At 39.9% G+C, this 121,896-nt stretch overlaps 5 protein-coding genes and 1 long non-coding RNA gene across 9 annotated transcripts in view; 2 read left to right on the top strand and 4 right to left on the bottom strand.

Moving 5' to 3' along the window:
* Positions 1-286: 286 nt before the first annotated feature.
* LOC117828751 (copine-3-like) lies at positions 287-17,862 on the bottom strand. Of its 2 annotated transcripts, XM_034706062.1 has the most exons (17): positions 17,784-17,862; positions 15,689-15,887; positions 15,425-15,604; positions 15,227-15,301; positions 14,378-14,449; positions 12,945-13,025; positions 12,764-12,853; positions 9,252-9,350; positions 8,957-9,043; positions 8,443-8,502; positions 8,197-8,330; positions 7,135-7,189; positions 6,936-6,987; positions 6,606-6,739; positions 5,709-5,945; positions 5,489-5,603; positions 287-2,732 (listed from the first exon to the last, which is right to left on the bottom strand). In XM_034706062.1, the coding sequence occupies exons 2-16, from the start codon at positions 15,845-15,847 to the stop codon at positions 5,493-5,495; spliced, it is 1,626 nt and encodes a 541-aa protein (XP_034561953.1). In that variant the 5' UTR covers positions 15,848-15,887; positions 17,784-17,862; the 3' UTR covers positions 287-2,732; positions 5,489-5,492. The 2 variants fall into 2 exon arrangements, with proteins under 2 accessions (XP_034561953.1, XP_034561952.1); XM_034706061.1 differs by lacking the exon at positions 5,489-5,603.
* Positions 17,863-19,796: 1,934 nt separating this feature from the next.
* LOC117828629 (copine-3-like) lies at positions 19,797-35,527 on the bottom strand. Of its 2 annotated transcripts, XM_034705808.1 has the most exons (17): positions 35,242-35,527; positions 32,815-33,434; positions 32,483-32,662; positions 32,340-32,414; positions 30,769-30,840; positions 30,602-30,679; positions 30,426-30,515; positions 30,171-30,215; positions 27,576-27,674; positions 27,408-27,491; positions 27,198-27,257; positions 26,853-26,986; positions 24,139-24,193; positions 23,847-23,898; positions 23,523-23,656; positions 22,809-23,042; positions 19,797-22,453 (listed from the first exon to the last, which is right to left on the bottom strand). In XM_034705808.1, the coding sequence occupies exons 2-17, from the start codon at positions 33,418-33,420 to the stop codon at positions 22,334-22,336; spliced, it is 2,118 nt and encodes a 705-aa protein (XP_034561699.1). In that variant the 5' UTR covers positions 33,421-33,434; positions 35,242-35,527; the 3' UTR covers positions 19,797-22,333. The 2 variants fall into 2 exon arrangements, with proteins under 2 accessions (XP_034561699.1, XP_034561700.1); XM_034705809.1 differs by lacking the exon at positions 30,171-30,215 and having other exon boundaries at positions 22,334-22,453.
* Positions 35,528-36,609: 1,082 nt separating this feature from the next.
* rmdn1 (regulator of microtubule dynamics 1) lies at positions 36,610-43,622 on the top strand. The gene is made up of 10 exons (XM_034706400.1): positions 36,610-36,836; positions 37,599-37,704; positions 37,783-37,867; positions 38,620-38,779; positions 40,112-40,201; positions 40,284-40,339; positions 42,633-42,720; positions 43,037-43,067; positions 43,156-43,289; positions 43,455-43,622. The coding sequence occupies exons 1-10, from the start codon at positions 36,705-36,707 to the stop codon at positions 43,494-43,496; spliced, it is 924 nt and encodes a 307-aa protein (XP_034562291.1). The 5' UTR covers positions 36,610-36,704; the 3' UTR covers positions 43,497-43,622.
* A 3,317-nt stretch (positions 43,623-46,939) lies between these two features.
* Positions 46,940-96,781, bottom strand: LOC117828870 (NEDD4-like E3 ubiquitin-protein ligase WWP1). 2 transcript variants are annotated; one of them, XM_034706234.1, is made up of 25 exons: positions 96,440-96,781; positions 81,669-81,725; positions 81,282-81,373; positions 78,891-79,029; positions 75,420-75,544; positions 75,123-75,275; positions 74,875-74,947; positions 66,001-66,182; positions 63,496-63,961; positions 63,226-63,321; positions 62,773-62,947; positions 60,400-60,454; positions 60,095-60,179; positions 58,166-58,294; positions 57,853-57,925; positions 57,690-57,761; positions 56,379-56,467; positions 56,129-56,288; positions 54,726-54,859; positions 52,674-52,814; positions 52,476-52,596; positions 52,290-52,394; positions 52,069-52,165; positions 51,708-51,780; positions 46,940-50,509 (listed from the first exon to the last, which is right to left on the bottom strand). In XM_034706234.1, exons 3-25 carry the CDS (start codon positions 81,349-81,351, stop codon positions 50,410-50,412), a joined length of 2,913 nt encoding a protein of 970 aa, XP_034562125.1. In that variant the 5' UTR covers positions 81,352-81,373; positions 81,669-81,725; positions 96,440-96,781; the 3' UTR covers positions 46,940-50,409. The 2 variants fall into 2 exon arrangements, with proteins under 2 accessions (XP_034562125.1, XP_034562124.1); XM_034706233.1 differs by having other exon boundaries at positions 75,114-75,275; positions 96,440-96,612.
* Positions 96,782-105,565: 8,784 nt separating this feature from the next.
* LOC117828871 lies at positions 105,566-106,269 on the top strand. Its single transcript, XR_004634513.1, has 3 exons — positions 105,566-105,654; positions 105,798-106,052; positions 106,227-106,269. It is a non-coding gene; the product is annotated as an uncharacterized LOC117828871 (long non-coding RNA).
* Positions 106,270-112,085: 5,816 nt separating this feature from the next.
* The window catches only part of LOC117829129 (agouti-signaling protein-like), a 13,218-nt gene continuing 3,407 nt past the window's right edge, over positions 112,086-121,896 (bottom strand). Inside the window, exons 2-3 of the mRNA XM_034706685.1 lie at positions 115,070-115,140; positions 112,086-113,083 (exon numbers count right to left, since the gene is read on the bottom strand). Of these exons, the coding sequence (XP_034562576.1) occupies positions 112,871-113,083; positions 115,070-115,140 (284 nt within the window). The 3' untranslated portion in view covers positions 112,086-112,870. The remainder of the gene's footprint in view (positions 113,084-115,069; positions 115,141-121,896) is intronic.

Below are 121,896 nucleotides of genomic sequence, written 5' to 3'. Positions count from 1 at the left end.
TGTTAAAAATAGCAAAAGCTTTAAGTTAATGCAAGTAACAACATCTCCTAATTTCAGATTTTATTCCAAGTCTTTGCAGAATTTTTAATATATACTACTAAGCCATCAAGAACAGAACATTTTTTGTGTACTAAACAAACAAATCTTAATGAGAACATCAGGAAAACTCTGAATAGTAAAATTTAAGCTGAGAATTATCAATAAAAACCAGCAAAATCTGTTAAAGTGAGACATCTATGATCTTCACACATTTCAAGCATTTAACAAAAAGTTAAGAAAATAAATCCCCACTTTGTGAAAATACAAATGTTTATTTTCAATAGACAGACAGCAGCAGTACAAACATCAAAACTAGTCTTCCAAATGATATAACACGAACATGATGTAGTACGCACTGGCTTATTTTTTGCTTAATCATATTTACATGAAATACTGATCAAATCAAAGTTCATGACAAAGACAGGTATGCAATGCCACAGTGACCGGTGCAAAACACAATCAAAATACTTCTTTACACTTAGTGAAATGTATTAGGATATTTCATAACAGTCAGCTAAGTAAGAGTGTTAACTCCAATTAAGACAAAGTGAATTTCTAATGTACATAAGTGTAAACCTGCAGTTACTGATAATAAATGCTTCCAGATTGTTTTAATCAAATATGTCACTGAATTTAAAAAAAGAAACTGAAGTAGAAAAGACAACACAGTGCAAAATATCAAAGATTCGGTTTTGTAAATATAGAAAAGCTTTTCATTTAAACAGTTTGATCCATAATGAAGGCATCCAGGATGTAAACACGTCTGAATATTATTATTTGTACATCTTAAGATTTGTCTGCAATTTCATTAGAGATAAAATTCATTTTGCATGGAAACACAAGCATGAAAGACAGATGTGAATGTTGTTTCAGAACGAGGAAGAGAGTGAGGAAATGTTAAAAAGAACACGAACAACACATAAAACATTTTGGCAGATAATCTGACGGACAAACTAATAAGAGGCCTGATATTAGCTGCCTTAGTTTTTCTGTGAAGATTTTGGGAGTGTACTACGAAGTGAGATTAGAGGGTAAACGGGGTCGGCTAAATCTAAAGTCAAAGTTTCAATGTCACAAAACATATACCTTGATTATATCTCCATGGTAACTCGCAGTGTACCAGGTTATATTCAGAGTTTCAGCTTTTAAGTGCCGTCATTTCATGGACTGTTACTTGATGATGCTCTCTACGGGGGAGTGTGGATGCTCAGCTCAAGTATTATGGAAGCTTTTAGGGATGCAATGAAGCCACAAAATGAAGCTGCAGTTATAGCAGTACATGCTGGTTGCATCACATTACAGAGCCCACATGCACTCTAGAGTTCATAGTGAATATAATCTAACCGCTCCTCTCATTTGTACCCGTTTGCTTCAGGTATAATTAAAACTCACTATTAAATTGGCATTAGATCATCCAACATTTAAGAGAGTAATGAGACCACAGCATGTAAAGACTCCGAATTATGTTTTTATCTGTGCTCCTAAAACCCTGACAATGTTTTATCTCCTGTTTTTGCAGTGAAGAACAAAACAGCTGACACCGAGGATGCTGAAAATACTAAGCTGCATAGGTTTTGTTTGGAGCATTGGCGCTGCAGAGGCCAAAGACTCCAAAAGTGGCCCTGAGAGAGAGAGAGTTATTCTGTGCAGTTGTCACATGAGAAAAAAATGGGAGCCACTGACAGTTCAGATGGTAAAACTAAATGTTAATTTACAAATAAACAGCCATCTTCTGCAGTATCAGTCTCCTTCCTTATTTGCAGCAGCAGTATTGCTTTCACTGCAAAAACGTATCCGGTACCCCTTCTCATAATATAATTTATTATATAAATGGAGTAAACAGCCGGGGTTTGATCCTTTTTGTGCAGAGGAAGCGTCATATTACGTGAAAAAAACATTGCCTTATTGTGTTAGCACACTCAGAGTCTGAAGCAGAAAGTCTGAAGGTGCACTCAAACTGAGCTTAGTTGCTCTGTATTGAGCTGAAGCAAGATTTTCTCCCCTCCCCAGTTGGCTTGAAATGGCATTTCCTGAGGCCTCATCATGGATGCCTAATCTACATACAACATCACGTTGTACTATTACAGATATGGCTTTACATTATCATGTAGCTTCCTTTGTTTACAAGACCCACAATGGACAGGATCACAGAGAGGTTCTTTCTTAATGTAAGCTTCTGGAGCCAGCTTACACAAGGAAATGCAGGGTATGTGACTCCCTGTGAAGTAAAGCCCTCTTGTGTAAAGTTGGACTGTTTTTAAATGATTCCTCTACTGATCAGTAAAATATAAAAATTACTCAAACTCTTTACAATCCTGGCACTTGAGTCACATAAGGTTATGTGTTAAATGTATATTCCATATCTATGTGAAGTACATGTTAGATGTTAGATAATGTGCGACAATGTCAGTCCTCTATGGCTTGATACTGTTCATACTAACAAATAAAAACATGACTGCATGCTGCATGCTTACACAACATTTAAATACATCTATGAAAATAATGATTGCTGTGCATACAGAGTTACACGGAGGAGAGAGGTCGGTCCGAGTCAGGGTGCTTCACTCGGGGGTGGGTGCAGATGCTGGAGGAGTGTCATTCTTCGGCGGCCTTAGTCTCATGGTATTGAAGAAACTTGTCACCTGGCCAGGGACTTCTGCCAGGACGCTCTGAGCGAGCATTTCCTGAGGACCCTGAGGAGGAGAGACAGAGTGACGAGGATAAAGTGAAAAATGTTTAAGATTTAGAAAGCAAGAAGCAGGGGGACTGATTCAAGCAGCCAAATAAAAGAAGCAGAGTGAGCCACGTGTGTCTGAGCGTGGTATGGATCTGGTTGTTTTAGATATGATTAGTATGAAAGTCTGCACCGTAACAATAAGCACACTACTGACACCGACAGTGACAATGCTCTACTGTCCACACTGATAATATATATATATATATATATATATATATATATATATATATATATATATATATATATATATATATATATATATATATATAATTTTGTTTAGTTGCTTCTACTGTTAGATAAGGAATTAGTAAAAACAAAGCTTAGGATGCACACTGAAGAACTTTCTATATATCTATATCTTTCTATAAAAAAAACTGTCAGAAGCTCTGAAAAGAAGTTGATTAAAATAAAGTGAATGTATGATTTTACGTATGTTTGACACTTTGAACAGCTAGTGACAACATTTACTTGCTATAAAAGTGTGATATCAACCTACTTGTCCTTCTGCAACAAATGTAAAGTACTGGTATTGACTTAAAGTAAAGCCTTGTGCACTAGTTAGACCTAAACCCTGTTTATCTTACACCTTGGTGTGACTTTCCCATCTAGGAAGGAGCAGGCGTTTAGTGTGTTGGGTCAGACTTTGTCGGCCTAGTCAAGGTAATATGAATGGAAAAAGGAACAGTCAGTAAAGTACGTTAAGAAGGCAATGGCATCGCGTCCTGTTTACAGCACGATTGATGAAAATGTGTCAAGATGAGAGTGAGTAATCCGTAACTGGACACTACTCAGACAGTGAGCTGTTTAAAGGTTTTGTTTTGTCTGGTATATCCTGTTTGAATTAATAGAAGAGCTCCTCTCCTCTCCTCTAAACCAGCCTGCAGCATGTGTTGGACTTAAACAGGGCGCTGTCCCCGCACTGCAGATGCTGATTTCTTTCAGCTAAATGAGGCTGTCAGCAGACTCAGCACTGAGCTGTCGATGCCATTCAGTCCTGTAAAAGTGGGAATCATCGACTAAACTGCTTTATGATGATTGTTTTGGTACAGACCTCACAGAAATCCCTGTTAAAAGCTTCTGTTTGTGTTGGTGTTCTTAGAGCCACAGTGAGAGCCTTAACACAATTCTATGAGGTCCAGTATTGTGCTATCTGTATTTATTTTCTTTGGGGTTTTGTTATCCAAACCTTCTGCAGTTATTTTGTTTGTAGAGTGGATAAAAGTGTGTTACTTGGCAACACTCACCACTCCAAGAATATTCCCACGAACACACATGATAAGACCGGGTGCAGCTACAGTATGACCTGTCTCTGTCAGGCTTGGTCTACTCTGTGTAAGTTCAGGACAAAAGTGTGAGCCATGACCATCTTAGTTTACACTCAGCCAAGGATGAACCCCAGCACACACAGGCACACTTTCCTGTGTGTGGAGGAGACAGTCTGGGCTGCTACCCAGACAGTTGATGTAAGTGTTTGTTACCTGCTCTTACTGGCTCTAGGGAGGACACTTTGTTATTAATGGCAGAAGTAAGAGTTTCCCCTTGCCATCCAGCTCTTCACATATGAATATGCGGACAGATTTGAGCTCTATTAGGACGGGAGCACTTGCCACAGCTCTGGAGATGCTGACAGCTCATCTCCACAATCGGACACAAAACAAGAACAAACTACATGGAGCAGAGACAGGTTTGTATTTGAATATCATTGGGGGAATTTGTTTTATGAATTAGAGCTTGAGGTAGCAGATGCAAATAATGCACAATTCTTGGTGCCGCAAAAAAAGTGAATTCACTTCTAAATATTAAGCTAGAGTAAGCAGGGAGTTAACCCAACTAAAAACCTCATCATCACCAAAGCATTTTCCAGTGCAGGTCAGAGAACATTTTTAACTCTTTGCAAAGTGAACTCAGTATTTACACAACTTCACAAACACCTGCAGCTTGAAGCTACACTGAGAACCCATTGTCCTTCACATTCTTGCAGGGTTTTTAGGGTCTTTTAGGAAATGTTCAGCTTTTTGTGAAATTCTGCGCTCATTGCTGTCGCTTTTTGCCCAGCCATCCAAACTGTGCGGAGGAGGAGGGGAAGGAGTGGGGAGGGAGAAAGGTGTGTCCTTTAATCCTCCATGCTTCAGCCTGCCTTCAACCTGAGCTAGTACTCGACCTTAAGCGAATACTTCCACCTCTGTGGAAATTCACAGCAACCAACCTGAGCGTCTCAGCTCTCTGTTTCATGTTTCTGCTGTTGGAGATTACAGAGCCAATCACAAACACGAAAGAGGAGAAACTGCTGGTCCAGCCTAGTCTATTTTCTATAAGCAGATGCAGCATTTGAAAGCAGCGTTGTCAATAGCTGATGGGTTATAAGATTGAGCTGTAAACAAACCTCACTTCTTCAACTTACTTCTTGTGTTTGTCTTAAAGTGTGTTTTTTTAATCTGTAGTTAAGCAAAGCCTCAAAAAATTATTATGTGCAGAACTTTATTCTGGATAGCAACCAATCCAGTAAGTTACAGATGAGAAACAAATGTGTGGTTATGCCTTATCTATGATGATAAGTGTGTCAGTTATTCTCTGCAGATTGTGTCTAAACCCTGACACTCACACTGCCCTAAAAGTCATTTCTATGCATGCAGCTTTGGATCAAACATGGAGAGGAAGGAGGGGAATGGGGTCAGTGAGTCAGCCAGTCAGCGGGGTAGCGGGGTAGCCTACATTTCTAGGTGGGGTTTGGCTCGCTGGGGGGCTTCAGTTGAAATAAATTGAAGAAGGAGGCCACTTGATCAGGCAGCTCTGCCAGAACACTCTGAGCAAGGGCTGCAGTGCCTGCCTGAAATAAGACGTGCAGACGTTTAAATGTAAGCATGATTTCAGGGTTATAAACAAAGTTAGGTGCTGCATGCCTGCAGAAACTTGGCTGTGTGATGTGGCTTACATTTTGGAACTGCCTGAAAGGCACAAACTGAACGATGTCTCTCATGGCGGCTTCTCCTGTAGCCGAGCGTAAGTTCCCATCGTCTCCATCCAGGAACTCCATGGCGGTGAAGTCAGCTCCCCCGACCCCTACGATGATGATGGACATGGGTAGACGGGAGGCGTTGACAATGGCGTTGCGAGTCTCATCCATGTCTGTGATCACTCCGTCAGTGATGATCAGCAGGACAAAGTATTGCTGTGAAAAATTCAACAGAGGAGAAACAAAACAACACTCACTATAGATTGGATGGAGGAAGTTGCTTTCACTTTCACACAGATTCTGTAATTATCCTACAAACCCAAACTATAACTAAGGTTGTCCAAGATTTGACACTTTGATACAACTGACATCATATCTTTTCTTTTTGCGATATAGACTGCTAATTTAGAAAGTACAATAGTCAATACCAAACAACTTTAGTATTTTTTCATGTACATAACAATTAAAATTCAAGTCCCACAGTCTGTGATCAAATCAAATCCCTCTTTCCACTTTTATCACACGGGGATCTATGTTCAGCCCAAGGACACCTGGAGTGTTTCCATGAAGCATTAAACAAGTGGCAGTAGGTCATAGTTCAGGTCATAAGTTTGACATCCTTGGTGTTACAATGTGAATATTACACATGCAAGTATCACCATTGCTGTGGTTCAACATTATCTGTTGCAGTTGTATTTGATAGCTTCAACACCACGTGTTTTAAAATGGTACACTCTCTATTTTTTTCAAGTTTTGGGGGTTTTCTGAAAGCCAGGGTCTGTGACAACAACCATAACTATGATAACAAACATGTACACACAACAGGCACCATCATCCTGCTTTGTTTGATTTATGACTTAATAAAAGGTCACTCACAGAGGCAGTGTCCTGCTCGATGGCCTGTTTGCCAAAACAAGCAACATGGTTGATGATCGGGGAGAAGTTTGTGGGGCCATATAGCTTCACCTGTGGTAGACACTGCTGATAGGCCTGGATCACACCCTCTATACCTAAAAAATACCAACACAGACAGGATTATGTCAACTTTTCTCATGTCATATTGCAATGAATCAAACCTGTGAATTACACAAGACCCTCAGCTGTTTTCTACAAACTTTGTCTGGTCAGACAAACTCAAATTTGCTACACAAATATCATGTTAGCCAGCAGCGGTTAGAGTACACATTTGCTTGAGTCTCTTATTACCTGCACAAAACGGGTTTGATGGGTTGAAGTTGATGGGGAACTCATGGCTGACCTGCAACACAAACAGTTATCAATCTGGTCACATCTCAACTGAGTTACATCGGTCCATTCATTGTTCTTTATGTTTCAGAGACTGTAATGATCACGCAGTGAATGACATTTACATATTATATGTGATTCAACTATCACAACTGATTACCTGCATTGTAGGAGGGATCTGGGCACCAAATCCAAATGCAGGAAACATCTTGTCACTGCAGACATGAGATAATTAAACAAAGGAGGAAGAAAAGTGAGTTCAGATTTGAATAAAATGAGACTAGCAAATTTAAATGCGTCACTTAAGTGTTGGAGTGGTTTACTACCAGAAGAAAAACACTATAAAATAACTAGGGATGTACGTTTTAAGTATTTTCCGTGACCGGTTTTTGGAAATTTTAACGATCAATTATCGATTAATCAATAATAAAAAAATATATCTATATATATATATATTTACATATATATATATATATTTATATATATTATATTCTTGAAAACGAGGCGAAATACGTTTTTTTCAACCTAAATTATATTTTCTACAGCAATAAAATGCATATAAGTGACGGTATTGAATACGGGCACATGTTTAACACTGATTATCAACGATCAGGCTCATAAAAATGTTCTCTGTGGACATAGTCTTATAATGTGAAGACTCATAATACTAACAGAAAAGTAGACTCACAGTGTCCAGTTTTCTGTCTACTCGTTCTCATTGAGAAAAATAAACATGTGTATTCCGTCAGGTGTCAGCCGAGAGCGCAACCGGCTCATAATCAGTCCAGCTGCAGAAAATCCCAGACAGCTCTGATTTTGCTGGTCTGCAAACATAACTTACTAGCAATTCCCAACAGTCTGTTGGATTTGTATCTAAAGGTGGGGAAATGTACTGTTTAAAGATGTCAACCTTTGTGTCCGTGTCATTGGTGGCAGCAGTTGCGTATTGATCCTCTTTAAAAAGCGGAGACCTGACGCACAGCCGCAGCCGCCAGCTGAGCGTCTCCGCTGTGCATAACACCTTTAACAGCTGATTCACATCGAAACATGCTTTAAACTGAAAACACCTCCCTAATAGCTGAGTGTAATATGAGACCACATGATGTCCGTTCCATGTGACGGGAAATTGAAAACAAAAATGTGTGTTTCAATAAATGTCTTAACAATCAATTTATCAATAATCGATTAATTGTGTGCATCCCTAAAAAAAACCTTTATGTACCTGTCATAGTCCTGGATGACGTTACCCACTGCCCAGATAGCTGCCAGGTATTCATTGTAGCCCTGAGGGTTGATGTAATGCAGAGACTGAGGCGTTCTAGGATCCCCGTTGGAGCCGGTGAAATCAATAGCAATCTGGTCAAAGGAAGGGGATGGAGAAATACAGAGAGTATGAGGTAAAGCTTAATATTGAATAGCTGAATATTCACTGTGAGACGTAAGACTGACTAAGGGTTTATGTACTTACAGTGAAGTTAATCTGGCAGCCGCCCATTATGTAATCCAGAAACGTGTACTCCCTCACTATCTGAAAATGAGCAATGACAGAAAATCCTGTGACTATGACAATACATCATACATGCTGATGTGACTAAAATAGAATTGTTTCTCTACCTAAGAAACATTAAAACAAAAAAAACCTTTGTACACATCTGTTAAATATCTATCCTTACAGCAGAGGGAATTTGTTTTAGTTAAATCAAAAATGGGTTAAAAAAGGCAAATAGACTAATTTACCAAACTCCTTGAAATACAGAAACAGAAGAGTGACAACAGGATGCAGAGTCATTCAAAACAAACATTTAAACCTGCATCAGTCCTCAGAAGTCAACATGACAATATCTAATCTTCTGGCTCATCATATTATTTTAGTAGTTTGATGGGAATGTCAGAAAGTGGGGTTGTACTAGATTCAAAATCCAACCAGTTATCCTTCAGAAAATGAAAAGTACAAAAGAGAAAAGTCTAAAGATCCACAGTACCTGGCACTTCTTTATGACCACAACACCAGAGTTTTTGTATCCTTTCTTCTTCTGTTTCTTCTTGCTGTTTATGCAATCAAACTCAGCCTGAGAAGAGCAAGAAACACAGCACACATGTGTCAGACATTAACAGAGTATGTTTTCAGTTTACTAACACCTGATAAGCTTTGTTAAGGACGTATTACAAAAATAAAATGTATGAGAGAAACTTTTTTGTGTGTTCCTGTTGTTTTCTTGGTTTCGGTTGAAGCAAAATGCTAAACTGACACAAAGACAGAAAGAGAGGAGAGCTCACAGCGTATGTTTGAGACCCCTGCTGTATCTGGGCGAGTGTGGTCTCGAAGGTTCCAATAAAGTCGTGAGATCCGCTGTTGTTGTAGTCGTAACAATCCACCTGGCAAACAGAAACAGGAGAAACACAACACATGCAGTTAATGTTCATCAAATTGAGCCACAAATATATTGTCAATTAGCTAATACTATTACACTCATAGTGTGAGAATCAAAGCAAACAAACCAAGACATGCTTTGGAGGTGAAGGTTCAAATGTAAGACACACTAATATTGAAACAACTTGATACACACACACACAAGCTTTCTAAGTCCAGTACAAACCCGCTAACACGTTCAGAGAAGATACCTGATCAGAATCTGCTCTCTGCAGCTTCTGAGCGCCTTCAACGTCGAGAAAACAGGTGAAAAGACAAACAGGTGTGGAGACATCAAAGAGCAAACAGTCCAAGCTGTGTGGTGCTACAGTCAGTCTACGAGATGAAGAAGTAGGAAAGCTCATGGACAGCTAAAGAAGGGATCTATCTTAATGGGAAAACAGCTACTTTCTGGGAAGTTGTCAAATTGGTTAACTTAGCAGTTGAAACATACTGTGATTTAATCTGGTTACCAGGTAAGGAATATTCAAAAGTAAAGGCCACTAACAGCAACAGAGAAAGATATTTTTCATTGACTTTAAAGGCCCCACTCTGGTTTACCTTGGTATTCTATATTACCTCTAATTGCAATGAATAATGTAATCTCTGAACCCACAGGCACAGAGATTATTAGCCTCCTGCTACGACTTCCTTTTCTGTGTGCTGCCTTGTTTACAGTCCAACGGACCACTTGAGGAGCAGCTATGTGTTTGGATCAAAAGTAAAGCGAAATTCATCCCTTCAGATATATTAGCAAAAGAACCACTGTAATTTCTTGGCTCTTTAAATCCCTCAGAGGAGCGCCTGTTCATCTGTTTGAGGGGAGTCACAGTTGTAAATAGTAAGATACACAGTAAGCTTCACTCCGTCTTCCTTCAGCGGTATGAGTCCTAGAAGAAACTGATTTATTTGTGATTTTCTTGTACTTAACCGGTCTTAGGTTTGCTGAAATAACATCCTGGGACAGATTAGACAAAAGTCAGAAGTCAAGCATTGTCAGGTCTGTCGTCAAGAGGAGAAGAAAACAACTTCAAAGACTGTTTGTTTGTTGAATGGAGGTTGGTTCCATCATTTCTGATGCATTCAGGGCAATAAGGAAATCTAATCTGTGATTTTCTTAATTCACACAGCATCAAGCAGATTCACGTCTCAGTGACAATGTTTGATCTAGAACAGATTGTTAGCTGCTCTTGTATGGCAATAAATAAATCCTTGTCAGATAGGAGCAGGGATGTCTTTACGATGGATTGTGTGAAGTCCAGCTTTTTTCAGCTAAGGCAGCTGGCAAAGGTGAAGCCTTTTCTTGCACAGCAGCACTTTGAGACAGTAGTCCATGCTTTTATTACTTCTCGGCTGGATTACTGTAATTCACTCTATATTGGAGTCAGTCAGTCCTCACTCGCATGTCTCCAGTTGGTGCAAAATGCAGCTGCTCGCCTCTTAACTGGAGTTCATATGAGGGAGCACATTACTCCGATCCTGGCCTCCCTCAACTGTCTACGTGTGCACTTTAGAGTCCATCTTAAGATTCTGTTATTTGTTTTTAAATCTTTAAATGGTCTGGCCCCGCCATACCTCTCTGAGCTCCTTCACCCCTACGCTCCTGCTCGGTGCCTCAGGTCAGCTGATCTGCTGCTCCTGGAGGTACCGAGGTCAAAACGGAAGCTCAGAGTGGAAGAGCTTTTTCTGCAGCTGCTCCAAAATTATGGAATGAGCTTCCCCTCCACATTAGACAAGCCTCCTCACTGTCCATTTTTAAAACTCGTCTTAAAAAACATTTTTATCCCTTGGCTTTCAACCCTGCATGAGACTCTGCTCCTGTTTTAGTGTTTTATGGTTTGTTTTTATGTATTGTTTATTGTTTGTATTGTTTTATTATCCTGTGTTTTAATTGTTTTTATGCCTGGGTTGTTTGTCTATTTATGTACAGCACTCTGTTCTGGCTGTGGTCGTTTTAAAGTGCTTTATAAATAAAGTTGAGTTGAGAGTTGAGTTGAGTGTTACTCCTACTTTTGCTTTCCAAACAGACTCCATACAGACTGTTTTTCCTGCTGATACCCGATTGGTCAATACTACTGAGACTACAAATGTACTAAAATGGAAATCAGCACAATGCCTTTCAAAAATCCAGACCCTAAAATAAAGATTCTACATGTTTATGTGGAATCTGTAAATAGAGATCAGCTGAAGTAGGACTCTCACAAAATATTAATGGACAAGATATATTGTGACTTTCTAACATGGGTTTCCTGGCAGTCAAAATCTAAACTGTAGGGCGACCGTGCTTTTAGTGTTAAGGTCCTCTCCTCAATCAGGGCTGCCCCCTCTTTTGACCCTTTTAAGACTTGCCACAAAACTTACTTTTATATTTTAGCATTTCAGTCCCCTAGCCTTAAATAATTTTCAATTCCCAATGATGTGTGATTTGTCTCTTTTTCTTAGTAATTGTTTGTTTTGGTTTTCACATTGTGTTTTCTATGCACTGTAGAGCACTTTGGTCTGCTTCTGCTGTGTTTTTAAATGTGCTTTATAAATAAATTTGACTCTTGACTATCAGTCTTTGTTCTTCATAATTAGACTTAAAACAGAGACTCTGTAAACAGAGAAAATAGTTGAATCTTTTTCTGTTTATGCTAGTGGCCAACTGACAGTCATTGATTAAAAAGAAACACAGGGTAAGAACACAGATAAGATAACCACTGTGCCAAAATCCCTTAAACCTGCTACGCATTCCTTTAAGATAGATAGATGCATCTAGGACTCTGCCTGTCCTCTGACAGACACTGCATCTTCCAGGAAGAGAGCACTGACAGTGAGGACAGAAAACTTACTTCCCCGGTGGACTTGGAAGTATCTCTTCCTGACAAGTGTGCATTTACAGGGTTAGAAACAAAAATCATTACACGTGAACTAAAGCTAACACACATTTTGTTATCAAAATGATCAGACCCTGAGGTATACATATGGAAATAGTTTGACATCCAAAGATCTATATTAGTTGAAATATGAATAAAAAGAGCTGGAAAGTATATCCAGTTTACTTTTGAAGTTATCCTTTTAGCCACACTCCCTCACATCGCTTCATAGAAAGCAACTCTAGAAAATTCTCATTCATTCAGCAAAGCTAATCCGAGTGCAAGGTTGACATTATAATTTGTAAGTTTATAATCTGGTATGCTTTGCTATTACATAACTATACAACGAAGACCAGGATTTGACAGGAGTGATTTCACAAAGTTGCAGCAATCACTGACAGGGAAACAATCGTTGCAGATTTCATAAATTTCTCTCAAAGGGAACCTTGCAGGAAGAGAGACAGTGGACATGCTGCAATGTGATCAGTCACAGCGTCTCACAGTCAACTGAGTCTGTGTGTTACCTTTATGGGTTTCTCCACATCACCTCCACAGAGTGGCTGTATCGGAATACGGAATGGCCTCCATACTGGGTTGAGGTTGCTTTTCACCACCTACAGTTGAAATGAAACACATGTATACATCTTAAAAGTAAGATAGCTTTCACAAACCAGGCAGAATCCTACAGAACAAGTATGTTTGTACCTCTGTCCTGTGAGCCAGCTGCCATCCAGTTGCTGTCTGCCTGTGAAATTCCAGGAAAGGGTCAGACTTCCCAAAGAAATCCTGGAAATAAATGAGAAAATAATGTTACACTGAATCATGTTTTTTGCTCAGATGTGATTCGTCTTCTAAGGTCTATTTTCATGCCTTTAATCAAAGGGATAAGATGGTGGATAGCATCGGAAACATGGATGAGTGGGGAATGACCAGGGCTGCAGCTCGCTCGGCTGGAAGTGAAGCTTCCACAAAAGCGTCTGCCCCCTGGTGGCTGGCTGCACAATGGCTGCGCATTGAAACGTTTTTGGCTTCAAAACCGTACAACGGGAAAAAGCGGAGCAACGCTGTCCATTTTATATACAGTCTATGGGAATGACATGTAGAAAAGGGCTGCGGGTTGGAAATGAACCCAAGCTGCCTGCTTTAAGACCTATAGCTTCTATACATGGGGCGCTCGACCTTACTGCTAAGCCAATCTGACACCCTGAAATGACATTGGCATGACAAGTTTATTCTGTCTTTTCAAAGGATTCAATCACCATGGCTGTTTGTTTTGGAGAGGATGAGAACTTTTGCACCTCCTGGTATGTAAGTCCAACTTCAGGAAATTGGAATTAGTGTGGTTTCAGTCACACTAACATGTATTTTCAAAGTTTTAGTCAGTTTAGTCAGTTTTTATCCCCATGTAAAATACTGACTGTAAATTACGACCACTGATCAACTCCTAACCTAAAAACAAGATGAGTCCCTACAGAGAAGCTGAGCAAACAGAGACTACTTATTCCGTGTTCTCCATAAAAGGCTAATCTTTGTGAAGATGAACACTTCAGGGTAATCATGGGGTTCAGTCTATGAAGTTTACAGCTTGCCGTCCTGTTAGCTCTGCTTTGCTTTGCATACAGTGGTGCATTTAAAAACACGAAGTGCACACATTTGATTGACAATATCACCAAGTGGCTTGAGGTCTTAAGATCTTGACTGATGGCTCAATTCATCAAGCAGGTTAAACTTGTTTCTACACAGCTACATAAGTATCAGGCTTTAATTATCACATCATGCCACTGGTACAAACAAAATCATGCCAAACAACAAGAGCTAGCAGGCTATCACTAGCTAATTAACAGACATGTTGCATTATGTTGCTGTTGTCCTTTTGAATGTATAAATTCAGCCTAGTTATCACAGGCAGTGACTGCTTCAGGAAAGACTGATTGTAAAAGTGTATTCTATGCCTGCAGTTTCCAAATGTCTCTGTATGTTGTTGAGGTTCATGTTTTAAATAGAACATTAAATTCATAAAAACTATCTAGCAGCAAAAATAAAAGTGCTGCTTCTTTATTTTTGTAACCATATCTGAATGGTTTCATTATATTTCAGTTTCTAAACATTTAATTTAACTGTAAAGTAATAACCAGTACCTTTTTGTCCAGTTTTCTAGCTGCAGCTTCAAATTCCACCACCCTGTTGTCAGTTCTTTCTTCAGCAGAAATCTACAAAAAAACAAACAGAACTGTGTTAATCAGTCAACTAAACAAATATTCTATCAAATTCAGATACATCACCAATCCCATCAGAGTTGGGAAACTGTAAAATCTTCCTAAAAACAGATTTGGATGGTTCGCAAATCATTTGAAGCCTGTATCTAATTCAAAATATAGCACAAACCACATATCAAATGTTGACACTAAAACATGTTTTTGTGAAAAATATATGCTCATTTTTAATTTGATGTGAGCATCATGTTTTTTAAAAAGTTGGAACATGGACAACAAAACAGTGAAAAAGTTGTGTAATGCTAAAAACACCCTGGGAGGGACATTTCCAAACTGATGAGGAACTTGCAACAGGTTAGTAACTCGACTGGGTATAAAAAAGTTCAACATTTAAGAATAATGTTCATCAAAGAATGTATGGATGTCATCATGCAGTTCATACTATCATTCAAAAATTCAGAGATTCTTTGCACAAAAAGGAAAAGGCTGGTAATTGATACTGGCTGTTATCTTCAGTACCTCAGTCAACAATGCATCAAAAACAGACATGACTCTGCAGTGGAAATTACTGCATGGGCTCAAAATCACATCGATAAATCAATGCCTGTGAACACAGTTTCTCACTGCATTCACAAATGCAAGCTTAAACTGCAATTTGAAAACAATCTAACACTGTTTTACCAACATTTTACGCAGCAACCCGACTCTAATGGAAATGAAGTTGTGCTTTGAACCCTCCAAACGTCACTGTTAGCCTGAATGAGAGCAACTTACAGAGATGGTTCCTTTCCCAGCAGGTCTCTTGTCTTTCATGACGAGAGGTCGTGCAAGTTTCTTTGAGGACACAACCTGAACAGAAATTTGAAAAAGTGTTTTTAAATTAAATACAGTAAAACTAGCCATTACTGGAAATGTCACAGCACTCAAAAGCATCCGGATTAAGCATTTTTTGTGAGATCAAGGAGGGCTAACCTGTCCCAAGGTACACTCCAGTTCTCCAAGGAAGTCAGCATCTTGCAGACTGCAGTTCTCACTGTCGATGTCGTACACTTCAAATTTCAGCTTCTGCACCATCTCAAAGTAGTAGTCGATGACAAACGTCTTGGAAAACTTGGGGTTAAGGGAGTTCATGATTCTCTCTGTCCGGCCAATCTAATACAGACAAAGAGATGTTGTTTAACCACTATATGTACTTTGGATATGTCTCCAGATTAAACAACCTTTTAACCTCCTCACCTCAGTCCAGTGGGGCCCTGATGTGCTCATGAAAAGCACACACAGTGGGTCAGACTTTGAGAAAGTGTCCATGTCCAGCAAATTCTCACAGGAGATGCTTATCGCCACCTTGGTCACACAGTCGGTGACCTTTGGCCCCGAGGTTACCACTGCCGCCATTACAGCCTTCAACACTCCCACTCACCCTCATATACACTAACTGTAACACAGAAAAAGAGAAAAACAGAAGGACATTAAAATATTCTGTATATCATCACAGGTGGTGAGACATTATTTTTGTGACTTGATACATGTAATGAGACCTTACCCTAACCCTGAACCCTATTGGCATGTGGTAATTAGGGTTGCAAAATTCTGGGAATTTTCAAAGTTGGAAACTTTCTATGGGAATAAACCAGGAATTTACTAAATTGAAGGATGGCTCTCAATAGGGAACTTAAATATAGTTAGGGAAAATATGTTTTAGCACAATCCTGACTAAAACATCCAATTTTTATGCAAGTACAGTTCCAGATCCCACCATCATCAGCTGCCTCAGAGTGCAACTGGTCCTTGTTCGTTAACACGAACACAAAGGTGCGCAACAGGCTCACAAATGTGAGAGTGGAAAAATTGGTTGGTATTCGACAAACCTGAGGCTCTTTGAGCCTAACACAGAGCCATCCTCAACAAGGCTGGACAGTGACACTGAAGAGGAAGAGTCAGGGTTAAGGGTTTAGCAAAAATGCAGAGGCTAGGCTTAAGAAGCTTGAGGGAAGATGCTTTTTTATTGGCATGTTGAATGGGACTTTGTTGGAGGGAGAGGGGCTCTATCATTTATCATGTTGAATGGGACTTTGTTGGAGGGAGAGGGGCTCTATCATTTATCATGTTGAATGGGACTTTGTTGGAGGGAGAGGGGCTCTATCATTTATCATGTTGAATGGGACTTTGTTGGGATTACATTTTAGTTTGTTTTTGAATGGGTTGGGTCGGGGGGATGAGTAATATTTAACTCAACATTCATGTTTTTGTTTGATAAAGTTCTACTTACAAATAAATATTTCCATTAAATCACCCTCAATTCCCAGTTAATTCCCATACATTACCATAACTCCCATGGAAAGTTTCCAATTTAGAATATTCCTCAGCTTAACTTCCCATGGAAATTTACTGGACATTTTCCACCCCTTTGCAACCCTAGTGGTAATACTCAGACAAGTCTAGAGTATTAGACCTGTAGGTTACCCTGCAAAGCCAATGTTTCCCACAGAACATAAGAACCCTTTATGGCATACATTTGTTTGAATATTTCTACACTCTTTCAAGAGGTGGTTGAGAGATATGCCTCACATCAGCTGGTTTCCATAGTCTACTCTTTATCTTTATATACAATATGTATATATGTTTGGAAGAGATAAACAGACTTTTGAGTATGCCAGGGGAATATCAAACCCAACCTACAGTAGGGAAAGTTATAACTACGGTATGACTCTTAGTGAGAACACTATCCAAATAGTCCCTTGTTAATTTGCTGTCATTTGCTCCATTACTTAACAACATATATGTGACCAGGCTTCCATGTAACAAGTTGCCACACCCAGACATGTTCTGCCAATAAAATGGGCAAGACACATGAGTTTATTACTTGTCGAATTCTTCCATTAAGCTTCAACTTCTAAAAACTAAAAGGTGTTTAGAAGCACGAGCAGGAACATCCAAAATCTGAACGGATTCCAAAATAAAAGAAAACTAATCGGCGTTTACTCAATGTAGTTGACATTACACCGTTATAGTAAATGAAACTAAGGGATAAGGTGTTCAGTATTTATTCTATTTATACTCTTATAAATGTATTTACACTGTATTAGGCTACATTATGGTTATATACACTGTAGTTGGCTACATTATAGTTAAGTTAACATTAAGTTAAAGTAGTTTACGCCCATTTACGCACAGGCCAGCTAACAGTCACATGTCGCGTAAAAAGTGAAACATCAGGCACAGTTTCAGTCACATAAGTTTCCAGAAGCGATTTTTAAAGTTCACTTTCATATCCGCATTTACAATGAATACGTCAAAATAGAAAAGGAGGACGTCAGTGTGTTACCCTTACCTTGTTAGCTGGTTGAGTTAGCATCCAGCTCGCAGTCAGCTACTGTGTTTTGGTGCTGCAGTGAGCCAGCTGAGAGGGGGGCGGGGCCAAGGGCGTTCCTTTCACTTAAAGCAGGGGCGTCACACTCACTTCAGTTCAGGGGCCACATAGCCTGCTATGGGGCGCCGTTTGTAAAGTTCTGCACGTCTGCACCATAGACTGTAAATAAAAAGGGGTCTGCACAGTGTCCAAAAAGAGCAAAGGAAGAAAGGGTGAGTAAAATAAGAATTGAGAAAGGACTTTCATATGCAGAGGCAATGAGAAGATTGGAAAGAGATGGAGAAGATGCGACAGTGAAAAAGAGAACTGAACAAGAAAAGACTAGTACTGAACAAAATATATGCATGGATGGAAGATGGTTTCTGGCGTTCATTTCTATGGTGATTAACTGTGCAGCAGAGATACAAGGGAAGTCTGAAAAGATAAAAATGGTGCTGGAAGCTGCGAGAAGATTCTTGGACATTGTAGACATCACTGGGGAGGAGTTGGACGTTACTCTTAAGGACAGACTGGGGCAACCCAGATAATAATGTCTGGGAGTAGAACTGTATTTTTTAGAGGGGTCACTTTGAGTGGACTTCACATAGACTGTATAAAATATGGACGTAGTATCCGTGACGTCACCCATCTGTTCCTGAGAGCTGTTTTGAAGCAAATCGACGGCAGCAGCCATATTGGTAAGGCGGAACTCAACCAGGCAGAGTGTGACGTAGTGTGAGCCCCTTAGCCAATGGCTGTGTGTTCCCGACCGGGAGTCACGTCAGTCATGTCCTTATTTGGGCAAAACTCGTAATCTTAATATCTTCTGAACCGTCACGTTAGAAAAAAATTCACCCCCCGTACAGTGTGTGCCGATAGAGAGATTAGCTTCATAGGGCCAAGCCGTTTTTTGAACCAGGCTGTAAACATGTTTATTAATGCTGCAAAGATCGTCTTTTTCCCATTCATATCTACGTAGTTTCCGGTGTCTCTGCAGCCAGTCTCAAGCGGATTCTCGATGTACTGCAGTTTATAGCACTTCCGCATTGGCTTCATCGTTTGAGACCGGAGTTTGCCGCTTGGGACTTCATCAGTTTTTGATGTAGGACTATAACAAGCCAGTAGTTGGCGGTAATGCAACTTCTACAGATGCCAACTGCCATAAAACTTCAATAGAAGAAGAAAAAAAGTTGTGCACCCTGAAAATAACAGCAACAATTCTCTACAGAGTAGTGCAGTCACTTTAAAAAAAAAAAAAATCACATTTAGAGGAATATTTGTGATCTTCACATTTAATTTTGTTGTGAAAAATTATTATAATTCATGATTTGGATTTTAAGTTTAATGTTTAGTAGTCTGTTTTCAGAGGCTGGGCGTGGTCTCTAGGCGCTGGGCTCTTCACTCACATGTGATCCAGCTACTCCTGTTATGTTGCTTCATATAAGCCCAGGTCCTCTCCCCACATACTGCCAGACTGTTGCCACTCCTCAAGTGGTATTGTTGGTGCCTTAAACATTGATTTTGTTGTCAAAGATTGTGTTGCTTGTGGCTTAGTCCTGTGCCTGACTTTTTGCTCTTTTGTCTTAAGTGCTTCTCTCCACCGAGCCTCAGCGCCTCAGTGCTTGTTGCTCAGCCTCAGCCACATCCAACGCCTCATAGCTGCCCTTCACAGCCGCCTCTCAGCCGCCTCTCAGCCGCCTCTTAGCCGCCTCTCAGCCACCTCACAGCCAGTTTTGCCACTTGTCCCACCTCTGGGCCTGGTTCTGCTCCGTTCATCAGCCTGTTCATAATAAATCCCCCTGTCACAACCTCTAACCCCTGTCTGTGGTTTGCATTTTGGCTCTGGTTGAAATACTTCTGTACTAACAGAAATCTTCAGTACTTGCAGCCCTCTAAATGAGTGTTGAGAGGTGAACTGTGGTTCAGAGAGATAGAACATTTGACATTCACACAGATGAGCAGATTGTCCTTCAAAAGACCAGACTCACATTCATGCAGTAGAACAAGTTTGTTATCTTTATTAACCGTTCCATACAGTAATAATAGTGTAGTACATACTAAGTTAGAAAGTTGAAAACACTTGCCTGTGATGTGACGTGTGTCCACCAGTCTTTACAGAATGTTCCCTTTATAAGTATCATTACACAGTCACAGTTAATGTCATCGATAAGGCTGTTTGTGGTAAACTAAGATCAGCTCTGATGGGCTAATACTTTTGACCTCTTTAAAGAGTTTTAGCAGCAGATGATTGTATGTAATGTATCTCAAAAGAAGAATGGAAGTTTTATTAATGCCTACAACTATTCCCTTAAATTCAGTAATTTTCCCCAAAACCAAAAGTATCAGTGCATGCAAAGGACCAAACTTATAACACTTTAAAATGACATGACCTCACACTGCACTGTTTCTCAGAGCATTTAAGATCAAGAAAAAATATATATTAATAAATTATGTCAGTTAAAAATGTGTAAAGTAACAGTAGACAGCAGAATGTACTCCAACCCCAATTCCATAAAAGTTGTGATGCTCTGTGCTTGCAAATCATTTAAAGCTTATACTTCATTGAAAATTGTTAAGACAACATATCAAATGTTAAAAGTGAAATTTTTTATTGTTTTATGAAAATATATGCTTATTTTAAATTCGATGCCAGCACCATGTTTCCAGAAAGCTGGGACCGTTGTGTTGCATCACCTTTTCTTCTAACAACACTCTGTAAAGGTTTGGTAACCCAGGAGACCAGTTTCTGGAGCCTGGAAAGTTAAACGTCGTCCCTTTCTTGCCTGAATCAGGATTTCATCTGCTTAACAGTTCAGGGTCTCCTTTGTTTCACAAAGTGAGCCCAATTTATTCAATGGCTGACACGTCTGCACTGCAGGCAGGCCAGTTTAGCACCTGGACTCTTGCACTACAGAGTTGTACTACATGCAGAATGTGGTTTGGCATTGTCTTGCTGAAATATGCATGGTAGACCCTGAAAAGAGCATTGGCATTTCCCAGATGCGTAAGCTACCCACACCATGGGCACTTGTGAACCCCCATACCATCAGGAATGCTGGCTTTTGAACTGTGCAGTGATAAGACGGGTGGTCCTTCACTTCTTTTAAGAGTAGGATGTGGCGAGGTGTTGTTGGCGTAGTGCTCTGGACAAGCACCCCATTTGTGGAGGCTCTAGTCCTCATCGCAGCAGTCGCGTGTACGACTCCCGGCCTCTACCATGCTGCATGTCTTCCCCCACTCTGCTCCACAAATGTCCTGTCTCTCTTCAGCTGTCATATCAATTCAAGGGGAAAATGCCCCAAAAATGCAATAAAATAAAGAGTAGGACGTGGCATCCAAGGTTTCCAAAACAGATGTCAATATATTGATGTGTCAGATCACAGGATAGTTCTCAATTTAGCTTGAGTCAATCTTTTTTTTCCCACTATACTTTGGGCATTTGTGTATTTTATTGACAGGACAGCTGAAGACAGACAGGAATTATAGGGGAGGACAGCAAAGGGTTGTGGCCGGGATTTTAACCAGCAACAGCTTCAACAAGGACTGTAGCCCCAGAACATAGAGCTCACATAAACTGCTTGGCCATCTGGCAACCCCCTTGTCCATCTGAAATGAGCTCAGACCCAGAGAAGCTGCTGGCTTTTCTGTCTATGGTTTCCTCTTTCCCCTTTATTTGAAACATGTTGCTTGCATTGAATATAAAATGAGTATCTATTCAAAAAAATTAGATACTCAAACATATGATAAAATGTTCAGTCTAAACATCTGATATGTTGTCTGTGCATTAATTCAATGAAATATAAGCTTTACTTGATTTGCAAACATTATACACATATACTGTACATAGCGTTCTAACTTTTTCAGGTTTGGGTTTGTACAAAGAAATTACTGACAAAACATTTAAAAAAGAATCATATGATATTACAATTACAGCCATTCATACATGTCAGTTTTATAACTAAAGTAAAAAGAGATTTTTACTGTGATTGCTCTGAGACATCATGCACTTTACAAGCTTAACACACTAACTTTTCTTCAATGTACTTCAAATAAATTATCTAGGGTACATTTGTTTATCCTACGGTCACGTTCAGGCTCTTCAAATCAAGCCAAGAATCTTTAATTACAATTAAAATCATACATGTTAGTGCTGATATAAATATATTATATTTATAACATTTAATTTGTAGCTTTTGCATTTTTCTGTCCCATAAACATGCACTTCTATGCACTATAAATCAGATCAAATCAAAGGTACTTGTGAATTAGTTTTTTAAGGTTAATGATTATATTGAAAGAAATAAGATGTATTTTAATTAATTATTTAGTTAATTGTATTGTATCTCATGACCTCTTAAGCACTATAAATCAATTAAAATCCAAATTAAATAATAATAACATTCAAATCAAAGATTTGGGTACCTTTTCATGTCATTTAGTAATCACCACAGGTGTAATTCCTGGCATGCTGTACATACAATTCATTCTGAAACAAGTGAACATGAGGTAAATAGGTAGATTTAAGCATTATTTTAGGATGGGTCAGGCAGATTGTGAACATTTGGGGGCTTCAGATTAAAAGAATTGAAGAAGGAAGACACCTGGTCAGGAAGCTCGGCCAGGACGCTCTGTGCGAGGGCGACGCTGTTCCCCTGCAATGGAATAAATAAGAGATGGCTGTGTTTGTAAACATGTCGGCTCACATTAGACAGTGTCTCTGTGTTTGCATGGATCAAAACTTGTACCAACAAGATGATAGTTTGATTCCTTCAAAAATCTGAATAAATGTAATAATTAATTGTAACAGAAAAGTTCCCACATGATAACTTGTTTAAATAAGATGCATACTTTAATATCACCCTATGGAATAGGCTTTATAAGACACGTGTCATTGCATTAACCTCTCGTTCAGTGAACACCTGTTATAATCAGATGTTGTGGGTAAAATCTTTTAATTCTCATATTCTGACTGTGTGAAGACAGTGAAAATGTTGGGCTGCCTCTCACCTGGAAGCTTCTGAAAGGCACAAACTGGACAATGTCTCTTGAGGCGATGTCACCGTTCGGTGCACGGAGCAGCTTGTCATCGCTGTCGAGGAACTCCATCGCATCAAAATCCGCCCCGCCCACCCCAACGATGATGATGGACATGGGCAAACGAGACGCATTCACGATGGCGGTGCGTGTCTGGTCCATGTCTGTGATGACTCCGTCTGTGATGATCAGCAGCACATAGTATTGCTGCAGAGAATCAGAGGAGACACAGAGGCCAATGTCAGATATCTACAGTGGGTGATGACACTATCACTTCAGAGTTTGTTCTGACATGAGCTGAGAGTATTACTGTTAAAACGAACAGAGTGATTTTTACCTATGATGAGAAAACAGATGTCCCCTCTGACTAACAGCTTACCTAATCTTATCAGAGGACTTTTAGACAACAGGTACATTCAGGGATATTAATGTATGACAACTTCAGAGGGCTGTCATCCACATAACGGATATACATTTGTACCATAATGGTCATGGAACATTCATGTGCATTTAAAGATGGATTTACTAACATATTTCAATATATTACCAATGAAATGTCAGTACTACATTTTTATTGTTTATTTTCTTGCTCTGAAGAACTGGATCTAATCAATACCCTATGATCTTAAGCCGACCGCTGAGTACCTAAAGAAGATTTCTCTTAAAAAAAAGTATCAGTCTGCTCACTGAGGCCATGTTCTGCCGAAGAGCTTGTTTGGCGAAGCAGGCCACATGATTGATGATCGGAGCGAAGTTTGTGGGACCCCAGAGCTTCAGCTGAGGTAAACACTTCTGGTAGGCATCAACAACACCTTCTATACCTGCATAACACACACACACACACACACACACACACACACACACACACACACACACACACACACACACACACACACACACACACACACACACACACACACACACACACATATACACACACCTATATTAACCAATGAACAGTGACAACTTTAACAGCCAAACCAAACCTCCACCACCAAAGGTGTGACTCACCTGGGCAGAATGGATTTGATGGATTGAAGTTGATGGGAAACTCATGAGAAACCTGTATTCATGATTCAAAGATAAATAAATAAATATTTAAAGCTTCACATTAAAGGCAGCTCCACCAAGTGACACATTTTTAAGTGGACACAGCCAAAATAACACTTTCTTCTTATTGTCCTCTCAGCTTGCTGTTAAATAATGCAGGTGTTTTAAAGGTACAATACAACACCAGTGATGCAAGTGAATAAAAGCACAGCATTTTAAAGTGAAGTCTATAAAACAAATAGTGTTTTCATACCTTCCAGGAGTTTGGGATCTGGGCTCCAAAACCAAAGACAGGAAACATTTTGTTACTGCGCAAGAAGACAGAGCACATAAAAGCAGAATGTTCATTAATCTTGATAAATTAAATTATATTAAAGCAGAGAAACTACTACAGTGTGATCATCACAAGGAGACACACTTCATCATTTAATGTTTTTCAAATCCAGTTACATCACATCATTTTTTCTGTTTTTATGATTGATGGGCAAATTTCTCTTGTTTGAAGACAATCTTTAATCTTTCAGTTGCTCTGCTCCCAAACTCTGGAACTCACTCCCACCAGACTTCAGAAATATTGTCTCAAAACCCATCTGTTCCAATCCGCATTCTCTGTTTAATTTCCACTGCTTCATTTTAACTTGGTGTTACTTTGCTTGTTGTTTTTATTTATTTTATCGTGTTATTTTTATTGTGCTTTAATCCCTCTGTAAAGTAGCCTTGAGTGTTGAGAAAGGCGTATTTAAATAAAATGTATTATTATTATTATTATTTAGATTTCATAAGGTCTCTGTTTTTAATCTAATACTCTTTCTTGGATTGGTATCAACATCGTTATTTGTGCAATGTTCTCTCTGAGGTAGGTGGGGTTTTTCAATTTTGCCAATTGAGGCAATACATTTCATCAGTGCATCTACAGTGACAGGGAAAAATGATAAATGCTACTCATAAAGCCACACCAGCAGTGCCTGAATGTACCAGGATGCATAGCTTTCAAGCACTCACAGACTTTGCCCTGCTGCATTTATCAGTAAAGCTCTGGCTAGAGAAGTGACAGCTGAATATTGCAGCCAGCCTGGACACTGTAAAATGTAATACTAGTCCAAGCTGTGTTAAATACTTGATTCTGATTGGTCAAAATCCCATAACCCCAAAACAACAACAGCAACGTTAGGGATAACAATATTGCACACGCCATATCAAATCAATCAGTAAAAAGGAGTGGCACATTTCCCCCCTGCCTGTTGACATTGTGGTAAAAACGTCAATGTTCGTCTCAGGCTGATCTTGAGTGTGGGTACACAAGGAGGCTTTTAAGAATACAGTCATGGCCAAAAGTTTTGAGAATGACACAACTATTCATTTTCACAAAGTCTGCTGTTTCAGTTTTTATAATGGCAATTTGCATATACTCCAGAATGTTATGAGGAGTGATCAGCTTAACTACAATTAATTGCAAAGTCCCTCTTTGCCTTGAAAATGAACTTTATCACCAAAAACACATTTCCACTGCATTTCAGCCCTGCCACAAAAGGACCAGCTAACATAATTTCAATGACACACAGGTGTCACACACATTAACACAGGTGTGGGTGTTGATGAGGACAAGGCTGGCGATCAATCTGTCATGATTGAGTGACTGGACGCTTTAAAAGGAAGATGGTGCATGACACCATTGTTCCTGATCTGTTAGCCATGGTTACCTGCAAGGAAACACGTGCAGCCATCATTGCATTGCACAAAAAGGGCCTAACAGGGAAGTTTATAGCAGCGAGTAAGATTGCACCTCAGTCAACCGTCTATCGAATTATCAAGAACTTCAAGGAGAGAGGTTCAATTGTTGCCAAACAGGCTCCAGGGCGCCCAAGAAAGTCCAGCAAGCGCCAGGACCGCACTACCATCAGTCCTGTCTCTTGCCAACAGTGAAGCATCCTGAGACCATTCATGTGTGGGGTTGCTTTTCAGTCAAGGGAGTGGGCTCTCTCACAATCTTGCCTAAAAACACAGCTATGAATAAAGAAAGGTACCAAAACGTCCTCCGAGAGCAACTTCTCCCAACCATCCAAGGGCAGTTTGGTGATGAAGAATGCCTTTTCCAGCATGATGGAGCACCTTGCCATAAAGCTAAAGTCATAACAAAATGGCTCGGGGAACAAAACATTAAGATTTTGGGCCCTTGGCCAGGAAACTCCCCGGATCTTAATCCCATTGAGAACTTGTGGTCAATCCTCAAGAGGCGGGTGGACAATCAAAAACCCACAAATTCTGACAAACTCCAAGCATTGATTATGCAAGAATGGACTGCCATCAGTCAGGATTTGGTCCAGAAGTTGATTGACAGCATGCCAGGGAGAATTGCAGAGGTCTTGAAAAAGAAGGGTCAACACTGCAAATATTGACTTATTGCATGAATTCTGTGTAATTCTCAATAAAAGCTTTTGATACTTATTAAATGCTTCTAATTGTATTTCATTATACCATAGAAACATCTGACAAAAACATCTAAAAACCCTGAAGCAGCAGACTTTGTGAAAATGTAATATTTGTGTCATTCTCAAAACTTTTGGCCATGACTGTATGTTGCTGTGGAAGCATTAACAACTTTTTTATCTATAAAATCATCTTTAAATCAATACTTTGTGTCTATTTGTTGTATTTGTTGTTTGTATTTTGTTGGTAACCACGTAATGAGCGGGATATTAATATTATGGATAAGGGTCAGGTTGAGGTCTTGCTCACCCTGTTGGGCTTCTATCTGCATAGTTACCTGCTCACTACACATTATCCAAACAAAACATCCTCTGCACTCAGATTTTGGGCTGACAGGTTTCTTTATTGTAACATGATTTTCAAGCTATATTTGAAATTAACAAGAAAAGGGGGCAACTAGAAATTAAGTGAATTTAAGGTGCTGCTACTGTTGGAAGAACAAACTACAATATGGATGTGTCTCAGATAATTGAAATTCACCTGTCATAGTCCTGAATGACGTTACCCACTGCCCAGATGGCCGTCAGGTATTCGTTATAACCTTCAGGGTTGATGTAGTGGAGGGACTCAGGAGATCTGGGATCCCCGTTAGAGCCGGTGAAGTCAATGGCGATCTTGGACAGGTCAGAGGAAGGACAAGAATCAGGCTCAGTGCAATGCAAATATGTTCAACACAAGAGATACCAAGCTACTGAAAGTTTCAGAGAGGTGTTATACTAGGTGGACTGCAGATTGTCTGTATGTTCAGTAGACCTGTGTGACAGAATTAAAAAAACACAAAGTGCTTAAATGATAACACGTTTTGTTTGATATTTGCAGACTCACCGTGAAGTTGATTTGACATCCCCCCATGATGTAATCGAGGAAGGTGAACTCCTTTATCACCTGAAAAAGTAAATATTATGTACTCAATACAACAAGGCTTAATTTGGTTGTCTTAATAATGCATATATAAAAATTAATCTTAAAATGCATCACTGCAGCAGCTCACTGAGAAAAAATAAACTTAAATGATGGTAGAGAAGAAATCCTTACCTCGCAGCGTTTGAAGCAGACAACCCCAGAGTTTTTGTAGTTTTTCTTCTTTAACTTTTTTGGATTAATGCACTCAATTTCAGTCTGCAGGTGAGAATGTATGACTTATTTATGCAAGGTAAATTAAGATAACAAGCCAGAAATAAACACACACAAATAGAGTCTCACAGGGCAAATGTGTGTTCCTGTTTGCATCTGTGCAAGCGTAGTCTGAAAAGTCCCAATGAGGTCATGGGAGCCGTTTATATGGTGATCGTAACAATCAACCTGAAGACAAGCACAGAGATTTATTGTTACTAAAACATTGTCAGTTCAGGCATGGTTGGATAAGTGTCATGACAGGATAAACAGAGAAGGGTTAGGGTAAGAGTTTTTCAGAGGCTAACATTTTTGCCATTTCACGGTAACTGAAAAGCAGTTTATTAATTTATCGTTCTTTATGATGAAAGCCAATTTATGAAAGTAATGCCTTTTTAACTTCTAAAAAGCAAAGCCAGCAAAGATATTTTAAACAATCAAATCAGTATGTGTTCTCCACAAGGCAGTTTTGTTGGCCATTATCAGTTTCACTTGATAACAACAAAGTAGAGCCTGACCCATATTTAAGGGACTATCACAGAGTTGTATTGGCAGTAGCGTGTATACACCAACGTGAATTTTTTGAATCAGGATTATACAGAGCAGAAAACTGATGATGTTGCTGATATAGAATGATAGAATGAATGGTGCCATCATTCAGTTTATCCAGCAGGCGGTGCTGCAAATCCATAGTTTAAATTAGAGACAGTTAGAGGTCTTCACAGGTCGAGTCCACAGAAGGTGTGTTTATTTTCATGTTTATGTTTTTTTTTTAGTGCAGATCAGAGGGGTATACTACGAAGTGAATTCAACATATCCCAGATATCTTTTCCTGATGCACTGAACCTGACAAAGGAGATCGCTAAACTGTCACACAAAGCTGGTTATCAACATGATGAGTCAATCTAGAGTTAACCTGAGCGCGTTATCATGATCGAGGTGGAGAAGGCAACATGTGACCAATCACAGACACGGACAGTCTGCCGTCAGCACATCAACATCATTTTAAACTCATAACACTACTGTTAGAAAAATATGAAGTGAAACACATAATCTAGACTAACGTCTACACAGCTGTGTTTGAAACATGAAGGAAGAACTGACTGATAAGACAAAAACACAGAAAGTGAATGATCTTATGACGTCTTATTTCTCATCATTAGTGCAGATAGATCAGATTATAATAACTCTGTTTATTCCCTGACAGTGATCTCTCACTCTGATTTAAACTGTGTCATGTGTGACAGTTTCAGACGTAATATTTCAGCTGCAGTCCTGTTGGTATCAAACTGAGCACTTCATAACAATGAGAACATGATTCAAAGTGATAAGCACGCGCAGTTTTATATTTAATACAGTACAACAACTTCACCTGACAAACCCGTTTTAGACTCTGTGTAAGTAGGCTTTGATATCAGGAAGCATAATCAATAACTGTTTTACAGTATAGTGGATACTAAAGAGTTATCTACTTTCATTGCTGCCTACTTACCTCTCTGTAAAGTGTCCTTGAGTGCTTAGAAAGGTGCTTTTAAATAAAATGTATTATTATTATTATTATTATTATTACTTGAAGCGAATGAACTGGGACCAAAATGTTGTTTTCATTTCAGACAAACACAGAACCGCTTGTTACAAAGGAATTACTGAAATGTTTTCATACGTTCACAGAGGCCTGGACTGCATCATGTTAGACTGAGATTGTGAATGGGTTCCCGAATATGCTCTAACTCAATGAACGCTTTCTTTTTATCTTGTGTTGCACACTTTTAAAATGAAAGATTAAGGCTTCTAAGACCCCCATAAAAGAAAAATGAATACAAATTTAGCACTCCAGAAAACTGCAAGTAACACAAGGGTGGCATATTTGACCATATATCTGAAATAGATAAGACATTGCATATATTGCATCATAATCATTGTTCACTCCTGCCAACAATTCCCTATATTCTCATCTTGAGGCCAAATTGCCTTAAATCTGCATTTCCCCATCTCTTTCCCTCTTCCATTTGAAGCTGGAGATAGATATGTTATATGTTGCCATAAATGCTGAGTATGTGTGTGGATGGTTCTTTGTCTCTGCACGTTAACCCTGTGACAGACTGGTTGCCCGGCAAGGGTGTACCCCACCTCTCGCCGAATGACAGCTAGGATTAGAGGAATGGGACCCAGAATTGGGAAAAGCAGTACAGATAATGGATGGATGTTTCAGGTCAAAGAGCAATCTAAAATTTAAGATGAAGAACTAAAAAGAAGACCTTAACGTTTCTTAAATGTCCAAATGTGAGACTTTAAATAAACTTTTTAAGGATCTGCAAGGATCCAGACATTAAAGAGAACAAACCTGGAAGTGTCTCTTGTGTCTGGAACTCAGGTCTATAATATCTGAAGTAACAATTGGTTTGGTTAAGGCTTGTCATTTCAAACCTGTGAAGACCTCAAGTCAGCAATACAATATTTGTGTTTGATATTAAATATTCCAAAATATAATATATTGATTTTATTGGCCTATTTACATTGTCTAGCATTTTGGTAAGTGGTGAATTTTTTTACTTCTAAAATTTGTATAGATCTCATCTGTCCCATTTCAGTCAGCTCCATTGAATAGGTCGCACTTCACATGCCTGTAATCAACTACATTTTTCACTCAGTAATCAATAAAAATGCAAAACCATGCATACACACACACCGCTCATCCAGCCGGGTCACAAGCACGAGAAGCAGCCCTCGCTTCACGTTCAAGAGGTGAGAAGCAGTAAAAAAAAAAAAAAGGTGAATCATTAGTATGTTAAGAGTAAAAATAATCAATCAGCTGGTCTAAAACATAAAAGAAGCAAAAAACATGTCATAGTTTCACAGCATTTCTCAGGGCAGGATTTATTAAGGGACATGTGTTAATAGGCAGCATTGAACAGGGTTTAAAAAGTGAAAAGTAAATACCTTAACCGGTTTCTCCACATCTCCTCCACAGAGAGCTCGTAATGAGATACGGAAGGGTCTCCATATCGGGCTGAGGTTGTTTTTTACCACCTGAATTAAAAAGTAATGATGAACTGAAAAGATGTTTATATTTCTCTGTAAGCAGAGGAACAGGTTTTTTAGGTAAATTTGTGTACCTCTGTCCTGTGAGCAAGCCGCCATCCAGTTTCTGTCTGCTTGTAGAACTCCAGGAACGGGTCGGACCACCACAGATACTGAACAACAACATCAAATGTATAAGTTACTATATTTAAAGCAAGTATGGCTGCAAAAATCACCTTTTCATAAAGGTAAAGTTTGGTACCTTTTTGTCAAGCTTGCGGGCTGAAATCTCAAAGTTTGCAACTCTGGTGTCTGTGATTTCTTCAGCACAGATCTTTGAAACAAGGAAGATATGCACAGTCTTATTGTTTGGACAGTTTGACTTGGAAATTAGGACTTGGCACAAGGCATGTTAAGAAAGTACAAAAAGTAGTCTGCATAATAGTTATTTCTTGTATGAGTGATTGCAACGCCTTCTTTTGAGGTTGCCCTAATAAATGTCGTAATTTGGATCTTTAGTTATGTGGGATGTCTGTTTCTCTGCTGTGTGTCTTGGATTTGGTTTCCTTTCCCCTGTGCTCCCTTTCAGAGGCTGGGCGTGGCTACCAGGCGCGGGGCTCTGCACTCACCTGACTTCCATCTCCCCCTGATTGCTGCCATATACAAGCTCTGGTCTTCCCTCCACTTGCTGCCAGAGTGTTACCATACCTTGATTGGTATTGTTGGCTCCTTTGACATTGAGTTATCTGATTTTGTATACCCTGCTGCTTTACCCTGCTGTTATCCTAACATTTTTCCTTTTTTGTCTCCAGTTCCTCCCTCCACTGAGCCTCAGTGCCTCACCACCTTCATACCCAGCCTCAGCAATCTCCTACGCCTTGCATCCGCCTCAAACAGCTTCATCCAATCAATTCCTTTCTTTACCTCATCTGTGGTCTGCATTTTGGGTCCAGTGGAAATTCTTCATATGAACTGTAACAATAAGTCTCTCAATGGGCACCAGCCGGCCCAAAATACTCCTTTACTTGAACTGAGCGCTAGGAAAGGAGATCATATTTCTCCAATATAAGGTTCTCTGCACTACCTCCCTGTAAAATCTAGGAAGAATGTATTACCCTTTTCCTCACCCACAAAGCTCTTATTGGTCAAGACCTGTCATATCTGAAAGATCGCTCACAGACTGCAGGTCTGATCATGGTACCTACAGTCTCTCAAAGTAGTATGGGAGGTAGAGTATTCCGTTATTACATCCCTCTCCTTTGAAATAAACTGTCAGTCAGGGCCCAGGAGGCAGACAACCTCTCAACTTTTAGTTTTTAGGCTTATAACTAACCATTTGATCAAGCTTATAGCTAGGGCTTGCTCAGGCAGGCTTAGACCAGCCCTACTAGGTGCTGCTACAGGTATCAATATTGATTTCATTCTGATTCATAGTCAGCTAAAAACTCCCCACAGGAGCTTTAATATGGGCCCTAATCAGGATTTTGGGGTTATTGGAGCCCATCTCAAGTGGACATGAGGAATGAGGATGCTGCTTGATCTTCCCCACTGTTTCCTTGCATTTATCTTGCATCCTAAATGTATCGCTATGTAAAAAGTTAAATGGAACAGTTTTGTCTGCCAGGTAAAGTGTAAATATTAAGCAACACACACAGAGGCTTTACAGGGAGCACATGACTTGTGAGAGGGAGAAACTTAATCTGTTATTCACTGCTGTGTCGCAATTGCCTGAGCACCCAGCAACCTTCATCTGCAGTGTTTCTATGTCAAAGCAAACTAAGTCAGAGGTAGTGCTTATAACTTTTTCTAGAAATGAGTAAAGAGTCTACTCACTGTGATGGTCCCGTGACCTGCAGGCCTCTTGCTCTCAAGCAATAATGGTCGAGTCATCTGTTTGTTAGAAACAATCTGAAAAGAATGCTGGTGTCAGTGAAAATCAAAAGTTTATTTTCAATACTGAGCATAGTAAAGCTCACCTGACCCAAGGTGCATTCCAGCTCCCCCAGAAAGTCATCATCACTCAGGTCATAGGTGTTATTGTCAATGTCATACACACAAAACTTCAGCCTCTGGACCACCTCGAAATAATAATCCATGACGAACTTCTTCGCAAACTTTGGATTCAGGCAGTTCAGGATCATCTCTGTGCGCCCAAACTGATGTACAAAAACAAACACATCATGCAAACTGTTCCAACACAGCACGCAGGAACAACTGAGACAGATGAAAAGGGTAAACTTCATCGCTTTTTCAAAATGAAGTGATAAACATCATACAAGGTTATAAACTTTTCTGTTCCCTTACACACCTCAAACCAGCGGGAGCCTGAGGTGTTGATGTAGACGGCACACAGAGGGTCCGACTTAGAGAAGATGTCCATGTCCATCAGGTTCTCACAGGAGATTGTCAGCTCCACTTTGGTGGCAAAATGGGTGGCTCCTGGCATTGGGGCCCCACCTGTAGCTGCTGGCATTGAGGACCAACATGAGGCCCCTGACATTGGGGGCCCACATACAGGCCCTGACATCGGTGACCAACATGAGGCCCCTGCCATTGGGGATCCTCCAATTGCATCTGTAAATGGGGACCCTATTACAGGAGACCCTCTTGCAGCCCCCACCAATGGGGACCCTGTTATTGGGGACCCTCTTGTGGCCCCTATCGATGGGGACCATGTCAATGGGGTCCCTGCTATTGGAGACCCTCTTGTGGCCCCTATCGATGGGGACCATGTCAATGGGGTCCCTGCTATTGGAGACCCTCTTGTGGCCCCTATCGATGGGGACCATGTCAATGGGGCCCCTGCTATTGGAGACCCTCTTGCGGCCCCTGTCGATGGGGAACCTGTCAATGGGGACCCGGTTAGTGGGGACCCTCTAGCTGCCCCATGCATTGAGGACCAGTTTGAGTCCATGGCAGCTCGTTGTCCTAAAAAGATAAAACAGATAAACAACAAATAGTGCTGAGAGTAACCACATATATTTATTGCACTTAATAAATACTTGATCCTGATTGGTCAACAGTCCATGACAACGGTCTGTTATTTCTTTGATAGCACACTGTTAACAACATGCTTAATATACATCATCCCTAACTTGCAAGACGTTTTCTGCTTCACTAAAATATCTTGTTGTGATTTGCTGACAGGGACCACTCAGCTTAATGGCTTCAGTTTCTGTGTTTAGACATTATGGTGTTTTTACTTTTACAAAATAATGAATATAACTTTGTCTTCCCTCTATACTGAACTATAAGCTATTCTCTAGTTTAAAGCTCCTCTAGGGAACTGGTGTCAACATGCAGAGTGAAATGTGCTGCAACTTGATTGATGTGTGATCTGATGTGTGTGATCTGGTCGTCCCTTGCCTCTCTTTTGTTTAGATTAAATCACCATTGTTCTTGTGGGTTTTTTAACAATCATATTCTAATACTTCAATTATAACACAGCCATGTGGTTAGTACAGGGCCAGCCCGTGGCATAGGCAGTATAGGCAAATGCTAGGGGCCCCGACCATCTATGGGGGGTGCCGCTAAATGAGTGAGGAAGATGATAGGAAAACCAATATTATTTGATCTCATTTAATTTTGGATTTAATTGTGGAATGATGCCAGTAAACATTTAAAAGCTTGTGATTCACTTTGGGTTTTTAAAAATAATGGTATGCAAATCCGTTTTTGAAGTCTATAAGTGTTTACTAGGTTTTGTTTTGTTTTGTTGTCGTTTGTTTCTTTACACTTTGGAAGCTGTTAGCTTAATAAGAGAATGTAGGCTAGGCTTAAATAAGCATTTTGCTTCTGCCTTTTCAGTCATCACTTAATACATGACTGTTGCTTTGTTTAAAGTGTGAAAAGTATTGTGTTAAATAATGACTGAACAAATTCTACTACTATTACATTATGCATTTTGAAATTGTATAATTATTTTCCTTCTAAATATCAGTGCTATTACCATTGTATTAATGTTCTTTTAGAGGTCATTTTTATCTTAAAACAAAGGAAACCTGTAAAACATAAAGCTGTATGTCAGTTGTCTTTCAGTGTATATGTGATGTGATTGTTGGAGTTGGTTATCATACAAGGGGCACCAGTTAAAATCTTGCCTAGGGCACCAAGTCGGTTACAACACCGGCTCTGGGTTAGTAAGAAAGCCAGGTAATAGATATAACATGTGTGATGATGTCGCTTTTGCTGCTGAGAATGAATCAATGTTGTTTTTATCATTCACAATGAAGTATTTAAGACAGCCATGTAATAAATGAAAATAATAAATATTGCTTTGCTTTTATAAATAATCATATTTCGTTGAATTTCTTGATACTTTCACTCCAAATGCAATTTGCAATGTGTAAACATTGTAGTGTAACTTATTTACATTTAAACAAGAAATAGATTCTATTATTTTGTCCCCATGATATTTTGAAAGACATCTGGTGTATGTTAAACCACTTAGTTTAATTAAATCTTACAGACTATTGCAGCATGGTGTATGGCAAACCTGTTACAATACTAAAGATCAGACATGTAATATTAAGATGGCAGTAGCATAATAATTCTCAAAGAGATCTTACTAACTGTGCTTTGTTATATCAATAATAACTGGAATCAACACACGCATGCAGTGCCCGTTAGGTGGGTGTGGTTTTGACTGGAACACCCCAACAGACAACCGATACACCCTCATCATGAACATTACATTTCTTCCTTTAACTATAAAGTGAAATCATGCTTATTATACCTGTTCAGTTGTTGTAAAAAGTATATTTCCCTTCCTCTTGTGGTCCACCAAGTGTCCGTAGCGTTTAGTTATCTGACAAGAACAGCTGAGCAGGAGCCCGGGGGTGGAGGAGGGCGGAGCTCACATGAACTGAGCTAAATCAGATACTCCAGAGAGATAAACTCGCTCCGTTCAATTTAGCCTTTTTTATTTTTATAAATTTCACCTCGTTGTAAAGATATTTTAGAAAGACTTGTTTATTCGTGCCGGTCAGATTTGCTTTGATACTTTAATTGGACACTTTCTGACGACTGTATGCGGTGCTGGTACAGTCCGGTACAGTCAAGTTAAAGCGGAACACTTGTGAGGTTTCGTTGTTTCCGACCGGTTGTATATTTTAGGGAAACACTCCTGGAGCTTCGAGATGCATTCAGGAAATTACTAAAATGTCGGAACATTTAGTTGACACCAATATTTCAAAATGTATTACTCATGTACAGCAAATTTAACTGAGTTTTATTTTGAACAGTTTTGTTTATTCATTTATTTATTTATTTATTTATTTATCTTGCTCAAATTGTAGTCACTTTTATTCTACTTTATTTATGTACTTCTTTATTTATTTTAAGTATAGCATCTTATTTTCTTTTAATGGTTTAATATTTTAGTGTTTTATTATCTTAGAATTTTTTTTTTTTTTGGTGATTTTAATTTCCTGTGTTGAGTTTTAACATCTTATCGTTTTCTTAATTTATTCTATTTTAGGTTCTTTTCATGTACAGCACTTTGTGTTACAACGACATTGTATGAAAAGCGCCTTATAAATAAAATCTGATTGATTGGTTGATTGGGTGATTGATAGATAGATAGATAGATAGATAGATAGATAGATAGATAGATAGATAGATAGATAGATTGATTGATTGATTGATTGATTGATTGATTTACATCAGAATATTTGCAATGTTATTACTTATTTAATTTGAATTATCTAATTTTGATATGAAGATAGTTCTAACAATGTGATATAACTTTTAGCTGCTAAATAAGCCACTCAACGGTGAACAAATCACATTGTTAACTGATAAAACGTCCAATTATAGTCTTATTCATCAAGTAACTGTTTGTTTCCTGTGAGTTAAGTTGTAAATCGACATATAGTGTGGTTAAAAGGGGCCACCGTAGAATATTAATTTATAAGTACTATTAAAAAATTAACAGAGAAAAAAAAATGCATTTTGACGACGTAGTAAGCAAACTAGTAATCATATTTGTCTATTATATCTCCCAGTAGTTCTGCTAAATAGAATATGGATTTTTTTTTTTTTTTTAAAAAGGACGAAAACAAAAAAAGTTTCTATAAATGAAAGTATGTGTTACATCCGGGTACTTCCACTCGTATTGCAGCCGGTAGGTGTCATTGAATGCAGCCACACGGACTGTGTAGAAGTCTCGTTTGTTTCGGCTTGTCTTAAACAGGTTCGATGTCTGGACAGGTGTTAACTCGGTGTGTGAGCAGGACTCTGCTGTCAGCATCTGGAGCTAAATGCGTCAGATCCAGAGGGACAAATCGAAACTACTGGACACATCTGAGGAGAAACACTGCATCTCTGACTGTAAATAACAATGCATTCTGTCTGCACTCATGTGAAATGTTGTTAATCCTGAAAGAAACTGTCAGATCGAGTCGATTTAAGCTGCTAACTTTGTGAAAATGAGCTTTGGAAGAAGAGAGATGGTTCGTTTGTAAAACATGCTGATGTAGGTATGTAGGTAAAAGGTTAACAGGGCTTTAGTGCTCTCATACTGCAGGGATGCATCAGACAGTGTGTCACAGCTGATGTGCTCTACATGTGTCAACGTGTAATAATATAACCATGACCATGATCACTGTGTGTAGTTTAAATGAGATGTTTGTAAGTACAATAGATATAATCTCTAAATCCATTAAAAAAAGTCAGCTTGGGACAGTGACCAAGAGCCGCCATACTTGTCCGGTAGCATCAGTTTACCTTGGGTAAACACCTGAGGCTGATCGACCACTGTAAACAAACAATAAACAGCAGACAGGGATCCCTTTAAACCATAGCTTTAAACTCTGAAACCATCTAACATTGGTGTACTGCTGCATTCAGGTACACCTCGGATTTTTCCTTTCCTTAGTTTGAAAGTTGAACTATTCACCCTGCAAACACGTGACGTCTGAAAAAAATTGAAATATGAGGAAATATATTTTGAAAAAGCAGGGCGCCCCCTCAAGTAACTTTGAGGATAAATACTTTTTCAATTATTTTCAATTTATGTCAAGACCACATGCAGGCATTGTTTCTAAAATGTTTGATAAATAATGAAAAATGAATTGTCTTGTCTGGTTTCAGCGTGGAGGTGCTGCAGTCCTTCTTGGGGTTCCCACACTCTCCTGTCTTCTGTATGAAGCTCATCACAGAGTGCAGCTCTCAGCAGTTGTCCACGCCTTAGAAAAAGGTAGTCAGGAAACTGTGCTTTACATATTGTTCAACCAAAACTAATTGTGGTGTTATAGTGTTTTATGTGTTTGTGCAGATGAGGTTTTGGAGCAGGCTGATTACCTGTACGGCTGTGCAGAGACAGAGAAGCTGTACCAGCTGCTGCTACAGTACAAGAACAGGTAACACAGACACCATCATGTACTCTCTCTTTTCAGAGCGTCTGTTTTCCTCATTCTGTTCTCTTCCCAAGTTTAAGTGTGTTATGTCCTGAGACTGTATACTAGAGGTGGATGTGTCCTCAGGGTCTGCAGAAGAGGCTTGAAGCATGCATTGTTTCTAATGTCCAGCAGGAAGCGACTACACTGGTTTCAGGAGACTGTCTGCTTGTGTAGAACAGGGGTTCCCAAACTTTTCAGCCCACAACCCCAAAAATATAGGTGTCACTGACTCACAACCCCCACTGTCCCTCAAAGTGATTCAAACATTTAGCTGGTCTGTAAGAAAACAGCCTAGCTGCATGCACATGTGGCAGTGTTTCCTGTGCTGTTGTGGATTAACCTGCTGCCAATGATGCTTTTGTTAAATATGCCATTTAGGTACTTAAAAAAAACAAATATATATATACATATATTCCGGAAGACATCTTGCAACCCCACATTAGTGTATTGCAACCCCCCCAGAGGGTCCCAATACTTTGGGAACCCCCCATGTAGAAATCTGTGAGAAAGTGGTCCTACTTCTCAGCTGATTTATCCCCTCATTGAACATTTTCCTGATCAGTGTATGGTCTCAATCTCTAGTTTCATGTCTTCTTCAAAACAGCACAATCTTCATTTAGGAAATGATGGTCCCATTTAGAGTCACAGAGACCAGAAAGATGGGGATGATTTAGGATGGGACAAAACTCAAACATGTGTCTCTGTCCACACAGTGATGATGCAGAGTTTCTGTGGAGACTCGCCCGGGCGTCTCGTGACCTCTCTCTGCTGCCTGACATGGAGGCTGATCGGAAGAAGCAGCTCGTGTACGAGGCCTTTGAGTATGCAAAGAAAGCGCTGGAGAAAGATGATGACAGTTTCGCAGCACACAAAGTAAGAAGAAGTTGTATCACTGTAGGCCTGAAAAGCCGGTCGTATGTTGGGTCAAAAATGTAGTGGAGAGGCCACCCGCCCCTAGCCAGGGCTGTACTGTAGCTCCACTTAATACCAGTGGTGGACAGTAACAAAGTAAATTCACTTGAGTTCTGTACTTAAGTACATTTTTTGAGTATGTGTACTTTACTTAAGTGTTCTTTTTGGGGTACTTATTACTTTTACTCCACTACATTTAGAAGACAATTATTGTACTTTTTACCTCTCTACATTTCTATCAGTGCTCTAGTTACTCACTACTTTTGCTTTGAAGTCAGCTCATGAGTTTCCTTCTCTTTTCTGAAATCTGATCCCTAAGACATTAAAATGTGTTTGTGTAGTTCTGTTTGTCTCAGTGGTTTAGTCATACCTGTATATCGTGTGTCTCCATGGTTGAACGTGGAGCAAACACAGAGCAGATTTCATTCAGATCAGGCAGTTCATTTAGAGGTGGTAATGATGGCTATAATTCTCCACCTGAGCACCCATGGTCATATCTTCAGCCCGTGTTAGAGGTTTTTAAAATGAAGAATGATATGTATGGTTTGAAATGTTCTCCCTGTTTCCCACTCTGCCCAATCATACAAACATTCACTGTCCAACCTGAGAAAGCATTGAGCAACATAACGTTTGTTTCATTCCAGATGAACGTTTCAAACTAAGTTGTCTGTGCTTGGAGTAACTTAGTTGCTGTTTTTATTCCATGGTATAGTTTATAGAGATTTCAAGTAATGGTTTCTAAATAAACATAATGTAACAGAATGTACTCCTATGTATTCTTGACTGCACTCATGCTATTTGAAAATACAGCGTTTTGAGATTTTTTAAGAAGTACTTTGAATACTTAAGTATTTTTAAAATCAAGTACTTCAGGACTTTAACTCAAGTAATAATCTGACAGAGCAACTTTCACTTGTATTGGAGTAATATTTGACCAGGAGGATTTATACTTTGACTTAAGTAATGAAGATATGTACTTTGTCCACCACTGCTTATACCCACTGCCATAATGCTATAATCAGAATCAGAATCAGAAATACTTTATTTATCCTGGGGGGAAATTCAGTCATTAAAGTGATTAATGCTCTACTACCTGGATGTAAACAAGCACAGATGACTGATGTCATCTTGTAGTGTGGCATGTGTCGGTACTTTGATCTAGAAAGTAGAGGTAAAGTTGAAGGCTGCGTCTGGTTAAACTGGCATATACCCAGTTCATGGATGTTAGCCTGCTAGGAGGACTGAAGGCTTCTGTTTTTTCAAAAAGCTTGACCAAAGTCTCCTTTTTTTTAGTGGTATGCAATATGTATTAGTGACGTCGGAGATTACGAGGGAGTCAAGGTGAAAATCGGAAATTCTTACATCATCAGACAACACCTGGAGGTGAGATGAAGTTTATGTTGGTATATTTCTTTACTTTTAGACTCACACATCCTTTTTAATGAGGTCTAACATGTCTTTCCAGAGAGCCATTGAGCTCAACCCCAAAGATGCCACCTCCTTACACATTCTGGGTTACTGGTGAGTTCTTTATTTTTACTGTTGCAAGCTTCAACTTCATTAAGTGCTCCACAAACCTTGACAAGCCAAGTGCCTTTCATGCTTTTCCACAAAGATTCCCTGCAGGCTGATGGAGCAAAGTTGGCTCTGGAGTAGGTTATTTTCTGGATGAGAGGTGAAATTTGTGAAGTGTAATGTCTTAACAACAGTCAGTGTTGGCACAAATCAGGATTTGGCCCAAAGGATCAGCAGAATGGATGCAAAACAGACGGAGAGAGGGTTGTAAAAAACAAGCTAGTATGAGACATTTTCTCTTGTGTTTTTTTACTGGAGTTAAATCTCTTTCAAGACATGTCAACACTACAAAATAAGCATCTGTCTTTGTGGGGATGACCTGAAATCACAGAAAACTAATTCATCGTACCCTGCATGCCTCTCTGATCCTCTCATTTGCCATGGTAATGTGCAGGCTGGTTGTCCCTGTGGTTAAATTGTAGAAGATAACTGACCTTTCAAAGTCCGCACTTCTAATCTGGTTGAGGATGTTTGTTGCATTTGCTATTTTTTAATAAAGTCAAAATTACCAGCAGAAAACAACACATGGCGTCTGTGCCAGCCTCTCTGTGAGACTGTGTTTAGGAGTAGCAGTGCTATGAGCTGAAGCCTAACTTCAAAAGCTGTCACACTGATGTTTTGCAGGGAAACTATCTTAGATCAGGGGTTCCCAAACATTTCACTACCCCCAAAAATATAGAAGCCAAAGACGCGTGACCCCCACTGTCTCTCGAAGTGACTAAATGTTGCTTCATACTTCAATTAGCTGGTCTATGAATTAACCTGCTGCTACTGATGCTTTTGTAAATTTACTGTAACTAACATTAACTCTGACCCTAAACTCTGGATTCATCTGGCAAGAAAGAAAGGCAGAAATTTAATAGCAAAAAAAAAGATTTATAAGGTTTTATTTAAATTGTAAATACTATTTTTCATACTATTTGTACAATAATTGGTAAAATATGCCATTTTAGATTACTTAAAAAAAGGAAAACATTCTGGAAGACATCTTGCGACCCCCCACTAGTGTCTTGAGATAGGGATTATCGGCCGGGCTGATATTCGGCACTTTGACACATATCCGCATCAGCCTTTTTTAAAAATCCAACGGCCGATAAGAGATCAATTTAAAACTTGGTTATTTTGGCTCAAAATTCACTAAACCATGTGGCAGTAATGACACTGTCTGCAGAAACCGTAGCCTAGCTTGCGTTCCATTTCTTTCTGCAGTTTCTCATTACAGACGAGCTGAGCAGCATCAGTTGTGGCCCCTACAATTACTAGTGATTCAAAACTCATACAACCACACTTCAAAAACACTGAAATATCTTTTTAAAACAAAGATAAGTGAAAGATTAACATTTCAGTTATATTGAAATTTTGGAAAACTTTATTTACTGTAGAAAACTTTAGAGAGCTATTTGTTAGTTTAAGTTTTCATTTAACTTTATAAGACATGCTGCTGAGCCTGGGAGCTCCCTGCACTTTGTGTTAGAATTTTAAAACAAAGATGTCTATTGTCTAAGATAATAAAAAAAAACTTTAACATGTTGCAAATCTGAAAAGATGTTTAATAAATATATGCTTAAAGGCATTTAAACGAAGTTAAGTGTTGGAGTTTGTATTATTCAAAATTTTGACGCTAATATTTCCCCTTTTAATGCAATTGAGTATCGGCCCCAAATATCGGTTATCGGCCTCCTTGACTACTAATAATCGGTATCGATATCGGCCCTGAAAAAACCATATCGGTCTATCACTATCTCGCGACCCCCACTTTGGGAACCCCTGTCTTAGATCATGCATTCATCCACTTTTAACTATTCATCTACACCAATCATTTTCACTGTGGGTAGGGTATGTTAGGCGACAGGTGAACATTGTGTCCTTGAAGTTGATATGTTAAAGCAGGAAAAATGGGTGAGTGTGAGGAAATGAGCAACTTTGACAAGGACCAAACTCTGACAGTTAGACACTTGTGTGGTGTTCCCAGTCTGCAGGGGTCAGTACGTATCACCTAAAGTGGTCCAAGGAAGGAAAACCAGTTTGAGCTGAATTGGACAGATGTGCATCAAACTTTGGACTAAATTGAGTTAATGATTTTGAAAAGCTATGAATAGGTTCTCTGAACACTTGTTTTAAAAATGAGTCAGTCTTTAGTTGTTGATATATATATATATATATATATATATATATATATATATATATACTAATAGACCGTTATGCTCCATTATTGAGATAGATCTGTGTCCTCTTTCAGGTGCTTTGCGTTTGCTGAGCTGCCGTGGTATCAGCGCAAAGTGGCTGCAGTTATTTTTGCATCACCACCAACGTCGTCATACGAGGAGGTGAGGACCCCTATGTCTTTCTGTTTGCATGAACATTTCTTTGCTAGTTACTGATGCCGGGTACCTGGCTGTCCAGGTTTCTAAAGTTAAATAACAAAAACAAAGATTTCATCCAAAACCATGAGACTTTCTGAGAAATGTTTACCTTTGCTTTAAAATTAGCATTTTTCTTGTCTTGTTTTGGGTTGTTGTTTCAACGCCATCAACACAAACACTTTTTAATTACCTGCTGAATCCTTTTGTTGAAGTAGCTGAAGATTCTGCTCGAGGAGCTCGTAACATCTTTCTACATTCAGTTGATTTTTGTCTCTTTCAGGCGTTGGAGTTTTTCCTGAAAGCTGAAGAAGGTAAAACTCACAGACTGTGGACTTAGCTTGTGTATTTCTTTTTATGTGTAAAAAAAGAAACGTAAAAGTCTGTTTTTATTTCCATCAGTTGATCCAAACTTCTACAGTAAAAACATGCTGATGCTCGGTAAGACCTACCTGGCCATGAAGGACAATGAGAAAGCTCTTCTGTGGCTATCCAAAGCGAAGGAGTATCCTCCTCACACACAGGAAGACAAAGAGGTACACACCCACACTACCAGTGTTTTCATTCAAATGTTGCAGATGATTTCCTCACGTTGAAGGTCATATGTTGGCTCCTCTCGCCTACTGAGTCGGTTCATCCTGCAGATTGTCAGAAATCAGTAGTTCTAAGTGCTGATGTGAGGTTTGTTTGTGTCTCTGCAGGTCCATAAGGAAGCCGTAGATCTCCTGAAGAAGCTGGGATGAAGCTGTGACGACCACTCAATGATATTTTTGCCTTTAAAGATTTCTGTGCTGTTAATAATCTCTAAAAAAAATACACTTTGTATGATCTTGTAATTACTGTAATAAAGTAGAACTAAATTATCTTTATATTATGTATCCATGCCTGAAATCCTCTCATACTGACTTTGCTGTGGTTTCAAGGGAAGCAAAGACGGAGGAGAAACTGAGGTGCTGAATCTACTTATAAAATGAACATATTTCTTAAACCAGATGTATCTTCAACTTAACAATACCACTCTTATTATCACCATAAAGGACTTAACTGAGACAGGAGTCAATTAATGTGATTGTTCTATTAAAATAGTTTACATCTCAAACGTGGTCACATGGTTTTTCTTCAATGATTTCACGACATCAGTTGTTCGGTGTCGGAGAGGAGCTGTTTTCAAATCTTAAAAATAAAAGTAAGGGGCGCTGGTGGCCTAGCGGTCTAAGCGCCCCACATACTGGTTCGATTCCCGGCTGGTCAACCATTTCCTGCATGTCGTCCCCCACTCTCTTCTCCCCACATTTCCTGTCTCTCTTCAGCTGTCCTCTCAAATAAAAGGCAAAAAGGCCAAAAATATAACTTAAAAAAAAAAAAAATAAATAAAAGTAAAATTTAAGGCCAAGGTTCCTGTGATCGTTAAAAAAATCCTGTCATGTTTCTTTGGACCTGCGTTAATCCTGACTGGTTGGTTTATTGAGTTTTTTAGGGGTTGTTTATTTCAAATAGGACCTCAAATGATGATTATTTTATCTATATATCAATCGATTGATCTAAAAATTGTTTTAAAAAGTGTCTTGAATTGTACCATTCCTGTAGTTTTGGGGCTTCAAAAAGTTATGAATGTATAACTAATTCTTTGGAGTGCATGGTGAAGTTTTAAAATTCACTACATGGAAGTGTGATGTTACTTTAAGGGCCTGCAGCTGATTGTTTTGGGGATATTTGACTTTCTGGAGAAGTTATGTAAAATGTAAAATGTTGATGCTACAGTGATACATCATGAAAGTAGGGATTTTTTATAAATATGTTTGGGGGGGGGGGGGCATTTTCGTCTTTAATGGATAAGACCGCTGAAGAGAGACAGGACATGTGGGGAGTAGAGAGTGGGGGAGGACATGCAGTAAATGGTCAAGGTTGGAATCGAGCCTGTGACTTCTGCGACCTCTGCAACAAGGGCGATAGTCTCTGTATATGGGGTGTATGCTGAGACCACTGGGACAACGATGCACCAAAGTAGGGCATTGAAGTAGAGCCATGCAATGGTAATGTCTTCATCTCGAACAATTTATTTTAACGGCTAACAACAGTGGTGGGTTTACCACGACAACAAAATTCCCAATAACTTGTCACGTCTTTGAACATCAATCCCAGCTTGACTTTTCTTCTGCCCTCAGGTCATTGAGGCTCTGGGGTGCTTGGTTATGATCCTCTACACGGCGACTCAGAACTGATGTTGATGGATAGTTAAGTATTGTCTTGGTCCCATGATGTCAAAATGTAAACAGCATGATGATGAGGAATGTTAAATATCAATTGTCAGAACATTTACTGGTTGATTCCCACATAGCAGATAGGCCTGGGGCAGATCTGGCGTCAAGCCGGCACTGCTGGCTGACTGCTGGCATGGCAAGTGGTATGTCAACCGGATGTGGGCCAGGTCTAGCATTAATGGCATGGTATATATGATGGCATGCCACAAATGGCCTGATTGTGGCTTGGCTTATGTGGCCCAGATCTGTCCATGCCGCAACTGGGTTGAGTCAATTAAGGTTTAGCTTGTGATTAAGCTGGCCCATGTGCCCTTGCAAACTATATCTGGACCACTTAAGGGCCGTCATTCTTTGCGGTATGTTGGTCGAGTCTAAGTGTATTGTGGGCCAGAACCGAGTCAGACTAATTTTGCTATGTGGGTTTATGGATCAGACACTTGATTTGTGCGGTTATCACCTAGTTAGAGAAAAGCATCCATCCATCCATCATCTTGACAGTTTATCCCATTTGGGGTTGCGGGGGCTTGGAGCCTATCCCAGCTGACTTCGGGCGGAAGGCAGGGTACCCCCTGGACCAACCTACATGCCAACCCAGTATCACAGGGAAAACATGGAAAGACAGACAATTCACTCGCACCTATGGGCAATTTTTAGAGTGACCATTCAACCTGGTGAGCATGTTCTTGGACTGTGGGAGGAATACCCAACTCCACACAGAAAGGCATCTGCTCGACCGGGGTTTCAAACCAGGAACCTTCATGCTGTGAGGCAACAGCGCTACCCATGCACCAACATGCAGCCCTTGAGAACAGCATGTTGTGCAAAAAAGTACTGAAACATTGAACAGTTGGACATGTGCATTTGGAAGTTTAGAGGAGGTCAAATTAAGTTCACCTGTAAAGGTTAAAGTTAGGGATGCATGATATTATCGGCACGTTATCGGTATTGGCTGATATTGGCTTTAAATTGAACTATCCAATATATCGGCCAACATGCCGATATCTGCTGATATAATTAACCAATAAAATAATGGGCTGCTGCTCACATGTTGTGCTCATGTTTTAAGTTAAATTTAAGCAGCAGTCTGTAAGGTACATGCAGCTGACTAATTTAGGCACATTTACTGTCAAAGAGTAAACCATTTTATTTAATTTTGGTTTAATTGCTGTACAGTTGCACTTTTCACATGTTCCCTGTGAACAGAGGTTAGGCTTACTTACTATGTCAAATGTGAAATTGGCCAAATTTACCCTGGTAAAATATTGGAATATCGGATATCGGCAAAAAACTCAATATCATGCATTCCTAGTTAAAGTGCATTCTGAAATTTCATCCAAAAGCAGAATATCCCTAACTTTTTGTGTAGTGTATATTCTGAATTTTAATACAGGCGTTAAGTTTAAAGTTAAATTCAGAATTCTAAGAAAAGACAGGATTTCTCAGATAAAAAAAAAATCTGACTTCAAAAAGAAAAAAAACATTTTCAGTGGTCCTAAGCAGCTTCCGTAAATATGGCACTTAAATGTTAACTTATTGTTTTTGTATGATTTTCATTGTTGGAGGGAGACATCCGGCTTTCATAAAAAAACACTAAAAAAAGAAAGTACATTTAACTTCATAAATCTTGGAATGAAAAAAATCTTGGAAAGTTGTCTCCCACAGTTCAGTTCATGTACTTGTAGGTTCTTAAAGGTCATGAAAACGTAACCGTTACCTTGAAAATTCTTGGAAGTTAAAATGAAGCTGAACCAGCTGAAGAGATGGTTAGATACATTTATTATTGAACATTCTGCTTTCCTCGAGAACGATGAAATCAAAACCGAGGATAACCTGAGAAAGCGTGTTTGAGTTCTCTGTAAGAGGGTGTCTTCATCCCTCCATGCTCACAACAAAAGCAACAGTGATAAAAGAAAGAGAGCGAGGTCATGGAGGGGTTTATTCTCTTATTTATTTGTTTCTCATAAATCCATCTCTCTTCATTAAAATGGCTGAAAGCAGATTAAAAATGAATCTTCTATACACATGGTCTCCAGTAAAGGGGCATTCTGTACAGTGTGGTGTGTGTATACAGTGTGTATCTACACGCGATATGTTACAGTTTGGACATGTTTCACACGGCCTGCAGCACAGACACAAGCTCCCTGCAGCGTCACTGAGAGGACAAACAGCTTCACAAAGAAACAGGTAACACACCTGAGCAGGTAACACACTCTCTGCAGTCACTGTCTGTGATGGAGGCGGCCTGAAACGTCCCGTCTGTTTCTGATAAGAACAAAGGCATCACAGATTTCCATCAATGGAGCGGCGGCTCTGTGTAATTCATTATAATATTTAAGTACTTTATTTACTTTCATTTTCTTTATACATGAATATTCACAGACACAGTTTGATTTCTTTGATTACAAGTTTCTGTTCAAAAGGAAGCACAAAGTTCTGCAGTTTGGACTCCTTTTGCTACAGTGGATGTTTGTCTTCACACGCTCGTCCCTCCACATGAGAACATGTTATTTACACGGCTGATAATCTGAGCGATCGTGAGCTCCTCCTGCAAGAGATGACTAAAGAGGTTGGGGCTTGCGCCTCTTCATCCTGCGTTCAGACCACAAACTGAAAGAAGAAGCACCACAGTTTGACTTTTATGAGACGTCTCCAGAAGCTGAGAGGCCAAGCGGGGTGCAAAAGTAAAAACAGAAAGCGATGCATCATCATCATCGTCATCGTCATCCTCCTCCTCCTCCTCCTCCTCCTCCTCCTCCTTCTTCAGACTTGCTGCTGTCAGTCTCCGGCTGTGGGAGGTTTGCACATGTTTTTGGTCTGTGTTGTGTTAGTGTCTCATTCAGTTTTCTTGTCTCTTCATGTGGATCATGTGGATCATGTGGATCATGTGGATCATGTGGATCATGTGGATCATGTGGATCATGTGGATCATGTGGATCTTGTGGATCATGTGGATCATGTGGATCAGGCTCTTGCACAGCTCACTGATATAAACAGACGTCTGTATAACATTAAGGCTTTCTCATTACAGCACAAAACCTGAGAGTGACTGAGCATGGGCTGATTCTATGCAATCATGTGATCCCTGTAGTCACACTGTTGGCCGTACAATATGCACTGTATGCAGCACTGTTGTTTTTGTTTTTTTGTCTTTATGATACGGTGCAGGTGTGCGACCAACTTAACACTAAAAACAATAAAAACTGTAGTGGAGCCCTTAAAATGTGTTTGTTTTCTTTCACTCAGCCTGTCTGCTCTCTGTGCTGCCTGAAGTGTCACTGTACAGGATGAAATGTGCTTCAAGTCATTCAAGATGTGATAGTTTAACATATTTTCATGTCAGGGCCTCTGATCTCCTCTTAGATCAATGAGTTAGATAGAAAACTAAGAGAGAGTCCGAGCTGAAATATCCTAATCTTTGATTTTAAAGGTTAAACTGTCATTTTCTACTCACATCATTTTACGGTCATCAAGACGCACTGAAGTTTAATTAACCATAGTGAAGTAACGACTGCAAGGAGTTCTGACATGTTCAGCCACGGCCACGTATGATATCATTAATATGATTTTTTTGTTAGTTTTGAACATATTTTGAGGTCTAAATGACTAAAAGGTACAAAATGTTCTGAAATTGCTCCGGTAGATTTCTTCATCCTGCAGCCGTGAAGCAGGCTGTAATGGCTGCATCATAATCCTTGATGTACATTCAACTTCAACAATGCACACCTATCAAAAAAATGTTTTTTCAGTTGGGCTATTCTCTGACTGTACTCACATGAGAACAAAACTCCCCTTGTAAGATGTCTGCAAGAAGTTGGGGAAAGCGGATGTGAGAAAGCAGCAGGTTTATTCTCCATGAGCGAGTAGGCGAGGGTTATTACTTCTGTAACGTGCAGCTAGGACACTCCTCCTCTGACAGGGAAGACTTCACGCTGTGAGGAACGTGTGTGAACAAGCGTCTTTGGAACATTTTCAGGACGGAGATCAGTGCATATATGAAAAAGGGTCAAGTGTTAACTGATAACATTGCAGAAAGGAGGAGCCGGAAACAGCTGTTACATCTTCTGTGTTAGCTCAGAGCGAGGGAGCTGCTACTCTTCTGCTTAGTTTTCCTCATTCTGTGACTTTAACTTTCTAAATATTTAGTTTGGCTCCAAGACAATATTTATGTAGCAAACAGCAAATGTAGCAGTTTCAGTGGATGTCAGTTTCACTACTGCTGGTTGAAGAAATCTACACGAGCAATTCCAAAATAGTCAAATTAGTCATTTAAACCCCAATACAACAAAAAATAGGGCACAGATATTGAAAGACAAGAATCCCCCTTTAAAATAATGAGATCCTCGTGTTATAAAGTGGCTTCATCAGGCTGGAGACTCAAAATTTAAGGAGGCAAAGAAAACAAAACAGAAACACAGAACCCACTGAGCCAGGTCGTCTGTTCTTCGTCTCATTTGTTGCGACACTTTTCCAAAAAAAAAGCTCAATCTTTAAATTAAAAGTCCTGGATCACGTCCAGAGTCTGTGGCTCAAACATCAGAGCTATGAGGCACAAACACACACACACACACTCACACACACACTCACAAATCGCTCTTTTACTTCTATATGGAACATTTTCCTCCAGTCCCTGCGCTCCTCTTGATAAATCAGGAACTTCATCACTGAGTCTTTCTTCTTCTCTTGTCCGAACACATACTGGAGGATCTGATCGTGTGTCTCTCTGTGGGATGGCAGCCAGAATCTAAGGTTGCTGCTTTTTGTTGATAATGTTAAAAGCAAAGCTCACAAAGATTCAGAGCTTGAGTGTTAAATGTCTTATTTTGTGTGTGTTTGTGTGTGTGTGTGTGTGTGTGTGTGTGTGTGTGTGTGTGTGTGTGTGTGTGTGTGTGTGTGTGGGGTGGAGGGCGCTCACACCAGTCTTCTCGTCTTCAGAGGCAGCCATGCAAGCACACAAAGAATCTCAACATTTTCTACGAGTCCACGGGGGGGAGAAAAAGAAAATTCAGGCACCGGACCCCGACACTACTCTCTCTTTTTTTTAGAAGCTCTATAGAACTAGAGCTTTAAACGAAGATCACGCTGTCACTATAAAATCCTCTCAAAAACACTTGAGTCTCTTTTTTAAAAAGCCAGTCAGCAGAGGGAGGAAATTAAAAAAATATCCATGGTTTCTGTTTTTAAACAGACGAGCTGAAATGCTTGCATATTTCATGATGGGGGAGGGTAAGATAGTATTTCAGGGCTGCTGCATAAATAATGCTGCAAATTAAGATTTGGTTTAAAATGACAAAATAGCTTATATACATTGGTGGTTATCTTGTGCAATTTTTCTGTTTTACTTGGCTGAATAATCAGCGATGGGTGAGGGAGAGGAAAAACTCGAGGACTCGTCCCTCTATTCTTGGCCGAATCCTTCGGTTTCCTCGATGGCGAACAGCAGCTTCTCTTTCAGCTGCTCGAAGCTCTTGTAGGGAGGCAGGTCCAGACGGTTAAAACTGAGGAGATATAGAGAGGAAGAGAGATCAGAGTGTATCATGGAAAACAATACACCAACGCTGCAAGCCCTTCCTGCTGACTTTTCATTGAACAGAGGCCTGATGGCAAATCTGTGGCACAAGCACTCACAAAGGGTTAAAAGCCGCAAAACTGTGCTCTTGTGCATATTTAAATGATCCTTTATGAACTCATTCGTGTCATAATCGGCCTCTCAATCTAATATGTTGGGTGTAGTGGCAGAAAGCAGAGCTTCCTAACTCAGTGCCATGGCTGTAAGCAAACACAATGGTTCTCTGTGTTCAAAATCAGAGCTAGGCTAAAAGGAGGAGGGGGGGGGGTCAAATTTCTGTGTGAATGAAGAGAACAACAGAAAGTCCATGAAAGGTTTTCAATGCGGTGTGCTTTAAATCTGTTTAAATCTCCAGGATTTTTATGTTTGACAGCATTGAAAAGCACCTGATAATAAAAAAGTAACAGATCTGTCGTCAGACTTTAACCTGAAGCTGCTCGGAGAAAAAGAGAGGAAGTGTTGGTGGTTGATCGACATAGAAATGAAGTAAAGAGAGAGAGCTGTGAAAAAGAGAAATATGACGTTATCTTCTGATTGTGTGTGTGATGCTGCTGACTGAGAGCAGAGGAGAGGGACAGCTATGTCACCAGGTCCCTATGTGTTTGACAAAAGGTGCAATTCCAGGGTCTTTTAGCCCCAAGAACTAATTTCCCCGGAACTAAAAGGCTCCTTTGCCCCCATTGTTGTCTGCGTTTTGTTGCATTGTTGTCTGTGGCTGAGGTCCCCGGTAGATTATGCAAATCAGGCCAGTGACGTATGGAGAAAAAAAATTATATCAAATAATATTTTTAAATCTTAATAAAAAAACTAAACTAGTATGCATTCCCAGGAGCTCCCTCTGCGTCTCTACAACTGTGTTAGCTCCACAAACACTGTTACGTTCAAAGTCCCAGGACCTTTGAAAAGTACTACCCTCCAAGCAGGGGCTTTCGGGGTGGGGGGTGGTGTTCCCCTGAACTAAATTTAGACCCTGATTCCTCCGGTCGAAATGCACGTAGTTCCAGGGTAAAGTTCCAAATGCATAAACAGGTATCAATGTTTGATTTTTGCTGGTATCATATCAAAAGTCAAAGTTTTGGAATGGTGACAACTCTGGTTCTATAAAAAAAAAAAGGTGTTGCACTCACCATGTGTGGCTTCGAGGAAGCCACGTGTCCTTCCCCACCTTCTCAATGCAGAACTTCTGAGGACCGTTACTTCCTGCAAGGCAGAAGACCATTAGGTTTAAAAAGTCTGTGAGAATTTAAGAAGCATTCATTTGTATCTGCAGCTCTTTGAATTCCCCCTCAGGGATCACATTACAGCTGTTACAACTTGCTCCTCGACTGCAGATAAAGCTACTCCAGCAATTCCAAAAGTTTAGTAGCTGTTAGTAACCTTAGGCACCAAAATTACACAAAATACAAAATAAAAGCCCAGGTTTAAAAGTTCTAGATAACGTAAATAATGGAGTAAACATCTAACTCTGCATGTTTCTGTCTAACTGACCCATGAGCTCAGCGAAGCCGCCCAGAGGGAGTCTGCAGGTTCCTGTGACGAACTGCATGAGGCGCAGTCGCACCTCGTTGTCCACTTCTTTCACCAGCTGCAGCACAGGAACACACACACACACAAAAACACACACACACACGGTTCATCAGATGATATGACTCACTGTAATTAAAGACCGAGTGGTATCAACATGAACTCCATCAGGTGTGTGTCCCTACCTGCCAGAACCAGATGATCTGTTTGCTGTTCCTGGTGTAGTGTCGATACACCGTGTTCCTCTGCCAGTCCTGCAGGTCCACCTCCTGCATGCCACACAGCATCACCTGGACAAACACATATTTAAATAAACACATGCACAGGTAGAGGGACCGCTAGAGTTTTTTTTCCACAGTTATTCGGCTCACCTCCAGCTCCTTCTCATCAAAGTACTGCAGCCACTGAAGAGGAACCACCTCGTTAAAGCCGTCCAGGAACGCTTTGGTCTGACCTTCGACCCCGCGGGAGAACCTCCACTCTGCCATCAGACTGCAGGAAAGACAGCAGACATTAAAACCTAATCCACGACACAGAGTGGTACTCAGGCATCTCGAGTTCTTCCGTACCCAATATACTCCTCCTTGTTCTCCTCTGTGACGAGAACGTTGGCTCCATCAGGTTTGAGGTCATGTGACGTGATCTTCCCCAGGATCTCCATGTCCACCGAGAAGAACATCTCCAGACCGCACTCCTCGATGTTATTGTCCCTGAGAAGAGAATACAATGTGTTACTACTGAATAACAAACACCTCCAATATTCTGTGTCTAAAGAATCTGCCATCACTAGTCCTGACCTGATTGCAGAGTTAGATGCTCCAATCACAACAAAGCATACTCTTAGTTTGTGGCCGTGTTTATTTTGCAATGGCTCTGCACGTCACTGCACTTTAAGCATCAACAGATGTTGCACAACCCTTTGACTGACCCTCGCAGGCCACCATCGGCTCGGTCATGCTTCCTTTATTTAGCTAGCACAGGCGTCCAGTGTGTTACAGAATCTGTTTAGTGCACATTTACTTTTCAGTGAACATTTTTGATGACATGAATTGAGTTAGAACCAGTTTCAACTAGTTCCAGCTAGTGACATCATTGCCTTTATGCTTAACAGTTCCTGTATTGATGCCTTCCACATAGTTCTGCATACCTTGCAAAACAATGACATAATGCATTGCCAGAGTACGTCAGTACAGAGTCATGGAATTAATTATGGCCGACAGGAGACAGTAGGGGTCCTTAAGGCGAGTACACACTACAGGATAATCGGGCTGATTTTTGTCCCGATCTCCCCTTCATGATCAAAGCCAGCAAAGGCCTGATTGTCTGATGTTTGCAAACGACATCATGTCTGATTTTCTTGAGGTGTGGGGTGTGTTAAGATTGATTTTGTCCGGTCAAAGCAACTCGGAAGGCCTCAGAAGGAGAGATCGTAAATAATGAACATGTTTAATATTTGCACTAGAAATCCTGTAGAGTGTGGGATGCTCAGAGAGGAGCCGAGCACGCACAGTGTGGAATGTCACGTGAACCGGAGCTAAAGCCAATCAAGATGCGAGCTGACTGACAGAAGAAGAAGTAAAGACAAACAAAAACATGGCGCCGGTGAAAACTCACCGCTGTAATGCATACAGCCCACATTCCCACTGTCTCCATGACTTTTTCCATAATCGTTTTTCTTTTTTGTGTGTTTTCAGAAAGTAAGAGACCGAAAACAATCATCATTGCTTCTTCCTGTTCATCCACCGTGTTTGTTTACACCAAAGTCACGTTTTACTACGTGAGATTTGGAATACTGAGCGTGAAGAGCCTGATACTCTGCTGAAGAATGGGTTAGTGTGTGGTGTGCTCCGTAGTGCACACAACACACTATAACATCAGAAGAGAGAGTTCCTGTGCGAGCTGTCTTTTGTTGTCATCAAGTGTGTGGTCTCTGAATGTGTGAAGGTTTGAAGAATCCTAGAAGAATCCACAGTAATGTGTGCCAGGCATTAGTGTGGCTTCGTTTTCCACATTTTCCATGTTTATTAAAGGCATACTGAATAGCTGATGAGAATACACATCTCTTTTAAGTTATATATTTTGGGCTTTTACACCTTTATTTCATAGAGGACGGGAGAGCGGATGGTGTAGGAAACTGGGAGAGAGTGGGGGGAAGAGGCCGAAGGTTGGATTTGAACCTGCGCCGCAGGCTCAGGCGTGGAATGTAACTATTTGGCTGCGCCCTGATGAGAATATTTGAACATAAAAACACTAAACCAGGATGCATTGGGAGGATTCTTTCCTGGCTTTAACAGCTGCTGTAAGCACGGCCAGCACTGATGCATTTAGCTCAAAGTTGCCACTTAACATAGTGACTACTTTAACCGCAACACCGGGCAAAGAGAGCTCCTAATCTCAGCACAGCAGTGAAAGCACGTACTGGTATGTTGTCTTTGCGTTTCAAATCACAAACAAGCTTTGAACTTTTTGCAAACCATCAAATTCTGTTTTTATGTACATCTTACACAGCATCCAGACTCTTATAGGGAACTGGGCGTGTAAAAGCCATTAAGTCAATGCCTGATTATCTGATTAGTCAATTAGGGGTTGTAAATGTATAGTGTTTGAGGTGTTTCTGATACCTGATCCATATGAGTGAGTTGTAAAACTCCGGGTCGATGGACTCCAGGTCTTTGAGGATCAGCTTCTTATTCAGCATTCGTTTATAGAAAGGCAGAGAGAAGCCGGTGTCGATGAACTTTCCGTGGAAAAGTGCCTGAAGGGAGAGAGAAACAGAAAACAGACTGTTAGATGTGCTGGTCAGTCTGGACATACATGATCTCAGGTGGTCTATGGTTTTATCCAACACATCTGATGATGAATATTAGCCTGAGGACATGGGGTGCATCTCAAAGCTCTAAACTGCAGTCTCCTCGCTCCTCGGCTGAACCGGAAGTACTTACCGACGCGCCATTTTAACTTGCGTCCCAAAGCTCTAAACGCTGCTGGAGGAGAGAGGAGCGAGGAGCGAGGAGACTGATCCGAGGAGGGATAATCGAGGAAACATGAGAGCAGACTTTGCGGAAGTCTTTTCTCTGACAGACACGCCCCCTTATCGGATATCACTCACCGATTGGACGCTGCAGCGGCTCGGACTTAACTGAAACTTAACATCAGCTGAGTTTAATAACAGAGAAAAGATGGACCTTAAAACAGTCACTGAGGGTGCCCTGAAACAGATCATAAACATCCGCCGGTTTCTAAACAGTCTGTGTGTGATGAGCTGAGATTGAAAAGTGTTTGACATGAGTTTTAAAAACAATATACTGATCGCAAAATCATAAATTCTACATTACAGAGGATGGATTATGTTATATCTGATTGTTTTTGTCAGATTCACTGTCTAATGAAATAGAGTAATAGAGTCTAATATCATTGATAGAATATATATCAATGATCAGTTATTCCTCCTGTTAGTTTCCCCGTTTGTTCTCGTTTTCTTCATGAAGGGAAGTCTGACAGTAAATTTTGTCTGTTAGTAAAAACACTTGTTATATTTCCAGTCAGGTTAATAAAGTTTCATATGAGGCTGATCATTAATGAGCACAGGGTTTGAAAAGAGTTGCATGGTTTCTATTTTCCCTTAAAGTAATAGATAATTTAATAATGAGGCATTTTACCGGTGAATCGATCCGTGATGCTTTAGGACAGAATAAACAGAGAGCTGATTCTCTTCATGTGCAAGTGTGTGTTAAACATGTAAACACAGAGACAGAGCTCTGTTACTGTTTATATTTATCAGAGTTATTACAGTGAACATGTGTGCAGACACAAACAGCTGTTAAAGCCGTCATCACAAACCGACGTCGCTTCACGTGACGCTCTGGAGGAGAGGACGTCTCATTTATCTAAATACAAATATCCTCTCTCCTCTCTCCTCTGGTTTCATTTCCTCGCATCTCTGGTGGGTGGGACTAAGACGCAAGGAAGAGACGCGAGGATGGACGTTTAGAGCTTTGAGATGCACCCACAGACATGAGCTCACCATGGCAATAAAGCGTCCGATGAAGCAGAAGTAGGAGAGGTGGTCGGGGTTGATGGCCGAGGCCGGGTTGATCTGCAGACAGTAGTTACTCTTGCCGGCATACTCGAACAGACAGTACATCGGGTTAAGCACTTCATGGGACAACAAGAAGAACCACTCTCTGCAGACGGAGGACAGGAAAGAAAAAGATTTAACAAAAGGCAGATGTGTTTGTTCTACACAGTTATAGTTTGTCCTATAAATTACATACCGAGCTAATCCACCGTAGTCGAGGCCCTCCTCTCCTCTGAAGATGACGTAGAGTCTCCTCCTCAAGTCGTAAGGTTTCAGGGCCATTATCTGATGAACAGAGAAAACAAAGACACATAAATGACTCTGGGGGAGACAGACAAACTGAGGGTAAATGTAGTTCTTCTTCTAATTCAACAGAAAGAAGAACAAGTCTCAATATTGACTACAACAGTTTTGTGTAGAAACCCTTTGAGTCACGTCTCTACAATTCAAAGCAAAGTGACTGGGAGCAAAGAGAAAGTGGTCTTGTAAGATGCCAAATTAAAAGTGGGGAAGGGTTTATTGTTTACAAATTTCCATCTTTGAAGCACACACTCACACGTACGCTCAAAGACAGCTTTGGTTTAGCGTTTGCTAAAGCTGTCAGTAAAACAGAACACTCAGAAGTTCTTCACTGGGGTTTATTTGGCGTATTTATAAAGCAACACATTGATAGAGGTGGGGATCATTGATTCTTATTCATATTGATCCCACTGTCAAGCCTCCTTCAGTCTTTATTGATTCCACTGTCTCAATACTGTTTTTGTAGCTGGTGGAATGACTGGACAATAATACATTTTCAGCACAACTGGTTTCACTTTTATTGATGACGTTTTAACTCCCTTTGCCTCAAAGTCCTTTTTACCGGGCTGACCTTCAACACGTCATAATGCAACCTTATATCACCTTGTATATACAGCTAACTAGCTTTTGATGATTAATGATTTCAACAGATTTGAATCTTGGTTACTGTTTTCAACTAAAAAGGCTTGCCGCAAAATTTGGGTGTGATTAGCATGGCTGCTGGGAGTGAAGGAAGAGGAGGAGGAGGAGGAGGAGGAGGAGGAGGAGGAGGAGGAGGAGGAGTGTTCTGCAGCAGGAGCAACAGATTGAGTTAACAGAGTTTTTTAAACCCAAAGAAAATCCAAGGAACTGCTTTTTGGACCAACAAGACTCAATGCCAGTGGATGGATTTCCTGCTCCTTTATAGGGTCAGGTTTCAGTTCCTGTCCCAACATATTAAACGTACAAATCACAGGAGAAACATCTGATGGTTTAAATCACTTTGTTCCACTCTTTATCTTTAAATTTTACAGCAACAGCTAGAATGACATGAGAAAAAGAAGTGTGTGCTGTTTCACAACATGTCATCTCCTACAGCTCTCTGCCAACTACAGACACACATGGTCTTAACAGGTGAGGTTGGTGTTGTCTGTCAAGCGTCTATTTGTCCAATATCTAGCATACGTGTAGACTGTAATGCATCAGTACGGTGACAGTGGTCACTTACCTGCTGGAAAGAGTCTTCAAACAGCGTCTGTCTGGAAACTGTGATCTTCACGTGGCTGGGGAGAGCGTTGGACTGAAGACAGACAGGAGAAGAAAAAACAAACATGAAAAACAATGCGTTAAATGAGTGACGGTAAAGAAATGATTTGACAGAGATCACCTACCTGGCACAAGTAACGGAAATGTGCAAGCTTCCACCTGAAGCTGCGTTCGTAAGCAATCTGAGGACCTTTGGTGCTGAGAAGAAGAAAAGAAGAAAAGATGAAAACAGAGCAGATAGATGCTAATACATGTAAACGGAAGTTAGCTGAATTTGTAGCAAAAATAAATCAATAAATCAAAGCAAAGACAAAAAAGAAGACATCATCTGCTCATGGTAAACGTGAACATCCCAGCCGATGATACGTCCTCGGCTAACAGGTAATGTGAAGTGATGTAACACAAAGACTAGCATGTTATTGTAAGTCGTGTTCTTACACAGAGGACTTTCCGGTGCGCGGGTCGCTGAAAGTGGTGGTTCTGGTGTTGTGATCCACAAAGTAGCGAACGCCTTCCCTTGTGTATCGGATCTCCCAACCTTCAGGCAGAGGATCCTCATTCTGTAGCCTGTACACACACATGAACACAATCACATTGAGACATATCATACCTCAATCTTTTTTCAGTAGCACGTGCTTAGAAACGATCTGTTTGACTTTAGATGAAAAGTCCTAAAGCTTGTGATAAAGACGGCTCTAAAGTCATGTCTTCAACTCAAAGCTGCTGCGATGGAGACGGTAAGTGTGAGTACACTGCAAATAATTCAGCACTTGCCAAGATTTTAATTCTTAGATTGAGACATGTTTGATGAATGACCTTGTTTTTAGAGTTATTCACTTGTTTTGAATCTTTGTATGTATGGTTGAATCTTAAATTGTGAACATGTCTTTCTTTGTCTCAGTTAGTCTGGGAATCTTAAATTGAGTGAATGACTGTTAAAATAAGATACATTTGTTGTCTCACTAAAGTCTGATCAAAGTAAAACTTTGAGCAACAACTTCAAGTTGCTTGATTTAAGAATAACACATAAAGCATCTATTCAAGACACAATTCGGCTTACATCTTATTGATTGCTCATTTTTCTGCTGTATGATATATTTGTTTTGGTTTGGCTCTAAAGACTGTTTGAAATGAAGTATGCATCAACCCTGAGCTACTATTAATAGTGTTCTTGATGTTATATGTTGTTCATCCTGACATTTATTAAGTGTTGCCAGTAATCCAGGTCTGTAGAAATATTTAAGAGGTATATTCTTTTTTTTTTTAAAGTTATATTTGTTGGGCTTTTTGCCTTTATTCCATAGAACAGCTGAAGAGAGACAGGAAATATGGGGAGTAGAGAGGGGGGGAAGACATGCAGGAAATGGTCCACCGGTCGGGAATCGAACCGGCGACCCCTGCAACGAGGACTGCAGCCTCTGTACGTGGGGGGCTTAGACCGCTAGGCCACCAGCGCCCCTAAGAGGTATATTCTAAGAATAAGAACTGGTTTAAAGATTTTAGTTTTAAGATGGATTAGGGTTTATTTTAAGATGAGCCAGCTTATATCAAGAAACAGCGTAATGATAGTTTTCTAATAGTGAGTCATTTTTTTACTTAAGTTGGTGTTGTTTTTCTTGTCCCCAGGCCTTAATTTGTTCAAATTAAGTATACAAAATAAATAAATGAGATTTCCTTTGCTTATATTCAGTATATTTCACTTATAACTGTGCCGCAGGAAGTTTGTTTCAAGTAGTTTGAGCAAAAAATCAGCATATTCTACTTATTTCAACCCTTTTTAATACTTTTCAGAGCCTGCTTATTTCTAGATTTAACAATCTCATTTTAAGATTTCTTTTCAAGTAACAATAACTCGCTGCATGAACAGATCATTCCACTAGTTTTAAGAAATCTTCACCTTGAATTAAGTTTTTTTACCCTATATTTAAGCTACCCTTTTTTGCAGTGTAAAGTTTCTCCTATGTAGCTGTGTCGTTTGTTGAACTCAAAATGTATAAGTAAAATATTAAAAAATACACAATCCATACATAATCTTACTGTTTCTCACTGCAGATAAGATGTAACAGTGGTGGAAATATCCTGCATGTGTGTGTGCGCATGTATACTACTTCTCATCCTTCCACAAAGCCATAACGTAATCTAGGATCACACACTGAGACACCAGCTTTAAGCTGTCAGATTCAACATTAAAGTAGAGAGGCGCACTGAAGGTGGAGTTTGAGTGTGTCCTCAAAGTCAGAGCAGGACAGGAAGTGCTTTAATCTTGTCTTCTGTGAGTGTCAATATCCAATACATCTTCAGTAACTCTGTGGCCATGTGTGGAAAAGTCGGCTCCTATGTGTTCTGTTGTGTTTGCTCTCAGCTCACCCTTGTGTTCGTGGGTCCTCCCACTGCGTCGTCTTGGTGTTGTGGTTGACAAAGTACACTCGGTCATTGGAGTCCACTCGCCTCTCTGAAGTTGATAAAAACACAGACAAGAAGAGTTAGAGTATCGTCTGAGCCGGCTCTCAAACACTTTGAAGACGAGTAGAATTTAATGATTGAGATATACCTTGATATAACTTAAGAATGGATCAGAAAGTGTTTTTCTGTTTTTGCACAACTTCACATGTAGGTCCTGTAAATTCTGACGCAAGTATGTGAAGTATTCAGGAGAAAGAAACTGAACTCACCCCATCCAGGAGGTAGCGGGCCGAGAGGATCATTCTCAGCAGACATCATGGATGCCTGGAAACGAGGGATGCACACATACACATCCATTAGTAAAATATTCCAAATATTCCTGTTGTTTAAAAACCTTCAAAAAAACCATGCAGAAAAAGTAGATTCCACAGCAGGAGGGCCACTGCTGCTGGGTCCCACTCTACAATCCCCGGCTGTCCTTTCTTTAGATTTGAACAGTGACCTAATCATGAGGAGTGGAGTTGACCTCAGTGTTCAGATCAAAGACCCTTACAGAGATAAAACAGGACATGTCAGCGGCTGAGGTGCACATGTTTCAGATGCAGGAGGAGGTTAAGTTCTCAACTTTAGACTGTATGAGGTGAGCCATGTGCTGAGGGAGAGATAGTGAAACAAACACATGTGGAAGAAGCTTGGCTCTGTTTTAGTTTTATAGTTATTAAATGTAAATGTAATGTAACTATACTTGACTATGCACTACCTACTTCTAGAGGGAACACCATGAAATCTCAGGCTGTGTACAGTGGACGGTGACACGGGAGTGGATTTTCACTCTCACTCCCATCCCGCTCCCATTCAGAATGACTCTCATTCCTGTACCACTCCTTTTTTTTCTTCTTTTATTCTTTAGGCAATACATAACCCAACAAACAAAAGTGCATGAAGACATTACCTTCACAATTCACATACTGTACCTGAATTTTGGAAATCTAAGACCCGAGCACTCATCTCGATTTAGGTGTATGCTACACTTGTGATTTTTGTCAGCACTTCACTTTCACTTCACATCAGAAAACCTGTTTGTTTTTGCAATATTTGCGGACGCAACACAGGCGTACTCCTCCGCCTGCAGCACACTGATCAGCTGTTCAGGTCTGCAGCTTTAAAGTAATATAAATACAACTAAACTTAACAATAAAGGATTCTGACAGCATTGATGTCATGCCGTTTACTGCGCACACATGTGGACACCTTTATGAGCCGGAGTTTAGTGAGGAAAAGGTGATTCAATGTACCGGAGGAAAAAACGAGAAACTTCAAAGCTAAACTGGAGAGATCCAGAGTTACCTGGTGGAGCAGGTGTGTAAACTGTGAGCTAATGTTTACAGTTTACACACAATGAACCGAGAAAACTTCATGTTGTCACAAGTAAGATTTAACAACAGTCCCTCTAGACCTTCCCGCTCCCATCTGCTCCCATTAACTTTTTATCCTGTACCGTCCCAATCACGTGATTAATAGCAAATTTGACTTCCAATCCCGCGGGAGTCCTGTGACCCGTGATTTCCGAAAAAATGACAGCCTCTAGTGTACAGCTACCAGAAGCGTGAGATGTAAACAACAGACATGGCGACACTCGAGGAGGAGTGTTGAGATTAAGGTGGAAGAAGTGACCGAGGCGGCAACACAGGTGGTATGTAAGGTCACAAAATCAGGCCTGGTGGGAGAATGGTGAGTATGAGTCAGCTTGGCCTCGTTTGTAAACCCTGCTGCTGTTTTATACATACTGTACCTCACGTCTGTACCGTGTTGATTCTTAAGGCCGGACACAGCCGATTCAGCAAACCATCGCTGGGGATTGGACGTAGTCGTCATTGCATTGGTTAACAGCAAGGAGAAAAAGAAGTCCAACACGACTTCTGTATAAAGACTTGCATGTTACCGGCATGCCCCCATGATAAGCAGAGTCTGGTTTACAAGTTTTACAGGCAGTCTTTTTCTTTGTACGGCTGAGGGTGACATTTTTATATGTTTTGTTTAACTGTCACTTCTTAGTCGCAACTAATCACAGCTCTCAGCAGAGATGGTAAGGACGCAAAATGCCTCACAGCATGAAAACAGACCCCATCATGTAACCGACTAATTATCGACAATCAGATTTGTCTGCAGCCGATTTTGTCATCAATTTTGGTTGACAAGGTTTCAGAGATTTTTCCGACCTTGATTTGTTTTTTCACTGTCACTGCAGTAACTGCTTTGCTTTCATTTCACTATGACTTTTTAATAAATCTTCAGTAATTTGAAGCATGTTGCAGTTTAGTCTCCCTTTAAATTTTCTGCTGTCAGTTGTGGAATCTGCTTTCATTTGATTTGAGGAATCACAGTTTTCATTACAGTCTTAAAGAAAAGCCTGCACTGCATTTCCCCATGGATATATAAAGAGAAAAATCACATTAATATGGTTTAAAAAGTGCAGCAACATCACCAGGAGTTATAACAAATATGTTTGAGGGCTGGACATAAAAAGTCGTCCAAGTTTAAATCCTCCTTACTTTCTAAAAGTCTACAAAATGTATCACTGCAGCTCGATGAGACACGGGGAGTTTGAGGGGAAAAGAGGGTGGATGTGGGAGGTGACTTACAGAGTAGAGGTATCTCTGGTTGAACTGGTGCATAGCTCCCTGCAGCTGGCTGCGCTGGCTCTGCCACTGCTCAAAGTTTCGGACAGACTCCATGGTGGGTCGCTGCCACGTGGTGGTCCGGGTGTTGTGGTCCACATAATAGATCCGACCCCGGTCGTCCACGCGGCGCTCCCAGCTGACAAAGTGAAAGAAAAGGACGGTAAAACATCAACCACACACACTCAAAACACTTTTCAGGCACAGAGATTTTCATCGTCTACTTGCTGATACCAGGTTTTCAGAATCAAGACTTTGAGAATTCTACAGACTAAAGGTTTCAGTTTTGTTTTCTATGGCCAGACAAGAGGCTTGATGATTGAAGTAGCAAATAAAAATAACAAACAATTAACTGGTAGAGTTTCATCTTCATCTTCTAGAAAGGGAGCGAGAAAGGAAGGCGACAGTGACCCTCACCCTGGTGGTAATGGCTGTGGTCTTTCCCAGGTAGTAGTTCTGGTGTTGTGGTCAACATAGTACGTTCTCCCATGAGGGTCCTTTCTTTGCTCCCACCTTAGAAACACAGCAATGATAAGTGAAGTGAGACAGCAGCTTGAAAACGTTTTATTGACTGGAAAACTTTGGAATGAAGTACATATAAAATTCTTTAATACAGGAGACAACAGTTTCGTAAAACAGTGAACTTTGAGGGAGTATGAAACATAAGCAGCTGCAGGTTGTTTTTACCCCGGTGGAAGAGGATCTGGGGCCCCCGTGCTGGGGTTCTGCTGCCTGGGCTTGGCCCCGTCTGTTGTTGTAGTCGCACTGCTGTTGCTGCTTCCACCTCCACCTCCTGAAGCATTAGCTTCTCCCAGCGCTGGGGAGGAAGAGGACGTTGAAGAAGAGGTTGTGACGGCCGTGGCTCCCTGTGGCGGGGAGGTAATTGTGGAGGAGGAGGAGGAGGAGGAAGCTGGAGCAGGAGCAGCAGCAGCAGCAGTACTAGCAGCAGAGCCATCAGAAGGCTTAGCAGCAGAGGTGGAGGCTGGAGCTGGTGTGGAGGAGAGCAGGGGTGGAGATGTGCTGTTTGTTGCTGTGTCAGAGTCTGGTAGGGCGGATTCTTGATTGCAGTTCTCCTGGCTGTCTATAGGGGGCGGCACATCACCTGATGTAAGAGACGGTGGGCCCAGAGGAGCATCACAGGACTCCCCGTTCACTGCAGGCAAGAGAGAAACACAGGGATTGTGTTAAGATGTGCTGAATGAACTATAAATACATTCATGAAGGAAGGTCAAATTACTTTAGAACAATCATTACAAAGCACTTTTTTTTTACATCAGACATGACTGAAGTCCTCTTCATGTAGATTTGACTTTGGAATCCCTCTTTTGAATTTTTTCACCACACAAGAAGTGTCTATCAAATAAAGTGTAGTAGTTGTTGTTGATGGGCAGGTAGGAGCATGTGACTGCTCACAGGTTTCTGGACATGGTGTATTTTGGTAATCTTTTCCTTCTCTCTGCCAGTAGATTGATCTTCAGACTAACTTAACTTTAATTTGTAAACTTTAGCTGCAAAGTGAAGTCTACAAAACTCTTAACGTCACTCAGAGCACAGACTGTATAAAACATGGATGTAGTCTCAGTGACGTCACCCATTGGGTTCTCATACAGGCTTTTGAAGCCAGTGGCGGCCATCATCATTGGCAATTTTGACACAACTCGACTTTTGATCAACCTAGAGACAGATAAAGAGGTGAGGTTAAGGCGGACCTTAAGCCTCCTGGCATACAGCTATGTTGCGCCTGTCAGTCAACTCAGCTGTGCCCCTAATTATGAAAATCTATGCATAGACTTGATATCTTTTAAATGCACGAGTAATTTAAAAAAACTGTGATCCCTTTTCTTTTAGAAACAGCCTCGAGTGGACACTCGAAGAACAGCTTGGTTTTTTTGTACTTTGCATCGGTTACATTTTTTAACAGCAGAGGTTGCAGCTGAAGAAAAGGCACATTTTTTCCTGTGTTCTGGTTCTTAAAAGGGACGTCAGCATTCAAACACAGGGCAATGTTCAGATTTTTAAACATAACTCTGATTTTAAAAGTTTTAACTTTGAGTAAATTCAAATTGAGCAGACTGTGATGATATGCTGATCTTTTGGAAAACATATTCAATCACTCACTATTCAACAATTACACATCCTTGTTGAGAATACACCCCCAATCTGAATCTGATGCCTACACATATCATTTACATTATCAACAGCAACTTCTTTGTATATAAAAGCAAAAAAAACTATCCGAGACGTAATGGATGGAAATATTTTGGACTCAGGTGGAGAGGATTTTTACTTTTCCAAAATTTGCAACAGTGATATTCCCACAAAAACACCAGTGTCACTGTGATGGCGTGGACCCACTGCATGCAGGGCAGTGCATCTGAAAATCTGCCCTCATTCATGGTGAAAAAACGGACGCCTTGCTGCTCAAAGCAAGGTGTAATACCTGGCAGTGGCTCTACAATGAAGCTTCAATTCATGCATTAAAAGCAAACAGAGGTGTACTACAAAGCTAATAAACATTATGGAGTGTTGGTTTGATTGAGAAGACGCCTCAATTCAATGCAACAGGAGAAGCAGCCAAAGTGGGCAGCGATTTTTGGCTGCGTGGGTCCACACAGTCAGTCTGTCAATCATGTGAGGCAGCAGAGGCAACATGAATGAATAAAAACCTGTCAATTCTTCTTTGTAGGGTATGTTTTTAATCCCTTCACAAAGAGCTGGAGTTTGTTCTTCTGAAAGCGTCTGCTGTGACCAGTAAAGAGTTAAAGTCTCTCTCTCTCTCAGCTCGGGGAAGTCACTGTGTCTTTCCTCCACAGAATACTGCAGTCTGCTTTTCTTTTCTCTCTGATTTTCTCTCTGGGGCTTTTTTTCGACAGAGGTGCTGACAGCAGCAGAGATTGCAGGCCTCACTTAATGAAAATTAATCTACTGATCTTCTCTACTGTTCACTGGGACCGAACGAACCATGAAGAACTTTAAGTGGCCCGAGCCCAGCCCAGGCAGCACAATGAGTACCTGCAAGAAGGATGCCGGTGTGTAACTGAGGTGGCTGGGCAGATTGTTTTAGAATTTTGTGAGGTTATAGCCACAAATACGTTCAGAAAATATAACTTCATAAATGTTGGAATGTTACAAACACACCACTGAAGCCCAGGAAGCCTTCACATCTTGAACTTAGGAGGGGATGAAACTCACCTGTCCTGCTTTCAGTGTCACTGTCTGAGGGTTGGTGAACAGGGGTGCAGTTGGGCGTGGCGTCCCCATTGACCACATGACTGAGGGCGGGACTGCAGGAGCTTGAAGGCACCTGAGCATCCAGACCATTGGAGGTGGAGCAGGAACCAGACTTCAGACCCAGATCTGTACCATTCACTGAGCTGCAGGAGAAAAAAACACAAGCAAATTAAAGTCACTGTGAGGAGTTTTCATGTTGTGTTGATTCTGGTGACCTCTCTGGATGAAGACTGCATTTCCCATGAGCACAATCTCCCAGTGTTATAAAGATGTGGCTCATTTGTTGCGGAGGTAAATGAATGAATAAAGATCTTCTTTTTAATACTACTTTTCTTTGTTCAAGAAAACTTTGTGCAGGACGCAGAGTGATAAGATAACGTATTACTTTATAGCTACGGCAAATTATATAACTAAGGATGCACGATATTATCGGCACGTTAACAGTATCGGCCGATATTGGCTTTAAAATCTACTATCGTATATCGGCCAACATGCTAATATCGCCAATATCTGTTTTAAGGTAAAATTGAATTTAAGTAGCAGTCTGTAAGGTACATGTAGCTGACTAATTTAGGCACATTTACTGTCAAAGAGTAAACTATTTGATTTAATTTGGGTTTAATTGCTGTACTGTACAGTTGCACTTTTCACATGTTTCCTGTGAACAGAGGTTAGGTTTACTTGCTATGTCAAATGTGAAATTGGCCAAATTTACCCTGGTTTTGGGTTTTGGGTTTTGTTTTGATTGTCTCAGGGAGAGCATCATCCAAGTTTTAAGTAGGATTTATCTTTTTGTATGAATTTTGTTTGAAAGCAATTGTCATAAATAAATATGCAGTTTTAAGTATTTAAGTATTTTTCTTATTTTGCACAATAAATGAATATCACATAACAAATGTGATAAGAGTATCACCATAATACTGTACGCTAATTCAGATACAAAAGAGAATTGATGATCTCTACAATTAGGTGTGCGGAAAAAAATATTTTCAATTAGTTGTAAAATATCGGCATATCGGATATCGGCAAAAAATCCAATATTGTTCATCCCTAGCTGTAACGTAACAACAACTTAACTTTGTAAGCTCCAAATTATTACCATTAGTTAGCTTGCAAAAGGTGACCCCTCCAGGTATGTGTACAAAATAAATGCTATCATTTCTTCACTCTGGGTTACTTCAGCTGTATGAACCTGAAAAATAAACTGATTTATTTATGATTTTCTTGTAATTAATGGGTCTTAAGTTTGCTGAAATAACATCATGATGAAGATTAGTCAAAAGTCAAGAGTCAAAAATCAAGCTTCGTCAGGTCTGTCGTCAAGGAGAAAAAACAACTTTTCCAATGTTTGTTTGTTGAATGGAGGTTGCCTCCATGATTTCTGATGCATTCCAGGAAGTCAGAAAATTCAAACGCTGATTGTCTTTAGTGATACAGCATCAAGCAGATTTGTGTCTCAGTGTAAATGTTTGATCTACAACAGATTATTAGCTGCAGTGGCTTAGTTTATGGTGGATTGTGATCTTCCTGCTTTTGCTCTCCATGCACTGTTCTTCCTGCAGACACCCTGATTGGACAATACTACAATTCCAATGCAACATCTTTATGTAGAATCTGTAAATGTAGATTACACATAGCCTTGCTGTAAAGTTGACAGCAGAGGTTGGTTAGGGTGAGCTGAATGTCTGTCGCTGAATGTGTGTCTGCATACCACATGAAAGACTCTGACTTGTGACATTGAGACCATTGTCTTGTAGGGTAAAAAAGGACATAAAAGGACGGCTTGATGACGTAATGAGCAAGGCTTAAGAGGGGCTTTGTATCCGGCAGAGTTCAGTCAGTTCCACAGGCCTGCCCACACTCAGAATAACACAGAATCTGCCGTATGACTCAAGTCCAGGCTTTGTCCAGGAAGGAACTGGCAAAAAGCAAGAACGGCAAAAAAGGTTACGAGTGTAGACGACTCCAATGAATGATGGCTACACTACTCAGCTTATTCGCACATTGTAAAAGCTCATGCTATACTTAAAGGGCATTACCAGCATTTCTAGCCTGTCTCTCGCTCTTCAACCTAAAGGTCTATCTTCGCAGGGATCTGAGCCTGTCAGTAGTATAAACAAGCACTTTAGAGGGGAAACTTACACGAACTTAGACATGGCATATTTGTCCTAAGGCTATATGTTGTGGATGTAACAGCCTGTCCCAAATGGGCAGGCTAAAGAAATCCACTGGCACAACTTTAAAACTTTATGTATGAATCTATTGATGTCTATTGTCACATTGAAAGACATGCAATGTCAATGACATGACCTGAAACATGTCATGCTGCCATTATTTTGTTGCTTGATGCGAAACTAAGATTTCAGTTTCTTTGATTTTTTTCAAGACTGATCGACAATCATAGCCAGTCTGATATCACATTAGTGCAGCACATTACTTGAACACACACAGAACTAACCGCAGTGCATGCAGTCTGTGTGACACATGACTGTGAGAAGTAGGTTTGCATGCAGTGCTGCTACCATCCGATACCCAGGATGATGCTTCAGACAGACGATCAGTTAACTGAGGCTGATTTTAAGAAAGTGTCTTTCACTCCACCTGCTCTCTCTCCTCCTTGTCTTTGCTTCTGATTGCAGGTGTCTGAGCCGACGTGACGGGTTGTGAAAACTCAAAGACCCCAAAAATAAAATGTATGAATGCAAGATAAATAAAAAAGGATTGTGTGCCTAAATATGTAAGTAAAAATACTGCCTATATCTGGAAAATTACAGTATTTTTTAATATAATATATACGGCAGATTATTTGTTTTGTTTAAATCATGCCACTCTGATTTCTTAAAGTTATTTCTGGGGACATTTTTCCTTTGTTCCCAGTTAAAGACAGACAGGAAAGGTGGGAGGAAGAGAGTTTGGGATGGTATACAGCGAAGGGTTAAGGATGGGAGTCCAATCAGCAGCTGCTGCATCAAGGACTCCAGCCTCTGCATATTCGGTGCGTGCTTGAACCTCTGAGTTAAACTGCTGCATCTCTAGGTTTTTCTTTTAAAAAAGGCCTGGAGCTACAAAAAACAGAATTACCTTGTAAAACCAAGTTCCCTATCTCATGCTCCAGCTCTTTAATCCTTTCAGTGATCTTTATAGATCTAATTATTTTATTGTAAACATTACCCTGAGGATTGAATATCTATAAAGGTTAACTTATACTGGCTGAACTGAGAAGATTTTGTGTTTTGGTACTGTAGCCTGAAGCAGAACAAGATTAGAAATGAAGACAAAATCCAAAAGTGATCACTGAACTTATATGAGTCAGAGGACAAGCATCTTGAACCAAATGTAGCGTATCAGGGGAAAATGTTGAGAGGCTGTCTGTAATACACTATCTCCACAGAAAGGCTTCCCTACCTGACTGTTTGAGAAATAGAAAAGTAGCATCACTAGCTAACGAAACAGGTACAGAAATAAAACACAGAGAGGCATTTCTGAATTCAGGACACAAACAAGGTGTGCAAGGCTCAGGAAATAAAAAGATAACAGTGGAGAAAAATAAATAAAAGACAGTAGGTTGAAAGAGGTAGACAGAAAACAGAAGAGATGTGACAGGAGGCAAGACCGGCAGGGAACACCGGAGCATAAAAGTGATGAAAAACCCCCGAGGGATAACAGGTTCAGAGACAAAAGGGACAGAAATGGAAAAGAGAAGGACACAGAGTTCATCGGGTATCAGCACTTATATCCAGACTTTGAGAAAGGAGCACTGAGGTCACGTTTGGATCCTAAATATTATAAAACAAATTTAAATGCCTAAGAGACGCCAACAAAAACCAAACACGGCTTTTAATACCCTTGAAAGGCAGGATTTTACAGCTCGGGAAAGTTATCACACCATCCATCATTTGCTCCACTCATTGCAACACAACCAGGAGAATTATCTCAGGACATTTTTCATGACACTTTGACATGCAGCATTTAAACAGCTGGCACAGCGGGTTATTGGATGAAGCAGACGGATGTAAGCCAGGTTTGACTTCCTTCCAGACGTTACTGTTGTAGCAACTGTTCTTTGTACTGTTATGAGGAGGAACATTTGACTAAAATGAGATGAGAAAATAAAGTCTTGACCAAAGAAAGTCCTGATCAGAGAGATTAGAAGGGTCTGTCTGTGTTCAATTATTTAAAAATGATCTTTCTTTATGTTCGAAATCACACAATCAAGGTCGTGGATAAATCCAACCTTGAGATCTGTGACTAAGTTCTACAGGGGTTTAAATGCATCAACATTTTTATAATAATACAGAGATATGAAAGGTTCCATGAAGATTTTTTTAATAATAAATAGATTTAATAGCATACACACACTTATTCTACCTAAGAAACATGTACTCTAACTTTGAATAAAAGGACTGCTTTGGTTTCAATGATGTTCAGCTTGTTGATGGCTCTGATATAAGTAGGGGTGATGGGGTATGTGTGCATACACACACAATTTATTAGCATTCACCCTCTGTCTTCCTTACATGCGGCAACCTCCGGTCTAAAAACATGAATCCAATGCGGAAGTGCTAAAAACTGCAGTTCATCAAGGATTCGCTTGAGGGTGGCTCCAGAAGTACTGGAAACCACATACACACCAATTCAAAAAAGACGATCTTTACAGCAGAAATAAACATGTTTACAGTCTGGTGCAAAAGACAAGTGTAGTCTGGATAGCTCATATCTCGATCGGCACACACTGTACGGGGGGTGAATTTATGTCTAACGCGGCAATTTCAAAGATAATGAGATTACAAGTCTTCCAATGAGAGGCACAGCTGACTTGATTGACAGGCGGGAACACTGTAGCTGTTGGCTAGGAGGCTCAAAGCCCGCCTCTTTACGTCACAATCGCTCGACAGCAGCAATATGGCTGCCGATGCTGACTTGCCTCAAAACAGCTCTTCAGAAACAGAAGGTCGACATCACGGATACTACGTCCATATTTCATACAGTCTATGGTTGGTAACTATGATGAAAGAGTTGGACAGATTTTATATTGTGAAATTCTAGTATGAAAATGTAAGATAAGTAAATGTGAATTTGCCAGTCTGATTAACTTAAATTATATTTATTTTGGCCTAGTAATAGGACAAGATGGGATAATTATTGGGAATCCTTGATGGGACATTTGCTTTTTTACGGCAATATAGAAAAAAAAAATACATTCAATAAAAAATGTCTTATTTGATTACTCAATTAATCGCCAGAATATCTAATAGAATACTCAATTACTGAAACTATCAATAATTTTCAAAAAATATTTTGAAATCAAAATCAAAATTTTCCTTTCTTTCAATCCTTTTCAAATAATGTCGATAATTATTGCCTTCTGATTTCCCATCCATTTTCTCTGAAATCGTTTTCTTTTTCCTTTTTTTGGAATATAGCTAAATAATCCTTTTTATGTTCAAATCTCACAGCTAAAAATGTGTGCGTATACAAAGTAGTCTCCCTTTTCTTTCATGCAGACATGTTAAATGTTCCATCATTTAGGAAGCAGACACAAGGGAAATGACAATTGCTTCTTTTCCGATCTGCCTGATTACTCAAACGTTTCGGGAACTCCCTGGGAGGGAACACCTCTACGTTTTAAAAATACTCTTGTTTGTGTGTTGCAGTCCTCTCAGTAACTGCAATGCAGAGACGGAGCCAAGCAGCCACAACCCTCTCAACCCCCCCACCAGCCTCCCGTCTGTCGAGCCAAGCAGACGTGCCTCCTCTGTGGCTTTCCAATAAAAACGCTGTTAGCCTGACTGAAGGGCACTTTTACAGGGTGACAGATAATCGGGATTGGCACCAGAGGGGCAGCACGCAAGGCATGAGCAGGGGACGGACAGGAGGGAGGGCGAGCAGGGACACAGACAGGCAGATGAGACACAAAGCTTCTTTAATTAAAAAATAAATATCAAAGCCTTTCAAACATGAGCCTGTGAAGGACAACAGAATATAATTCAATAGAGTACCATCAGTTATCTGAAAGATGTCCTTATGTGTTCCTACAGGGCACTCTGATGAAATCCTGCAAACACTCATCTCTTTGAAGCCTGTTAGCATTCCTGTACATGAGAATAAGCATGCTCATGATTTGAAGGAGTCATTCTAACCAGGCCAACGACCATTTTAGGAAAAGTGAACAGACAGAAGCTGTGTCCCAGAATCCAAACTACAGCACTATTCAGTAAGCTAGAGACCAGATTCAGCCTTTCACAATACGAAGTGACACACACGACATCGACTCAGACACTGATAAATGGGACTCCCTAAAACCTCTGTGTTTTTCTCAGGGAAGGTGCCTTACTTCTCGTCTTGCAGTGTTTGATGCTGACATGGGTCACATCCCCAAATAGTTCAAATAAAGCCTAAAGAACGTAAAGCATCTGATCTGGTGATTAAGATTCAGAGATGATTGTGAATTTTTCTGTGATCATCAGTTTATCAAGATACACTTACATTTGAAGTGTTTGTAACTTTACAGCTCAATTCTCCCATTTTGGGTTACCGACTGTGGAAAATGTTTGAGCATTGGGGTAAAAGATCAAGGGACAGAGGGGTGTATAATTTTGCTTTTTTATATTGACATGGGCAAAGCTTCAACTTGTAAACGTGTGTTGGAATAATCCCAGGATGAGACTGTAGGCTGCTCTCAGCGAGATCAACTCAAGATTTGCTCAAACTGTTACATCACAAGTTGGTAAATCTCCTTAAAAGGGCAAATTTGTTATTTTAAAGAGAGAAAGAGAGAACTTTACAGCATGACAACAGTGGAGGAGGCTTACAGAATGCTGGGTACAGTCACTGAAATTAAGCATTTAAGACAAAAGGCAAGCTGCATCAGTATCTTCTTTTAAATCACAGCTGAAAACATATTTATATCGAAAGGCATTCCTGTGATATTGTTTTAATCCACGATGTTAAATTTATTTTTAATCTACTTTTATTCATGGTTTTCTTTTATTCACTCGTTATTTTATTTGTTTTATTGATTTTAGTAGTTTCTCTTTTACTCTTTTTTCAGCTGTTCCCCTTAAATAGTCTTGCCAGCCAATATATCCCCCCCATGCTGTGTTCTCTTTATTGTGGGATTTTATGATGTAAAGCAATTTGTAACGTCTGTTTTAATAAGTGCTATATAAATAAACTTTATCATTATTATTATTATTATTATTATTATTATTATTAAAAGCTAAAATGAGGGGTTTCAAAGACACCAGCCTGACATAAGTGACTCATTTTTCTAGCTGTTAATCATTTAAAGCTACTACATAGCAATCAGAGGGACAATACAAAGCCGGAAAAAAACGTCCGCAGAAGCCATATTGGATGTGCTGACCTCAACCTAATTTCTCTTGAGCTAGTGTGAGGCATAGAGGTGGGCTTTGAGCCTCCTCGCCAACAGCTAAAGTGTTCCCTCCCGCATGTAAATCAAGTCAGCTGTGCCTCTCATAATGACAAACTCGTAATCTTATCTTTGAAATTCTATATCTTTGAAACTGCCGCGTTATGAAAAAATTCAACCCCCGTACAGTGTGTGCCGATCGAGAAACAAGCTATCCAGACTACACTCACCTTTTTTTACCAGGCTGCAAACATGTTTATTTCTGCTGTGAAGATCGTCTCTTTTTAATTTGCTGTGTATGTGGTTTCCTGTCCTTCTGGAGCCAGCCTCAAGTGGACACTAGAGGAACTGCAGTTTTGAACTCTTCCACATTTGCTTCAATTCTCATGTCCGGAGGTTGCACCTTGCGCTAAACCTCCCTCTTTAAACGCTAGCCACCCTTGCTAGTCAGCTCCAGAAATTACCAGCTCAATGAAATATTCATATTTGTAATATTATGGGCCCAAATGCGTCACAGAAACACCGGCCTGTAGCTCACATCAGAAGCTCAATTATGCCAGATTTAAAGTTGATGCACTCCAGGTATCATTAGCACCTTGCCCTGGTGTTGGTTAACTCTGCTGCCACACAAAGCGACTGTTAACAGTATGGGGTGCAGAGGAGTGTTTACTTTTATTGTCTACACCTGCAGAGCACACAGTGAGGTGCTGTGTGAGTCACTTATGTCTTCTCCATGGGGTTGTCAAAGGGCTGGATCCAGCAAAAAACGACTCAAAGACTCAAATACTGCACATATCTGCTATTCATTTTTGTATTTATTAATGCTGCAATATATATCCCAGAGAGAAAAAATGCTACAGTTTTTTCTAAAGTCACTCAGGTCTAGTCTGCATGTGTTTGTGGGGGAGGCTTTGAATGATCGTCAAGTAGGTCCTAGTGGCTCTCGACTGCAAGTAATACCAGTTGAGAGCATCCTGCATGCAAAATATGTGAAGGTAGCTGTAGTTTAGCATAATGCAGACATACTTTGTTTATTGCATACTCCTGTTATTTTTGGTGGTTGTGGTCGTGTTAATATGGATCACATTTACCTGTCTATAGGGGATCTGGCTTTGAGGAGAGAGAGAGAGAGAGAGAGAGGGGCTGAGCTTGGGGGTGGATACCGCGGTCACACATGCTGATTTTACGACCCTGTAACTTGTTCCAGTTGTGATATTATGTGCTTTTTTTTCGGAAGAACAAATAGTTGAATACACCTCTCTTATCCTTTCAGTGCGTCACACTGTTACCTCTGTGTTCAGCCCCTTGCAGCATATTCTGCTCTACATCTACACAGACAGAAAGCCGCAATGTAGCAAAAAGAAATGTGTGCTGAATGGATTGCAGGGTAATCCTTTGTCTCCAAGGAGTATGTGGAGCAAAAGAAAGGCCCAAAAATAGCTGTCTTTTTTAGGTTGGTTTACCTGTTGGCGGCCTTTGAGGAAGAGGAAGAGGAGTCTCCATTTTCATGGATGGCATCACCGTTCTGTTGGACTTCTGAAAGATTGGCGAAAATAAAATGAAGTTAGTCTGGTGTCACTTCATTCCACTGAGAAGAGTTGCTTGATTGTAAAATGATCTGACAATAACGTTATGTATGTTTTTGTATGCCACAGATAATATTTAAACATGTCATCTTCAATATAATGTAACGCATAAACACCGGGCTCACTGGTGCCGTTTGCTGTGTTGCCGTTGGTGAGCGGGGCCAGCTCCTCCTGGTCAGAGACAGTCAGCCCATCCAGGTAAACAGTCAGCTCTCCTGTCGGCACCACAGCTCCTTTCTGCTCCACACTCAACTTCAGCACCTCCTTCACATTCTCCACTGTGGAGCCAGAACAGGGTGAATGAAAGAGGAGGCATTACTACAGGGTGGCATCAAGAAAATCCATGAGACCTTGAGAACCAGCTTTTAAGAATCTGCTATTATCTGGTACTGAAGTCTAAAAAAATTTGGATTTGATCATACATTTTCTGTCATGCTGCTCCAAGGCTTGGACGAGGTCTAGCGTGGCTTTTCCCAGCAGAGCATCGGCCTTCAGCGTGTGGTGACTCCATACTTTGAAATCCACCTGTGTGTGCGGTGTTACATTCCTGCATGTTCAGAAACAAACACAAACAACTTTAGAAATAATTTCAAAAATGAATTAAGAGGGTAATTAAAAATGTCATCAGAACAGTGACTAAAGTCAGGGTAATAGCATTATGGGAGGCAGACTTGGGCCATCTCTTATCATGGCCCAAGCCCAACTCTTATCGTTCTAGTGTCTGACTTCCTGTGCAGATCAATCTGCTCTGCTCAGCTTAGTGCATGCTTGACGTACACTTTGATACAAACACACTTGGCCTGTGTCTTTAGCAGAACGGAGCAGAGACGCTTCTGACATGGACATGAGACGCAGCGCTGTGCTTCTTGTGGAACACATGTAGAGGATGCCACAATTATTCTGCTAAACCTTGTGCTGAAAGGAAAAAAAATAATCAAGCACAGTTTCTTTTTATTGATTTGTTTTCTGCTTTTAACTGTACTCAGCCACATGTTCTTGCTCAGATACTTTTATCTAATTTTAATATGGATTTTAGTGTTGTATGCTGGATAACAGACTTTTTAACTGACAGATCTCAGAGGGTCAGAGTCAACAAAACCCTGTCCAGTAAGGTTTTATCCTCCACCGGATCCCTTCAGGGCTGTGTGCTCTCTCCTCTTTTATTTGTTTTATAGACTAATGAATGTCAGAGCAACTATGGATCACGATATGTCCTTAAGTATGCCGATGACTCTGTTATTGTGAGCCATTTACATTGAATGGAGCAGGACCATGGCCAAGTCCTCGATGACTTTGTGCACTGGTGTGACCGATCCTTCCTCCAAATTAATGTGGCCTAAACCAAAGAACTGTTTATTGACTTCCGGAGGAGTAGGCCTCTCCCTTCTCTTCTTCTTCTACCTCACCCCCATGTGTGATTAAGGGTGATCCAGTGGCAGCAGGGCAGAAATATAAATATCTTGGAACTGTACTTGATGCAAAGCTAAATTTTGATTTGAACACTGATCTCATTTGTAAAAAGGCAAACCAGCAGTCTTTTTAAGAAAGTTGCAAAGTTTTAACAGGGATCTTACTCTAATGAAAATGTTTTATTCTGCTTGTATTGAGTCTGTTTTAACTTCTTCTATGATCTCCTGGTTTGGCAGCCTCAGTATTAAAACAAGAATAAGCTTGGTGCCTCTTTTAATGACCGTTGTCACATTTATAAAATGAAAGCCATCTCCAAGGCAAAGGCCAAAGTTATGGACCCCCAGCATCATTTACAAGAGGAGTTTCAGATGCTGCCGTCAGGGAGAAGGTTCGGTCTTCCCAGGTTCAGCACTAACAGATATAAACTGTCCGTCAGCTGTTGGTTTCTTGAACAATCTGTAACAAATGTGATCTATGTGTAGTAGGGATGTAAGGATGTATCGCAAGACGGTCAAAAATCGATACAAATAAGGATGGATAAAAAAATCGACTCAACAAAAATTTGTATTCGGACATTATTTTTTAGGAAAACTTGATTTCGAGAGAAAAAACGCATTTGGCATTCTTTTTTGCATGGAAAACATTCACGTTTTTTTAATGATTAAACGATAATTGATTGTTAACATTACCAAAGATCAATCACAGAAAATACTTGAAATTTACATCCCTAATTTAAAGAAATTTACCTTATTTGTTTTAGTATTTAATACTTTCATTTGGGAATCGTTCACTTTCCACTTCTTGATAATTGTTCTGAAATTTTCCAAAGTATTTTTGTGAGGTGATTTTTATTTTTTTTGCACTGAAAGGTAGGAAGGTACTGAAAAAAAGCGTGCAGTGGTTTTATTTGAGTCACAACACACCTTAAAAATGAAAAACGATGACTTTGTTTACAAAGAAATATAAGTGAAAAAATATATATTGCAACTTTCCATATCTGAGAACTGAAATAAAATAATAGTTATTTAAATTTTGAGTTCAATCCAGTTTTCTTGAAAATCTTTGGAGAACCGTGAGTGAATCGTATCGTGAACCAAAAATCGGGATTCGAATAGAATCGTGGTTTGAGTGTATCCTTACATCCCTAATGTGTAGACAATGTGTGGATCTTGTGCTATGTTGTGTGTGGTGTATTGTTTTGTATTGTGTGGACTACTGTCTGCAAAGTGAATTGCCCCTCGGGGACAATACTGTTACACTCTACTCTACTCTTGACTAGAGTGGGCATAGATCAGCTCCGGAGTGCGTGGCGTTCATGGAATGCGACAAACAAGCTGGAGATACCTGTGGATGGCATGTGGGTGGAGCTGGGAGAGGAAGTCTGCTTTAACCTGCCCAGCTTGGTGTGGTTTGTTGCGTGCATCACACAACACCTTCGCTCATCCATGCACTTTGACTGTGTCATATTCCTCTTTCTTACCAACCCCACTTCCTTCCACCAGCTGTTCTCCTTCAACATCTCCAAAAAAAAAAGAACACAACCATAACTTCTGCCTCTCATTCTTCCAGCTCCTCTATTTTTAAGCATCTACTCACTCCTAAAATCTCACAGCAGTAACTCTTCCTTGCTACAGGCTGAGCGACTGAAGTGCTTGGCTCATATAATGCAGCTTCCTTGTGTTTCCTGTCCTGATGCAGAGCAGAGGCATTGTATTCACGGCTGAGCACATCAGCCTGAAGAGGAATACCCAAGAACAGAGCTTGAGCGCCGAGTGGAGGAGCCATAAAAGCATGCAGAGAACCTTCATGATGCAAACACAGGATCAGAAATACGGCACCACTCTGCGTTATCGGCCATTATTACCCAATTAAGACAATTAGCATTTACAGTGACATCTCCCCGGCAGTTAACAGAGCCATTTGGGAAGCAGAGAGCGGTAAGAGTCTGCTGCTCTGATACAAAGAGCTCTGTGTGGCACCGTACAGCTCTCTTCCTCTTATTCATGTTCTCATCATATGAAGCACCGCAGGGTTTTCCTTATCATAGCGTACATTTTTTGAACGTTTCCCAAGCCTTGTGATTGTTACATAAAGTATACAGACTGATCTAGACCCCAAATTCCTGCACCAAAGCCAGCATGTTGCTCCATCTCTCTCTTTCTATGTACAGCGTTTTATATAAGCTCAGGCCATCTGGAGATCAGCAGAGGCTCCCTCTCTACAAACGTTCTGTTCAGGGGGAGTGTTAGAAGACAGATGTTTGTGGCAGCCTCAACGTCTGTCTCTCATTTTATCTTCTGAAAATAAAGAAGGAACTTGGGATTCAGAAGTAATCCTACACGCAATTTTGAAGGATACTGTGTACATGGAACTTCCCGTTACATATGTACACTGTCAGCAGATTTGATAAAAGGAGAGAGAAAGAGAGCAGACAGAAACACACTGACACACTCAGACACAGACTGTAAATCGTAGCTTCTTACAGAGTGAGCCTCTCATCCCATTTCGGACTGGAGGAGCTGTGAGACTTCGCCGTGCGGCGCGACTCCCCCTCCGCTGTCAACTCCACATAGATGGCCGTCCCAAACAGACTCTTCTTCCTCTTGATTTTGGCACAGGAAACTGTCGGACAGAGTAGAAAGGAAGCAGTGAGAGGAGCATTTGTGACATTTCCACACTTAGGCTGTGTCACTGCTTTGTTTTACTCTGAATATAAAAACATCTCAGTAGCACAAAGTGAGTTCAACATACGCAGGGTGACTTTTGGTTATGTGTCTGTACTAACTCTGACATGAGAGATCAGGCTAAGTAGTTCTATAATGCAGGTTATCAACCTGTTGAGTCAATGTAGAGTTTCTATGAGCGTGTTTTCATAAAAGGGGCGTCAGATAAAGATTAGTTAGCAGATCGTCATGTTCTTCAAACTCACCAACATGTGTAAATACGAAGAGATCAAGACATAATCCAGACTAAAATCTGTAAAACTGCATCAACTGTGATAAAAGGAAAAATCACAGAGTGTGAATGCAAAAAAATTCTGCATATGATATCACTTTCCTATCATTACTGTAGGACAGATCTGGCTTTCATAACTCCTATTTTTTACACTTAATAAATGTGCTGAACTGATTTATTCTTCGCACTTTGGGACATTATTTCAGCTACACCCCAACCATCAAACGGAGCGGTATGTAGGTAATATAAATTAACATGAAAACATAATTCAAACTGTTTAGCATGCATCATTTTGTGTCGTGTAAGTACAACACCAACAAGTGTCTGGTGCTTTTTGCAGTCTCCACTGAAGGATGATATCAGCAAAGCACAATTAAAGCTAGGGTTGGTAGTCACGGAAAACTAGCATGAATTTGAATGTAGCATTTCCTCAGGACTCCGTCTAACCCCTCCCCCCTCGGAACTCCTCCAAAAATGACAACCCTGCTCACATGCACGAGCGGTGCTGATTCCCAAGCGGGAATGTGGACTTGATCGTGACTGATTCAAAACCGGTCCTCAGCACATCGTTTGTGTTTTACACTACATCAACTCATGTTTCCCTCAGTGGTAAGAAAACACCAAAACATTATCATAGTGAAAGTTAAAAACACAAACAAAAATAGAATGTACGTGCAGGAGGCGGGCAGAACTGCAGGACAGATTTGATTGGTTTCATATTTTGGCTCCCGATGGCAGGGATTGGTTGGTGTTTTCCCATGTTTACTCCGGCTGTAGATAGCGGCTTTTTTAAAGATCACATTATGTTTTGATTGCCATGGGGACATTAAGTTAATTTTAACCAGTATAACAAAAAGTGTATCTAAATCTGACTACCAACCCTAGCTTAAATAATGTTCAATCCATTTTTTCAAATATAAAATCATACAGGTAGCATCCTGTCGGTCTCTCTCCTTCTTCCCCTCACGACCTGCTCACAGAGCTCTATGATCAGGGGGATTGATTGGTCAGTTTGCAGTGTTTGTCAGAGGATGATCTCTCATCCTGGACCTCCCCTCCTTTGGAGCAGGTCAGGAGTTCAGCTTAAGTAACCATGGTGATCTACCCGATAAAAAGTGAACAACCTTTGTAGTACTGAAAACCTTTGGAGCAGCTGACACATGCTGTTCTGGTCATCATCAGCTCCTGCTAGGCTGTTTTCAAGAGACTCCACCATCATGCTTTTTGCTTTCAAAGAGAGTTACTGAAACTTTAGCCTCCGAAGTGACTCAACCACTGGGCCCAAGATGTTTGGTTAGTTCAAATTCAGATTAATGACGGGGGGGTTGCAGGTATTTTCGAGATCAGTGATCCCGTCACAGCAGAATAGATGAATGCGGGCGCAGACTAGGCCTAATGGTTAAAGTGCGCGCCCATGTAGTGGGTGGCCCATGGTTGAATCCAGCCTGCGGCCTCTTTCCTGCAAGTCATTCCCCCACTCTCTCCCACTCTCCTACACTATCCACTGTCCTCTCCTCTATAAAATAAAGGTGTAAAAGCCCAAAAATATAACTTGAAAAAAAAAAAAAAAATAGATGAATGCGTCAGGATGCAACTTGAACTCTGGGGACTTGAGGTTTGGTGACTAGAATGTAACACTACTTGAGTCAGAATACAACACGCCTTTAAAAGCTCTTTTAACTCGAGAGTTAATCAAGTGATTGCCAGGTGATGAGCGTTTGGCTATTAAAAGCAAAAGCCCCAGACCTGAAATCACTGAGTGAGCTTCTAAGATGATTTAGCATTGATCTGTGAGGGTAAAACCGTTCCTCGCCTGCTGACACAGTGAGTGCTTCAATGCAAGTGTAAGAGGGTCTCGAGCCAGAGACCACGCTGTCAACCCCACAGATCATGACACAGCCTGCTGAGTGTGGACTCACCAACGGCATGGAGCTGTGACGTTCCTCTGTGGTTATGGCTAGGCTCAGCTCGAGATGAGGCCGTGGCCATGTCATACACCACAGTGGGAAACCTGCAAAACCACACACACACACACACACACACACACACACACACACACACACACACACACACACACACACACACACACACACACACACACACACAAAGTAAACACATGAGGCATTAGGACAGTAAATTCCCGAATATGAAACAGGTGAACTCCAGAAGGCTACAATATATATGAACACAGCTGAGATTTCAGTCCTTCCAGCTCTTAATATTAAGCTACATTTACTGTGTTTATACTTTTGTTATTTGTCCCTGATTTTATACAGACAGAACACTTGAATACAATCTGTACTCACGATTGGTGTGCACTGCTCGACCCTCTGCTTCAGCCCACTCCGTGTCCCATGATTCCTCTGAAACAGAAACGTGATCATTCTTAGAACAAATTCAGAGCAGCTGGAGAAAAACCTCCACTTCATTACCTGATTTATTTCAAACAGTTTCCACTAAAAGCTTTGAGTCACATCCCTCTGATGTGTTGTGTTTCCAAACACACAACACTGTGTAAAGCCGGATGCTTTTTTTTTAAATTCACAAACTCGCATTAGATTCACCTTTGAGCTATGAAGTTGGATAAATATCTGCAGTAATCTTAAAAAGCTCAGAACAGGCTTCTCCATTCACAGCAGTGAACAGACGTCTTCCTCTCAGTTACATTATGACTGTGCACTGATTGTATTTCACTTCACTGCTGTCTGGTGTAAAGGTCAGCTACATTTCAGAGCTCGAGCTTCAGCTCAGCCGTACTGTAAACACAACACAACAAATTCATTCTTCTTGGTTTCCAGATCAGGAGTGCTTTGGGATGTCCTGGTTCCTCTGATACGACTCCTTCAAAAGCAATCAGATACTTTGGAGGTTGTTTCCTCCTGCTCTTTTCTCTAAGGTCAAACTGGTTTAGTAAAACAAAGCACTTAAAGGTGGGTAGCTTCATATGATGCCTCTTTTAGTGCAACAGTTCCATAGCTCCACTTAAAACATTATAGTGAATCCATCGTGAGACATTTAGTCCTTGAAGTTGATGTGATGGAAGCAGGAAAAATGGGCGAGTGTAAGGTTGTGAGTGACTCTGACAAAGACCAAACTGTGATAGCTAAACTACTGGGTCATAGCAACACCTAAACTGTAGCTCTTGTGGGGTGTTCCTGGTCTGCAGTGGGCAGCACAAGGGATGTTTAGAAATAACTTAGTTTCCAGTCTTCATAAGGAAAATTGAAAATAACCGAAAGGTTTGCAGTGTATGGCTAATAGGGTTGCAAAGGGGTGGAAGAAGTCCACTTTCTGGAAAGTTTCCAGTAAATTTCTATGGTAAGTTAAAGCTGGGGTTGGTAGTCTTGGAAAACTAGCATAAATTTGAATGTAGCATTTCCTCATGACTCCGTCTAACCCCTCCCCTCCTCCCTCGGAGCTCCTCCAAAACGACGCCCCCCCCTGCTGATTTGCGACCATATGATCGTGACTGATTCAAAACCGGTCCTCACCAAAACATTCTTATAGTGAAAGTTAAAAACACAAACATTATAACACTATGGCAGTAGATATTAACTGGAGCTACAGCCCCAGTAAGTGGCCTACACAATATCAGACAGGTGGTTATGATGTTATAGCTTATTGGTGTGTAATCAAGTTAAAACATGAAGTGACACATACAAGATACCCTAAGAGAAATTCATGAGGAACTCATAATGAGGACACACAAAGGATAGAAAAAAAATGTCAAAATTAAAGATAGAAAATAAGGTATGATAAAAGAAATAAGATGATACGATACTAAAAGATAATCCAGAAATATAAAATAGAGTAAGATGACATACAAATCAATAAAGCAGACCCAAGTTAAGTTAGAGTTACGTAACTTAAATTAAAATGAGTGAGTGAATATCCGAAGGCCCCATTTTGGGGGTGACAGAGTTGGAATATGTACAGTTCTCATTAATTGTCTCAGCTACAGGATTCACTCCACCCCCAGTTTCCTGATCCTGAACCAAGGGTCCAATTAGGACCCAAACATGTTTTGCAATGATTAAACGATCACAGCGGCCACATCAGCAGGCTGACACCGACCTATTCGTCACCCAACGTAGACCTCGAGTTGGAGGAGGCAGCTTTTAAGCTGCTTAGGAGGAACCCAATTAAGAAGATAGGGACAGGGCCAGAATTAACTGATCCGTGGGAAGACTACAAGGTAGTCAGCAGAACAGTGCCAGGCAGGGCTAAGTCTGCTATCTTACTGCTCTCAGAGTTCAACACCCAGTGACTTCACCATGATCTTCTGGGGAGTTAATCAGCCATTTCAAAGGGAAAGCTCTGAACTAGAGTTAAAGTTTAGCTCATTTCCACACATACAACGGCGTCGGTAAATCTAAAAAAATCTCTACTAATAGACTTGTGTTCCTTCAAGCCAAGAGATCAACTGCTGAGAATATAAATCAAAGTAGCACCGCAAAAGGTTTATTTATTTTATAGTAAACCAATGTTTTCTTTAAATGCACAATTAAGACCTAATGAGGGGAAAACGTAATAAAAGTGGCCAGCATGTTTTGTGCATTGAAGTGGTCGCAGAATGCCGTATCCTGGGTCAAATATTGTAACACAAATAAAAAACCACACTCTATATTTCATACTAGTATATTAGATGCACCTGTGTATAGGACGAAACCAGCTTTTTAGATGACAAAACGGTATAAAGTGCATCTTATACAGCAAATGTTACGGTAGATCAATCAATCACTCTTTATTTGTATAGTGCAAAATCACGACAAACGATGTCTCAAGACACTTTTACAAACATAGCAGGTGTAGACCGCACTCTATGTTAAATTATTAACAAAGACCCCCTCAAGAGAGGATAAGACTCAGTCTAATCTCATCTTAATCCCCCATGAGCAGAGCACTATGCAGTTTTTAGCAAGTTACAGCTGCAAGGAAAAACCTCCTTTAACAGGTAGAAACCTCATGCGGAACCAGACTCACGTTAGTCAGGCCATCTTCCTTTTAACAGGCAGAAACTTTGAGCAAAACCAGACTCACGTTAGACGGCCATCTTCCTTTTAACAGGCAGAAATCTCAAGCAGAACCAGACTCACGTTAGACGGCCATCTTCCTTTTGACAGGCAGAAACCTTGAGCAGAACCAGACTCATGTTAGACGGCCATCTTCCTTTTGACAGGCAGAAACCTTGAGCAGAACCAGACTCACGTTAGACGGCCATCTTCCTTTTAACAGGCAGAAACTTTGAGCAAAACCAGACTCACGTTAGAAGGCCATCTTCCTTTTAACAGGCAGAAATCTCAAGCAGAACCAGACTCATGTTAGATGGCCATCTTCCTTTTGACAGGCAGAAACCTTGAGCAGAACCAGACTCACATTAGACGGCCATCTCCCTTTTAACAGGCAGAAACCTCGAGCAGAACCGGACTCACGTTAGACGGCCATCTTCCTTTTAACAGGCAGAAACTTTGAGCAAAACCAGACTCACGTTAGAAGGCCATCTTCCTTTTAAAATGCAGACACCTTGAGCAGAACCAGACTCACGTTAGAAGGCCATCTTCCTTTTAAAATGCACACACCTTGAGCAGAACCAGACTCACGTTAGTCGGCCATCTTCCTTTTAACAGGCAGAAACCTTGAGCAGAACCCGACTCACGTTAGATGGCCATCTTACCTTTAACAGGCAGAAACCTTGAGCAGAACCAGACTCATGTTAGACGGCCATCTTCCTTTTAACAGGCAGAAACTTTGAGCAGAACCAGACTCACGTTAGACGGCCATCTTCCTTTTAACAGGCAGAAACTTTGAGCAAAACCAGACTCACGTTAGAAGGCCATCTTCCTTTTAAAATGCAGACACCTTGAGCAGAACCAGACTCACGTTAGACGGCCATCTTCCTTTTAACAGGCAGAACCTTTGAGCAAAACCAGACTCACGTTAGACGGCCATCTTCCTTTTAACAGGCAGAAATCTCAAGCAGAACCAGACTCATGTTAGATGGCCATCTTCCTTTTGACAGGCAGAAACCTTGAGCAGAACCAGACTCACATTAGACGGCCATCTCCCTTTTAACAGGCAGAAACCTCGAGCAGAACCAGACTCGCGTTAGACGGCCATCTCCCTCTATTGTAGACTGAAACCTACTCCAGGTACAGAAACTTTCAAAATTTAAAAAGGGACGCTGTGGTGCTATTTTCTCACACAGATTTATCAGACACTTATCATAAAACCACCCTCACCAAAAGAATGACAAACAGACTGATCAAGAAGCTTCCCAACTGTTGTGTCCATCACTTCTTCAAGCCCCTGAATCAGGTTGAAGTTGGTGAAGGCTTTAAGCAGTATGATGCCATCACTGCCCTGTATGCCATGATGACCACCATCTACGTGTCGTTATGGAACCCAAAGAAGTTTGAGATATGTCATGACAATAATAACATCCTGGACACTGAGATTTGCCCTAAAGTCTGACAATGAGAAGGAGGAGATTCACATCTTTCTGCTGTTCAAACCTTTGATCGACATGCTGAACCCCAAAAGAGGATGTGTGCGAGGAACTACGCCCTGCCTCACCTCGCTGTCCTCTTGGATGGCCCATGGATGTATTTGAAACACAAGAAGATCCACCGCTCTTGATGCTTGTACAAATTTCACCAACACAATAAGCCCAGCAAATAGACAAATCATTTTGGCAAAGAAAAAGTATTTTACACTGGACATAACATTAAAATTCTATGTCATATTCTGCTTTTAAAGACACATAAATGCTGAATATAGTACCATGACATCTATTATGTCCAATTTTAGGGGGACAAGTGATGGACTGTCAGAGTGATGAATTCAGTCACTGAGCCAAACGACTGACCCTGACGAAGAAGAAGTTGACACTGTTTAACAGCCGTCCATACAGAGTAGGCAGGTGACAGCTGGAACAGAAAAAAAACCCTGAGGGATAAATTATGACAGCAGGACAGAGTCCAGCAGCGGTCATCTGCCATCCCTCTCAACCCTCCTGACAAATGCATAATGAAAACAGCTATAATCCAGGAAATAGACTGGCCCTAAATCATCCTGACACTGCTCATGAAGACTGACTGACACCTAGGTCAACTGGTTTATATGCTGCATAACATATGCTAGACTATAGGACGTGTTAGAATTATGATTTACTGTGAATCTATTAACAGAGTGACTGACTCTTCATCTCATCTGTAGTCTTCATCTCATCTGTAGTCTGTTTGAAATTCTTGATTAATATGAATGAGAAGACCTGTCACTAACACAGAAGTGTGATTTTAATGAAAACCTCAACAGGAGACTGGTGTTAAAATGTGCCAATCACTACTCTTTGACTAAGCTCAAAGGTGTCCTATTGACAGATTGTTTTATATATTTATTGTTTTATTATCTACCAAACTTATTTACACAGACACCAGTTTTGAAAAGGAAGGAAATTTGAAAAAATGTGCAAATATTGCAAACTGTGTCAACACCAGGCAGAGGAAGTGGTTGCATCAATAAAAGGCGAAGTGTGAATGAAATGGAAACAGACCTGGCAAATAAATCAGACAAACATGAAGCATATAACAAGGCGAGGTGCAGCTGATAGCCATGGTGCGTTAACTTAAATCATCCTGGCATAATTAAGCGTCTGCCTCAAGCTTCACAGCAGTGTGGTGTGCATGTTTATTGTTGTCATTTTTCTTCTTTTGTGATTGTCGTTTTAACAGAAAATTTAAATTCTGACTAACCGACTCGTCCACTGGTAAAACACTCGAGTAAACAATGTCAAATCGGTATGCAGAGTAAGGCTATGCTGTAACAACGGTATAAATTTCCATGTCTAAATCGAACATTCAGCATATTAATTTAATACTCTAAGCTTTGTTTAACTATATTACATGCCATTACACAATAAGACCAGTACAAATAATGAGCAGCTGGTAGGTTTAGGAATCCACAAACATCAACTCAACTCAACTTTATTTATAAAAGCACCTTTCATACATAAAAACATGCAACCAAAGGGCTTCACAGAATAACAGAGAGACAGAAAACAACAGCAATGGTAAAATTATAAAAGACATAATTAGAAATAAAATACTTAAAAATAAAATAAAATCAATACAGTAAAATTAATAAAATAAGTAAGAGTGGAAAGAAAAGTTAAAACTAAGGTAGCGTTAACAAGATCAGGTGAATACAAGAAATAAATAGATAAATAAATAATTAAATAAGATAAATAAATGTTAAAGCAATGATTCAAATAATGATTAAAATAATAATACAAATAATAATGCAGTCCAGGGCTAAAAATAAATTACTCCAAATTAAAAGCTATATTAAAAAGGTAAGTCTTAAGTTTACTTTTAAAATGTTACAGAGAAAAGTTAATGCTTTGATTGAAAATGTCAGATGGAATATCATGTTATCGTTATCACAAATTTTCTTGAAATATCGTGCTATACTTTAAGGCCATATCGCCCACCCTTAATGCAGTGTGACTAACAATAGCAGAGCTAGCACCACCGGCCTTCAGTCCTCTCTGTGGGTTAATGTCCACATGCCTGTGCTGGTTTCTCTCAAGTCCAGTGGTTATATACTAGTTCACATATAACTTTACCTCCATTGTCTTGATCAGAACACTCACAAACCATAACCAGCTACAAGATGCCATCTGTCATCTGTGCTTGTTTACATCCTGGTAGTAGAGCATTGTAACATCATGACAGTAGTCATTATTAGCTGGAGCTTCAGCCCTTGCTGGTGGCCGGCGGCTGTGCTACAGCTTAGACGCAACATATGACAGTTATTTTGTGCCTACCGTAATAAAAATACTAATTATAAGTTAAGTGATTGATTCTAGTGCCAACTAGCAAAGGTGAGGTTTAATTGCTTTGTCAACTAAATGTGCACACCCCTCGTAAAAACAGTGAAAAGGTTGTTGTTGTTGTTTTTTTCTTCAATAAGGTCAAAGACACATGAACTCTTAATTTTTTCACAAATCAAAGACTAATTAGAAGTTTAAGACTCATAACACATCCCTGGTTTTCAACTGGTTTAGCAAGCTCTGCTGACACCCATCAACAGAGCAGAGAGGGTTAGAGCCATGCTGCTCTGCCTCACCCTGTCTCAAGTATAGACTGTATAAAATATGGACGTAGTCTCCGTGGCGTCACCCATCTGTTTCTGAAGCGATGTTTTGAAGCCAGTCATCATCGGCAGCCATATTGCTGCTGTCGAGCGATTGTGACGTAAAGAGGCGGGCTTTGAGCCTCCAAGCCAACAGCTTCAGTGTTCCCGCCTGTCAATCAAGTCAGCTGTGCCTCTCATTGGAAGACTCAATATCTTTATAATTGTCCCATTAGAAAAAAATTCACCTCCCTTACAGTGTGTGCCGATAGAGAAATGAGCTATCCAGACTACACTCGTCTTTTGTACCAGGCTGTAAACATGTTTATTTCTGCTGTAAAGATCGGCTTTTTTCAATTTGCTGTGTATGTGGTTTCCTGTCCTTTCGGAGCCAGCCTCAAGTGGACACTAGAGGAACTGCGGTTTTTAACACTTCTGCATTAGACTCATATTTGTAGAACGGAGGTTGCTGCTTGGTAAAATACACCTGTCATGCTGTTGCTATTGCAATGTGCTGTGTGCAATGATGCAGCTGAAGATTTAGCTGACAGTGCAAGCTCACTTAAGTCTTCTTTACGTATTACTCTTATTACTTTGTTTTGGAGGCAGTCTCACTGTCAACCAATATCTAGCACCTTATTATAAAGGAGCACAATCAGAAACCTGCAAATTTGATGAATAAGTTAAAGGAATCAGGTTCAGAATCAAAGTGAACACTTTTACTTTAATGTCTTTTCAAGTTTATTTTAAATACCTACTGCCCTCATGCTTCACAGTTGCATGTTGGTCCCACTTACATGTCAGAAAACAACAATACTTTGTATGATAAGAAAATAAATGCAACACAGTTTCCATTAAACCATGTAAGTCTGAGTTAAGCATTCACTTTAGCAAGGACACCTCATTAAGAATGCAGCAGTGTTGAAAAACACAGCTGCTCATTGATTAACTGAGCGTCTTCAGATCAATGTCTGGCTCTGGAGCTTTCTGAATCAGGATTTTATGCACCCCCTGCATTGGTCTAGATTTCCTCTGAGGGTGAAAGTGTGTTGTGACGATCCACATGTGAGCTAGGTGTGCTGCAGACTGGGCGAGCACAAATCAAGTTTTTCCACTCTTCGGTCCAGATCAATGCCAATAGAGTCTTCTGTTTGCTTATTCAATAAAAAGTCCACAAGCACATAAAAGCAGTGTAGTAAAACATGCTCAACAATTGGAAAGCTTCTCTCGCAGTCTGCAGCACAGCTCTCCTTCTGTGGTTTTCCACAGAGTCTCACAGCTATTTGTGAAAGTGGTTCTTTCTGTAAATACTGATCTTGCAGATGAGCTCGGGGTATCCCTCCTGAAGTCGTAAAATGTGCTATACGCCGTAATGTGGACTCATAAATAACTGGCAGAGTTTGAGGCATAATCTAATGAAGTTTTATGATTAGAAAACACTGGAGGACGATAATATTTCTGCACTCAACAGTGTCATGAGGGTGAGAGTTACTAGATTTAATGTCATTTTTATGGTATTTGATTATCAGGCTGAATACTAGAAGCCCCCCAGAGCCCATGATATTTTAACTCCCATATTCTCTGCATTTGTCTGATGATGAAAAGCAGATGGTGAAGTTTGACTTCCTCGTTAATGCCTTCCAAGACAAGCGGCAGGGAGCAGAGACGGATGTGACAAATTGATGCATGGAGGACTTCTGTACATTTTCCTGCTGTCAGCACATTAGTCATACAGAGCAAAAATAAGTATCCACTAAGTGAGTACGCTTTAAATGCACTACCCCGTACAGACTCAGTCAGCACAGACGCTATATGAAAACTGTTATCTGAGATTGTTCGATACTTCTGTCTTCAGGCTTACAGACTGCATTAAACACTATATATAGGCTGGTACAGATAATAGCCTGGATGGTTAAGTTAGCACAAGTGAGCGCTAACGTATCTGGCCTGACATTCACATTCCTTCGAAGGATCTAAAGGGCTGATACGAGGTCTCTCTCCCCTTGCTTGCTGTTGCAAGGCAGGTATCACAACAGTTAGCCTGTTAGCATGGAAGACACTCAGCTCGCACTGTTTTAGATCGTGCTATATTTGATCACAGATGGATTCACTGAATCAACACGTGAGAGGAGATAATATGTTTTAACATGACTTTAAAATCCTTTGTAACTCAAAAAGCCGTGGCTGAGATCGCCGGTGTTTTGGTTTAAACAGTGACCATGTTAACTGGAGACTTTCAGCCGGATGCATCCCTCGTAAAGGTCTTTAGACGATCATTAAATATCTGATGAGGATATTGAATCTTAAAACTCCCTCTGTGTTTCAACAGCTGTGTAAACTCCACAAACACCGTTACGTTCAGCCGAAGGTCTCCAGTTAACAGGGTCACTTTTAAAACCGTAACACCGGGAGATGTGAAAACACAGCCGGTAATATTCAGGTAAAATTAATCGCATCAAAATGGAAGCTAACGGAAGCCAGCTAGTCATCAATAAGCTAGCCCGCCACACAAGACCTGGGGCTTCTGCAGGCGGCTTTTGATGTCCAGATAATAATTCATCAAATTTGACTTTGACTAGAGGTCACAATACGCACTTAAAAGAAACATCTGAGCCCGTTGAAGGTAACCTGATGTATAACGAGGACAAAAGCAAATGGTGTCCCTCAAAAGAAGAGAAAATATTAGGGATACACCGAAAATTTGGCCACCGCGCATAAAGCAGCGTACACAAGAAATGATCCATGCTGCGATGGATGAGGAGAACCCACTTGGACACGGAGAAGCGCACAGCGCAGGAGAAGGAGAACAGAGCACAGAAAAAAGGACTCCTCTCCCTGAAAAGAGATGAGGGGAATGCACCCTCGTTGTCTGATCTGTTCAATGAGATCCTTGATTTTAGTGAGGTTAGTACACAGTCATAGCGATGAATGCAATGGTAGGGGAGACCGGGGACAGTTGTAACATTTTTGACATTTCTGTCTATAACTTTGAGCTCTTTTAACCCAGTGTGTTCAAACTGCTATACAAACTAGCTTCAAGTGCCAATAAATGGCAGAGAAAATGCCTGTGCAAAACAAACAGAAAACACATGGCCTACTCCCTACTAATAATTTGCATAATAATTTATTTCAGTGTTTCAGTTTCCGGCCTTGGTTTCCTCGTTTTTTGAGTTTTGGTTTCAGCCAAGAATTTTCATTTCGTTGCATCCCTAGAAAACATACTGCTTTCTTAGTTTTTTTTTTAAGGCGACACAACTTCTTTCAGTTCTTTGACTTTTTATCAATTTACAGCAATCCCTACGTCAACAATCAGCAGATAATGCATTTCAATAAAACAAACTAAAGTTTGTTCGTTTTTTCTTGCCTCAGTGTGTGTTATTGCTGCTTGTGTATCTAATGTACTGGTCAGCCTGTACAAAGAACATCCAGCAGCGATGGTGTACGGGTGGATTTGCTTACAAAACAGCCAGTACTCTGCTTACTGCTACATCATGCACTTTATATTTTGTAGCACAGCTGCACGTCTGCTCAAACTGCAATGCTCCTTACGGCTTTTGAGAGACCTCAGGTAGTCTGATCATACAAGGAGTCCTCTGACTTTATACAAATCATAATCTGTGGGGTAACATGAATGGATGCGAAGGAGTGTATACAGAGGGTTTGAGCTGCCTGCACCAGAACACATCAGGACAGACTGTGATGTCAGGGGAGGTGTTGGCTTACATTAGGACTCTCTTTCACAGCTCTACAAAAAAAGACAAAGTCACAAGACAAAGCCAGAAGCACATCCATGTCTTGTTATGTTGTCTTAGTCTTTTGTTGAGATGAAAATAAACAGAAACGTCAACAAACAGTACAATTTGAATGAAGTTTTAGAACAACACAAGGCAGGAGTGTCTTAGTTTTTACCTGGTAGATATTAAGACATTCAGATTCACTGTTGCAGAATACTGTCCTGAAATCAACCCAAATAAAACTGCAACTGTGCTTTAATTTCCCGACATACAGTGAAGCACGCCGTCTAAAGGTTAAGTGAATGACAGTCTTTAACCTGGCTGTCCAACAACAACAACAACAGGAGCTGTTCATTCTGACAACTTTTCCTCATGCTGGCGTGACACACTAGCTTCACACAGTGGCGACAGGCCACAACTCCCACTTTCCCCGCAGCTGCTTCCTTGCTTTTCAAAGGTCAAAGTGAGTGAGTGAGTGTGTGTTTGAGAGATTGAGTGAGAACAAACAAGTGCATTTCAGAGCCAGACAGCAAAAGTTGCCGCTCAAGTGAAAGTTTTCTCTTTCCAATGTGGCAGTAAAAGTGACAAACTGAGCAACACAACAAGGTTCATGGTGGAGAGAGACTGAAGGATGTGCGCCAACGCTCCTGAAATACAAGGATGGGACAGAAAACTTTTATCTGACGCCAAACAAATACAGCCAGTGTTTACCATTTCTCTTTGTCAATTCACAGAGGGGAAACTTAATCGATAGGATTTCCATTACAGAGTTAACAGATTTAAAGTAAACTATGTTAGCTGTTAGGGGTGTAACTGTCAGTGGCAAGAGCAAAAGTGTCTCAGTACCATCATGGACCTGTGACAGCATCTTCAGGCCAGGGCAAAATGTAAAGTTTAAGGTGCATTTCGACCAGGAGTTCCGGGGTCTTTAAGCCCCCAGAACTACTTTCCCCAGAACTAAAAGGTTCCTGAGACCCCATTGTTGTCTGCGTTTCGACCGCCGGGCTGAAGACCCAGGTAGATTGTGCAAATCAGGCCAGTGACGTATGGAGAAAAAAAATTTGATTCAATAATATTCTGAAATCTTAATAAAAAACAAAACTAGTATGCATTTCCAGGAACTCCCTCTGTGTTTCAACAACTGTGGAAACTCCACAAACACTGATACGTTCAACCAAAAGTCCCAGGACCTTGAAAAGTACTACCCCACAAGCAGGGGCTTTTCAGGGGGGAGATTATCTACCCCTGAACTAAATTTAGACCCTGGTTCCTCTGGTCGAAACGCACGTAGTTCCGGGGTAAAGTCCCTAGTTCTGGGGTAAAGTTCCTGCGGTTGAAAAACGCCTTTAGTTTCATCCGTGAGAAATGCAGACACCATCGTCCCATGCTTCACTTCATCTTTTGCACTCAGCTCGCCGCCTCATCCAGGCAACATAACTGTGTGCGGGCTCAAGAGATCACAAGATGTATCCCTGAATACCTGCTCAAAGACCTACGGACAATTTCTGGGGTCAACAATGAAGGACTCAGGCTAGTACACACGCTGGAGCCAAAGTATAAATTCCCATCAAGGCCATTCTTAAGTTAACCATTACCAGCTCTCTACAAAGAGACAAAGGCGAATGTCACAGAACCTCGAAGTGAGCAGAGAGCATCCCACTCACCACGGATGGGTGGACTTCACCAGCTATGTTTATTAGACAGACGCCTGAATATAATGGCTTTTACACCATTAATCTGATTACATTACGTTCATTAAACTTCTTACAGTTTACAGTCCGGTTGCCTTTTGGGTCAAGCTTTGAATTACCATGCCTGGGATAACTGAGAACCTTCACAGACCTGATAAGTTATCAATTACCCTCAGATTAACTGGGGTTGTTTTGGTGGAGAACAAAAAACAGCACACACAGGACATGTTGCAATCACAGTTATTGTGTAAACATGAAGAACAGTCGACTTTAACTAATTCACACTGCTCATTTTTGTTCTTTTATCACATTTCATGTCATTATCACAATACTTTTCTCAAGTTGTGCTGGCCTAGAAGAGGACACTGAAGTGTAACAAAGCTGTATTCAATGCATCTCATATCAGGTCAATGTTTACCTGTGTCTGTACGCAGGCGTTGTGCATGACCAAAGATAACCTTTTGTGCAGTCATGTCATGGTAATGGCAACACCTTTAAAAATTACAGGTGACAATAACCAGTTTCATTTGAGTCGGTTCAGAATTTGAAATGTCAGTAGCAAAGATTATTGAATGAAAATGAAGCTGAACTTTCTTTTCAGCATACACTTAAAACACAGTGTTGATAGTCAAACTGATCATCACACAAACTCTGATATATAAAACAGAGGCTAACTTTGGATAACCCAGCTAGCAATGTTCTGTTCTAAAAACATCCTGTTAATGTTAAAGAGAATGTTTCTGTAATGTTTTCAGCGGGAAGTTTGCTTTGTGTTCAAATAATGTTCTCTTGTAGCATTCCCTAAAAACATTAATAAAATGTTAAGTGACAAAAGTGCTCAAATATTATGCCCTAATGTTCTTGAAAAATTCTCAGCGGGAAGTTTTCTTTATATTCACAATATGTTCTCAGATAACGTCCTCTAAAATCATTGAATTATCTGTAATCCAAAGAATGTTATCAAAACATCGTTTGAATGTTAAAGAAAAATATTCTATTGTTCTGTTAATGAAATATCACCGGAATATTCTTTGAGGCGTCAGAAACATCCTGAAAACATGTTTTACATGTTGCTTTGAGAATGTTGCTTTCTTTGTTATTAAGTAACATTATGGGAACACTTAAAGAAAACATTCAATAATCTTTTTTCCTAAATAATACTATCAAAACATCCTCTGAATGATATAGACAAAATGTTCTTCTTTCATTAAAAGTGAACAAAAAAGGAACATTATTTAAATCGATAAACATCCTTAAGATGTTCTTTGAATATTTCACTCAAAACCTTGTCTGTCACTTAAAAAATATAATCAAAACATCCTCTGAATGTTAAAGACAAAATGTTCTTCTTTCATTAAAAGTGAACAAAAAAGGAACATTATTTAAACAGACAAACTTCATTCAGGTGTTCTTTGAGTGTTAAACTCAGAACCTTTTCTTGAAACATTATCAGAACTTATACTGAATGTTAGCCAATGTGGTGAGAACATTCCCTGCTAGCTGGGAACCTGCTGTCATGCTACTGTTAGCGCATAAACTAAGATTTACTTATGTAAATAAATAACTATCACCCTTACATACGTAGTCTCCCAAATCTATCATTGTTTAATAGACTTCTATTTCAATCAGACACACCATGAAGGATCTGTTCCTCTCAGATAAGGCTGCTGGTCTGGCTAGCTAGTTAGCCAACAGTAAGCTAGCTGAGAAAAACAATCCCCATTTTAGTTATTTCAGTCCTTTCCTTCACCCTAGCTCATCATCTTCATAACCTCCATTACAATTTAACATTGACTTGTCGGTTGGTAACATGTTGGAACCACTGAAACTATTAATGTGTTTGTTTAGTCTGGAGCTGTAAAACTTGCAGAATAGCAGACACGGCTAGCTTAGCGAGCTAACGTCACAGTTAGCCAAGTTAGCTATTATCCAATTGCTGCCTACTAGCCGGTGTTCTGGTGAGTTGTGCTGCCTTGTTGGAGATGCTCCCGGAGCGTGAATCGAATGCAGACTTTTAAATTCTCGCAGTTTACTTGTGTTCTGACTACGAACAGGGATGGACGTCCTTTAATAATAAAAGGTGAGCATGTTCTGGTTCTCTATCATCAAACTTTAATTTATAATACAGGAAAAAACAAAGCAGAGTAATACTCTTTTATACAGTACTGTTTACCACCTGTATTACACCATGTATCCCTCAATCAGCACTGTCACAATACAGCGAGCACATAATATATATCCTTATTGAATATCATTATTGAAGATATCAGAATTACTTCTCTCTTTACTTCGATAGACTAATTTCCTTTCTGATCTGCTCTCCGCATGCGCAGAACAGCTTCTTGATAGGTAACACTATTCGATACAACACCAGCTTGCTAACTAATACACTTAGCAGCTTTGCTAGTTGTCCGCCATCACAGAGCTAATATAGTCAAACAGTTTTGGTTAGATGCAGATTTTTAAAGACCTGGATCATGACATTACGGTTGTTTAAGTCTCAGAAGCAGCTGTGTTTACCTCGTCAGTTGTCCCTCTCCACTCCGCGTTCCTCTCCGTGTCTCTGCGGATCTCTCACGGTACGGTTGTCGGTAAAATGCCCAGCCGCGCAGGCCCCTCAGTCTGCTACGGGTCTCTTGCCATCTCTGGACGAAAAGCTCCGAGCAGCAAAACACACGGTGACAGCAGCAGGCGCGCCACCCCAAATACTGCTGTGTAATAACACTGAGAGTTAGCCTGAGTCACTATAGAGAAGATGTATAAAGTTATTGCACAATCTCTCTTTAATCAGAGTATAAAAACAGTTATATGTACTTTTAATATGTGTGCATGACAACTTCAAGTGTCATTAAATATGAGTATGCTATTAAATATCATAATGATGATATGTGTAGTTTTTATAGTAAATCTGTATTAAGTTCATTGCCAATAAATTTACACCAACAATAATAATAATAATATATTTTACAACCACTGAAGACTCCTGTGACTGATCACATACATGAGCAATACTTTGATTTCCGGTGCAATACCCCATAACCATGTGCAATATTGTAATTTATTCCATATCATATCTTATTATTATATTCATCTACTAAGTGTGCACTCTGGCTTAGGCTAAGTTAACTTATTTCATGTCTTTAAAAGTACTTCTTTACCTTTCTTTGTACAGATAGTATTTTTATTTTTATTTAGAACTTTTGGATTTGTCTTTAGGTTTATATATTTATTGGCCTTACTGTCTTGTTGTGTCCTTCCAGTCTTGTTGTTAAGTACCAGTGTTCCATTCACCACGTCAAATTCCTTTAGTGTGCAAGCTCACTTGGCGATAAAGCTATATTGAATCTTGTTTATAAAAGCGCTTTAAAAGTTTCTCTAAGACACTTTACAAAAAAATAAATTGTACAATAGATAAGCAAAGGAAAGCAAAGCAATAAAACAAAAACAAAAAATCAATCAATTATAGGTCAAAAGACGTTTTGAGTCCGGATTTGAAGTTGGTGAGTGAGGGAAAGAGTCTGAGGTGTTGGGGGAGAGAGCTCCAGAGGGTGGGGGCAGTGACAGAGAAGGCCCTGTCCCCCCAGGTTTGGTGCTTGGGTTTGGTGAGAGATCCTAAGATCACAGTATTGCTGTTCAGTATTGGTTTTGGGCCTTGTCCATTTTCTCCAGAGATTTCTCCAGAGTCTCTGTATCTTTTAACGATTTCATGGACTGTAGATGATGAGATCCACTAATTCTTTGTCATTTTTGAACATTGTTCTGAAATTGCTGAACTATTTGCTTACTCAATTTCTCACAGAGTGGTGAACCTCTTCCTGTCTTTACTTCTGAGACAAATAGCCTCTCTGAAGTGTCCTTTTTACACCCATTCATGTTAATAACCTGTTGAAAACAAAACTTATTATTTGTGTTATGTTCCTCCAGGTGTTATTATGGCATTACAGAACCTTTTAATTGTCAAGTTGTCCCTAACCCAACTTTTTTGAAACATGATGGTGGCATCAAATTTAAAAGGAGCTGATATCTTTGTATAATTAAACATTCTTTAATGCTTTAAGTCTAATTCAGAATCTTAACATAAATGTAATGTCTGACAAACAAGACCAGAAAACAACAGCAATGATAAAATTATAAAAGGCAGGATTATAAATAAAATACTTAAAAATAAAATAAAATCAATACAGTAAAATTAATAAAATAAGTAATAGTGGAAAGAAAAAGTAAAAATAAGGTAGCGTTCACAAGATCAGATGAATACAAGAAATAAATAGATAAATAAATAAATAAATAAATAAGATACATATATGTTAAATCAATTATTCAAATAGTAATGGTTAAAATAATAATAAAAATAATAAAATTGATAATGCAGTCCAGGGTTAAAAGAACTTTACTCTAAATTAAAAGCTAGATTAAAAAGGTAAAGGTGTATCAATATTTCTGAAAATATCTAGTTTGAATTATTCACTCCTCTTATTAAGAAAAAAAATATATTGATTTTTTTTCTCATGTGTTTTGACTTTTTTTCCATCTTATTTACAATTGTAATCTCCCAATTTTGACTATTTGTGCTTCCCAAGCTTTGAAGTAGATTTAAAAATACTAGAAGCAAAGCTGATGGTGTAATGATTATAAACAGCATCAGATTTTCATTTAGAAACATTTTAATTTCATCATAAATTCTGCAACAAAATGTTTAAGAGACAAAGCCTGATATGAGAGGGAGACTTTTCATATTTGATAAAAGAAAAGCACAGTTAGAATTGATCATTTATTATTGAAGGTGGCTGCATGCATCAAGACTAACAGTATTTATTGTTGTTGGTATTTTGCATTCTGGCTCATTATAACTCTTACTTTTAAACGAGCCATCATTCATTTCCCATTTTTCTTTTATGTGTAATCAATTACTTCAACTTAAAAAAAAACCTTCAAAGAAAATAGGAAACTTCAAAGACCCAATCAAAAGTGGGATGCCATGTCCGTGTAAACTCACTCATTAAGGTGTTCTGTAACTGTCTGTGATGTTCTTGTCATAGCGAAGAGAAAAGGTGACACAGATGCAAGACTGGTTGGTTGGGGACATTTCTATTCCTCATGTTATTTATTTTTTTTAGCAATGATTACACCTGATGAGCAAAATACATCAAACTCCTGATGCTGCTGGTGTGTTCATGTGCTGACCAGCAGAGGGCGCCAAAGTACACTTTCTTCTCTTACCTGCAGTCTTTAAAAGGTGTATGATTCCATCTTACCTTTTTAATAATGATGCTGCAGTTTATATATTGTTATTGAACCATTTATCTTTACTGCAGTGAAAAGTCAGGCTAACTTACAAATACTGAAACTGTTGGATTGATTCCCATGACTGTGTCTAGACAATTGAGACCACAGCAATATTACACTTCAAGTTGTAGCCTACAATTTACAAATGAGGGATTATAAAGATTAACAAAGAGCTTTTATTTACAACAAATTATTTACCTCATTAGTTTACAACCTAAAAAACATCACAGGCTACAACAGTTTTTTACGTGAGGTAAAAAAAAAAAAGGATTCTGAGCTGTTTTGTCAGTGCTCTTTCCTGGTTGGTGTTAAAGGTAAATAACCCATTAATTAGTACCGTGGCAACATTAGATATGATTAATTGTACTTTCCTTATATCCCCTTCTGCAGTGTGTGTATGTGCCTGCAGTGTGTACTTACAATTTATAGAAAGTAAGGAACCCATCTTAGTTTATGGCCCACTTTTAAATGTAATCACTCTGATCCTCTTCTTGAACTCTACTATGCACTTAAGTTTTTTTTTTTAAAGTAAGGAACCTGCCTTAGTATCTTAATCAATGATGAAAGTAATAACTATGTCAACTTCTCACACTTTATGCTTTGAAGTGTGTACTTTACTCAGTCATTTTAAAGTTTCTTGCATCATGGCCCCTTTGTTATGTAACCATTACTGTACCCTGTATCATATAAGCCATACATATGGTAATTTATTATGTAAGGCCTCCTCACCTGTAACTGATCATTTAAAGAAAATTTATCTACTGCATATTCTATCTGCTTCTTTGATATATTTCATTCCCAGCAGGATACACTTACTGTCTTCTGTGATGTATTTGTGTATGTCTTGCTTCACTTTCATGTGAGACTGCAGCTGGAAATTGCAGCTTGCAAAATCTGGTACAACATTCTTTTTATTTTTCTTTGTAGAAATGATCAATTCTATTGCACACTGGGCTGCTAAATAAATCCATAAAATCAAACAACCCTACTTAAGAAAGTTATCATCCGTTTGATTGTAGTGATGTTTGTGTTATTCTTCTCAGACTGTCTGCAGCACTACAAATACAGTCTGTCTTGAAATCTTCTTACTTACATGATGAATATGACATTGAGCTCAGTGAAGTTCCCCTGACAGAGATTTCCACCACATCTGCTCTTGTTGACAAGCATCCAAACAGCTGATTTATTCAGGTTCAGATTTAGGGTACCTACTTTTAAGTCTTATCTTCCTCCCACTGCATCCACCCTGATGATCTGTTGAGATTAGACCCTCGAACTCCCTTCTGCACTCCCTCAACATGCACAAACATTAAGCTTCTCTCAACTCTGAAAGCACCATAAAGTTTTCATCCCGCCCAGCTGTCGTTACATGATCTCAGATAACCCAAACCCCCTGAATATCAGCCGTTTTCAGCAGAAAAGATAGACTTTTTAACTTCACTGCTTACGTCCCAGAGGTCCTGACCTGGGAACTACATAACCTCCTGAGACCAGAGATTTGTTTGGTATGCATCTAATTTCTCCTAAATCTCTTGGATTATTTGTACCTGATGTTATCGTATAAAACAATGAATTCACCAGAAAGAAACAAATTAAAAAACGTCATATCTCAGTGCCCAAACATTGCTCAACAAAAACAACACAAGACTTTTATAAACCATGAAATGTGTTCTTTTTCCTCCACATCAGAGATGTCCCCTGTGGTTGCATTCAGCAATATTTCTGCTCTTGAGATGTGAAATATGTCCGGGAAACGTATCACATGAGAGTCGAGACTGGAAATCAGTGTTGATAGGTTTTTAATGGAATGAGTCTCCTGAATGCACGGGTGGTGGTCTGAGTGGATCCCCCCTGAAGGGATGCCAATAAAATGAATGTCTTGAAAAGAAGTTGTTATGTTAAGCCTGTTTGATGTAGGTATTGTATAACATGGTCATAAAAAATAAAGATAGGGTGTCGCTCTGGCTTAGGAGGACTTTTAAGAGAACTTTCTCAGATTGAAACTTTCTCCAGTTGTTCTGAAACTCCTTAAAAGCAGAGACCCCTGAGATGCTCTCCAACCTTTGACATGCTCCAGGGATACTCTCTGATTTATGAGATTCTATCTGACATGGCTGCTGCAGAGAAGTTGCTTTGACTCATTCTGTTAATTTAATCTAGGGAAGACTTTGTGGACAGCAGTTAAAGGCTACTCACCACGATACAACTCACCTTGATTCATACAGCACCCTTCAAACAAATCAAAGTGATACACAACAAATGGAAGATTCCATGAATAACTCAGCTGATATTTCAATTCAGTTTGACACAAAGTGCATATAACTTTGACTTGTCAGGTGAGCTGTCTGGAGTTTTTTGTTTTTTTTAAAGGTAAATAGAAATTCAATAGTGCAGAGGTTTTTAATTTCCATCACAGTGTGGCAGGAAGATACTGCTGTGGCTTCATATGGTGAGTTCTATTGAAAAGTTATGAAGTCGAAACTGTGATAAAAAAAAAACCCCAACACTGACACAAAAGCAAAATTATGTAAATTTAAATAAGGATACAATAAAAATCTAAAATTATCTATCTATCTATCTATCTATCTATCTATCTATCTATCTATCTATCTATCTATCTATCTATCTATCTATCTATCTATCTATCTATCTATCTATCTATCTATCTATCTATCTATCTATCTATCTCATAGTTTTTCATAAGAGTCACCAAATTGAGACCAACAGTCCAAATGCTGACATTAAAAGTCATAAAGTCATAAATATGAGATAAAGTCAATATACTGAGACGAAAGTCCATCATGACAGTCATAATTTTACGGTAAGATTTTCTTATCATGACTTAAAAAGTCAAGAGTAGGAAATAAAATGTAAGTTTTGAGGAAAGTTGTCATGGTTATGCAATACAAACATAACTGAGATTGTAGATTGAAGTAAAAACCAAGGGATGAAAATAAGTCTCTATTCTGAAAACAAGGTCATAATTCTAGGATAAAAGTTATGTTTGTGATATAAAAGTCAAAGTATGTGATAAATGTGTGCCAGTTAGTAAGCTCTCTTACAGTAATAAGCAGATTTTTCTTTTTGAAACAAACAAAAACAAAAAACATATTGGGTTCATAAAATCAGGAGCTAAATTATTGCCACATTCCTGTTTTAGTAGTAAATATTGTTCTCATATTTTCATTTGAGTGTTTCTAACAACTTGTTCATTTAATTCATCTGTAACAGAACATTGTTTGTGTTTACAGCAGGTTTTTGTTAGTCTGTATAAGAAATGAAAATGTCTTCTTGCTGAGTTTGTCACTGTAAAACAGCTAAAGATGACTCTGAGGAAGAGATCTGTTTTATGAGAAAGAGGGTTAGATTAAAGGTTGGTTTGTAAAATTGTGTGATTGAATTTGTGCTCACTCCATGACAATGTGATGCAAACCTGAAAGACTTGAACAATGTTCAGGAATGGTTTTAAGATGACGATTGATTTGGCACCTTGACCCTAATGAGGAAATTACAAGTGACAAAAATAAAAAAGGAAACAACATTTAAAGAAAACATCAGTATCAGGATCGATGATCAGTAGCATCAGTCCAGATTTTCTCAACCAGTGCGTCCATACGTTTACCCCTGGAAGTCTAAGACCCTGAATCAGTTTTAAAACATGTGTACCCGTGATCCATGATGAGAACACTTTGTACACTTAGCATTTCCCTGTTAAATTCAGTTCCAAAGCCCACATTTACAAGCATGTCATGAAAACGTTTACATAAAGCTCAGAGATCTTCACACGTTAATTAAATGCAGACATTAGAAAACAGATTAACAAGCCGTTTGGAGATGTGGTGCGACTTGGACTAATTCTCTTTACTCTTCAAGCTGACATATGGCGGACATAAAGAACTTCATCTCATGCGATCCGGCCCAGTGTGCATGCAGTAAATACTGTGGAGGGTATGGTACTCGGTTTGAGCGCAGCAGGTCAGAGAGCTGTTTACCGTATGTTGTTTACGAGGGTACATCATGTGTTGTTGTTGCATTAGGCTGCATTATACACATTTCATGCACTGACGTCACTTATTTTACGAGTTCAGCTTCATCATCCGCACATTCAGGATGTTCTCCCTCACTTCATTTACATGAGTTAAAAAACAGAATGGATTTGTTAAGTGTGTCTGCATTTTAACCTCAGCTAACCCATTCAGCACATCATACGCAAATGAGTGAAATGTGAGGCTTGTGGGATGAAGCTGGTCATGTTGAAATTTGGCTCTTCTGCGAAACATCCCGATCTCCCACAACTGTCAGAGGACATGAAAAAGGAAGGAGGTTGAATGGTAGCTGGCAGTCAATCCATTGTATTCTCATGTGGAACACAGTTTTGCACCATCCGGCTCGTGTGTATTACAAGTAAAGTGTGTCCTAAAGAGTTTCATAAGAGATGATAGGCTGCAGAGAAATCAGGGCCTGTAGAGCTTGACTGGAAGGATGACTGGAAACAGGGGGATCTGTTTACATCTACGCACACATGTCTAAATGAATTAGCAGGCTGTAATACTCCATGTCACCTCATTGCAAAACTCATCAGCTTAACGTGGTCTGAAGTTTAATTCCCTGAGCTCAAAGGGGAATCTGCCTGCACATGAAAAGCACATCAAATCCTCACTTCAGTAAATAAATGCACCAGAAACTACCAGAAACTAGTTGATGAACTAGAAAGTTCATCAACAGGGTAAGCAACCAGGGCAGGGAGCAAGGGAACAGAGGCTTGAGCTCAGTCTGAACGTTAACAGGTAAAAACAGAGATGTCGAGAAGATGAGTGTCATGTGCTTCAGATGTAACAGGTTATAAATGAATACACTTAGGTGGGCAACTAGGGCAAACATGTTACAAAGGCCCCTAAAAATCAATTAGGAGAAATGAGCTGCAGGTTGAAACTCACATTTTTTTTAAAAGTTAATTTGCTAGATAGTTAGCTACATCTATAAACAGTATGGTAATCCATTTGTGACTTCTTCCTCTCTCACTTGCTTTCCTAAAAATATAACCATTCATCAATTATGAGAAATCTAAACCTGGAAAACATTGTCTCCTTAACTTATCAGGAACAGCAGGGAGTCTGTGGTGGACACTTGACCAACTGCAGTTATTTTTGTTGCACTTCTGCACTGGCCTAATTTCTCAACACTCGAGCTTGCTGCTATGTGTCCCCATGTCTCGTGTTCACGTCTCTTTTATCTGGTTGCTGCCTATGGCCTGAGCTCTCTGATGTACTCCCTTGAGGTATCCACCAGTAACATGCGTAATGCACAAAGACAATTACGTAACTTCTGTCGAGCTAGTGTGATGTAAAGAGGTGGGCTTTGAGCCTCCTAGCCAACAGATATAATGTTCCTGCCTGTCAATCAAGTCAGCTGTGCCTCTCATAATGGAAAATTCGTAACCTGAATATCTTCAAAATTGCAGCGTTATTAAATTCACCCCCGTACAGTGTGTGCCGATAGAGAAATGAGCTATTCAGACTACACTTGTTTTTTGTACCAGGCTGTAAACGTTTTTGTTCCTGCTGTAAAGATCGGCTTTTTTGAATTGGTGTGTATTTGGTTTCCAATGTTTCTGTAGCCAGCCTCAAGTGGACACTGCAGTTTTTAGCCCCTCCGCTGAACTGAAGAAGACTTGAAACTACAGATTGAGTCCGGGAACTAATTTTCATCAACTAAGAAGTAGGACCCACTTCTCATAGACTTCTTTACGATCAGACTTATGTGTTGCAACCTTGGAGTCGCCCCTGTTGGATATTATAATACTGCACGTCAAGTACTAACACATTAGTTTCACCTTGAGACAAGGAGGCTCTGTGTCAACGTCAGTCTACATTTAGCTTCATTTGGAAAAATCTTTGAATATCAAGTTAAAGTAGAGCAGCTGGATGACATTATGGGAAAACCAAAAATTACTGACTCCATAAAACATAAACAAATGTCAATAAAATCAGTGAATAATGTTATGAAGTGAGGGTTCTGCATAGTAGTCATTTAGGCATGCCCCCCAAAAAACACTCCCCTCTGGCTGTGTCTGCTATTATCCCATCATAAATCTTCTCTCATTGTGGTCTGATAAATCCTAAATGTTCACATTCAGCGCCTGGATCTCATTCTTGGATTTCAGTCTCTTCCTCTGACTTTTCAGTCTATACGCTGGAGATTGCTGCAGTGTTGGCTGGCTGTGCAGAGTTTTTTTTTATTATTAGACATACAGGACATTTCTGTTCTTTTATTTGTTTTGGATTCTCTAAAAGCAATAAGTTAGTTTTATTTTTGGAGTGGGGATGTGCGAAGTATTTCTTAGTCGTAAGTGTTTTACCCACAGGGGATCCTGGTCAGCTCGGCCTCTTTGCTGAGAAACCGACTGGAGAACCACAACAGAAGCTAAGCTTTTAACCTCTGCAGGCAAGGTAAGCTCTATCATGTTCGTTAGCGCTTTCTAAACAAACTCAGACCCAAACACTAACGTCAGTGTAGTGTATGCTCTATTTAAACATTTTAAATGCTTTACTTTGCCGTCAGACAGCCTATTTGTTTTTGTACTATGTTTCAGACACAATACTTGTTCCTCCGCCTGCCTTGCACTGATCAGCTGTTCGGATCTGCAGGCTTCAAAACAGGCAAAAATACAACCAGACTAAAGAACAGAGTGATTCTGACAGCGGTTATGACGTTTACTGAGGACACAAGAGGACACCTTTGTGAGCCAGAGTTTACAGAACCGGATTCAGTGGACCGAAGGAAATAGAGGAGACACTTCTGTTCTAACTGGAGAGTGAGAGAGATCCCAAGTTACCTGGTGGTGCAGGTGTGTAAACTGTGAGCCCATCAACCCAGAGACCTCCTGCTGTCAGGAGTGGGACTCGGTAACATCTGAACCAGAGGATACCAGCAGCAGCATACACATGGCTGCAGTCTGCATCCCTCATCATCCAGTTCCTTGCCTCACTGAACTGTTTTATCCACTGTTTTCAATTTTCAGAAGTTAAATCAGGCAAACTGCACAGAAGTCTGTTTTCAAAGTGAGTTTGTAGCTCTCACTGTTTTTTTTTGTTAATGCATAATGACACTGGTCCACATGATATGTCTACCTTATGAAAACACACTGTGTTAGTTGCTGAAAGGGAAGACTGAGCTGATATAACAAAATCTACAGACATCATAGTATCACTATCAGGGCGATAATGTTCAGACTTTGGTGCTTCAAATGATCTCATAACTGAGATGCAAAACCTCAAAATTAACAATAACTCTTACATCATAGACCAGATTACCTGATCAGTGTGTTGCAGGCAGAGGAACCATAGACTGTATAAAATAGAGAGGAACACATATCTTAAAATAGTGCCCAAAAAAAGTAGCTTTCTGATGACAAAGTACAGCTCTGAAAAACTTGAAGAAGAGCGTAAATTTAGACATTAGTGTCAGAGTTCATTATAAGGATCTAAATTATGTTGTAGAGCTGACCCTTACTGCAGTGATAGATAGCCTATAGCCTCTGTTATGGTTTTCCAGTTGGTTTCTCAACAGGAGGGCCAAGACTACTTACTACTGACAAGAACCTCAAACAGTATTGTTAAATCGGCATCAAATCTGATGCTGAAATTGGCATCAAATCTGTGGAGGCAAACAGCTCGACATCTCTAGAAGTACGTACTCTAGTGATGACGAGCTGTTTGCCTCCATGAACAACGAGTTAAACTTACAGTTTGATATATCACTCTGTAATTGGCAAAAACTCAAAAGTCTCAACTTCTGTGCTCAAAATGTGATGCTTAATGTTTCGGTCTTGATTATTGCCAAAGCTCACCTACAGAAATGTGATACATGCGTGATTTACATTTCATGCTAAAGCAACCATTCTTATCCGTAGGTGGAGGGAAGGAGAAAACCTGGAATGGTTTTCTCCATCTGCCTCACAGAAAACTGGCAGAAAACACCCCTGTTTGGCCTCCCACTGTTATCTGGATGTTTGGTTTTCTCGTCTACAGAAGGCTCTCCACTCTACATTAAAAAAGACATATCATAATCGATCCAGAAAACCTCCTGCTGCTGCAGCAACAGCAGCCTGTGCTTATTCCAGCTGAGAAACAGATTTCCTGTTGTTTCTGCTATTTGTAGTTTACGCCTTGCTTCACATTTTTTAGTTTGTGATCTGAGAACATCCTGTAGACCCTTTAAATCAAAGGTAATTACAGAAAGGAGAGGAAGAGGCAGCAGCTGTCACCATGACGATAAATATGTTTGTTCCTGAACAAACAACTAGATGGTATTAAATCTGCTTCATGTACAGAACACCTCATTAATCACTTAAAACCACATCGAGGAAGTGCTGCTCACACAAGGACATTAAAAATAGGACATCACACACACACACACACACACACAAACACACACCCATGCATGCACACACGCACGCACGCACGCACGCACACACACACGCACACAGAAACAGCATGTGACTCATATAGTAATAACAGTGATGTTTAATAGGTCCTGGGTCTAATGGATGGCATATTACAGTAAAAGTTGAATTGAATTGAAAATGATTCCAGATACACAGTACTACTGTACATGCCAGCTGCATGTGTGTACTTGCAGTACTTATATGTAGTATTTGGCACATTAAAAAACATACAGAACATGAAGAAAAAGAAACACAAGGATAAAAGAAAACACAACAAACCTGTAAATAAAACAGGTGCATAAATCTAAAGTCAGATGTTTTGGGGGAATAGGTTTTATAGAGGGCTATGTGCTGGATTATGTAAGCCAGGGGAAGTCGTGTGGTACTTTTTATTAGACAATAAAACAGAGATGTATGTGAAGTTAATTGGTGAACTTTGCTGGTGTGTCTACGGGGATTCTGTTCCTTTTACCCAGAGTCAGCTACATAGTTCTCTGCTTTCAGTTTTTGGTTTAAGCTAATCAGTTCAGTGCAGAAAGAGGATTAGAGCCAATGACATAACATTTTTTGTTACGTCTGACCTTTTTTCAGAATTCAGAGAAAACAAAAAGTCAGAGTTTTAAGAGAACAGATCAGAGGTTCAGCATAAAAAAAATACATTTCCTGGTATTATAGCCCCAGAATTGAGGAAAATAATTCTGTCTTAAATCTCTGTGGCCTGTTGCACCAGCTCTCTGGATAATGCCGGGGTCAGACAAAGCAGGATTATAGCCTGATCTGACAGATGTAGGGTTCTGGGACCCAGCCCCAAAAATCAATGGAGAAATTGTTATAAACTTTTAACACTGATGTTCATTTAAAAACTGTTTATCAAACTGTTTAACTTCCATCACATTATGTTTCCTTTAACAATGTCATTTTCACTTGGAGAAAATATCTTCGAATATGCCGCGTTATGAAAAAATTCACACCCCGTACAGTGTGTGCCGATCGAGAAATGAGCTATCCAGAGTACGCTCATTTTTTGCACAAGGTTTTAGACATGTTTATTTCTGTTGTAAAGATCGGCTTTTTTGAATTGGTGTGTATGTGGTTTCCGATGTTTCTGTAGCCAGCCTCAAGTGGACACTCGATGAACTGCAGTTTTAACACTACCAAATTGGCTTCAATTCTCGTGGCTGGAGGTTGTCGCTTGTGTCATACCTCAAGAGAAAATAAAGGCCCTAATACTCTTCAGTTGTTCAGCTACATATTAAAGACATTTTTTCTTCTAGTAAGCTCTAGCTCCACCCTTTTGTCACTGTGGAATAATGGATCAAGTAAAACAGAAACAAACAGATATTTGATGACTTCTTTCAACTTATTTTGCCCTGGGCTGAGAGAAAGTAAAAAGTCTAAAATAAAGAACGAAATAAATATACACAAAATATTTGCAAATATATGAGTCTTAAATACAGTGGGGCAAAAAAGTATAGTCAGCCACTGATTTTGCAAGTTCTCCTACTTAGAAAGATGAGAGAGGTCTGTAATTTTCATCAGAGGTACACTTCAACTATGAGAGACAAAATGACAAAAAAAAAATCCAGGAAATCACATTGGCTCTCACAGACCTGTAACTTCTTCTTTAAGAAGCTCTTCTGTCCTCCACTCTCGTTACCTGTATTAATGGCACCTGTTTAAACTCGTTATCTGTATAAAAGACACCTGTCCACAGCCTCAAACAGTCAGACTCCAAACTCAACCATGGCCAAGACCAAAGAGCTGTCGAAGGACACCAGGAAGAAAACTGTGGACCTGCACCAGGCTGGGAAGAGGGAATCTACAATAGGCAAGCAGGTTGGTGTGAATAAATCAACTATGGGAGCAATTGTAAGAAAATGGAAGACATACAAGACCATTGATAATCTCCCTTGATCTGGGGCCCCACGCAAGATCTCATCTCATGGGGTCAAAATGATCATGAGAACTGTGAGCAAAAATCCCAGAACTACACGGAGGGACCTGATGAATGACCTGCAGAGAGCTGGGACCAAAGTAACAAAGGGGACAGGACGACTGATCCGTGTTAAGGGAAGAATGAACGGGGCCATGTATCGTGAGATTTTAAGCCCAAACCTCCTTCCATCAGTGAGAGCATTGAAGATGGAACGTGGCTGGGTCTTCCAGCATGACAATGATCCCAAACACACCGCTAGGGCAACGAAGGAGTGGCTCCGTAAAAAGCATTTCAAGGTCCTGGAGTGGCCTTGCCAGTCTCCAGACCTCAACCCCATAGAAAACTTGTTGAGGGAGTTGAAAGTCTGTGTTGCCCAGCGACAGCCCCAAAACATCACTGCTCTAGAGGAGATCTGCATGGAGGAATGGGCCAAAATACCAGCTACAGTGTGTGCAAACCTGGTGAAGACTTACAGGAAACGTTTGACCTCTGTCATTGCCAACAAAGGTTATGTTACAAAGTATTGAGTTGAACTTTTGTTATTGACCAAATACTTATTTTCCACCATAATTTACAAATAAATTCTTTAAAAATCCTACAATGTGATTTCCTGGATTTTTTTTCTCATTTTGTCTCTCATAGTTGAAGTGTACCTCTGATGAAAATTACAGACCTCTCTCATCTTTCTAAGTGGGAGAACTTGCAAAATCAGTGGCTGACTAAATACTTTTTTGCCCCACTGTAAATGAGATTTGTCTTGATGTTCTCATGTAATGCTCAGCCACAGTTCAAACACGCTCCTTTCCCAAAAATGTCCAGCAATGTCAGACATTGAATGAGAGGTTGTATTTGCAGAGTATAGTATCAGAGTAGAAGAGTAACGGTGAGAGGAAACGTAACAAACACTGACACAAGAGTCATTGAACTTTCCATAACCGTGTCTGCTTCATAGCTACCACACAAGAATCTGTTCTGCTGTGGGCTGGACCCACCTGAAGGAGCGTTGACGTTTTATTGATGAGTTAAAAATGTGTTTTGGTTAGAGGAAGGGATGTGAAGTCAATCCCGCGGCTCCATTAGATCCCTTCTGTGCATGCCTTGGCTCTGAAATACATAATCTGTGCAATATATCATCTCCCGTTGAGGCGGTAATTTGGCTTCACTTACTTCAATGAGAGAAGGTGGAGGCATGCTGTCCACATTAATAAACTGTCAATGGATCAAACCCACAAACACGCAAAAAGATCCTTGCTCTCTCAACTAAATTGAGTTTAAGTTTAGTTGATTGATTAATTGAGTTTAGTTTTAATTTAAACTGTTTAATAAAAAACAGTCCACCATGTCCATGGATTTATTTCCGTCCAAACATCTGATCTTGTACTTGACGGTAAAGTTCTGTTTTTCCTCACTTGTATGTAAAGTAAGAGCACATAGAGACCATTGACTGCAGAGGAAGTGTAAATAAATGTACAAGGAAGCACATTTTAAGAAAGCCCAGCTATGTACGACTTCCTTCTGCTGTCAAATTTCTGAGTTCAATGGAGTACTAACAGTTCCCTTACTCGGACAAAGCTAGCTCTGGGCGATATGACCAATAATGAACGGCGGTACAAAAAAAAAAAATTACTATAAAGAAATAACAAAAAAAAGCTTTAGAGCTAGTGCTAAGTCAAATCCACATTGACCAGATGCCAAATGTCACAAAGGCACTGTGTGTATTTGTTCTCTCAAGTGTGACGTTGGTGAAATAGCTGGTTAGGAGACAGGCACTCCTTATCTCCAAGTCTTCCATGAAATGTCCTGTCACACTCTCATAGATCACAGGTCCTGGTGGACCACATATCTGTGGTTAGTGCGAAGTGAGACACTTTTGCTAGCTGTGCAGCAAGGCTCTCTATGACTTCAGGGTACATTTTTGGCAGTACTTCTCTGGCAAAGTAATTGAACCTAGGTACCTTGAGTCGACGGTTATTAGCAGCTGTGTAAAGTTGTCCTGTTCCATGGTATCAACAGGGACCATGACTTTAGCAATATGGTAGGCCTCTGCCTCTGTAACATTGCCCATCGTTTTACGTTGTTTTATAAGGCACAGCACAGATAGATGAAGCTTGCAACATGGATTGTCGTGGGGCAGAAGGCTGTGACCGTGCCATGCTTCTTAGTGAGATTTGTCGTGCTCAAACTTTTTGTTGCGACTTGTTTTGGGCACTCTCTACAGGATACTGAGAATTGAAATCCAAACTGCTGGCGTTGCTCCTGTCTTTGTCTGTTTCTTTATCTTTATCATGAAGTTGCATTCAAGACTTGTTGTGGGTGTTCAAAGAGGAGAGGGGCAGGCGTTTGAGTTCCGTTTTTGATCAGAGAAGAGACTCCGCAGGGTGAAAAGAGAAACAGGCGAACTTGCGGCTCTTCAAAAGAAATTATTTTTCACTAGTTTAACGCAACATAACTGTTTCGATATAAACGATATATATACAATATAATACACTTATGTCTTGCTTGAAAATATAACAGTATATCTTAAAAAAACTGTGTCACCCAGTCCTAGAAAAAAGCTTAATTGTTAAATCATAACAACACAGAGCATAATTACAGTGGCCCTGAGAGCTCAGCACAATGTCATACAAAAAACACAAGCATCTCCATTAAACACAAAGAGATTAAAAAAGATCTTCAAGAATTTGCAGACTTAAGAAAATGCACCGAAATACAGACAACCCAACCAAATGCCACAACACACAGGACTGTTGTTTGTATTGTTGGCATTTACTGCCTTTAACTGTGTCTGTGGCTTCTTGCCTTTACTGCAGAGCTTTTCTTAAATGCTGTGCATGTGTTGTCAAATGAAGATGATGTGCTTGAATGTTCTTAGTTTTCCCTGCGTTTAGTATCAGGGGTCATACGATCAACAAAACCACAAGGAAAACAGGACCTAAGACATGAGACAGCTGATGAAATAGTACAACACTGTCAGCAGTATGAAGTGAAATACTGATGATAGTAAAGAAATATAAAAAGTACTGTTTAATGAGTGCGTTTAAGGCAAAGCTTCATTATTAGTGTTGAGCTTTGTAAGCAGCTGCCTTTAACAAGAGGTATAAACTTCTTCATATTTACCGTATAAAGATGACGATTTTACATAATGATGCCTCTGATCCTTTCCTTACAATGCATCAATATGTGTGTTGAGCTTGTTGTGGTAAACTTTGTACTACAACTCAATCTTGTCAGTGTGTGATGGCCTCTATTCGTGAGCCTGCAGTCTGAGTTTTAGTCTCAATCACTAAGTTTTGTTCTTCTTTGGTAACGAGTTCGACCTCCGACAGAAGCAGATTGCGTTGAAGAAGCGGCAGTGGCACGATGCTCCTGTCTCGCAGCACCCAGACTGCGGCGTGCAGCTCTGAGTCAGCTGAGAGCACTTTGGCTTTGTAGGTTTGACTCCCGCGTCAGGTGGAGGTGGAGGTGGAGGGACGTTTTGAGGAACCCTTTTCGGTTTCTGGAAGGTGGAGAGAAGAAGACAGAAATAAATAGTAATCGGTCTGCATTGTCTTCTTCTGCTCTTTTGTAGAGCAGAAGCTAAAAACTCTCTTTCTCAATGGATCCAAAAGCAGCTGAAGCTAAAATAAACACAAATTTATTGCACAAGAAACAATTTATTATGGGCTTTTTGTTTGTGTGACAGGAAACCATTTCCCAAAGACCAAGAAAAAAGACTTGTATCGGTACACTGCAGCTGAGCCTGTGAGACAAACAAGAGTGCTTAGAAAAAACAAAACTCGTGCTGTCAATGCATAAAATAATTAATCAAGATGAGTCTGTTTGAAAACTACAGAACTAGAGTATCAAGGCCAGGGATGAGACAAAAAAATTAGAGGATGAAGATTTTTTTTATCAAGCACTTCAAGAAATAAAGGTGAAACTCAATGTCACCAAAAAGTCTAAATAATGTTTGAGAAAAAGTGGAAATACAGATCCGAGAAGACACTCAATGGAGCCTGATGTCATTTCGGCATAAAACACACTGGGTGAAAGCTGCTAAGACATATCATATTTAGTGCTGTGTCCATCACTGTTATAAAAACATCAGTCTGAAAAGATCATCATTCGTATTTTTTACAATGTCCATGTGATGGGAACGAAATTTGGACACACCTTCTCATTCAATGTTTTCATTTATTTTAATTACTTTCGTCATTGTAGATTAATACTGAAGACATCAAAACTATGAAATAATCTGCTTTTGCCATAATATGGATTACAACAGTAGTCAAATAGGGCTATCCATTGTGTACTAACCCTACCTCTGAACAACACAACTGATGGTCTCAAACACATTAAGAAGGGAAGTCATTCTACAAATGAACTCTTGACAAGACTCATGTTAATTAGAAACCATTCCAGGAGACCACTTCATGAAGCAGACTGAGAGAATACCAAGAGTGTGCAAAGCTGTCATGAAGGAAAAAGGGGGCTACTTTACAGAATCTAAAATATAAAACATATTCTGCTTTGTTTAACACTTTGTTGTTAATTAAATAATTCCATATATGTTCTTTCATAGTTTTGATGTCTTCAGTATTAATCTACAGTGTTTCAAATAATTAGAATAAATACAAACCCTTGAATGAGAAGGTGTTTCCAAACTTTTGACTGGTAGTGTATGTTAGTTACTGATGTATCACACTGATGTGATTACTGTTTGAAGTGATAAATAATAATCTAGACATTTCAACATAACAGATCAAATATCTGCCGTTAGATATACAGTGAGGTGTTAATGATCACAGAGTCTGTGAACAGTTCTGCTCTCTCTGCTGAGGTGATTCACTGTATGCAGATTATGGAACCATTATCAAACAGAGGAAGGGCTCAGACATCCCCCAGTGAGTGCTGGGTCCGAAACAATCAAGCATCACGAAAAATACATAAAGTTCCACACACCAGGATGCTCCCGTTGATGATTCAGTAAGCACAATGATGTTTAGAGCCAACATGCTCTTCCTTAGACTTAGACCAAATCGCAAAACCTTTGGTACCAACACCCGCTCCCGTGACCACATCACCTCTGTCCTCCAAAACCTCCACTGGCTCCCCATCAAACAGCGAATACATTTTAAAATCCTCCTCTGTCCTCACCCACAATGCCCTCCATAACCAAGCCCCGCCCTACCTCACCACACCCTCTCCAGTAACCTCCGATCCTCCAACGCCCACCCCCTCTCCCTATACCACCTGACACCAAGTACCAAACCTGGGGGGATAGAGCTTTCTCTGTCGCTGCCCCCACCTTCTGTAACGCCTTACCACTGAACAATGGAAACGGCCCCAACCTGCCCACTTTGAAAACACTCACTAAAATGTATTTTATGCTTTTCATTCATGTTTTTATTCATCTGTTGTTTTGTATGATGTTTTTATCCTCTGTGCAGCGTCTTTGAGTATTCAGAAAATTGCTTTAGAAATAAAATGTCACACATCTTACCTGCACTCTCTGTCGTTCATACTGTCCTCTCCTTGCAAACAGAGGTCTCTTTCTGCCGGTGTTCACAGACCCTGAGGAGAAACAAAGAGAGTATTTGTTAAGCAATTTAAGGTAATACATAAACTTAATTAAAAATATCATGACGAGGAATATACACCTTGTACCTGTAATAAATGTAACACATAAGAGGTCAACGTGTTCCTCACTTTCGGATCCAAACAATGAGCCACTTTGTTCAAACTTCAAAGTCTTCTTTATTGTCAAAAACTGCAGTATGCACCAGACATACAGAGGATTTGATATTACGTTTCTCTCTCAGACCCTAGCAACGACAACAACAGATAACACAACACAATTGGATTTATTACCAGGTACTGTGTGCACTGCATTGAATAACACACACAAATGCATCGCAATCTAAGTACATAAAGTACAGTCTCATTATGTAAGGGACGATAAATGGAGAGCAAGGTTTCTGCATGCCTCTGAGGTGTGGCTTCAGACACTAAACACTGGTACATCTGGAGTAGTTGAGTAATCATACAAACAAATATAATGCAATGAAAAAAGGTATTTCATTCCTTTTGGGCAAAGATGGTTGGCAATGAAGAAGAAGAAGAAGAAAATGAAAAGGGAGAACAAAAGAAAGAAAAAGAAGTAAAGAAGCAAAAAAAGAACAGAATAAGAGTAGAAGAGCAAGAACAAGAACCAAACAGGAGAAGAGAAGGAAAAGAAAATGAAAAAAAAAAAACATAAAAGAAGATAAAGAGAATGAAAAAGCAAGGAAGAAGAAGATGAACAAGGAGGGACACAAACAGTAGAGAAAGAAGAGGAAGAAAAAAATAGTGAGATGGAGGAAAAAACGAGAAAATTAAGGAACAGAAAGAGGAATATAAAGAAGAAACAAAAAGTGGAACATGTAGAAAAAGATAAGAAATTGAAGGAAAAGGAAAAAAGGAAAATGACAAGATGGGATGAAAAAAAGAAATAGAGGAATTGGAAAGGAGGGAGAATAAGTAGAAGATAATGAAGGAGAAGGAGAATAGATGGGGGGGGGGGGAAGGGGCAGGAACAGATTTAGAAAAAGAAGAGGAGGAAGGAAAGAAGAATATACAGGAGAACAATAAGATTATGATGAATAAAGGGAAGAAGAAGAAGAAGAAGAAGAAGAAGAAGAGAAGAAGAAGAAGAAGAAGAAGAAGAAGAAGAAGAAGAAGAAGAAGAAGAAGAAGAAGAAGAAGAAGAAGAAGAAGAAGAAGAAGAAGAAGAAGAAGAAGAAGAAGAAGAAGAAGAGGAAGAAGAAGAAGAAGAAGAGGAAGAAGAAGAAGAAGAAGGGAAGGAAGTCGGCAAAGAAAAGAAACAAGCAAAAGACGAAGAAAAGATCAATGAATCCAGTTTATTTCTGTTTGCATTACCACTAAAGGTAATCACTAATCGTAAACATCTAAGAGGAGAAGTTGGGCTTAACATCGTCACGTTTTACTGATTTAATCGCTAACCTTAAAAAATAAGAGAGCACCTCTGTACAGTTCAACACCCCTGTGATAGTTGTAGGGTGAGGGGCCAGGATGATGATAATCTACCACAGATTATCAGGCAATTTAAGACATATCATTAAGTTCGAGGGTCTCTGTTCATAAACTTTAACAACCGACAAGTTTCAGGCTCATTTCAAAGTCTACCTCATAAGTCTTACATGTGATGTCTCCAAATGAAGTCAGATTTACCCAAAATACATGGAGGTAGAGCTGAATTACCAAATAGTTCTTGTTGAACTTTGTGAATTTCTATGACTTGGCAAACTTAAGGAGAGTTTAGAGCCAGGATCTACTTGTTCTCTTTGTAATCAGGAAGATAAATCATCCGTGACACTTTTATAATAACAGCTGTGTGAACTCGATCACACAGAGATTGTGAAGAGAGCACGGATCTGTCCCCAAAGGAAAGTGCTTTGTGAATGACATCATCCCCACAGCGGCAATTATATCCTCTTATTTTAGTCAGGTGTGCTTTGACTGAGCTGTTTTCTTGTTATTTGTGTGTTTCCTCATTTATGAGACAATGCCTGGAACAAAGGAGACCACAGTTAGATGTCTCTTCCCTCAGCTCCTTGTGTCTTTAAACCTCCCTCGCTGTTTGTTTGCTGTTTCCTTCTTTTTCTTTTCATTGCTTGTGACTGATCAGCCAGTGACAAACCCACCTAGACAAAAGAAAAGAACTCCTTGTTGTGTCCAAATCAAGAACGCTAGCAGAAACTAACATTTTATTTGTCACAGTGTCAACAGGCTGAGGAAATGTGTCAGACTGATTGATCAGTGGATTGATTTGATTTGACATCTGGGATCAGGTTGTCCTAGTGACACTTTGCTGTAGAGAAATAAATCCCTGTTGACCAATCAGAATCAAGTATTTAACATAGACTGTGTAAAATATGGGTGTAGGATCCTTGACGTCACCCATCTGTTTCTGAGGAGCTGTTTTGAGGCCAATTGACAGCGGCAGCCATATTGCTGCTGTCGAGCGACTGTGACGTAAAGAGGTGGGCTTCAAGCCTCTTAGCCAACAGCTACAGTGTTCCCGCCTGTCAATCAAGTCAGATGTGCCTTTCATTGGAAGACTTGTAATCGCAATATCTTCAAATTGCTACACGTACAGTGTGTGCCGATTGAGAAATGAGCTATCCAGACTACACTCGTCTTTTGTGCTGTAAACATGTTTATTTCTGCTGTAAAGATCGACTTTTTTGAATTGGTGTGTATGTGGTTTCCGGTACTTCCGGAGCCAGCCTCAAGTGGATCCTCAATGAACTGCAGTTTTTAGCACTTCCGCATTGACCCATATTTTTAGACTGGAGGTTTCCGCCTCCTGTTATGTTGCGGGTCAAATTGACCCATTTTAAAGTTCAAAAATCTAAATAAAATTGTTAAAAGTATTATTTCGCTATGAAACTTCTTCTGCTTGGCTTAATTACCGTAAACAACAAATACAATGAAAATGTCTCATTTCACACATTTGCAATACATCTGCACTACATAAAAAAAAATCAAAATTTCAAATAAAATAAAATAAACAAAATCTACACTACCGTTCAAAAGTTTGGGGTCACTTAGAATTTTCCTTATTTTTGAAAGAAAAGCTCTGTTTTTTTCAATGAAGATAACATTAAATGAATCAGAAATACATACATTGTTAATGCGGTAAATGACTATTCTAGCTGCAAACGTCTGGTTTTTAATGGAATATCTACATAGGTGTATAGAGGCCCATATCCAGCAACAATCACTCCAGTGTTCTAATGGTACATTGTGTTTGCTAATTGCGTTAGAAAGCTAATGGATGATTAGAAACATCTTGAAAACCCTTGTGCAGTTACGTTAGCACAACTGAAAACGGTTTTGCTGGTTAAAGAAGCTGTAAAACTGGCCTCTCTTTGAGCTAGTTGAGTATCTGGAGCATCACATTTGTGGGTTTGATGATACTCTCAAAATGGCCAGAAAAAGAGAACCTTCATATGAAACTCCACAGTCTATTATTGTTCTTAGAAATGAAGACTATTCCATGCGAGAAATTTCCAAGAAACTGAACATTTCCTGAGTGTACTACTCCCTTCAGAGAACAGCACAAAACAGGCTCTAACCAGAGTAGAAAGGAAGGGGGAGGCCGCGGTGCACAACTGAACAAGAAGATAAGTACAGTAGAGTCTCTAGTTTGAGAAATAGACGCCTCACAGGTCCTGAACTGGCAGCTTTATTAAATGGTACCCGCAAAACGCCAGTGTCAACGTCTACAGTGAAGAGGTGACTCCGGGATGCTGGCCTTCTAGGCAGAGTGGCAAAGAAAAAGCCATATCTGAGACTGGCCAATAAAAGGAAAAGATGAATATGGGCAAAAAGAACACAGACATTGGACAGAGGAAGATTGGAAAAAAGTGTTATGGACAGACGAATCAAAGTTTGAGGTGTTTGGATCACACAGAAGAACATTAGTGAGAAGGGAACACGTGAAAAGATGCTGGAAGAGTGCCTGACGCCATCTGTTAAGCATGGTGGAGGTAATGTGATGGTCTGGGGCTGCTTTGGTGCAGGTAAAGTGGGAGATTTGTACAAGATAAAAGGGATTTTGAATAATGAAGGCTATTACTCAATTTTGCAATGCCATGCCATACCCTGTGGACAGCTCTTGATTGGAGCCAATTTCCTCCTACAACAGGACAATGACCCAAAGCACACTTCCAGATTATGCAAGAACTATTTAGGGAAGACGCAGGCAGCTGGTATTCTGTCTGTAATGGAGTGGACAGCGCAGTCACCAGATCTCAGCCCCATTGAGCTGTTGTGGGAGCAGCTTGACCGTATGGTACGCAAGAAGTGTCCATCAAGCCAATCCAACTTGTAGGAGTTGCTTCAGGAAGCGTGGGGTGAAATTTCTTCAGATTCCCTCAACAAATTAACAGCTAGAATGCCAAAGGTCCGCAATGTTGTAATTGCTGAAAAGGGAGCATTCTTTGATGAAAGCAAAGTTTGAAGGACAAAATTATTATTTCAACTAAAAATCATTATTTCTAACATTCTCAATGTCTTGACTATATTTTCTATTCATTTTGTAACTCATTTGATAAATAAAAGTGTGAGTTTTCATGGAAAACACAAAATTGTCTGGGTGACCCCAAACTTTTGAACGGTAGTGTATGTCATGTAAAGCTATTGTATTTATATTTAAGGCTTTTCAATGTACATAAAAAAAAAGTTTTAACATGAATTTTCATAAAAAACGAATGAGTTATCTTCATTGAACCACGATCTGTGGGAATTAAAGAGCACAATTGCACAACATTTAAAATGGTTTTAATATTAAAAAATGTTTATTGGGATTTTTTAGGGTTTGGACACTTTTGGATCATTAAATATGCCCCAGGTCAAGTTGACCCAGGACCATTATTGCTGTTCCAGAGAAACGAACAAAACAAGAGGGTTAACAATGCTGAGTAATGAGTTAAAATAATAAGGCAGAGCAATTCAAGAGAGATTCATTTATCAATTTTATTTTGATTTTAATCTTTGATTTTTACCTTAAATTTCTCAGGTATGCTGTAACTAAACGATGCCAATGGAATTACAATAACTTGGTAAAACTTACACAGCCCCTCCCATAGAGACCAAACATGTCAGTAAATATAGTGGGGTATGAAGTGCAGTATTTTCCCTGGATAAGCATGAAGCATGACTGAAAATAAATACTCAATTAAAGTCCAACTACCCAAAAAATTCAACTAAAGTACTTGACTACATTTAACTCTGGAAAAAAGGAAAACAGGAAAACATAGTAGAATCATCATTTTATATTTACGCGTCCAAACCAACATGATGAGATATCTTGAGATCATAAAACAACATGAGGCTCTGCAGCCTTCGGTCACTTCCTCCTCTGTCCACTAGAGGGCCTAGAGAAGAGAGAGAAGAGCGTCCCATTCCCCTGACCACTTCTCATATGCACCTCATCTTGTCATCACTCTGTGTACGTGCCGCAGGGTACTGTACTGTTTGTGTGGCTCCCAGTGTTATGAGAACAGTTTTGGATTCTTTGGTTAAACCACATCAAGAGAGAACAAAATAAATGTGTATATAAATGAGATCTAATTCCAGTCAGGTGAAAAAGGTACCTTGAGGGGGTTTGTTCTTCTGTCTGGCTTTACTAATAGTTCATAATTGAAATGGACTCCCGTTTGAACACTTAAAACTGGATTGAGAGATTATTCTGCAGCAGGGAAGCCTACATTTGCAAAGTGGTGTACAAACACGTTCTTCAATTGTTGGTCCAGATGCTTAGATGCTGTTATGTGATGTGATTTAAGCTGTGCCGGTTTATTTGGATTGTAGGCTGTCATGCTTCTAGACCACTAAATGTCACTCAGCTTTATAGTTTCCATGTAAGTATAACATTTTAGGATGCCACTTTAATGGTTGCGATCCTGCAGGCTAACAGCCAGAGTTATAAAACAGCTAAAATTATACCGCCATGAATGTGGATATGCATAAAAAAAAGCCTATAAAAAGAATACATATGTCAAATACTTTAACTATGAGCACTTATTATCCTGACAGTAACTTTTACATCAAACCCTCGGCTCAAACATCACAGCATTTCAGTCATGTGGTTTCCTTTTCAGGCTCACAGAGTCATATGTATCACTTTATAACTGTAGAGACTCTGCTATTTGAACTACGCTTTGTTTGTCAAAGCACTTTGTAAACATGTATTTTTAAAGGTGCCATATAAAGAAAGTTATTATTATTATTATTAGAGACGAGTAAAAATCAGGTAACATCCAGCCCCCATTAGTAAATGTGATGTAATGAGAGGCAGAGAGGAACAAAAATGGCTGATTAGTTTTTAGAGTCCAGGTTATAGTGTGTTAACTATTACAAAAGGAGAGGGCGGTCATGCAGTGCACCAAAACCTTTCATTTTTATAGCACATTTTACAGAGCTCTTCCCTTCTAACTGTTCCAATACCTTCACTGCTCTTGTCTTGAAATCGATTCTCTCCAGGGCGCTGGTTTGGCCTGATGGTTAAATCACGTCTGCAACTCAGGTCTGACATCAACATGTGGCTGTTAACCGCATGCCATTCCCCACTCTCTCTCCCAGCTTCCTGCTTTACCTGCTGTCCTATCCTCTCAATAAAGAAATAAAAGCCCAAAATGAACTTTAAAAAAAGAAAAGAAAATGATTCTCCTTCTTCAGCCTCAGATGTTTTATTCACCCTCTTGCATGTCCCTCTGCTAGGATAGCATCGGCCCTTGATTTATACGACATCTTGCTCACTTT

Source organism: Notolabrus celidotus, chromosome 17, assembly GCF_009762535.1.
Source record: "Notolabrus celidotus isolate fNotCel1 chromosome 17, fNotCel1.pri, whole genome shotgun sequence".
Taxonomy (NCBI): domain Eukaryota; kingdom Metazoa; phylum Chordata; class Actinopteri; order Labriformes; family Labridae; genus Notolabrus; species Notolabrus celidotus.
This window is presented reverse-complemented; position numbering and strand designations above follow the sequence as displayed.

Coding starts and splice junctions, on each gene's coding strand:
- rmdn1 (XM_034706400.1), top strand. CDS start 36,705: ATGTCTGGACAGGTGTTAACTCGGTGTGTGAGCAGGACTCTGCTGTCA. Junction 40,340..42,632: donor TTACACATTCTGGGTTACTG/GTGAGTTCTTTA, acceptor GTCCTCTTTCAG/GTGCTTTGCGTTTGCTGAGC. Junction 43,068..43,155: donor TTTCCTGAAAGCTGAAGAAG/GTAAAACTCACA, acceptor TATTTCCATCAG/TTGATCCAAACTTCTACAGT.
- LOC117828751 (XM_034706061.1), bottom strand. CDS start 15,847: ATGGCGGCAGTGGTAACCTCGGGGCCAAAGGTCACCGACTGTGTGACC. Junction 8,331..8,442: donor GCTGCCAGATTAACTTCACT/GTAAGTACATAA, acceptor TCCTTTGACCAG/ATTGCTATTGATTTCACCGG. Junction 7,190..8,196: donor GTCATCCAGGACTATGACAG/GTACATAAAGGT, acceptor TCATGTCTGCAG/TGACAAGATGTTTCCTGCAT.
- LOC117828629 (XM_034705808.1), bottom strand. CDS start 33,420: ATGGACTCAAACTGGTCCTCAATGCATGGGGCAGCTAGAGGGTCCCCA. Junction 32,415..32,482: donor TGGAATGCACCTTGGGTCAG/GTGAGCTTTACT, acceptor CATTCTTTTCAG/ATTGTTTCTAACAAACAGAT. Junction 30,680..30,768: donor CCCGCAAGCTTGACAAAAAG/GTACCAAACTTT, acceptor GTTGTTGTTCAG/TATCTGTGGTGGTCCGACCC.
- LOC117828870 (XM_034706233.1), bottom strand. CDS start 81,351: ATGGCCACGGCCTCATCTCGAGCTGAGCCTAGCCATAACCACAGAGGA. Junction 75,276..75,419: donor GGAGCAGCATGACAGAAAAT/GTATGATCAAAT, acceptor CTGGCTCCACAG/TGGAGAATGTGAAGGAGGTG. Junction 63,962..66,000: donor TGACACTGAAAGCAGGACAG/GTGAGTTTCATC, acceptor TCTTGCCTGCAG/TGAACGGGGAGTCCTGTGAT.